This window comes from Mercenaria mercenaria, chromosome 7, assembly GCF_021730395.1.
Source record: "Mercenaria mercenaria strain notata chromosome 7, MADL_Memer_1, whole genome shotgun sequence".
NCBI classification, from domain to species: domain Eukaryota; kingdom Metazoa; phylum Mollusca; class Bivalvia; order Venerida; family Veneridae; genus Mercenaria; species Mercenaria mercenaria.
In genome coordinates, this window is record NC_069367.1 from 26,212,310 (window position 1) to 26,335,191 (window position 122,882).

A 122,882-nucleotide genomic window follows, 5' to 3' on the forward strand; every position below is an offset into this window, starting at 1 on the left:
TTATAAAGTATCCGATATTTATTTGTCATATTTTCTAGCTTGTTCCCACAAGAATGCATACATTATTTGTTTACTCATTTACGCAATCATTTCGATTGATTTGTAAACTTTTATCCATTTACTCATTCATTCATTTTTTTTTCATTGAATCATTGAATCAATTTATCAATCGCGTTGATTTTGTAATTCATTCAGCCATTCTTCTCATGTGTATGTTTCCTAAATAAAATGTAGTATACAATTATTCGTTTAAGGTGAAGAAGGTGTAATTCAGCGACGTCTGGCGGAACGCCAAACGTTACGCTTCGCAACGTCGCGTCATTACGTTCTATTTAGAAACAAAATGGCGCCGAGCGATGCGGGAGGGCGATACACCGGACGTTTTTTTGTTGTTTTTTTTATTTTGTTTTGTTCTTTCATTCTCGGCTGGATAATCTTGGTGGTTATAGGTGCCAAATAAAGACGAATAAAAAAGAATAATCTTTAAAAAAAGACTACACATTTTGAAATATACTACTAAACATTACAATAGCCGTGCAAAATTCGCCTGAAGTCAAAGCATTTATGCAGAAAAACGAATGATTTTTGTTTTGTATTTTCTTTGGCTGACATTGGTGGTTATTTTGTCCTACTTTCGTGTTTATCGCTTTTCCGTAATCGGGGATCACGTGATTTTAAAATTCATTCAAACGAATTAGTCCAGTAGAACTTGGACTGAACCTTGCAATAGGGTATATACAAGGTATTTTTGCAGTTTCCTGTTCTTTAGACTTCAGTTAATGAGAATCCACCGGATGACATCTTGTCATCTTTGGGGAAAAAATTTTATTTAAGAAAATTAAAAATGGCCGCCATCGTCGAATTTCAATTTTGTTCTTCTTGAAAAAAAAATAATGAAAAACTTTGTAGCCGGGTTTATCTAAGGTTTTATTGCTTTATGTTGTTCATTAGATGGAGCATACATAGTATCTCATGACTTTTGCGAGATCCTTGGGCATTTTTCTATTTTTAGAATCCAAAATGGCTGCCATAAGAATCATATGATAGCGTATATTTCATACTGTATTTCAGTTGATTGCTTAGTAACTGATAAAGATGTTGTTGTTATTTGCAATATCATTTTCGTAGAAATAACAAACTACTCAGAGAAAAGAAACACAATTAATACGTCACAAACAGATAGGTACAGCAGCAGCTGTTTGCAGCATTATCATCATCATCAACAACAACAACAACACCAACTTTTCTAAACTTAAAAATGTAAAAACGAATTTGGAATAGAGAAGCGCAATTTGAATATGTAAGTAATATATCAAAAAACTAAAATTGTTTAAACATTTATACACATGTTTTTGACCTGTTGTTACATCCGTAACACATATATATTTATATATTTATCTACGTTACCAAGTTCAAATTACCTGCATTACGCAGATGATTGAAAATTCACAAACGCTGATTATTGATGTTGAAACTGTAAAAGATCGATATCATAAAACTACATATATAGGGCAAGCAATTATCTCCATATCATTAGGAGAAATGTAAAGAAAAATAATGAGAAAATTGAAATACATTCAGTGTCAGTCCCTAACTAGAATATTGTTTGATTTTTTTCAATTTTATATAAACAAAATCAAATTGAACCTAGTCCATGTATCAACCATAACGGGAATCTAAAGTAACTAATTCAAGATTTAAGCACTCAAAGAACAATCTAAACCTAGAAAGCCCTCCTCAGACATGTACAATTCAGCTCCAGTCTGTCTGCATCCCGACTGGCTTCTGTACCCATTAATTAAGCTATGTATGCCCTATATCACTATTCCAGTATACATTTATAATACGGGATACTCACTGAACCTAAAAAGAAAACTTTTATTAACTGCCATAATGCTTGCGCTTTCATAATGCCATCAGTTACGATTTTTTCCAAGTACCACATGTGATTGATTTTTGAAAGAGGTTTGTCATAGATATAAGTTAAAAAAAAAAACATTTCTAAGAAAAGCAGTAACACTGAATTATGAAAAGCAGACCTGTTGACTTTTCCTATATTCACTTCATTTTTCGTTTGTGGCATCCATAAGTAACAGCAGCCGGAGCGGACTATCATATACATTAAATAGTTTGTGCATATAAGATAAACATGGTATTATTAAAGATATGTGGACAATGACAACACAATTAAAAGCATATTGTAAAGGTAAGACATTGTTATTTTCAATTTTACGCCGATCAAGTCCCTTCTACTCTCAGTTAATTTTGAAACATGCTAATTCGATGGAAAGAAATTACCGCAGAAATAAATAATGCTGTGATCTTAATTGAAAGTTACATAGTTATTTTCGGTAAGATACACATAACAAATCTTCTTATGCAATATTTGATATTTTGCAAATATCTTTAAAACTCCCAAAATTATATTTCTTTGTTTAAATTCTATTACGTAAATTTAGAAGAACGAGAAATTAGAACGTGGAAGGAGTAAAACCTCAAGTTTACTAGACTGCATATACTAGTATGTTGAAATGTGAAAATATTTAAGATATTAAATGGGTGTAATTTTTAAGACATTTTCACATCATACAGTATTGCAAGGGTCTAGAGTTGGTAAACATTTTACTGTCAAACATTAAATTTGTAAGTGGAAAGAACAAAAAGCTCTGTATCATGTTACGGACCATAATTGATGAATTCAGACTAAAATGTCCCTGCATTTTAAGGACGAAGGTGTATATTTCAAGTTACCGGGGTAAGCTATCTTATTTCAAGTTCATGTTTGAGGTTATCATCTTGAAGTAAAACAATTATTAAATCACGTTTGCATATGATCATTTGATGTACAGACGTACTGGAAGTGAATTGTGTGCACATTGCTGATGATGATAATTTAAGTAACCTTTAACCTATACTCATATCTCATCATTTTAATCAATTTAATCAAAGATTGACTATTCAATTCCATACATTCCCCTAAAGGAGCAACTGTTATTCGCAAGTAAACAGAAGACGACACCGTAGCAATGAATATTAATTTTAACTCAGCATCGTACATTTAAACTGTTATAGAAATGATATCCTGGAAGTACGTTACCAGTTTTCTGTCATGTAATATTATTCATTCTTATTTCACACTAATAAATTAAGTTGTTTTAATGCACAATAAATTCATGTTTTCAGACTTAATAGTGTGCAAGTTATAAGAAACCATACATAGATATAAAGGGTATGTCATAGTACAATTCTGGTAAAAAAATATTACGTTACCGTTATGTTATGTATGTAACATTTTTAAAGGACATGACACTCGATGATACTGACTTAAAGAAATGCTTTACTGAAAAAGAAAAGTCTCTTATAAATATATATATGAGAAATCCTACCTATCAAAAGCGCATACACTCAACTATAATTATTATATATCATGTAACAAATACATAATTGGTAAGGTTTTGAGGTCATTTTCAAGACAAAGGTCTTAATATCATTTCAATAGTTTAACTAAACTTTTTTTAACATGTATAACTGTCATCAATTTAATTTTTTTTTTTAAATTCTGTAACTTGCCTCTTGCCAAAATTATTTTAAAAGGAAGAGAAAAGGTAACAAATCGTGTTATGTATGTCACATGGCTAATTATTATACTTTTGTAGTCAGCTGAATGTTCGAAATTTCATAGTCATGTTAAATGATTGTTTAGAACATATCTACACAGGATAAGATAAAGAAGGTATTCGTTTTGTTATTTCTCTAATGAAAATTAGCACTTTTACATGGGGTTCAAGATTTGCTGATAAAAAATTGTCCCCAATGATGACAAGATGTCATCCGGCAGTTTCTTGATCAATATATCCTAAATGACGGGAAACTGCAATAAAACCTTGTATATACCCTACTGCAAGGTTCGGTCTCTTTTCTCTGTTATTCTACTGGACTAAATATCCCTTTTAAAGACGCACCACTTGCACAAAATAACTGTATTTTTTTTGTATTTCCTTGATGGTAATTATACTTGATTTGCATGAAAAATATGAGATATACAAGATTTTTAGTTTCAAATTGACAGTGTCATTTATAAGATCTATATTCTTAAAACTATTCTGAAATAAGATTGACTGAATACGTTTGCGTATGAAGTTTTGAAAACACATTTATTTCGGAAGGGCCTAAATTGCCCCCCCCCCCCCCCCCCCCCCCCCCCACGAAAACTTGTAGTATAGCTGTTTATTACCTGTATTATAAGAATGATTATGAAGTTTTTGTGAGTTACAAAAATGTTGAATTCCCTATGTTTGTATACATTTTTGTTGGTGTTTGCATCTATTCATAAATTATAGCCTCGTTTCGGAGCATTCTTCCGGAAAAAAAACCCGAAGATGCGCGACGGGTTCGCTAGCAGTCGGAAAACATACTTAAATGTGCAAGTCTTTTCTATATGATAATGGGTACGCTTGAGAATTATGAAAGGCATGTCAAAATTCATATATATTTTGAAGACTTCTGATGTGTATAAATTTTATTAATCAATCAGATATTTTATATCATTACTGTATAACATACAACCATAGCAGTTATCAAACGCATTGTCATAATAAAAATGAAAAATTATGAAAAACTTGAGGTTTGTGTTTTGTTTTGTTTTGTATTGTAGGTAGTAATGATTTTTGTAGGTAGTAATGATGTACTGACAATTTAACTGTTATTGTTTCCGAACTCCCTAACGGTATTTACTTGCCCAACATTTATTACTGACAATATCTCTGTAGCAGATTTGTTAAGATGCAGTAGTTCCAAAAGATAAACTATAGCAAACGCAAGTATTTGGCGGTCTCTCAGTCCCGAATATGTTACAACTTTACATGCTGCGTATTATTCCTACATGGTTTCATTTCTCTATCATTTTTAAAATAAATGTAACAAAAATCTTGAAGCCTTAATGAGATACATGCGACACAATTTTATGTATATTTTCGACGACGTCAAGGGCCATAACACCGGTCTGACTGTGTGAGATCAAATTAAAACATTATATACTCAAATGGAAATACTGATAACAATCCTGTGAGGTTTGATTACTCTGGGTCAATACTTTCTTAGATATGTCCGACACTATTTCGGACTGACGGACGAACGGGCGAGGGGAAAACTAATTGCCCCGACCAAACATAACTTGGATAGGGCACATAAAAAGATTTATTTCATATTGTTACATTCTCTATGCAAAGAAATCATTTACCACCAGTTGCACCGTATATTATACTTAAAAACACATCTTCTTGAAATATGTCCTAACATTTCATGCGAAAAAAAAATGTACGGCTTTCTTTTCACTGCGGGATACAATGAAAATTCAGATTGTTTCCGACCGAATATCTGTAAATGTACATGTATATGCACTTGCTTAATTGTGTTTTGTCTCGCAATTGCACAATCTAAGTAGGTAACTTGAAAATTACCACATATATTCACGTGATAAAGACAACTATGAAATATAATGAGTTGGAAATACAAGAATGAAAGTATGTCTTAGAAAATATTAGATTTTTTAAAACGGAATGGCTAAATATCTATTTGCAAACAGCATACACAGTTTTAGTAATAAGACGTTTGCGTAACGTCAGAAAAAAGCGGGAAAATGCGCAACGTCAAACGCCGCCCATAGCGCCATTTGAGACATTATCATTTTTTGCGACTTCGTAGCTCGAAAACGAAGTCGGTAGTCAAGGACTTTTTTTCGTTATTTTGCTGAGAAATGCCTTTAAAATAATTGTGTAAATTTTTAAAAAATTCTATGGACCAGTAAATGCATGCTCCCAATTTATACAAGAAACGTCATTTCCGTAGAGGTCAGATTTTGGAACAACACATGCTAAGATTTATGGCTACAACTTAATTAATCGGAAAGAGTCAGCCTCAAACTTATCACTTAACAAACTCGCGTGCAGTCAGTGTCACTGTGGGCTGTATTTCGTTGATTTATCAAATGATTTTCTTACGATTTTTTTATGTTTGAAAAATGCACGAGAAAGTGGGGGTAGGGTAAAATTTATGACAATACTGCGGAAACGAAGCCGGTGACCCCTGATTTTTATTTGCTCATTTTATAAATAAATTTATAAGATAATATTAGTTTTAAAAAAAATCTATGGACCAGTTTTTATACACTACTTAGTCATTCCGCACGAAAACAATAATTTCATAGAAAGATTTTGGCATGATTTTTGCATAAAATAAGCATTCCTTCAGCGAAAAGCGGAAGTATGTATTTGAAAATTACATCACCGTGTAGGTTTCGACTGGCATATTATATAAAATGAAAAAAAAAAAACTTTTAAAGTAAAATGAATGCCACGAGACTAAATTAATCGCCATGAAAACGGCAACGTCACAACTATTTCCGATTAGGCTTAAAGGTTGTTGTTTTTTTTTGTTTTTTTTTTTTGTTTTTTTTTTTTGGTTTAACGCCGTTTTCAACAGTATTTCAGTCATGTAACGGCGGGCAGTTAACCTAACCAGTGTTCCTGGATTCTGTACCAGTACAAACCTGTTCTCCGCAAGTAACTGCCAACTTCCCCGCATGAATCAGAGGTGGAGGACTAATGATTTCAGACACAATGTCGTTTATCAAATAGCCACGGAGAACATACGCCCTGCCCGAGGATCGAACTCACGGCCCCGCGATCCGTAGACCAACGCTCTACCTACTGAGCTAAGCGGGCGGGTTATTAGGCTTAAAGGTGAAATTTCAACGTCATTTGCGTAAAAAGTGTGCATTTGACCTTTTCAATAATTGTACATCGGACAAAGATCAACTTTTGCTGTTATTTACATATGTTATCAAGACTGCAACTTGTCTTTGAAACGTCATAAAGCAAATATTAACATGGCCAGCTTTATCAAGTGAAAAAGAACACCACGGAGTTTTGTAATACGAAGCAGCTAATATCTGGTCGGAAATAAAATGTCTTTGATTTTATGACCCTCTTGGTTGATACACATCATCCTTATGAAGAAAACTCATAATTCAACTCATCCGTTTTTTTTCTTTTACCCAAGAACAACAGCTGTGTCAAAATAAAATGGCAGAAAAAAACGGTTTTATCAGTATAAAATTGGAGAACCAATATATGTAATATTAGCGGCATTCAACATTGAATATTTCCTAGTATGCAAATCTTAATTTATACTACGTAAACTTTTCTAAATGTCTGTTTTACCCCTCTATTTAAAAAGTCACATTTTGATGAATTTATACCACCTCCACCACCTCACCCCTCCGCCCTAGCCTCACAGAGAGGGAAATAACTTGTTGCCCGCATAACATTTGAATGATTAGCAAGAACAACCAGATGTTTTGCATCTTACATATTGTGAACTATCCGAAAAAACATTTGCTGACAATTTTATTAGGTTTGAGGGAACAACAACATTATTTCTGATAGACATTTATTTAAACTATTTTCTATAAACTGGTACCTATATACACCACATAATACATAGTTGATATTACATGAGTGTCTTATCAAACGAGTTGAATTAAATAATAAATGCGACGCTATGTGGAGTATTCTATCTTTTTTCTTCAACGAGTTTAGTAATTGCAATGTAGGAACACACAAATGCAAAATTCATTTCTTTGAACATGTGATATTTTTTTTCCGGCTGAAACATCGAAAATCCCTCTTTCTTTACTTATTATATATCAAGTAAATACAACTAAGTTACGCCTTTTTTCACATGTTTGACGTTGCGGGAGTGAAATAAAGTCAATATTTGAATTAAATAATACACTAGAGCAATAAAGTTTTGAGGTTGACGTCGTTTATTTATAGGAGACGTTGGACGAATTTACTTGGTCTATAATAGGTAAAAAAGAAGAAACTTTGATGTTTCAGCAGGAAAAGCTTACATGTGATAAAAAGAATATTACATTTGTATCTTTCCACATTGAATTTATTAAACGAGTTGAATAAAATTAATAAAATTATTTTATTCAACTCGTTTAATAAATTCAATATGAAAAGACACTCATGTAATATCTTCTATTTATTATACCTCACTTTTGTCTACAATGGTAAAATCCCATTACCCGAAAAGGAGATATTTTGACTGTCAGAAACATTTTTAATCTTTTTAACACGTGACCAAGCGAAAGTGACTGTCAGGTCATGTGACCGCGCTGATATTTTGAATGTCATATAAGGGCAAATAACTACTTCAGTTTTTTAGCCATATGATTGCCTCCCTTGTACTGAATATCATATTGTAATGATAATGACGTCGCTGTTCAATGTGTACACAACTGATTACCGCGCTAAAGATGAAACTACTGAATTAAATGAATCAAAAACATATTTATTTTTTTGTGTTTACTTTTGTTCGGTATAATAGAATAAATACCATATGGCAGCGTGTGTGACATTGATATTGTCAACCCTCGGAACAGAATGTCACCACTCGGCTTTCGCCTCGGGTGACATTCTGCCCTCGGGTTGACAATATCAATGTCACACACGCTGCCATATGGTATTTATATAATATACCTGGGACGACGTTAATGTCAAAATGTTATTACACTGGTGAAATACCAAAATTATGTAATGGCTTTATTTCAAACATGCGATAAATCATGTTAAAACAGAGTTTCGTTTCTTTTGTTTTTACTGTCTCCTGTACTAAACACGGAAAACCAAAGGGCAACCAGACTTCTAACACAATTTGGGCCTTGAAATACCAGATTAATCTGTCGCCATTGTCATTGAAAGAGTAGTTTTGTGGCACGTTATAGTGGTTATAGTTTAGTATCGACTGGTGTCGCAACCTGCACTCATTTATAAATACACTATTTATAATAAGATACTCTGTTTGTCACCAACTATGTACCAACCGTTTTGATAAATGGATAAACGCACCTTTTTCTATCTTGGTAATCACTCTTTTGATATCTGTATACCTTGATAATTAAGTTCTGTTAAGCTTTTATTTCACATCGAATGACCATTACTCTACAAATGAATTATCAGTGAATGCAATTTTACAAGAATTAATAGAATTTACATGAAATCACCTATAATATACTGTTATTTCTTCTGTAAGGAATAGTTTTGATTTTGTCTGAATGGAAGAGCACGGACAGTTCGGAGCAAACTCATACCACAGGCTAGTGCGTTTTCTTCTTTAAGATCAATGGAAGGATTAAATACAAATACATTTGTACCTTAAGTCAAATTCTCACCATTGTGAAGACGGTAAAACCATGTCTTAAAAATGTCTACTTTTCAAAACAATTCTGCTTTTGATAATTCTTCACAATTACAGAACGATAAAGTTTACACCAATTCGTCAACATTCGTATCATTTGGACCTGTTATTTCCGCTGCGAATTATTTTCTACTCGCCATCAGCGTTGTGATTGTCGTCTGCGATGCAGTTGCGTTCGTCTGCTGAGTCAGTGCAGACGCATTCCACGTCAGTGCCAGCAGTTATCTATCAGTTTCATCGTTAGTGACGCCATATGCTCTGCAACGTTTGTGTTACATCAGATCGCCATTTATTGGATTTGAAATGAACTATGACATCATGCAAATTTCGCGTGTGTGAACTGTCGGTATATTGAACAACATCGTTCGTCTGCATCAATAGCTTCAGTTACATTAGAGCGGGGTTTTGCTTTAAAAGCAAATCTGAAATAATATACATTGTTTGTGCAAAAGGTGAACATTTACGCTATTATAGCGCTGCTATGGTTAACACATACGTTAATCCCTCTTGTCATTTTGACAGCGAGATTTTACACACAGTGTAACTGGACTTTAGAATTATGCGATTTGTGGGAAGCTGCATCAAGTTTACGATATACTATTGTTGTGACAATGTTATTGTACGATTCCATATTAGTTGTAAGAAAAGCAATTATTTACCGTATTGCTAGATGTCACGTAAAACATATAAATACGTTGAACCGCCTAGCATCAAACAGCCCCGACAGAATCACTGAACGTCAGTTCGCTGTGCTCAAACCTGTCATAAATATCGTTTCAACTTACCTTATTTTACAAGTCCCTTTGCTGGTATGTATTTTCATGAGCAACAAGTACGTATATCTACGTGACCTTACACATATGCGTGCATTTCGTTGTGTAGGCTCTTTCTGTATGCAGCTGGAGTCGTTCGTAAACTTGTACCTTTACATAGGAAAATTTCAAGAATGTAAAATGTTTTACATCTCATGCTGGCAAAGTATTTTAAAACATTTGAAAAGAGAGCGGATATATTACGCTTGCGTGTATATAATATTGTCGTGTTCAACAAAGACTCCCAAAGAATGAGCAGTTCAAGCAAGTCTGACGATACGACTAATGTAAAGGAGTTTCCATAGCAACTGGTAAGTTTGTTTTCAGGTATAGTTTGAAATTCTGCAGGGCATAGTATGATGTTATAAATAGTTTCAAATTTGCAGAAATGCTAATGAAAGTTACCATTTTTATGTTTTAAAATCACTGCAGTGTTGTTAATGATAATGTAATGTAGTATCTAAAATGGTTAAAATCACGATATTGTACAAATGTACTCTTTGAAAAACTTTTAACCAAACTTTATGGGACATAAACTGACAATATTATACCAGTCCCAATGTATTGTACTGTATGTGCTGGTATATAGGCTGTCAATAAAGCGTTGATTTTTGTGAATGCAACATTGGTAGTGTTGCCGGCCTGTCTGTATAGCTAGGCGCCTTGTATTTTAAGAGCATAACTGAAAATACTGCAGACGGAATTACACCAGTTGTCACACTCATGAACATTGTTGCTATGAGCAAGAACAGCAAGTTTCAATGGATTATCGTAAGTAATAAAGAAGATATTGGACTTCATAAAAACTTTAACCATGGCAGACGCCGGTACATGGTTGAGTGCAACAGCCTCCTTACACTTTCAACAGCTCAGTTAAAATGTATAAAATTGGCATGTCTGGCATAGCTGTTCAAATGGTGAAGAAGGGTGACATTGCACATGTCATTCACACATCGATTACCTAATATGTGTACATTGATCTTGGGACAGGAAAGTAGGACATAAATACTGGATGGAGCTCATTTACTCCAAAATTTTCAGTCTGTAAATCTGCTCAAATAATCAAATTACTAGAATCACAAACTGGAATTCATCGAAACTTCACAGGAAGCTTCACAACCAGGCTGAGATGCACATACCATTGGCACATAGGATTATTTATTGTAGAGTTATGGTCCTTCTGGGGAGTATCCATTAGCTTCACCTATTTCATTGTTTGATGAGGTGTCATATATAAGCTTTCTCAAATGTACCGAATCAAAATGTTGTCTTAAAATATTCACCAACATGTTAAGACTCACAAAAACAACTTTGTTTTTCAAATTAAATTTCAGCGATTAAAACCCCAGTAAAACTTGTATAACCCCAGCCTCCAATGGAATTGTCAGTTATGTGAGAACTCCTTGCCCATACCTGATCACCAACATTTAATTGCATTGCAACAGTAACAGAACCCTGGTCTTGTTTTCCGGAACCTCCATGTCCATAAGCTGATGCCATACAAGCTCCTTCTTCTTAAGGCCAACATGGAATGAAGGCTTGGGATCAGCTTCACTTACTATTGATACTGAAAATAAATACAGCCCACCTTTGGGTGCTGTAAAAATTCCAGTATTACTATTATAGCCTCCATCCAAGTTCAGGTGAACAGTCTCGAACACAATTGTTTGGTCACTACCAAGATGTTGTATTCCTTCAGACTTTAGAACAATAGCATGAAAGCCAACTTTTGTCACAGTTCCATTTTGCTCTCCTACATTTCTGTTGGAAATGTGTACACTGTCTGGCAATCTGGAAAATTTAATAATAAACAAGTACATGAAATTCTTTTTCAAGTAATGTTTCACCCATTGGTTTTATATCAAGCTTCCCACATTAACATTGACATAGAACTTTATATGTCCTTGTGATTTTACATTTGGCAAAAACTAGACATGAACCTTGCTTTTGTCACTGAAATCAGTTTATATATATTAAAATTTAATCTCTTTGAAGGGAAATAGGCAACTGAGTAAATTAAGAGCAGACAAGGCCTGACAGAGTCTGCTCAAGAGAGGTAATGAACAAATTTAATCCAGTTTCCAATTTAACTAAGATGTAGATTTTGATCATGGAAATTCTTAGAATAAATCATCACTTACAAATACCTGTGTTTTCAGTATGTAGTGCCTGCTCTGACTTCAGCTTTCTTTTCTGTGCCCTCTTGTTTCCATCAGAAGTAGGTATTTGTTTCTTGTTTAGTTTAGCCATTACGTCTCTTTTTGATGTCTGGGAAGATGTTAGTGCTATTCTCATCGTCAGGAACATCCAAAACTATTCCATTACATCCAATTTTATCTTTGGTCTTGTACTGCTTTAAATGATTCAGTTCAGCTTTCAGTTCAGTCATTTCTTCTTTCATTCTTTCTGCCCCTTCATATTGCTTCTTTGTATTTACTTTCATGTGTAACAACACTTGGTCTATCTGGACAGCTGTGGCCTTCTGTTTGTTTATCTCTAGCTTGACCGATGTCAAACTCTCTTCATTTCTCTCGTTCTTTTTTGTCAGTTCCGCTACATTTCTTTTTAGAAAAGATATTGTTATATCTTGTTTCGTCAACTGGTCTGTACAGGCTTCTAGAGTTTCTGTAAGGCCGTTGATCGTCTTTTATTGCCCTAAAACACTTTCCTTAAAACCTTGGAATTCCAGGATAAGGGACTAAATAACTGCAGACTTGGCTACATCTGAAAGGTACAAAACCTTAAATTATCAAAAGTGGGTTAAAAGTGGCTAAACTACTTAATCACATCAGTATTTCCAATAGTCTTCATTATATTATGAGGACTTCAATAGACAGGCTGGTAAACTTTTTAATTAGTATAACAATTAACTAAAACTTGAAGTGTCTCCAGAGGACACAGGTGCTCACACTAACTGTCACCGTATGGTTGGGTTGCATGTTGCTTATTGAAAATGCAAGACTAAATAAACTTTCAATTTATCTTCTTTGTTAAGAAATCAAAATTGGAAAAGGTATGTATATAGGATGGTTATTACACCGGTGGATGCCAGTCAAACACAGAGATGATTTCTGATGATCTGTGGTAATGAATTTGTAAGCAAAGTGAAAGGAATTTCGAGAAGAACTTTGTGCCTGATTTGTTATTTTGATTCCTTCAAGAAAAATATTGTTCTTATAGTAAAATAGCATTCATTGTTTAAGCTTTGCATTTTTTTTTGGCTTTTTCAGGTATCAGCTGTCAAGTGCTTTAAAACAAGAGGGACATGATGGTCCTAGATCGCTTACTGAAGTTTCATACTTATTATTTACTCCTACCTCTTTTTATGTATCTTTATTCCCTTCTTATTTGCTATGCAGGGGAGTAACAGTGTCAGTAATATATATCTACTGTAACAGGGATACTTCTCTTACCTACCTTTGCGCATTATATGAAATTATATTTTGATAGTTGACTAAATGTATGGCATGGAACTACTTGTTTATATACGACACTACTTTTGTTCGGTCCGCCGTAAAGGAAATTTCTACGCTTTTAACACTGGATCGATTGCGAGAAAACCGATCCAAAAATGAGATTTACATACAAGTGAAGCATTATTTAAATATAAAACAACCAACATTGAAACATTTTACCTTTTGACTTTTTTTTCAAATTCAGTCGTATTGATAAGTATTGGAAATAGTTTCACATAGGAGATGTCGGCCATACGAAGAAAATATTAGTAATTGATTTCTGATGGGCATCGGTAATGGATTTCAGGACGAAACCGTTCATTTACCAAAATGCCAAAAGACACATTTAGTCTTAGCCAAAAGGCACATAGCTCTGCAAAAGCTTTTAATAACTCTATAACAAAACATGTCACACATATTTTCATTCCATGGTGATCATAAGAAATATTGGAATCCCTTGAAATGTGTAGAAGAAGTTCATAATGTGTTTGTATTTTCTAAGCCAATGTGTGCAAATCTCAGCATTCCTTTAACCAATCCTGAAGAAAATGTCTCGCACATCAACAATTCTTAGAGGATATCAGGAGATTTGAAAGAGCTACAAACAGTAAGGACCCCAGGTATATTACATGAATTATTAACATTCAGTTGTCAAATATTATGACTGGAAAACATTAAATTTCACAGCCTCCTTCTCTTTACACCAACTACGTCTAAATTTCGGCTTTAGTTTTTCAAGATTCAGACAAAAACAAAATATCATTAAGATCTCCAGGAATGAGAATAGGAATGGTGAATTCTGATAATACTTTTATAATATCAGTTGTATAAGTTTTACTCCACTACAGTGAACATCGCACACTGACATGTATAGATACTTACTCCAAAATTCAGCTTCTAACTAATCTGGGAGATATGGTTACTTTTACCTATTCATAGATAAGCCGAAATATGTATTCAAATGAGCCGGACTTTGGGACTGAAATATCACGATGAAACGCTTGTAACGTGACTCAGTCGAGTCTTCGGAAAAATTGTCTCCCGAACCAGAATATGCAAATTAACGAACGGTATTATAAGAGGCTGTTCAAACACAAGGGAAGGATATGATAATAATGTAAGTAAGCTTTTATCATTTTACAGATTTATCAATTGATTTCAATAAGTTTATTTGCGCACATGATAATAATAATTATTAATACCGATAAATAAAAACAAAAACAAAACATAGCTACTGTTCTAGATATAAATGCGCTGTAAAATGAGCATGCCTCCATACAGATTTAAGTTTGTTCGGGGTTTTTTCTTGTTCTTGTAGCCATTTTGCTGGTAAGCAACTGAATATAAAATTCAAAATAAATTGATTCGGTGTGTTTAAGGCAATATTCATTTCATAAAACTGTCAAAACAACTACGAACAATGAGTATATGTTAATCGGCATCCAATAGAAATAAGATGTAAAACAGAATTAATGTAATCGTAGCTATACTTTTGCTATATGTTGTATAATCTCTTTTATTATACCTCACATAAATATCCAATGCAAATTTTCCATTAGTTTAACTTGAATAATATATCATATTCCCCAGTAATTTTATATCTCATGCGCAAAATCGTTATTTTTAGTTTCTGCGCATGTAATATGATACATAATTTCATATCACCTGCGCAAAAGCGCTATTTTGTTTTTCTGCGCATGTGATATTATTTTTTCATATCTCCCGTTGAGTAGCCTAACTGATACTTTTGCACTGAGTAAAAGACTGAGACGTTAACTTTTCAGAAGGTGTGCTTTTATAATTTAGGATTAAATTTCTTTCATTTGTGAACCCGGCCGATTTTTCTTTTATTAATGATTTGTTCTACGTGCCAAAAATTTCGAAAACAACTTTTTATCAAATATTGAATCGAAACTATTTTCATGAGATTGGAAATGATCTAACTAAGGAAATAAGTGCTCACACATATATGTTTCGTTTAGAAATAATAAAGTTATCGCCGTTTTTCGAATGTTACTGCTAGCGATTTCAGCAGCGTCACAATGTTGAAATGATATAAATGCGCATAAACATAGGATTCAGCGATATGCAAACGTCTCGACTAAATCTATCAAAAATGTCTTATTATACAAAAGAGTTGCCACCCGAGTGCTAACAAGTAAACACTCCTTAATTCAGTCTCCATTATTTGGTAATTCATTTTTAACGTTAGATAAATCATTTAAATCATTATGTTGATTTTATTGTAAATGTTTTGACCTTTAATGTCATTTCGGTATAATAAAATAAATATTGTATTCCTGCTGGCGCCTCGGTCGATATTCATATATCTCGTGGTGAACATTTTTCATATCACCCTCTCAGGAATGCAATATTTATATATTGTTATTAATCTGGCGGCAGGCCCCTTTAATCACAAATCGTAAATAAAACACTAGAAAGTTTGTTGTTTTTATTTTTATACATGTCCAAAATATATAAGATGTAATTGTGTTTGAATGTGTTGTGTTTTAATGTCCAAAAGCAAAATATTTCTGAAAGAAAACAAGTCATATCTAAATAGCTTTTTTTGCACCCGGTTACGGTTATGAAATGTTATTATTTTAGTTTCATGCCTGTTTTTGCAATAACTCAATAGGTTACAGTGTTTATATGTTCTTTGAAAACTTTAATACATTATACATTGAAAATAATGTAACTGTACAAATGTTCTGTTAAAAAAATATGTTTTGTTTTATTTAAAGATATGTTATGTCTATAATGTCAAAGGCTGGTGTATGTAGATATAGCATAATATAATATAACACATTACCTTCCGGTGGATATTGAGACCGTTTTCGTATTTGGTGGTCAAAAATGAAAAAAATCGCATGTCAATGATTATAGCTGTTGATCGATAAAAGTATCCGCATGACGCTATTGTTGGACTATTCCACTGCGAATGTTAACTTAATTTATTCTTTCTACTTAACTAAGAAACTTAAGAACAGATTAAAAAGCTACCTGCCGTTGCTAATTTTAATACGGGATCGGGAATAAAGTGTTTACAAATGTTTTTGGATGCTGTACCCGTACTAACCTGCTCTCTGCGAGTAACATCCAGCATCTCTACATGAAGTGGAGGACAAATGATTTTAAACACGACCTCTTCTATGTAACAGTGTCGGAGAATGTTTGCCCTGCCCGAGGATCAAACTCACGAACTCATCAAGATCCAAGGACCTGCTTTCTCCAGTAGAGATCAGAGAAAATAACATGTTCTCTAACCAGTTCAAGGCAGAATTGTCTATGGTATGCTGTTATTGAAATAAGAAGATGTTTAATTAGGAATAGGTATTTTACATTATTGTAAAACAAAATTAAACAATGTTGTTACACTGTATGTAACCTGGTAGAAATAAAAACGACTATATTTTTTGTTGTTGTTTTACAGGTATTTAAAATTGGTGTAAAATAAATTCCCTCTTCCCACGTTTTTATAGTAGATCTCTAATCTATAATCCTGTTATGAAATGAAATGAATTGTAAAAACTAAGGTATTCCGAAAGTTTAATAACATTTCATTTACAATGCAAAACTGTTATTTTTTTCTAATTTAGGGACTCATAATAAATCATTAACCAAATGTAGTTATATTATTCAAAAGAAACATATTACAATAGGGAACTGCACGTCGAAACGTTCTTTCTTTATTTTTTACTACGGAATCCAGTCGTCGAATTTTGATATTAATACTTATACATTTATTTCAGCAATATTTTGAAGAAGATGGTTCCGACATTCATCATCGTGCTTACGACTTTCATCATCGTGCTTCCGACTTGCGATGATAAAAGACGAAACTACGATGTTGAAAGTCGAAAGTACGATGATGAATGTCGAAAGCACAATGATGAATAACACGAAACCACGATGGAGAAAACGCGAAATGATATCGCGTGTTCATCATCGTAACTTTCACTATCTTAGTTTCGAGTTTTCACCATCGTGATTCCGACTTTCACCATTGTGTTTTCGACTGTCATCATTGTAGTTTCGTGATTCTGACTTTGAAATATGGTGTTCAGAAATATAAATATCGATGGTTCAACACCGTAAATAACAGCAAAAGTAATGATAAAAAATGTTGTAACTTGCAAAAAATGCAAGTTCATGAAATCTTCACTTGCAACTTGAAATGCAGTTGCATTTCACTATGCAAGCTTAAATTCGAAACACGGGGCTGCTTCTTCTGTTTATTGCATTGATGATTAAATTCGTGCATATCTTCTAAATGACTAGGGTGTTATCATTTGAAGTTTACTCTCGTTTCTAAAAAAGTCAACTGGTAAGTCACAAGATGTACTCGAGAGTCGTCCATAGCTGAGAGCAGAATAATTCCAAATCATAATCTGGCACATCAATAATTTTTTTTCCAACACAAATAGAACTCGCGGGAAGATCGCAAGAACCTGAAGCTATGCCAAGCACATTCGATTCGAGAAGATAATCGGTTTAATGGCAGCTGTCCTTCTCTAATCTAAAACCTATGACTAATTAAATTAAGAAAATAGAAAATATTCACATTTTCTTCCAAATTCAATTATTTTTAGGCGATAATGGCCAGTAATTATCGACAATTAGCGTGTCACCTCGTGTCAATTTTGTTGCTCACAGTTTGATCTCGGTTAAAGATAATACTCTATATCTAATTAGTAGCATACTATTTGTGATTTTTTATATTTCTGTCATCAAAATACTATTAAATTTATACGAAATTTATTGTGTTTGAAAGTAATATAAACCACTCGATCTTTTACGGAACGTAACGGCAATCTTAGATTTTAGCGTAGACAGTAAGCGCGGAGAGTAGCTTCCCTTACTAAAATGGCGAAAATTGTAAACAAACTTGTTTTGAAGTTGGAAAATTATCTGTAACAATTTGTTGTACAATAAACCTCGCCGGAGTTTTAGATTGCTAAGAAGACCATTGGTATTGCGAAGGCAAATGCATAAAATAATAAATAGAAAACCGAAAAAGAAATGGGCCTAAAGGCTAAACTAGTCAGTAGTTTGAAAAATATATATACTGCCTGCACCTCCGATCAGCGGTCACCTGGCTTAAGCGGCAAAATTGCCTGCTTTCCCTTGCTGGCTGCTTAAGACAGGTTAGACTGTATTACCATAATGTTCTTAAATATGCAACAAAAATGTTATTTTGCTGCGGAAGCTATTAGGCAAATTTCTGAAGTTCTTATCGGAATGATCAAGAAACTGAATGAAATTTACAAGAATACCCTTTGAAAGCATAGATCACAAAAAAAAAAAAAAAAAAAAAGATTATGGAAGGCTCGATTTAATTGACTGTTTATTAGAGGTAATGAAATTAGCAAAACGTAATTGATGCCAAAGAATTGTTTAATATTTAAAAGACATTACATTCCTTAATTTGAAATTGGTAAAATAGTAACAGTAATTATGAAGGTAATACAGTTGTAGTGTCACTCTGAATGAGGATATGACGTTAGTGTAATTTACACTTATGTTTAACAACAGTAAGTAAAGGATAATGCTTAGTGACTGTATTTAAGGTAGAGTGATCGTTTAGCGTCGTGCTATTAGCAAATATCCTCTTTCATTCGTGACATTTCAGTTTCATTAGCGAGCTTTACTTATAAGTTAGTCAAACTAAACAAAACAATTTTGCTGGGATACTTTTCCGTAAAAAGTACAAAGAAAGACGATATGAACGTCATTTCGTATAATGATGTTTATTTATTTTTCTTCTTTTCTGTTTTATTTGTCAGTTTTCAAACAACGTTATCTGTTGTTTTTAAAAAGTTTCGTCGAGATTTGGAACTTGATGGCTTCCGATGTGTAGCAGACGACATCATTTTTCAAGCAGAAAATATTTCAACACCCGTTGAATGTTCTAAGATTTGCTACAAGAATAAAATGTGTCGTGCATTCTTTCATCAACCGGATTTATTCACATGTATCGGCTGTGGTGGGACCTGCAATGGCGTCGATGTCCTAAATGGCTCGACATGCTTTGTACAGGATGGTAAGCTTTAACTCTTTAATAAGATGCGGTTTGTGTTTTCTATTTTTAAATTTATTCACATTCTGTGAAATCAGTTTATTCCGACGGGAGAAAAGTTTGTGGTTTATGCCAGGATAAATATGTTCTGGGATACTCGTGGGTAATAAATGTAAAGAGAAAAGTAAATTGAAATTTTATCCATTCTTTAAATTTTGATTTAAACAACTATCACAGGCTCTAAAAATGAAAATGTATATAAAATTTATATGTTTCCTGTACCAATCTAGCATCTGTCCTTTTTCTTTTACTTCAAATCAAACCGAAGCGAAAAAGGTGCCTAGTTGCGGCATTATGGACCAAGTTCTGTGGTTAAGCATTTCTCGCCGACGCGTTTAAGGCAAGCGGCAATTATATTTTTGCCATATTCGCCCCTGAACATTTTATCTTGGTATTTGTGTACAACTTAACTGCTTTACGTAACGCTAAATGGTCGCAATGATGACTTTTTTGCATAGCGTATAATTCCTTGGTTGTTCAGCTCACCAGACAAGTACTATTACAGCTTGAAACTCAGACATAGAATGTTGAAGTAGTTAAGCCAAGTATTATATTAGTTGTTGAAATCACCTGATAATATTTACTTGCAGATATGGCATGTCCTCGAAGCTGGAAACAGCACAGACTCTGCTGTTATTTCTTCAGTTCCGATAAAAAATCATGGACAAATGCTTTGGTATGTTGTAAAGTTAAGAAACAAGAAATATTCTCCTAATGATCAGTGTTATTAGTTAATAAAATCTGTAACACGATCGACCGTTATTCTACACTATAAATTTATGCAATAGCAAAAAGGCATTCTTTCAATTTGTTTTATTTAAAATTGTCGCAGAGATAGAGGTAGTTGCTTTAAAGACAGTTGAAAGGCTACCCGGTCGTTCAGTGTCAATCGCCTTTGCAATGATTTCCTCGTACAGTAAAGAGACATCCTCCACTGCAAATATTTTAGCAGAGTTTTGCCAAATTGCTGCAATTAGCATTGATTCGTGTAGTTATAAAGCCATGTGACTTTCAGTAACAGTGATTGAAGTATCTTAAGAGAAGGTAATCTCTGTGGAGAGGTTTATTCATATAACTCAACAATGTTTAAAAGTAGCTGCAGAGGACTGAAAAATTTAATCTAGTTAAACCTTAAATTCCACAAATATTTACAGGAGGCATGTAGAGAAAAGGGTGGAGATCTTGTCGAGGTTAACGACGTCAAAGAACACAACTTCTTGATATCAACGGCCCCGTATCTGTTTTTGGATGGAGGTAAGCATATAGGATATTATACGACTAATAATAACAGTTTTGAACCATTGAACTCGCACTCGAATATTATATTCTTTATTTAACAGTCAAATGCCCCGTGTGAGTTGCAGAACAAATTATTTAAGTTAAATTACCTTACTGACAGAGTACCGAATTTGAGACCATTAAAATACGTGAAGTGATGTGCTCGGTATTGTGAGATACTGTTGTCAGACAAGTTTCTGTAATGATTACGCTCCTGTCGTGCGAAGTCTACTATAACTGATCATATAAGACGCTTGTTAATATTAAATTTACCGGCGCATTTATTCGTAAACATAATTTTAAATTTGGATTACCTTCTATGGGTTGAGATTCTAGCTGTGTTTAAGGTACATAAGAGATCTAGTCGTCCTGCATCATGTGGCTTCGATTCTTTAATCCGGTCTTAAAGTGCTTGTTTCATTACTGATATCAATGTTAAAGAAGGCAAATATTTCTTTTATTTCACAGTCGAAGGGTACTGGATCGGTCTGACAGACAAGGAAAGAAATGACACATTTGTCTGGATATCATCTGGACAGATTCCTTCTTTTACCATGTGGAGTCCTACCGAGCCATCCCATCGTTGGGAAGATTTTGACGAAGATTGTGCGTTTTATAATGCCACCGATTATAAAAGAGTATGGAACGATGTAAGCTGTGAAGAAGAACTGAACTACATCTGCGAACGTAGACAAGGTGTGTGTTAAAATATGTTTACTTGATACATTATTGTATAAGGTTTATGTGCTGTTTTTTTTCCAAGGTCACATCTTAGTCACCCATTATCTCTCCCATAAAAGAACGTGTTGTATATTCTAGATTAAACCTGATGTTATTATTGTTTCAAGTTGCGTTTTAGTAAAATTGTGTTAATTAGGAGAAATCTCTCTTTTATATGAAATACCGTTGAAAACTAATAAACAGAACATAAATCTTGTGTATCATTTTTTTTCAGTTGACGTGTAGTTTTGAAGGGAACGACAGAAGAAGAATAAAGGATTTATCAGTCAAATCAAAATAGAAACTGCACTTGGACCGTTATATTCAGTTCTTCTTACTGTTTTACTATATGTAAATTAAGGTATTGAACCCCTAATAGTAATGTTTAAAAAATAGCATTTGCTTGGTATATTCTTAAAGTTGACAATGTTTCACACTGTATTGCAAATTTTAAACAACTTTTACCTTGCCGTTTTTTGTAAATTTTGTATAATGTATGGTATTTCCTCACGCTCAAGAAGAGACAAAATTCAGTGTGATGGCCACTATCTAAAACGTCTGCAGAGAATTCATTACAGCATTAATTTTGATAAAAGAAACATCAAACTATTGTTAAACAATTATAAAACACAAAATAAAACTGTAAAATTATTTTTTTTCTAGGGTGCTTCAAGTAAACAGATTTAATGAGACAGAATTCTAACTCCAACGTTGAAAAATTAAGGTCGAATCCTGTGGGTCTGTTTTGAATTTTGCTCACTTCATTCAAAAATAACCTTGGGGCAATAGTAAAACCTACCTGCATTTCTTCCACAATATGTAATCTACAGAATGAAGGTAAAATAGAGAACTTTTACCGCATGTAACATGTCCAGAAATGAGACCGTGTTTTGAACAGTATTGTCCCTTGATTATTAAGCCAAATTGATTGCTCCCCTTTATACCATTTTAACAATCTTGATAGTCTTGACACACTACACTGGTTTTACGCTTATAGGGGTATTGCATCGACCCGGAATGAAAATGAATCTAAAGAATGAAGGCAAAATAGAGAACTTTTACCGCACGTAGGCTCAGTAATTTTAAAGATGTCTAACTTTACCCCTCCTGATTCAGAAGTAAATTCACATTGAACATAAAAAATCGCTTATAAAATGAAAATTTTCCTCCTTTGTACAATACATCCATAATAAGTCTTGAAAGAAGTAAAAACTTACTAGAAAACAGGTAAACATGGAGAAAAAAAATTGGTCTCAGTGGGGTTTGAACCTATGCCTCCCTGAAAATTTCAGTCGAAGTAGGTTTATGGTAGGAATTGAATACTCTTCAAAAAGGAGATACTCTATTACGGGTTCAATACCTTAAGTTAAATTTTATTATTAATTTTATTACAAAAAAAAAAAAAAAAAAAAAAAAAAAAAAAAAACAGACATCAGACAATGCTGTGAACTTCTGTTATTAACCCTTTGTTTATCAAGTCTTTGGTTATTACACAATCTGTTGTTACTTACGGGAGTGTCTTGCAAAATGTAAAAGGCAAATGATTACATGTATATAAATTCCGTTAAAAAATTAGACTTGCATTTCGTGTCTTCTTAGAGAGGTTGGGACTCCTTGCATGATTTAACAGCATCTGTTGAACACGGAACAAGATGGCTACTTGCATGATTTAACAGCATCTGTAGAACACGGAACAAGATGGCTACTTGCATGATTTAACAGCATCTGTAGAACACGGAACAAGATGGCTACTTGCATGATTTAACAGCATCTGTAGAACACGGAACAAGTGTTTATTTTAGCTAGTACAAACATTTTGCGAAGGATACCTTCTTGAAGATATGCAAAACCATTCAATAGCTAGGTTTACTAATTACAGATAATAATTGGTCGGAATATAAAAACGGAAAGTTCGGTAATTTACTCATGTCGCATAATATTATATGTTGTAATAACCGTAAGCATTATGTTTGTTTGTATGTATGTATGTATGTATGTATGTCTGTAGGTAGGTAGGTAGGTAGGTATGTATGTATGTATCATTGTATGTATGTATGAATGTATCTGTCTTTCTGTCTGTCTGCCAGTACGTACATATGTATGTGTTTGTGTGTATACATATAAAAAAATAATGTTACTTCTGATGTTTGTTTTATTACCGACATGACAATTTTTGAAAATCATGATTTTTTTTTAAAGATAATGTGTATTGAAATTATTGTTGTTACGGGAAGAGGGGTGCAGTTTATTAGGAAAAAATACAGGAAGTGTTTCTTTCTCTTACTTAATATGTGATATATTTTATGAATATACAAGAAAGGTCTTTTTTATTGAAATTATTTATTTGGAAACAATTTATATGAGCGTTTAAGATGATTATATTTTATTAAAACTGACACTGATCAAAACAGCTAACCAAATATCATATGATATAAAGTGACAATTTATAGATTGATTTCAGAAAATATAGACAAGAGGCTAGACCAAGTAGTTAATCCAGTCACAAATACAAGGGATATTTTTATAAAATGAGATAAGGGAAAAGTACGTAGATGTTAGACATTGGAACTAATTTCATTAACTATCAAACACTCTGAACTATATTTGAATGAAGGAACAGTTATTTGAGAGAGAGTTTTAAGTATTGTTACATGCTTATTGTGTTGTACATGTGATTTCGTAAAAATAGCAATCACAAAACCTAATCTTCAACATTGATTTGTATGAGGACATGTAATGTCAGAAAATAAAGGAGTTAGGTAATTTATTTACTACATGGTGTAATTTTTACCACGTAATGTAATTAGTAAGTTTTTCTTACCACATTTTCGAAAGTATAATGGGTCCACATAAAATACATGCGTAACATCCTGTTTCTAACACAATTTAGAACATGACATATATTTGTTTCTTTTATGACTTTTTCAGGTAAGACATATTTTTTATAATATCTGCAATTTATTAAAGATTAGGTTTTGGGTGAAAATTCTGTTTTCATTTTTCTAAAACAAATATATTGTATTTGAATGAAATCAAATAAGTAACTTTGAAGGTTACAGAAACATTCATTTTAACTTGTAGCTAAAGAAAAAGATCCCGAGAAATTTATCTGACTTGGGTAACATTTAGATTCAATGATGATTAAGCATTAAATGTTGTATAATAATGATTTATTGTGACGAAATAATATGGCATTTAAAACTTGACATCTATTCGTTTCTTTAATGGTTTGTTTCAGAATTAAAACATCGAAAACAGTGTCTTTTTATTCTTCTTTTCAAGCTCACTTTCCCCCGTTAGATATTAGTTACAACTTTACGACCTTATCAAGGCCGCAATCGGAACAGCTTACTTCAAGCTTTCAAAAATGTCGTAATACCACCAAAACTTAACGTGAACCATATCCATACTCCACTAAGATTTACATGAACCATATCCGTATCTCAATCATTTCCATACACAACCAAAACCATATATCAGTCAGATAACTCTAAAATCAGCTACATGTATATGCATACAGCGACCATATAATTTAACAAACTTCACTCGCGCATTTCACAAAATGCGACCTGGGCATACAAAAAAAACAATATGTGACCTGGGAATATAACCAAAAAGCTATTACCCGCACATAGAAATAATGCGACCTGGGCACATAACCCGGAAGGTATCACCCGCGCATGCCAAAAAAAAAAAAATACAAGCACGACCTGGGCATATAACCGAAAGGCTATTACCCGCGTACTGCACAATAAGCGACCTGGGCACATAACTGAAAAAGCTATCAACTGCGCATTTCTCAGTTATAAATATATAGGCAATATTCCTTAATATGGTGCGACCTGGGCACATAACCCGAAAGTTATTACCCGCGCAAATCAAAATAATACAAGTACGACCTGGGCATATAACCTAAAGACTATTACCCGCGCACTGTACAATATGCGACCTGGGCACATAACTGCAAAAGCTATTACCCGCGCGATGAAAAATTTACATACAAAATTATCAAAATGCGATCTGGACATATAACCCAAAAGATTATTACCCACGCCAATTCAATTATGCGAATAGTTCACCATATAAAATGCAAACACTGATCTACTTAATGTTACATTTTTAATACGGACAAAGAGGAATGTAAGTTATAAGAGATACTATCGAAAGCAAGAAAACATAACCCGAGAATATTAAAATGTAGTAATCCAGGGAGACAACTTTGCATCTTTTGCGGAGCATTTGAAAATTCAGGATAAGCTGAAAAGAGTTATCACCATTTTAATAACTTTTGATAATTGACACATAAAACATTAAAATGAAGTAAAATGAATTGATCTGGTGCGAAGTAAATAAAAATAAAAATATAAAAATGAAGTAAAATGAATTGGTGAATAAAAAGAATAATATAAAACACGTGTAGCCAGTTTTAAATGAACAAATTTAATGAAATATTCCATTATTTTATCATGGACCGTATATAACAGGGAATGACAGCAGCCATTAGCAAGACGCAAAAGAAACCAAGAATAAATTTATTAATGACTGATGATAATATCATCATTTCGTTGGCAGTTAGCGTCCGACCATATACGTCTGTCATACTCACTACAACTGAATGATCAGTATAAATGAAAACTACAACACAGTTTAGTGGGAAAAGGCCACGACTTTATTTAAAGATTTCTCATGGCAACTGGCAAGGTGAGATAATGTTTAAAATGCACATACTATACAAACAGCTAAAGATGTACATTAAAAATAACCTAATTTCATTTGCCCCAGCGACACTGCAAAGGTACAAACAAAATACATTAAATAAATAGAAATAAAATTTGAATCAATCGAAAGAACAATTATCCCCCGCAATGGCTGCAAAAGGGCGTAAAACTATTAGTAATAAACATTACGAAAGAACCAATTCGATTTTGATCATTATTTTCCGTCTTTCATTATGAATCATCTTGCCTAGTGCCATACCTGAAATGCACTTATGTGTGTTGAAAGGCCACTAAAATTATTATTTTATATACTTATATATATGTTATGAATAAATTAAACTGCTTAATAAAATAATAATTGCCCCAAGGTTAATACAGACGTTACTTTTATCATATCAAAGTAGAAATCTATTTAAGGTTTAGCAGTATATCAGAAAACCATAGAAATATTTGGTGAACGAACAACGTCTTTATAAACAACCCATCTATCAAATACATTTTTTTTACAGGTCTGTTCCGTAGAATTGGATACTTAAATATTCTAAAAGATTTGTCCCCCTACAAAAGTAATGCCATTTGAACATAAATGAAATTAAACAACAGTCAAACACGATGTTTATTTAACCTAGTCATGTAAATATGAAGCACTCGTACATTGCTGTAAATGCACCAAAGGAAGATAAGTAACAGTATTTTTTTATAAAAACAATGATGAGGTTTTAAAGGCACTGAGCTGACCAAAGTAAGGCCGCTTCATGCAGGCCCCGTTCGAAACCCAACACACACATATATATATGAGTAAACTGACGATGGATTTATAGAATGAAAATTGTTTTATATGCTACATTTAATTTTTGTGTAAAACAATCATTACTTTCTATGATTTGATGATGTTTAAAATTTTTGAAGTAGATATTAAACATACGTTTATGTTTCTCATTGATATACTTTCCAATTTTTCATACAGATCCCAAAGCATTTTAGTGTCCTCATGGAGGTAAGCCCCTTTAATGCGGCAAACCAAAGATGGTCATGATAATGTTTCAATAATCAGCTATATAGATAAAATGTATGTATCGGGGGCGATCCGTCCTGGACAGTTATTACGATTTGTTTATATGTATATAAACATGTATATAAGATACTTGCCTTTTCTAAAATAGAGATGTTTCACTGCAATAAGTGGCTGCAGATACATGTACAAATCATCCTGATAAATGAATGCTCATCTAGATTTTGATCGGACGTCCATCAACACAACAGGTATACAACACATAACTATAGACAATCACTGGAACCGTGGCGACAGCAAGAAATTTTTGAACCGTTGTGCCAATCGATGGAATCTGTGATGACAATTATTTAGCCAATGCCACTGAAAAATATTAATAAAACAGCAGCACAACGGATGTAAGATTATGGTATTGGTCTAATATGTGATACTCCTTGGAAAAAACAAAACTCGTGAAGAGAGAAGCATTTGTAAGGTGGCTAGAAAATACAATCTGGCTGTAAGACATGCGTGTAATTACCCATATCATTTCTGATACCTTATAACAACGACTATTTGTTTTACAAATTTAACATTTAATGTTGACCTGGATGTATTATCCCTAAATTAGTACGAAACAAAAAAGAAAGAGTTGAACGTTAAAGACTATCTATGACAATTCGTTTGAGCACTAACAGAACAGGTCAAGATAACATGTTATGCCCGAATCATGCAAAAAAATAATATCAAATAAACAGGAGTCCAAATTGCCATGCCACTATGTGCGGAACTCAAATTAGCTGTGAACAAAATTTACTTCTACGAATTTTGCTATTTTAACTAAAACCTACTTGTTCAAAGGACAAAAGGATACAGTACACTTGTACTGCGCATACAGTTTTATGCAAACACAGACCTGCACTGACCAAACAGACGGATATGCTTCAAGGGGGTCCTCTTTGGTGTGGCCCTGGTTGTTAGAGGTTTAGCAAAGACATCTTTTTTTTAATCATTTAAATTTTATTTTACTTTTTTTGCAACTCTCGACGCTTGGGGACGGCCGATGAGAAGCTTACTTTACCTTGAAGTATATAAGCACAAGTCTGTTAAGGGAAGCCGACAGAGACGACACTTCAGCCAACATTTTTTATAGTCAAGGCTGCCTCTGACAGTTAAAGGGTTTTATTTTTACTTATTTTATTTATTCTATTTTACCCCTTAATCCAATATAAACCATGTACTTGTGCCCCCACAACAAAAGCACATAGCTGCACAGATTATGAACACGTGGCTGCCGGCATATTATCTGCCAAACCAGGGATATAAACTAGCTAATTTCCTTTAGGGTCCAGACTGTCCAAAAATAAATGTTAAACATTGGGTATATTGGGCATTTTATCCAACAATTTAGGGACCCACCCAAAAATCTAGGGGCCAATGGCTACTGGGCCCCTGCTTATTTATATCCCTGTTAACGCACGCTTACACGATTATAATCCGCCTATATATTTATCAGTACCTTTTTTTAAGCTGCCGTAACCACCGGCCGGCAGTATATCATTACATTTTTAAGCTGCCGTACCGTAACCACCGGGCGGCAGTAAATATAATTCTTTTTAACTAATAGCGCATATGGAAAAATAATTCTGCAACGAAGCATTCATGTGCTGACATTTCAGTCATTACACCAAAAGGCACAACAAAAGGTACAATAGCCCAATGCTTACGCTCACAGCGAGCGCCACTGTGAAACTTATAAAGAACGAAAAACAACTCACAGTGCCCCATTCATAATTTGCTGATATTTTTTTCACTTTTTTATTGATTAAAAATGAGCACAAATAAAATTAACTTGATAATTAGAAAACTAGTAGAATTAAAAAACTTATCTAACATAATCAGTGTTCAATGTCGGCCTTGAACCCGTGATCATTCACACTTCAATAGTTCTTCTATTATAATTACTTTTTTCAATTTGATAAGCTATCAACTGAGCTCGCCGGGTGCTCGTAGATCTTGTAAAAATAAAAATAAAACGGGCTAAAAATGAAAAATAATAGCTATTTGAATGCTTATACTTACCTTTACAATATAAACAATATTGCTTGTGCTTCAAATTAAACATGCAAGCAGCATTTTCAACAGCCCTGGCTGACCAGACATTATGTGTGTACACTCAAGCCTATAGTACTCATCGAAAATATCTCGACCCATACATGTATGACGCTATTTGGACAATTGTAAATAGCACTTGGTTTACAGTTCCCCCTTTGAGCTACGCCATTGACCTGCTGTCACTTTCGATCATTCTTAAAATATACGTTATATTCTTTCTATCACTGAATAGAATTTAATGAAGTTCTTAATTATAAATGTACTTCAGCCTAGCTTTTAACAGTGATAATTGAGTTTTAGCGGGAGCGGGACGACCATGTCCCTTGCCCGTCACCTGGGCTGCCCCCTCTGCTGATCACAGAGTATACTGAGTTTATATAGGATTATACAGGAAACACACAGAATGTAACGTAGCGTGGCCATTTAACACAACAAATCATAACCTTTTAACCAGTTTTATTTAACAAAGCAACAGTCTTTTTATTAACTTAAACATAACGTTTTTACGTAAATATTATCTAGTGAATGTGACCTTATCAGTCTAGCATTTCTCCCATCTCTCGCTCTCTAGCTCCCCCGATAATTATGTTTCAACAAATATATTTAACTAAGCAGTCTAGCCGCTATGTAAAATTACGCAATTCGCCGTGCCTTTTCCTTAACCATATTTACTTTGATCCCGGAAGTAAATGATATAAACAACTAAGTATACCTGCTTAACCCTTGGGCTACATGTCGTGCTGAGCTATTAAAGCTTAGAGTCTGTACACCAGAAATACTACATATCCAAATGCGGATATAAAACTGAATTAAAAGCCAGATTTATCACATTATGATATTTTCTTTCAAACTTTGATTAGAAACGTATAAGATAGTGAAACATATTTTGGTTGCAGAAAACCGTGATTCGTCGAATATCTTTATCATTATGAGGGAAGAGAGAAAATACATTCACTCTTTTGAGGTTCTAAGATCAATCCTGAATTAATTTTGGATTCCAGGTCACATGGTAGATGGAGACACCCAATATATACCCTAAAGTCGTTACTTACTCTCTCACTAACTCACTCACTCATTCAGACCAAAATTTATTCACGTTGAAACTAAGGCCAGACTATTTGTCTCACGGTTGTCATGCTGGAGCTAGAATATGATTTATCTTTTCTGCCACTGCCCACATACATGATATTCGCCACCTAACAATTATTTTACTAACTGATTGAAAACTGTTCATTTTATCTTAACATTACATTAAAATGATCCCAACCTCTCCTAAAGTACCGTTAAAACACAAACATTCAAATACATGACTTCCAGATATTAACATAATTTATACTGGTTTAATTTCATAATTATAACTAAATAGTGCAAAGCATGGTTAAAGTTACCAGGTTTCATTACTTTCTACAACATAATTCATTATTATTAGAATAGAAAGTAATAGAACAAATGGAAACTCTACAGTTCGCTCAACATGACAAAAAAAAAATGAAAATGTTGCAGGCTCGGTTTCTTGGACGGTTAAGTGGAAGAGCCGCATGCTACCATACCCTCGAGTGTTTAGGGTTATTTCTATATAAATTAGAACTGGTTACAAAGCCAAATTATAAACTCTTTGTACATCTTTTCACATTTAAAAAATTATATCTATTAATATACTGATTGCAAAAGTATTAATCTTTATTATATTTTTCTTGATTATATATTACTTAAACTCTTTGTACTTATCATATAATGTAAATAATTTTCAAACATGTCCCACAGATGTACAAAATCTCATGTATTAAAACTGCAAGGCAATATGCTGTATATGTGTCAGCAATAACAGAACTGATGTCTATAATCTACTGTATGGCCCATGTGGTACCACTTAACGGATGACCCTACTTATTAGATTGATCATAATCTTCCCAGTAACGTGAAATCCCGATTTAATGCTGGAAAAGGGATATTTTCAGGAACAGTGTACGTTGTGCATAGGACTACATAGATGAGATATGACTGGAAAAATATTACTAAACAAAAACACGAAATAAATCAAAATGAAACAAAACAGAAGATATTTTTGTTTCAGTAAATTATACGTATACAGTATCTCGTTACATGCATATATCAAATTTTACATATAAGAATTTCATGTCACATAATAAAAATCATGATCTTAAAGTAGATATAAAACATGTCGCATATTGTTATCAGATTTTTGCATAGAGAATCTATTATGCATTCACAGTATGAAAGCATACGTTGTACGTATTTATAGCTTATACAGTACTATTTGATACCCCGATAAAATTTTATATAAAGTCAAAGAAATATCAGCATTATCATGGAAAGAAAATATGAAATTCATGCGTGTAAGTTAAGTTAAGTAAAGTAAAGTGTTTGTTTATTATAGTGTTAACCCTACTGAAAACGCCAAGTTGGCTTATGAGACACCTACATTCACTGAACATATTACTTCCCGATTCGTTATTTTGTTTTTGAAAAAATAGAGACGTATTAAGTCATACGCTGTGTAACTTTTTTGTAGTCGATTAAATACAGCATGGGTCAATCTATGACATAAATATATTATGTTACCTATTATTTCATCGTAACTTATTTATATATTGTATTGCCCTGTTATATTTTATATCGAATTTGATAATCCATAAATATATAAAATATATGTATAATGCTATATCTGTTAGACTGAAGCTGAAAAAGCGAACTCTTTACAGAGATGATAATAATATATAAATAATAATGAATATATAGATAGAGGTGATACTTCGTTCAAGTAGGTATATAAATTGTTTTTCTTTGTTTTAAGTATTTGTTTAGATAAACATCTCTCACCCCCCCCCTCTCTCTCTCTCTCTCTTTCTCACTGATTGGTTGGTCTATATATATATATCTGTGTCCCTATATAAATTTTATATAAATTTTGATCAACCAATCACTTATAATCAAAGAGACCCACTTACCGGTTCCAAACACATTAGGCTAGTTGCATAGGGGTACCCCCAACCCCTAGACCATTGGTGAAGTGGTTAAAAACAGTTGGGTACCAAAAGATCCACTTTTTCACATCGCGGCCCGGCATTCGACTTCGGACGCAAATGTAGACTTTCATACTTGGTCTACTTTAAAGTATTTGATAAACAATATAAATAGAGAATATTAGGTTACTGTCTGATAAATTTAAATTATTAGGCGAGTTGAAGAAAATATATTAGGCGAGGCTCTGCCGAGCCTTATATTTTTTCGTAGACGAGCCTAATAAATTTAAATTTTTTCAGACAGTAATCTAATATTCTATTATCCTACCTGTTCAGAAAACTGGGGAAAAGTCGTTAAAAGAGCAACAGCGTGCAGACTTGACGTCATATAATATGACGTTTGCTAGTGTAATTCAGTTTGTGGAAAATTTAAAAAAGATGCAATAATTTTTTTCTTTCTGGATAAATACTTTTGATTTTACCACTTATTTTCTTAGTTAGAACATTTCCAATAAAATGATAACAGTTTCAATGAAAAATTCGGAAAAAAATTGTTTTCAAAATTTCCGGCTGAAGTGCTTGCTGTGAAAGTGAAAAATAGCAATAACTTTTTTGTTTCAGAATAAAAACCTTTGATTTGACCACTCATTTTCTAAGTTCAGACATCTCCAATTACAATGGTGATGATTTAAAAGCAAAATTTTGATAAATAAGTGATTTCAAAAATTCCCGCAAAAGTGATATCTTGACAATGACTAGATAAAGCAAAGTTTAATAGGCAGGCCGATATTGTGCTATATCTTATATGAGGGTAGGATAATACCATGTACATGTATAAACGATGATAATCTTACGATGCAAACATTTGCAAATCAGTCAAATATTCTGTTACAACTTTTTTAGGCATACACACGTCATTGCGAACTTATATTATTGCGAGCTCTGCCTTCTAGACACCAACAATGTTTTACTTCTTTCATTGAATAATTAAACGTAACAATAGTAATTTTGCAATGAAAAAAATTTTTTGTTAGTAGTGCGGAACTGCAATCGGATAAAAATGGCTTCGTTTTCTTTTCAAATTATCTTCCACTAATGAAAACCAGATCTTACATTTTCGGCTCCCGGCCTCCGTGGCCAAGTGGTTAAGGTCGCTGTAAATTTTGTTTTGTGATCCATGGCATGAACGCTACTTTACCGATTGTTCAGTGAAAATTTTAAGAAATTGTAGCTAAATTTGATTCTATAGTCGCTTACTGTACAACTTTTTGTAATAAAATTAACCTGTATGAGAACAAAGGTTATTTTGTTTTACAGATGCCATGTAAGCAGTGAACTTATCAGCAATTTTACAGACAACGGTGATGGAACAGCGTCTGCAACAATTGAAGCTTTTAAGTTCTACAATAACGACCAAATTTTCTTGACATGTGATCTGAAGGTCTGTCCAAGCGGCTCGACCTCGTGCGACGTAAGACAATAATTTTTTCCACGATGCATGAATTTACGAAATATTTTTCTTTTTAAAAAACAGACATATGTTGCAGTAATAGGGATTGTTAAAGACGTAGTTAATATCTTTTCACATATTTCGACATACATACGAAGACTTTAAACCGGTCTCATTCTTGCAACGTGTATCCAAATACAATGTCCTACTGTTATTCGTTAGAGCAGATAAGACATGTTGATCTCTTGTGTGGCTCTTGAAGCATGACATGTTTGTCAATTCTGCACACGGAGCTCCTGTTGCAATTGTCATACATAAACCATAGCGCGCATTTTCAATCCACATTGATGTCAATTATAAACTCGTGTACATTTTTTTTCAAAATTTCCAGACATTTTATTCAATCAAACGTTTATTTATTTAGAACATTAGTTTCTTGCATCATTGCAAAAAGGAGTCTTTTGTTTTATTGAAATATCTTGCATTCATTGTTACTGAAATAATACTGAACCGGCTACCATCCGAAAACACTACGTGGATGTTTCAAACTACGTCAACGTCACCTTTCAACTTTTTGCAACGTAAAAATCAACCATCTTACCACGATGTAACGACATCTATTTCGACGACTAAAATTGTGTATATCCGAAATTGTATATCCGAATAAGATTCTGTATGTCACGCTTCATGTAACACAGAAAGAGAACCACCTTTTTATCCTTATTTAATGTGAATATGTCACAATTATTTATATTACGAACTACTTGCAGGATTCGAATCTTTAGATGGTTACAATCCAGTCATGTGTCTTGTGAATCTATTTCAAGCAGGCGCAATGCCTGTCACTGATAGGTGTTTTGAATGACTATACGATTTTTAATTAAAGGTTAATAAATTCATAACGAAGAAGAGGTGTAGGCATTATCGTCTTGGATCAAATTCTAATTGAAAAAGCTACCTGCCTTCAAGAATATCTGTTCTCCTTTTCTTCTACCTGCCCAGGTCTGAAATGTGTATACAACATATAGGTACACCACCCACACCGTTAAATCTGAAATATTACGTTAAGCATTACAAAGATATAAAAAGTGTATAAACTAAGTTATTTTCTTGCAGACTCAATGTGCAGGTTCCAGAAAGAGAGAAGTAGGCGACATATTCAAAAGATCCGCTCCGGAATCAGAGACTGTAGGATTTTACCCAAAGCAAGTTCACAACGTATTGACAGTGTTTGATCCGAGAGAAAACAGCGCCATGACAGGTAACTGAAATATTCTTATATGCAATAATTTGAGTATTCACAACCTATTCAAACAATATTTTACATTTTGAGACAGGAGAGCAAGAGGTCCAACTGCATATAAATTCTTCGGTTGTTGTTTAGTGATACTTTGCGATTTACTGCAGTTATGATATAAATTTACATGAATGATAGACAAGATACATTATACGTTTATTTAATTGCTTGCTGGTCAATATTCGAAGCTATTGCCAGAGGTCTGAAAATCCGATGCTCAGTAATTTTGACTATAGACCCGCGAGCCATTCAATATGTGTTTTATCACACGACACCAGAACTAGATTTTCAAGTTTTGACTGATAGATATTCACCATCTGTTTACTTATAAGCCCAGTAAACAGTTGTTGAATATAGACTAGTCATACAGCACAAAAGTATGGATCGATTTATTTAACGTGTCTCGTAATAAGTTATTACAACTTTTAACCGACATTAGCCACAGCCTTACACGCCACACACCCCACAAACAACGTCAGTTCGTAGCTGCCTATAAACCATTTACCAAAATTTTAATGTAAATTAAAATAAAAAAAAGGCATTATATTCCTCTTTACTAGAGCTTTTTCTAATCTGTTAAAAATGCAAATGGCGGAATCTTAGAAAAATGATTAAACCAACGCTAGTTACTTTTCAATTATAAAGCATGGATATCAGTCATCGCCAATACAAACAAAAATCTACTATTTTTAGCTTTACAGTTCTAAGACTATATTGTCATATTAAATCTTAAAACTTGCACCTTCCTGCAGTCCTTTTCCGAATTCTAACGCATTTGCAAATAAAGTGACAATTCTCAATTCTTCAGTATTCTAATGATTGTTCTCAATGATGAACAATTATACTTAAGTTTACATATAGTTAATGTTCTAACATTATCTCTTTCAGTTACTCCATTTGGATGGAGCTTTGTGTTCACCTTGACCTTTGTGCTCTGCAATCGTCTGGCCAGCGTCTTTTGATACCAACAACAAATGTCCTGCACATGGAAAAACCATCTGACGTTTGCTACGCTATACAGCTATCAGTTGTTTTGTCACATTGTGCATTGTTACATTACGTTATTTCATATTTTGACTACGCATTTAAAGTGATCAAAGATAATAAATTTTTAAATATGTAAGTTTTGTTGTTGTAGTTGGTGACATTACCGTCAAAGGTAAACAGCCATATAGGCTACAAGGATGTGTGATATCACATGACAACGGGGACAGTTTGCTTAGTACAAACATTGCAATGTGCACAACCTTTACCCTAAGGTCACAGTGAATCTTTTGTAAAAAAGACGAAAAATAATCCTTTACTAAATTGGCAATTTAAGGAACATTTAGTATTTATAAAGAATGATTGGACCTTACTAAATGTCGATACTATTCACCATGTCCAATGTTTCACGAGCTTTATAAATCATTGAGGCCCGTCTGTTCAGCAGATCAATAAAAACATTACTTGATATAGATGAACCAATCGGATCGCATGATATCCAACTAATTTTTTCACCCATATCGGTTTAATGTCTTAAACATTGACCTGCTTAACTGTATTGTTACGGTACGGACTTTGTAACGATAAGGCGGAGGATGTGTCAGGCAGCCGGTTAGCTCAGTCGGTAGAGTATCCGCCCTCTAAGCGAGGAGTCCAGGGTTCCAGTCCTGGATTGACTTTACAATTTTATCCTGTGACACTACAGCTGACGTTGTAAAATAGAACAAGGCTTTGTAAATACAACCAAGAAAATTCACGTTTAATTGAATATTACTAATAAAGAATGACTGAACCTAACGTACAATCTAAAAGTAAACACAGAAGTTAATTAAGACATATTTTTTTTTAAAAGAAAATATTCATGTTGTTGATTTATTGCAGCATGTCTCCAGATTTGGCTAAAAAATAATCTTTCTTTCAAATTGAAGTTTGATCATATTATGAACATTAGAATATGAATTTAAAAAGTTCCAAATCAACAAAAAAGATGACCGGGTCGGGAATCGAACCCCGGACCGCCGCGGCAATAAGGACATTTTCCCGTCGTCGTAATGAGTAATGACTTCAAAATATAGATACTGTATATAATGGAGACAGTTTACCTGGAGTAAAAGCGTGACAAACGCTTTTCGATTTTTTATCGCAAAAAAGTAGCAAAAACAGCAAATTCTCATGTGTTTCCGTAACATAAAGTTTGTCAGTAATTAAGTTTTAAAGCCTTCTTATGAAATATAGCATTTATTTCAAGATATCTAAAAAAAAATTTTTTTTGTTTTGTTTTCGAACGATCTGGAGGCATGCTACTTTAACAGAAGAATTTTGCTATTTTACAAAATAAAAAAATTATATGGTTTCAAAGTTATTGACAGTTAATGAAAAATGAACTGCGATGCAAGTTTTAACAACATTTACTGTATTCTCAAACGGTCAACATTTTTTATATGTTCCACACTCTTCAAATTTAACTAACTTGAACATGATAACTATAAAACAAACGAACAAAATAAACAATCCTTTTTAGCAAAATTCTCTTACAGTTCGTTTCCGTAAACATCATGTTTGTAAACGTTAAAGATTGCGTTTTGTAACCTAAACTTAGGGTTCCATATTAGTGTGTCTTAAGAAAAACTTGAGATCAAGCTAAAACAAAACGTAATAAAAAAGTAGAAAGGTCATTTTGAAAGAAAAATTTTGGTTTGAAAACGTGTAAACACATATGACCGAGTAATCAAACTGTACACTATGCCTTTGGCTAATACTTAACTAATATAATTATATGATCAGGATCCATGCTGTTAGCTTTCAAAGCCTATTGAGAAACTGTTAGCGAACAGCATGGATCCTGACCACGCTGTGCGGATGCGCAGGCTGGTCTGAATCCATGCTTGTCGAAAATGCATTGTTGGTTTTCTCATGGTGCGGTTCATATATATACACAAAACTACATACGCACATGTATAACATGACAATTTTATAGATAGTTATGCACGTATTCCTCCGTGGTGTATTGGTCAAGACCGCGGGACTCTGGTATTCTTTTTTATTATTTGGCATTTTAAGATAAGTTAGAAACAAAAACTCGTGTTCTAATCTTCATAATATAAGCAAACTTCAATTTTAAAGAAAAATAATTTTTAGCAAAAATCTTTATCAGTGCCTTTAAAGTGCATTTATGTTCAGACTATCCTGGTTTCCCAGTAGTTTCCGGACGAAATCGCTATTTTTTGCCAATAACTTTCGAACAAAACATAGTAGAAACATAAAATTTTCACTGAAAAAAAGCTGGGTTCTTCGTTAACACCATGCAGTTTTTCGTATTACGTCTTTGTTCGTGGCACGAATGTAGATGAGGCCTCAAAAGGGACAATTAATTCTATTAATATCACAGTTAGTCCGAGTAGTTTTCCGGACCTTCCATTGTAGCAGTTGTAACCTTTCTGCAAGCGAAAATATTTCAAATTCCGTTATATATATTCAAAATTAAAACATAATCCTGAAGCGTGATGATGATTTGAAAAGTCTGTTTCAAGAATTTATCAAATACTAGATTCATAAATCGCTCAGTACAAATATGCAAAATCAAGTTTGAATGACGTTTCCAACGTAATGCTAAATTGATATCGGTGGTTGGGTTTTGAAGATCTGTAGATTTGTAAACAGATGATGTATTTGGCTCGAATTTTCAGGAACTGATCATAAAAATCTAATCTTTCTAATTTTACATTTATTATTACATTAAGACTGGCTTTCCTGGAGACTAACCTGTATACACACTTTGCCCCCATAAAAATCATGCAAACTGCTATAATTAAGAAAGAAATGTTGAGTTGGTTTCAGATTAAAATGAGGGCCTTTTGGAAATACAAAAAAGAAACACAGGTTAAAATATATATTCATATAATATTATTAAAACTGGCTCAAACTGAATATCACAGATATGGAATTCTACAATCAAGTGTACTCCTCGTAAAGCCACGGCTTACACCTGTGGCAAAACCACTCCTCTCCATTTTCTAAACTTTCACAAAGATATTCGTTGGCCTGTTGTGTCAGACAATGCTCATGAAACCATAATCCACATGTCTCTTCATCGCAGCCGAACCAAAGAATGCCGTTAATCTCATCATCTGGCCTCCCCTTCTCTTTACAGTCACCACATACATACATGCTCGCTGACATGATCTGCTCCTCAATAAATAGACGTTTTCTCTTAAGGTCCACCTTAGAAGACGAATATAAAGAATTTGATTATTCATAAACTTGCAACACTTGTTCACCATCATAAGCTGACACTGTACATCAAGAAACAAAACTCTTTCCTGCTTTTTGCAAGATTTATGTCCCCTTTTGGACTTACAAAATATCAGATTTCTTGGTTAAGTTTTATGTTTAGGTCAACTTTTTCTCTTAAACTATCAAAGCTATTGCTTTGAAACTTGAAACACTTGTTCACCATCATAAGCTGACCCTGTACATCAAGAAACATAACTCCATCCTGCGTTTTGCAATAATTATGGCCCCTTTTGGACTCAGAAAATCAGTTGTCTTGGTTGAGTATTATGTTTAAGTCAGCTGTTCTTCAAAGCTATTGCTTTAAAACTTGCAACAGTTTTTCACCATCATAAGTGGATGCTGTACGTCAAGAAACATAACTCTATCCTGCTTTTTGCAAGAATGATGGCCCTTTTTAGACTTAGAAAATCATGGATAGGACAATATTTCTATTATACAAAAAATCAGATAAGCGTCAGCACCCGCAAGGCGGTGCTCTTGTTTAATTGAATTACTTCCCTTTCATGTTACTATAAATAGCTTATTTTGTAACTTCTTTATGATTGATCGTAGGGAAAAAACAAGACCACTTTCCTTTGGTACAACATGGATGGTACCTCCAATTTTTATACGCCCGTTTGAAAAACGGGACGTATTATGGGAACGCCCCTGGTGGGTGGGCGGGCGGCGTCCACAGACTTTGTCCGGAGCATATCTTCTTCATGCATGGAGGGATTTTCATGAAACTTGGCACAGTTGTTCACCATCATGAGACGGAGTGTCATGCACAAGAACCAGGTCCCTTGGTCTAAGGTCAAGGTCAAACTTTGAGGTCAAATTCAAGAATGACTTTGTCCGGAGCATATCTTCTTCACGCATGGAGGGATTTTGATGAAACTTGGCACAATTGTTCACCATCATGAGACGGAGTCTCATGCGCAAAAACCAGGTCCCTAGGTCTAAGGTCAAGGTCACACTTAGAGGTCAAAGGATACAAGAATGAAAACTTTGTCCGGAGCATTTCTTCTTCATGCATGGAGGGATTTTGATATAACGTGGCACAAATGTTCACCACCACGAGATGGAGTGTCTTGCGCAAGAACCAGGTCCCTAGGTCTAAGGTCAAGGTCACACTTAGAGGCCAAAGGTCAGATACAAGAATGACTTTGTCCGGAGCATTTCTTCTTCATGCATGAAGGGATTTTGATGTAACTTGGCACAATTGTACACCATCGTGAGATGAAGTGACATGCGCAGGTCCCTTCTTTAGAATTACTTCCCTTTGTTGTTACTATAAATAGCTTATATTGCAACTTTTTCATTACTAGTCGTAGGGAAAAATCGAGACCACTTTTCTGTAGTACAACATGCATATTACATCCAATGTTGAGGTGTGTTTTGACCTATCTCTAAAGGGTAAGGAGTTTTGTGTGGACTTACAAATTATTTTTGGATTTTTTTTTAAGATTAACTTCCCTTAGTTGTTACTATAAATAACCTATACTGTAACTTTTTTTTAATTGACCGTAGGAAAAAACCAAGATCACTTTTCTGTGGTACAACATAGATGCTACTTTCAAATTTTAGGTGTATTTTAAGGTATTTCTACATGGTAAGGAGTTTTTATGTTGATTTAGAAAAACAAAAGAATTCTAATGATTACTAAACAACCACAAAGTTAAGATTCCATTTGCAAACACAGCTGCTATTTGCTAATTTGCTGCGACGGGGCGTATATTGTGACATTCTTGCACTCTTGTTAAGTGTATTTTCACATATATCTACCTGGTAAGGATTTTTTTGTGGACTTAGAATTTTTTTTCTGTTGACTTTGATTATTTTCAATTCCTTCCCTTTGTTCTTCTTGTCCTTTCGGCTTCAACAGTTAAGTTCTTTAAATTTTGCTCCCGTCCTCCTCTGATAGAACCTTTTAGGCATATATTGCCCCTCTTGGCGGAGCTTTCGTTTTCTTTTTTCACCAACAACTCTTGTCAATGACAGCTCTTGTTTAATTATGTTAGACTTTGTGTTATATTTATTATGTTCATAAGTATTTGTTTTGGTATTTTTTAAATAAATAGATTAAAATATGTGTTGAAATTTTCAGTGATTGTTGTATTTTCAAAATGGTATTAAGCGGCATTTGTTCGTACGTGCGAACAATATTCCAATATTCTTTCTCAGTTCTCACATTTGTTCATATTTGGATATTTTTCAAATGCATACAGTCCGATTTGTTCGTACAAATTCAAATCTTGCATTCTCAGACATTTGTCGACTAGACAGCTGATTTGTTCGTACACAAATGAGAGATCTGAACAGAATATTGTCGTATGAGAAATGCAACTAGAATTGTTGTCGACACAATGGATCAGACATGACGCAAAACGAATTGATTTTAAAAAAATGCAAAAGAATTTTTGAATGCAAGTTGGAAATTTGTTCGTACGTACGAACAAATCTGGACTGTTCAAACAAAATGTCAGAACTGAGAGTTAATCTTTTGCATACAGACCCTGGATTTGTCCGTTCGTACGAACAAAATTCCAAATTGCTTTTTTTTTTAAGTTAATTCTTTTTCAGTTCTCTCATTCCTTCGTACATGTGAGGTTGCTCATTACGAACAAATAATTGTGAGAAATGAAAAAGAATTTTTAAAGCAGTCTGGAATTGTGTTCGTACGTACGAACAAATCTGGGCTGTTCGAACTGAATATCAGAATTGAAAAATAATATGGACAGGATTTGTTCGTACGTACGAACAAAATTCCAAATTGCATTTTTTCAAGAAGAAATTCTTTTTCAGTTCTCACATTTGTTCGTACGTACGAACAAATCCAGGCTGTTCGTACGTACGAACAAATGATAGTGAGAAATAAAGAAAAAATTTAAAGCTATTTTGGAATTTTGTTCGGACGTACGAACAAATCTGAGCTGTTTGAACAGCATGTCAGAACTGAAAAATAAAACGGAATATGGGTTATTGTTCGTATGTACGAACAGCCAGGATTTGTTGGTACGTACGAACAAAATTCCAAATTGCATTTAAAAATGTGAGAAATGAACAAGAATTTGTAAATTTTATTTGGAATTTTGTTCGCAAGTACGAACAAATTTTGATTTTCTGTTGCTGTGGTCTGCGATTTCTTCAATTTTTGCTGTGATTTTCACCGGTAAAAACTCCGTATAGCGGCAAAAAAGAGGAACAGACCGGAAGATCCTCTTTTATTCCGGAAGCAGATAAAAAAAGTATTGAAAAAGTATTGATTTGGTATATCTTTTGTTTTTGCTCAATTAAAGACCACTTGCACTAAATAAAACTTAAGAAAATGAATGGATTTGATAAACATGTAATATACCGTCCTAGTAGTAAAATTAGTATTTAAAAACGTAAATTTGTTATGTAAGTTACGCATATATTTATCACACAACATGTAATTTAGAAGTCCCTTTAGAAAAAAGTCAATATCAAGCAAATCATACCTTCTCCTTCTGTTTTCGTTCTTGCTCTTCCTATTTTTTCTGTTTCCTAATACTTTTCATTTCTTTGTCCTTTAGCTTTCTAGCTTCTCTTTCTTCTTTTTCTTTCATTCTCTTTATCTTTTTCATCCTATCATCTTCTTGTTTCAGTTTTCTTTTCATTTCCATTTCCTTTTTCCTTCTTTCTGATTCACTCTTCTTTTTTCAGCAAGTTCTTCCTTCTCCTTGAATATCATAAAGTATAGTTTTTATCCGTATTGATGCTTCTAATATGTTATTTAAATCCTTAGTTAGTAGGAAGAAAGGTACGTATGTTTTAAAAATTGCAACTACACTAATTACAGTGGGATTGATGATATGAGTAACAAATTACTAAATAAATGTACTTTCAAACATGTTTACCTTTAGTTGACTCAGCATATCATTGCCGCTGCTGATAAGTCTGCCCTCGGCTACAACCCGTGTTCTTTTCTGCTGTTTATTCTGTGGTTTTGTGGGAGGGGGTACCAGAATGTTTGCCAGTGAATTTGAAATGAGTCCTCTTCTCACCAATGGGTTAGTAATGTAAGACCCATAGGTACCACAGGTCCTCACCTCAGGCTCATCTGGTCCTGCAAAGCATATAAATATAACTGCATAGCTAAACTTAAGAGGATTGACATAAATTCTCAATGTATTTCAAATGACGATATCGTTTATTTTCACCGTGAATATGTGTTTTGATTGTGGAGCTAAAAAGGCATTTAGAATTAGCACTCATTTTAGATATATAAAACTTAGCATTACAATTAGTACCTCCGTTTGCGTCGTCTCTGAAAGTCGGTTCTACTATCTGTGATGTGTCTATCACAGAAGGACTGAATGGACAGATGCCAGTTTTAGCGAAACCGTTGACTATGGTAGCTGGCGCAATCTTGTCCGTTGCATGCTTTAAGACGACCGGAAACTTGGCTTTCCCAACACTGATAGCGGTATTTAAGTAGCCAAGACCGGCTGCCACTTTCGTGTACGCGTCTTTCAGCGGTGATATAATCTGAAATAGAATATCATTAATTATACTAATTACAAAACAAATCATAATACAGCTATGCCTTAGATTAAATGAGCAGTATTATAGCATTTATCTGGAATAAGTGTTTCGGCATTTTCAATACATTTTTGTATTAATTACTTTACCAAGAACTAGAGGAATTGACGTAGATTAATCGTGCGAGTTTATGTCATTGAATCAAAGAAGTATTTATTTTTTTATAGCAGACAATAAGTTAGCCCACAGATAAAACATTAACTTACATTGACGTCTAAAGGTTGCAGGATATGAGTGGAATGCCCAGGCAGACCAAGAAGCACAATACCCTCTGATATTGCCTTCTCAATGACAGCGATACTTATATGAGAGTCATGGTTGTCCATTACAAGCATTACGGGTCTCTCTCTGCCGCAGTTAGGGACAAACACGTTCACAAACACATATCCTGATATCCAACAAATACGCAAAACTAGATATTATTAAATATTAATATGAAGAAATGATCAGATATTAACACCCTTTTTTATAAAAGGGAGTAATTACATTTTTTATAAAAGAAAGAGAGCATACGTTTCACATTTTGTATATTCTGTCGGCGATTTATTAAATGAAAATGAAATACCAATTACATAGTGTTTAGAAACGGATAATTCAAAAGGAAATGACGCCAACGTGGAAAACAACGCTACCATTCCCGCGCATTTCATGAAAATTCAATGACGTTGACAGACAATATATTCATTTTATTATTAGTTTTTACGCGTTTTATGCTAGAACAGCGTTAGCGTATGTTCTTTTCAAAACATCTTCATCAGAATCCCTCAGGATCCCTCTCGAGCTCGGGCACCAACCAATCTCTCGGGATTCTGCAGATGTTATAACAAAAAAAAAAAAAAAAAAACGTGCGTTATCCCCATTCAAAACCGCCACACACTCTAAAGACTGTAATTCATTACCGCTTAGCTTTTGAACACTAACTTGACTCTCTAAAAATTTCGCAATGTATTTTTAAGAACAATCATAAAACAATTTTACAGTACCACTAGCTGTTTGCTTTTAAAAATTAAAGAAAATTTCATTTCACAAGGACAAACCGCACTGGGAGTACATGTACATGTCCTAATTCAATGCAAAAAAGGTTGTTAGGTATTATTGGTTGTCCAAAAAGTTTCGTGAAAATATAGGTAGGTTTGGCAGTTTTAGATAATGCTGGTGTGTTTTATTTTCGGTTCAGTGTGGGGAATTGAACGGAACACAATTGAACGGTGTTCCGTTTGGAACATCGATATTTTATTTCCAACATCATTATCTCGAAAGTCGAAATCACGATGATGAAAACGCGACACCATGAAATGATATCTCGTTGTCACCATCGTAGTTTCGTGTTTGCGCCAGCATGAATTAGTTTAAGAATATTTTATTGCAAATGTTACACAAGATACATTCATACACATACAGACAGACATAACAACACAAGCAATAGGATATTGACGGAAGTAATGAAATACTTATCGAGTCAACCTCCGGAAAGATAATATTTACAATACTATGGATGGCTGTTAAACTAATGTGTAACACATTCTTAGTTATTCATGAAAAAGAAAAAAAAAGCAAAATGAAAAACCAAAAAGAAAAAGGAAAAACAACAAAATGCTCAGAAATGGAAGGTAAAGATGAAATAAAAGTATTAGTACATCGCCTTTTTAATATTTAGAATATTTTAGCAAAATTAGGTAACCATAATAGTTAAAGTATGAAATAGTACATAGAAGAACTATATTCTCTAAAATGAAAAGGGAAGGAAGAAAATATATAGAGAAAGTGTTCAGCTGCCCCAAACCACTCCTAGCTTTATATACTTAACAGTCTTGTTGTCTGGAGATAATGACAGTGTGAAACAGTATAGGGGTCAGATCACAAGTCAAGCGAACCTATGGCTTCCAAGGATAAATTGTTGGACAGCTGTGAAGATTTGTCTGTTGTCAGTATCAGACAGAGAAGTATCACCATAAAGTAAGGTGTTAACAGTGATAGACTGGGTGAAATTACCAACAGAAATTAACATTACATGCCGAGGAAGGTAATACAGTCTACATTCAAGCAAAAAATGTGAGCTGGTCTCGGGTTGTCCGCAATGACAAAGCGGAGAGTTAACAATATTACGTAAGAACAAATGATAATTAAGACCACTGCATTTCATACGAAGTCTAACATGAAGAATTTGTGCTTTTCTACTTCCACAGTAATAATAAGAGGGAGTTTGACGCTGGTCGGCCTTAAGACGCCTCTTTAACACACTAAGCGACGGTGCATTTTTGATGTCATCCGAAAGATCGTTCCATTCGCGCACAGTCAAAGGGAGAAAGGAATTGAAGTATTGTGAAGTGCGAGAAGCCACCGAGCGGAGATCACCGGAATTGCGAAGGCTGTAGTTGGAAACTGAATTAACGACTGGCGGGACGAGACTGATCAGATACGAAGGAGAAGTGCCTCTGCACATTTGAAAAAACATGATAATTCTGTGATCGCGCCTTCTATCTTCAAGCGTCCTCCAATTCACCTCTAGTCTTAAGTCATGCAGTGATACTAGCTTGGTGGCTCCAGTTACGATTCTGGCACACTCATTTTCAATTTTGTCAAGTTGTTCCTTTTCATATGCTGTGCAGTTGTTCCAGATTACATCTGCATATTCCAAAATCGGTCGTATAAAGGAAAGGTATATCGTTTCAAGAGATCTTCGATCTAAGACAATTTTCAGCTTGCGCATAACATGAACCCTTTTCCAAGCCTTGCTTGTTATGTAGTTGATATGATGATGCCATTTACAATCGTTTGACAGAGTGACACCAAGATGTTGATGATAGGAAACCTCAGGAATCTGGAGTCCTGCCATAAAGAGGGGTAGATGTAAATGTTGATTTGCTTTGCGAGAAAACAATAAAGATTCAGATTTTGCAGGGTTTAACTGTACTAACCATGTATCGGCCCATCTGGATATTTTCTGGATGTCCGTCTGTAGTAACTGAGTTGCCTGTTCAGGTTGGTCAACAATAATATAAAGGCTAGTATCATCAGCAAACAAGCTGATTTCACTGCCAGTGTCAACTACAATGTCATTAATAAAAATCAAGAACAGAAGAGGCCCAAGAATAGATCCTTGGGGGACACCAGCACCGATACCTTTCCAAGTAGAAGAGGTTCCAGGAAGGATAACCCGTTGGCGTCTATTGAAAAGATAGTTAGAAAACCATTCAAGTAAAGATCCAGTAATACCTGCATTTTGTAGTTTTACAAGAAGACCTTTGTGCCAAACCTTGTCAAAAGCTTTGCTGATGTCAAAAAAGACAGCCCTAACCCCAAGCCCTTCATCTAGAGCTTTGCAAAATGTATTGTAGAGAAGGGTCAACTGACTGACAGTGGAGTGGCCAGGTAAGAAACCAGACTGCACCGGGGTTAGAAAAATTGTGTCATGAAGGTGATTGTAAATATGTTTAAATAAAACTTTTTCAAATGCTTTTTCTACACAGCTGAGAAGGGATATAGGCCGATAGTTGTTTGGGAGAGAGGAGTCGCCTTTCTTAAAAACAGCACACACGTTTGCATCTTTCCAGGACAGAGGAACGTTTGCTGAGTGCAGAGAATAGTTGAATAAAGAACAGAGAGGGCCGGAAAGTTGCCGAGAAGCCTCGCGCAGTATACGGTTACTAATTCCGTCGGGACCAGAAGCCTTCCCTATTTGCAAGTTTCTGAGAACATCCTCAACTTCATTCTGGATAAGAGTCACAGATGATAGCTTGCGTTCAACTGGAGGGACGGTTGGATTCGGTGGAATTTTACCGTCATCATTTAGTTGAGTCTGATTTGCAAAGTACGTATTTAAAAGGTCAGCCTTTTCTGCATCACTTGTGGTTGGCATATAAGTGACAGGATCGATAAGGGGTGGGATAGAAACAGAAGAATCTTAAGTTATGAAAGGCTTCAATGTATTCCACCAGTCTTTTGAAGAAGATGTGCAGGTTTTAAGTTTGTCTACGAGATTAATTCACCATCGCGGTTTCGACTTTCATCATCATAGTTTCATGATTTCGATTTTCGAGGTACGGGGTTAAGGAATAAAAATCTCGATTGTCCAAACGGAACCCGTAGAATTGTCTGTCTTCACTTTGCTCTGTATTTCCTGCACAGCTACTTACTTAATAAGCGCAAAAGATACTTAACGGCTAAAAGATAATTCCACTTTTTTTTAAAAAAAGAATTTTCAAGAACAGTACATCCGAATGAGGAATACCCTTCCAGACAACGCACAGTGCAGTCCCATCCTTGGCCTATTTCCCAAGTGGCTGAATCCTCGGTTATTTAAAGTATTTCTTGTTTTACCCAGGCTTATTATTCTGTTTACATTACCCATCATGAGATCTTTCTCACTATTAACAAAGAGCTATAAAAATAATATGTATTTTATACTTCTTTGCTATTAACAATGTCACGTGACTTGCGCCTCTGCAATATATGCATTTTATACTTCTTTGCTATTAACAATGTCACGTGACTTGCGCCTCTGTAATATATATAGTCGTTAATGAGAATATCAAATACCATGTATAAACTTAGTTTAAACAGTATTTATTAAATATATCATGTACATAAATACATACAATAACATTTACAATAAAAATAACGTAAAGAATCTGAAAACCAGCTTTCATCGAAAATTTATATTTATTCATTTCATAAAGCATGTTGTAAGGATAGGGTGTATAAACTTGTACTAACAAATACACTATTTTCAGTATTTCACCAAAAAGCATGAAGTCTTTACATTATAGTTCAGCGACCGGACATTGCGGCAAATCTTCTCCAGTCTGATATCCAAACAATTTCATCTTGGGCAGATAAATGGCTTGTTAAATTTAATCCCTCCAAATCAGAAGCGCTTTTAATTTCAAGAAAACGAAACTTTCAACTACACCCTCCTCTTCGAATGTTTAACCAGAATATTCCAGAGGTACTCGAACATAGACATCTTGGTGTATTCCTGTCAAATGATTGTTGCTGGCATTCTCGTATCAACTACATTGTAGCAAAAGCTTGGAAGAGAGTTAATACAATGCGTAAATTGAAATTTTCACTTGACCGTCGCTCCCTTGAAACTATATATATTTCTTTCATAAGGCCAATACTCGAATATGCAGACGTGGTGTGGGGTAACTGTACAAAGTATGAAATGGATCAACTCGACAAAATTCAAAATGAATGTGCTTGAATAGTCTCCGGAGCTACCAAACTTGTTTCCATGGAAAACCTAAAGAGAGAAGTACCCTGGGAGCCACTTTCCGATAGACATTACAAACATCGACTTCTTATGTTCTTTAAAATGAAATCTAATTTGACTCCAGCATATCTATCCTCTCTAGTTCCTGACTCAGGTGATACTCGCTACAACCTAAGAAACTCTGAAAATATCCATGGTGTACCTGCAAGAACATCTTTTATTTCAATTCTTTTTTGCCTTCCGTTGTACGTGATTGGAATTTATTGAGACCAGATATCCGTAATTCTGAAACACTTTCATCATTTAAAAGTAATCTAAATAAAAATAAGCAGCGTACTCCAGCCTATTACTACACCGGATTCAGAAAACTCCAGGTGCTCCATACACGACTACGAACTAAGTGCAGTGCATTGAATCAACATCTTTATCTAAAAAGTATTTCTCCTACACCATTATGCCAGTGTGGACAGATGGAAACTAATTTCCATTTCTTTTTTGAATGCAGAAATTTCGATCTTTGTCGCAACGATCTTCTTAATAATCCGCGGAATTTCGAAATTGACTTGGATACTATTCTGTTTGGAAACCCAGACCTATCTGATCAGGATAACATGACTATATTTACTCATGTACAGGCATATATTTCCGAAAGTAAGAGATTTGGTTAGCAACCCTGAGACATTCCCATCTCTTCCCACCTTCTCTCTTCTATTCTACTTTTGACTTGTTCTAACCTCTACATTTATGTGAATACTTTCCTTCTACCATATACATTGTCCCCGTTCCATTTTTTACATTCACAGCGATCAATATACTTTTTTTCATATATTTATTTTTTCATATCTTAAGACTATATTCCTAGCCCCATTACAGATTAAAGCTCGATATGCCCATACAGTTATATTTTGTCCGCAAAGGAGAAGAATTCTGTAAGACTTGTCTTTCATTCTTATCCTTTCCTGTTTTGTCTTCACTACAGTATGTCATACGTATAAATATAAGTACTCTATTTTGGGAATAAATATGTTTAAACTAAAAAGCATAAAAAAAGGAAGTGTCTAGCCGTCCGGTAACCGGACGACTAGCCTGCATTCTAGTCATCCGGTTACCGGACGGCTAGCAAATCCTCGGGGGATTTTCGAGTCGTCCGGTAATTGATTTCTTAATGAATAAGTAATGATCAGGTCGGCATGACGTCACATCCGGAGCAGTCGATTATGCAAATCACCTTGGAGGTGAAAGCAGCACCAGATAAACAGATGTTAACGCGTGACGTCACGGCGATCTCTCCTATACGTAGCGAATTAACTAGCGGTGTGGGTTTTGATGTTTTTATTTTCAAATAAACCAAATCAAGAGTAATTTTTTTATTATCTACAGTCCTTACGCTGTGGTACAATCTATATATTTTTCAAAAAAAAGTAGGGTTTTTGTAATAATTGATTTTGTGGCATTTTAAAACGGTCTGGAAAAAGTGACACATTATGTATTGTCAGCTCTTCGGCGCTACGGATAAGTTATAATTAAAACAAGTTTCCAAATTTATTCAACATTTTCTCAGTTTGCATATATAAATATTAAACTAAACTAAATATCTGAGAACATAACAATTTTTTTATTCAACTTCTTTGCTTAAAATCGTAGCAGTTGTTTCTTTCATCTTTCAGAGAATCTTTTAAGTGTCTTGAAAAAGAATGTTATTTTCTTTTCAAGAATGAACAGATCAAATAAATAAGTAAATTAATTTTCTGATTTTTATGTCTTTTTAAAATAAGCTGATAAGCTGATTTTCTAAATGTTTTAATGCTCTGAATAATTATATTGTTGCCATTTTGCTGAAATGTATTTTGTGCGATATATTTTATTTTGTTTTATGTAAAATACTATAATGTTGAAGTACATTAAGTATGAAAGTCATTTAAATAAAGTTGAAAACTTATACTTTATTCTATGTAATCTTATTGCAGTCATTTTTTTTTTTTTTTTTTTTTTTTTTTTTTTTTTTTTTTTTTTGAAGAAATGTGAAATGTCCTTCCAGTCAAAAATTAGTTTGGTGAATTGATTTTAAAATTTCAAATGAACTATATGCCTATATGCTCGGGCATGTGTATTAATTAAGTTTTTTTTATGTAGTAGCTCTCTTAATCCCTTTGACAATAATTGACATGCAAATAACAATAATGTGCATCTTCCAAATATCATAAGACCCTGAAGGCATACATCAAACGGATAAGACAGGAAATTACCATATGGCCCCGAAGGGGTACATCAGAGGGATAAAACAAACAGGAAATCAATAGTATTAATTAGTGATAGTCATTAGGAACTGGTCGAAACTGATTTTCATTAATATACCACATACTGATTGGTTTCCATAGTGATTTATGACTTATGACTGGAATGTATGCTTTAATTTTGTGGTAAGTGGAAGCAGTCAATTGTGACAGCCTATAACAATTAACAAAAAAATATGGATGCAAATTATCGTTCACAGTTTTAAATAATTGACAATTTACTACAAAGCAGACAGTATTTTCGTAAACAGAAGTCATCAATTTATTGATACGTCCTGGCTTTTCGTAAAAAGAAGCTAGCATGCAGTTATTATATATCATTTTATCTCCACGTGTAACATATAAAAATCCCTTTGTGTTATAAATGCAGAAAAATATCTTATATTGTGATCCTGATACGCTTCGAGCAAAGAGCTATAAAAATATAGTTCTTTGGCTTCGAGGGAAAAAATCCCTTCTCCAGTATTTACGCATAATGTACTATTAAGCTTTAAATTTTGACACCTCTCATTAAATCTCACACGAATCAGAATTTAGGTAAGAGGTGTTGATTTAATTAAATTTGGCGTGACTGAATCACTTTTGACACCACAGTTCAAGCTATCTGGCTTTCAGAACTATTTTAATGGCAGGCTACAAAATAGAACGAGAAAAGTGAAACAAATGGATTAACCTAATTAGTTGAGCTAAATTCTCTATTTTATTTATTTTTAAAAGACCTCCAATTTTTTAAATTATGATTTTCATCCAGTCCGTCACAAATATGAGACCTCGCAGCTTACACGGATCAATGATGAATATCACGTCTGAAACCTAAAAAAAGAAAGTTTTCTTTCACAGGAGCGATTTCTGGGACATCATGCTACATTATAAATTCACTGACTTATTAATATTGCCCAAAATTTAACTTTAAGCAAAGAAAAACAACCAGCACTAGTGAAACATGAAACGCTTTTCAATTACAATTTAGCGTTTGCTGTCACCTCGGCTTGTTGCTACGCAACGCGATACGCTAAAGTGCCCGGATATCCGACCTGATCAATAGTTTTAAATGTTATTTACTTAAAATATCAATACTTATCTGATTTTTCAGTAGATTAAATGCAAGAATGCGTGCCGATTGTTTACAAATCCGTTGATATTCTATTTTTAGAAATGATCGCCGAATGTCCATATGCTATTTTGTAAAAAGTGATATTTTTTCTAAAGGCATAAACTTTAATTTAATACGAAAATTGACAGTTCCTCAAAACTGTTTTGATTTTGAAACTCCAGTGAAAAAATTATTAAAATTTAAAAATTCCGATCCCATAATTGATAAAAGCCTCAAGATGAACAGATTTTAATAAGTGACGTCACGTCGGTTTTGCCATTATTGAAATCGGCAAACTTCCATTTTATCAGCTGAATAATGCAGTTATTTATCGTAACTGTTTATTGTATGTGTTTACACAAACTTTTGTTTACAGATAAGTATCGATATCTCAAGTAAATACATTAAAACTACATAAAATCATGTCTTATTCATTAGGAAATCAATTATCGGACGACTAGAAAATCCCCTGAGGATTTGCTGGACGTCCGGTAACCGGACGACTAGAACGCAGGCTAGGCCTCCGGTTACCGGACGGCTAGACACAAAAAAAAAAGACATTTGTTCTGTCTGTCTGTCTGTCTTTTTGCAAGCTCAAATCAACTCCTCTCTTGAGTGTTATATACACATCTTTACTTTTTAAACATTTTTCTACGAAATATCATAATCCTTTCAATTTCATTTGTGTTCTATGACCGAAGTCAAGTGCGAAAAAGACGTCTTACAAAAATTATAGAACCGGTGCGCATGCGTAGTAGAAGTGAAATGTTGCCAGAAATGGCGACAAATTATCACGGAGGCGGCTCTCAAAGCCCAACATCGCTCTCTAAGCCTATAGAACGTGTTTTTGAGGATGCCCAACATACTGGCGAAATAAATTTGAGTTGTAGGAAGCTGCGGGAATATCCAAAACTCGCCGCGAAATATGATTTGATTGATACAATTTCAGCAGGTCAGCATCTGTTTTTGTTTTTTTCAGCATCTTCAGCGATGAATCATCATGAAATTCATCTGACATCAGAATTTTGGGCAGTCCCTTTTTCAGCCACTGTTACACATGTCAGTTCGTTTGAAAATATCATCATTTTATTGATTTGTTAATCAGATTTTGCTATAGCCTTATCCCGTTATTTTCTCTGGGATTTAGGTCTTGGAAATTATTTGTTGGAGTGGTTGCAAACAATAGCATATAAGTATTTTATGCATAAATATATAGTTTAAACCTGAAGTAACACTTGAAATCAACAAAAACATGATTGATCTCGGGCCTGTTTACGCCTTCCAGTCATAATCGCTAATGATTGTTGGAAGTATCCTGTAGATGTAGAGTCAGTGTACCCGGTTTCGCACACATTTCCTAAGAATACCTTCCATTTCTAGCTAAAAATGATTAAATCTGAATTTACCTCTATATGTTTTAATAAACGCACTCATTTCGGTTTGAAACATGCTACTTTTACTTCCCACTACAATGACGTCATACCTCTTAGTGTACTTGATTCGGATAACATATTTTGACCAGTTATTGCATTTAAGTGTACCCGGTTTCGCACACCCTGCTATTTATAGAATTCAGTGATAACAATGCAGTTACTCAACAGAAAAATATTAATTACCTTTTTTACCATTTATATAATTCAATTTAAACATGTATTTTCCTATAAAACATCTGAAAGTGAAATTTAAAAGCAGTTGTGAAAGTGAAAGCTAGGTACCAAACCCTGTTTTTACTTCTAAAAGCAGAAAAGGCTAAAACAACTGAATACATGAAACAAAAATAAAACAATAGAAGCTGTTGCAGGGATATAAATTAACACTCAGACCCTATTAGCCAACTGGGCTCATTACAGGCAAATTCTAGGGGCCCAGCCTAAAAGTTAGGGGCCCAGCTATTATTAGCGGGAAAATATACTAACAGCAGTTTAGATCGACATAATTAATGATAAGTCTTGTAATTTGCTTCCTGCCAAAATACATCAATTTCTTAAATATAATTACAGAACACTCATCAAACTCAAACATTCGGACACAGCCTCTCAAACACAGACGCACTTAAAGTTTGAATGATTTTTGCAGCACTAGAGGATTTGGGTTGTTTATGGGCATTTTGATAGAGGCTGCACGCTTATGGACATCTGAATTGTATTTTGTTACATTTTCGTGTTACAGGTCACTCACAAGTACGAAATTATTACTTGTACAAAAAAAGTACACACCATGTTGCAGTCGGTGTTCTATGCAGCCGCGGTCTGTTAACAGCCCATTTTTCATTAAAGTCCTCATTGGCCTTTAGGTCTTTAAATAATCCTGATAATATTTCCATTTGTCCCTGCGACCGGCCGTTCTAAGCTCTTTAACAACCTTCAATAAACCTCTACTTTCTAGTGCCGTATTTCTATGGGCGCAGCCATTGTTAGTGTCAGAGTAAATGATCCGCCTATTCCGATTGGTCGTAGTATATATCGGTAATTTTGATTGGTTGATTTAAGTGACGTAGTGCATATTAATAAGACAGTCTCGGAAAAACCCAGAATATTGACATTAATAGGTGAATCCAAAGCCATTCGCCGGCTGGGCGACTATTTTGGAAAATTGACTCGACCAGCTTCAAATCTGGTCGCACTAGGCGAGTGTTAATTTATATCCCTGTGTTGAATCACAAAAGACCCCCACAAGTCAAATTATTCGATTAAGTTCTCTGTTTTAATTAAAACGTAAAGCAAACAAACTAGTTGAAGGCATTTTGCAGGTTGGGAGAATTTCAATAACTGTTGAAATATTTTTCATTTAGGTAAAGTAGTAGGTAAATACTTACCTGTATGATGGAATAGTGATTTTTCAAGTTATTTTGCACCTTGCTGTTGTTTGCATAGTCATTATTTTCATGAAACTTAATATTTTTCAGCTTACTTACTGGTCTCCATTGATATTGTTATTGTTTTCGTCTGCACTTACCAGAATGAGGCTCCAGTGGGGAAGGACCCCTTGTGTCAAATTATGTAGGAAATAACTCAGTTTCGTGAAATAATAACAAAGAATTGTTGAATTTTCTGCTTTATTCTCACAAAGAACATGAATTTACTGGGTGTGCGAAACCGCGTACAGTGCGAAACCGGGTACACTGACTCTAGATCATTTTTACCATTAAGCTACTTCAGCGCTCACGGTTTATATGCTGGATTTGGATGGGAGCACTGAAGTGTACTCCGTAAGGAAATCATACCAATAATCGTGCCAGAAATCTGACGCGCTCTCGTTCGTACATATTGTAAAATCAAATGTGGCACTTTATGTACGAGACACTGTATGTACCAGCACCTTATGTACCACTTCGGACACCTTATGTACCACATATATGATATAATTATAGTGGATTATCATTTTTATTTGATTTGATTAAAATATTTTATATTTTATTTTAAATGATATGTTTTTTTTTTATTAAATTTAATTGTCATAATTAATCAGGTAAATGAATTTTATGCACTTGTTATAGGGGATGAAAATCCCCGAGACGGTAACGTCCAGAGCTCCAGATAAGATTTTAGGTTAAAGGGTATTTTACCCCCTAGTTTTTTTTTCAAAGGGTATTTTACTCCTAGATATTTTTTCAAAAGGGTATTTTAGAATTCTAAATGGTTTTTCAGAATTCGAAATTATTTAAAAGGGTAATAATAATAACTGTTTGTTTGTATAATTTTCTGATATTCATGTGCTCTGCTGAAGTGCCTTTGTCGACCAATGCTGTTTTCCTGAATATTTTTTGAGCCTTCATTCAGATAGTTTTAACATTTTGTTTACTGCATACATTACATCTTACACTACATCTTAATTTAAGTTACTGACCACTGCGATATATCAACAGCCAGTGATACTTTGACTGTCAATGTTTGTTTTTTTCAGAAACACCCACATGTATGGTGCTTCTGCTTCTTCAACAGTTACCCATAATATATCATAGATCACGTGCTTAGCGATAGGCATTGTCCAAGTCATCTCTTGTCACACGCTTTAATATACTTGAAGAAGAAAATAACATTATGTTACGATATCGTTTGCGTTTGCTTTTATGAGACGCCATTTTTGTTTGTTGTACTCGATTACAAAAAGGATGTGCTTGATTTATGATAAAATTGGATTACGCACTTTAATCGAGTAAAATACGTATCCCGTTTTTTCAATGCGTATCAGTACGCGTTGGTTTGATTTTAAATGCGTTTTTTGTAAATTTCAAAACGTATTTACGCAAATACGCATCTTATCTGGAGCTCTGAACGTCCGTATATAGATATTCGTCTTTGCTATTTGCATATACTGAGGCAATTTTTTCAATGTTTTCCGGTTCCGGTCTATGTAAAATCTGCTGACTGGTTGTCTTTATGAACATCCGAGCACCCCGAATCAGTCATAGTAACTCGTAAACCGCGCTAACATGATTATTTTACTTCTTTTTCGTAATGAAAACTGTACATGCAACTGAAAAACACTTTTAAAACAGTAAGGAAGTGTAAAGACCGTCAAGTTTCTGCGTGGAGTGCAAACGAACAAAACAAAATTCTAAAAGCTAGTGCGAGAACGCTGAATGACGTCACCGGCATGGCTTCCGTAAATTTTGCAAAGTATGATATTCGCTGTAAGAGGTATGATGACACTAAATGTAAACTACAGTTTAGATCAAAGTTTCACTTTCTTGAGCGTTGAATATTTCTTTCTAAGCGGGTATATTAAAGATAAATCCCCAATGCTAGGCGGTGCCTTAATTCATATTATTTGAATATTCTTACCTCAAAGTAACATTCTGTGGACTTGAGCTGATTAAATCAAAGCTGTTTTCACAGGTAATGATCACCTATGAGATAAGTTACTATATAATATATAGGTGGTACATTAGGGGTCAAAGTGGTACATAAAAGACCTGGTACATAAAGTGACTGGTACGTAAGGTGTCGCACCCTGTAAAATCTACCATTGTGCCATATTTTACGCATCAAAACCCATAACTGAAGGCAGAAATACCTGACAATTTCGAACTGGCCTGAAATGTTTACTCAACGCCGCCATCTTGCTCCTTTGAAATACGAGACTGACCTTTCACCCGCGCGAACCGCTAAGAGAGCACTAATATATGCCGCTTCTTGTTTGAAGTTGCATCAGCATCACGGTGACAAAAAACTTGGGAAAATGGTTATTTTTTAATAGGAATTGATTTGAATTATTATTTTCATAGATAAATCCTTAAGAAAACTGGTATGTATAAATTATATTTTTGTTTACAAGGTGCTTTACATGTATATTTTTAGCGGTTCCCGCGCTGACATCATGCGAGAATCTCGCAGTTGCTATTCAACAATGGCTGCCGAAATGATGCTGATCTAACAGTTACTTGTAAAAATCGGCAATTTTGTTGTAAGATTTGCTTGCAGAATTTGATAAATGGTGTTAACAGATGTAGAAGTACTTACCAAGATACCCATGCGTCTTTGTTCAGAATTTCAGCTCACTAAGTTTGCAATGAAAAGTTGGACAACTTTTTATTTTGGTATGGTTTCATAGTAGACCTGGTCCAAAACTCTAAAGCCGCAACTATGAAAAAACAAAATATGAAAAAGCGGCATTTAGAGTTTTGGAAGCCAGGACTAACATGAAGAGATTCAACTGTGCGCTTTCTCATATTCTTGGAGCTTTTCATTGGTTGCTAGGTCTGTGTTGCTACGTATACCTGGCATTTTATGGTTAAGTAAGTTCAGCGGCATAGTGTTAGGTATCTCCTCCAAAGAGACGACCTGTTGGCGCTGTGTGATAGTGTTTTATTTTTTTCGTAAACCATTAAAAGTGACCCAAGTGTTAAAAGTAAAAATGTAATTTTTGGGGGAAAATGTCAACATGTTGAAAAAGCAATTCATATTTACATCCAATTAAAAACACAACAACAGCAGTTAATTGTTCAAACTTTAGAAAACAAGTTTTATTTTTGAATGCATTGGAATTCACTATGCCATCTGACAGCTCGTACTTTTCTACAGAAACTCAGATGCACCCATTGGTTACGCTTTCAGAAGTTACTTGCATTGTACCCATGTTCAGGGTGTTTCCTTGTTGTTTTGGGAACATAGCCTATACCCCAAAAATTGGGAATTTTGATGCGTAAATGTTCCGAATTGGGAAATATTTAGTCCCATACGGATAGGATATAGAAAAGATGTGTTCAAGTACTTTCTCATACACTTGTTTCACATGATTGTACCACCTCTTTAACATACTGCCATTACAAAATTGTCCATAATTTGGTCAATGTTTGTGCAATTTTGATGACTTCTTTTTCAGAATGTAGATTGGGAATTTTTGCACTTATTTTGGGGAAAATACATACTTTTTGGCATTGGGAATATAGCTGATTAACGGCAATAAAAATGGCCAAAAAAATCTCAAATGTCACAATTTTGATGTTTGAGTCCTTGCGCAGTTTCGTGGGTGTGGTTTCTCACAAACACAACATGGTTTGTCATCCTCTATTTCCTCATGTGAGTCTGTGTAGCAGTAGTGGGTGCTGTAGTGGGCAAATTCAATCCACTAGTGGATGGGTATGGGCTTTGAGGTGGAGGAAAATTCAGTTTCTGTGGTGTTATTATTCCTTTTTGTTGGAGTAGCGGTCTCTTTATGGGCAACAAAAGTACGTATGTGATCAGGGTACCCATCTTACTTTATCACCCTTCCACCTGGCTTTGGCGGATGACCTTTCTCTTCTTGCACTGACACTGGTGGAGTTCTGACTGCTTTCAAATTTCAGTTTGAGACACTCCTTTACTGCATCTTTGCCCGACTTGATTGCAGCTTCTTTGTCTAATGGTAGTTCTTCTCTGAATGAAGCACAAGGAAAAAGCTCTTGATGAACCACGCCTCTGTCCCTAAAGGTAGTATGCCCATCCTTTTTAATGCGGCCTGTATATTATTAGTCCCCTACTGGTTGAAAACCAGTTTCGGGGACTATAGGAATGCACTTTTCCGTCATTCCGTCATTCTGTCATTCCGTCCGTCCGCAATTTCGTGTCCGGTCCATAACTCTTTTATCCATGAAGGGATTTTATTATTACTTGGCACAAATGTTCCCCATGATGAGACGACGTGTCATGTGCAAAACCCGGACCCCTAGCTTAAAGGTCAAGGTCACAATTGGAATTGGAGGTCAAAGGTCAACAGGGCTTTTTTCCTGTCCGGTCCATAACTCTCCCATCCATGAAGGGATTTTAATATCACTTGGCACAATTGTACCTCATAATAAGACGATGTGTCATGCACAACTTTCAGACCCCTAGCTCAAAGGTCAAGGTCACACTTAGTAGTCAAATGTTAACATGGCATGAACAGGGTCTGTTTCGTGTCCGGTCCATAACTCTTTCATCCATGAAGGGATTTTAATATTACTTGACACAAATGTTCCCCATGATGTGACGATGTGTCATGCGCAAAACCTGCACCCCTGACTCAAAGGTCAAGGTCACAATTGGAGGTCAAAGGTCAACAGGGCTTTTTTCCTGTCCGGTCCATAACTCTCTCATCCATGAAGGGATTTTAATATCAATTGGCAAAATTGTATGTCATAATAAGACAATGTGTCGTGCACAACTTTCAGGCCCCTAGCTCAAAGGTCAAGGTCACACTTAGTAGTCAAATGTTAACATGGCATGAACAGGGTCTGTTTCGTGTCCGGTCCATAACTCTGTCATTCATTAAGGGATTTCAATATTACTTGGCACAGATGTTCTCCATGATGAGACAACGTGTCATACACAAATCCCGGAGCCCTTGCTCAAAGGTCAAGGTCATACTTAGAGGTCAAAGGTCTAATTCAAGAAGGACTTTGTCTGGAGCATTTCTTCTTTATGCATGGAGGGATTTTAATGTAACTTGGCACAAATGTTCACCATCATAAGACAAATTGTCTTGCGCCAGAACCTGGTCGCTAGGTCTAAGGTCAAGGTCATACTTAGAGGTCAAAGGTCAAATTCAAGAATGACTTTGTCCGGAGCATTTCTTCTTCATGCATGGAGAGATTTTGATGTAACTTGGCACAAATGTTCACCACCATGAGGCACACTTTTTATACGCCCGTTTGAAAAACGGGACGTATTATGGGAACGCCCCTGGCGGGCGGGCGGGCGGCGTCCACAGACCTTGTCCGGAGCATATCTTCTACATGCATGAAGGGATTTTGATGAAACTTGGCACAGTTGTTCACCATCATGAGACGGAGTGTCATGCGCAAGAACCAGGTCCCTAGGTCTAAGGTCAAGGTCACACTTGGAGGTCAAAGGTCAAATTCAAGAATGACTTTGTCCGGAGCATATCTTCTTCATGCATAGAGGGATTTTGATGAAAGTTGGCACAATTGTTCATCATCATGAGAAGGAGTGTCGTGCGCAAGAACCAGGTCCCTAGGTCTAAGGTCAAGGTCACACTTAGAGGTCAAAGGATACAAGAATGAAAACTTTGTCCGGAGCATTTCTTCTTCATGCATAGAGGGATTTTGATATAACTTGGCACAAATGTTCACCACCATGAGGTGGAGTGTCATGCGCAAGAACCAGGTCTCTAGGTCTAAGGTCAAGGTCACACTTAGAGGTCAAAGGATACAAGAATGAAAACCTTGTCCGGAGCATTTCTTCTTCATGCATAGAGGGATTTTGATATAACTTGGCACAAATGTTCACCACCACAAGACGTAGTGTCATGCGCAAGAACCAGGTCCCTAGGTCTAAGGTCAAGGTCACACTTAGAGGCCAAAGGTCAGATACAAGAATGACTTTGTCCGAAGCATTTCTTCTTCATGCATGGAGGGATTTTGATGTAACTTGACACAATTATACACCATCATGAGACGAAGCAGGGCCTCCTCTGGGTTTTTCATACTTGTCGCCAACCTTTTCGCCAATTTGAAAAAGTTGGAGCCACTTTAGAGCCATTTTTGAGCCAAAGTTCTGAGCCACTTTTATTTCTTTTAGTTGGCTGTCATAGTGTGCATAGAGAAATAAAATATTGTAAATAATTTCATTAGGAATAATAACAACTTTTGAAGGTGTATTAGTTTATTGTAGAAGTAAATTCAATTTGTAGTTGGATAAAAAATGACACAAATCATTCTCTAATTCAAGAATCATATCTATCCATGTCAATTATCAATATTTCAGGACTCATTTATTTTCGGAAAGGAAAATTCGGATTTTTTTTCTATTCTAAAAGGTCGAGTTGAGCCCTCTTCTAATGATTTTTAAGAAGCCATGGTAGCAAGTAATATCTTCCAGTTTCTGAACATTTCAATTTCAAAGAAATTAACCAGGTCCAGGATGCAAATTGAGGCCGATGTGTTTTAATTTTCGGATCCATCGTTAAAATCTTTTATGAAAACTGAGGAATCAAAAATTATCTTGCAAAAAAGTAACAAATTAAATGTATCTTTCGTACTTATTTAAAATTCGTCAGTCATACAACTGCATGCCACAAACATGACAATCTTTTTTTGAAAAAAATCGCAACACATAAAGTACACCGTAATCGGCGTTAATTTTGGTGAATTCTCGACAGAGGTCAAACATACAAGCTGGCAGATGTTTTTATTACTGATTAATCTTCAATTCACACATTATTACGCAATTATCTTCTCAAAGTGTCAACCAACTTCAATAGTCGAATTGTCAAATACACCGCCTAGACTGGTTATCGATTTTATTCACTACCAGCGTCTAGGTAAACACGTGTATCGGGAACCAATTCTTGGGCCGCTTATATCACTACGGAAAAAACAAATGCCGAGGAAAAAAAACTAAATGTATGCGCCACTTATTTTCGCCAGTTCGCAAAATTTAGCGCCAAATTCTTAAAATTATCGCAAATGGCGACATTGGCGATCGGCAGCGGAGGCCCTGCGAAGTGTCATGCGCAGTTCCCTTCTTTAGAATTACTTCCCTTTGTTGTTACTATAAATAGCTTATATTGTAACTTTTTCATTACTAGTCGTAGGGAAAAATCGAGACCACTTTTCTGTAGTACAACATGCATGCTACATCCAATTTTGAGGTGTATTTTGACCAGTCTCTACCTGGTAAAGATTTTTGTGTGGACTTACAATTTTTTTTTTTATTTTTTTTTTTTTTTTTTTTTTTTTTAAGATTAACTTCCCTTAGTTGTTACTATAAATAACTTATATTGTAACTTTTTTATAATTGACCGTAGGGAAAAACCAAGACCACTTTTCTGTGGTACAACATAGATGTTACTTTCCAATTTTAGGTGTATTTTAAGGTATCTCTACCTGGTAAGGAGTTTTTTTGTGGACTTAGAAAAACAAAACGCTTAGTTATTACTAAACAACCACACAATTAAAATTCCATTTGCAAATACAGGTGCTAGAGTAAAGAAATTTGCTGTGACGGGCGTATATTGTGACATTCTTGCACTCTTGTTTAGAATTACGTCCCTTTGTTGTTACTATAAATAGATTACATTGTAACTTTTTAGCTCACCTGTCACATAGTGACAAGGTGAGCTTTTGTGATCGCGTGGCGGTCGTCCGTCGTCCGTCCGTCAGTCCGTAAACTTTTGCTTGTGACCACTCTAGAGGTCACATTTTTCACGGGATCTTTATGAAAGTTGGTCAGAATGTTCATCTTGATGATATCTAGGTCAAGTTCGAAACTGGGTCACATGCGGTCAAAAACTAGGTCAGTTGGTCTAAAAATAGAAAAACCTTGTGACCTCTCTAGAGGCCATATTTTTCATGAGATCTTCATGAAAATTGGTCAGAATGTTTATCTTGATGATATCTAGGTCAAGTTCGAAACTGGGTCACGCGGGGTCAAAAACTAGGTCAGTAGGTCTGAAAATAGAAAAACCTTGTGACCTCTCTAGAGGCCATATTTCTCAATGGATCTTCATGAAAATTGGTCAGAATGTTCAGCTTGATGATATCTAGGTCAAGTTCGAAACTGGGTCACGTGTGGTCAAAAACTAGGTCAGTAGGTCAAAAAATAGAAAAACCTTGTGACCTCTCTAGAGGCCATATTTCTCAATGGATCTTCATGAAAATTGGTCAGAATGTTCATCTTGATGATATCTAGGTCAAGTTCGAAACTGGGTCATGTGCGGTCAAAAACTAGGTCAGTAGGTCTAAAAATAGAAAAACCTTGTGACCTCTCTAGAGGCCATATTTTTCATGAGATCTTCATGAAAATTGGTCAGAATGTTCACCTTGATTATATCTAGGTCAAGTTCAAAACTGGGTCACGTGGGTTCAAAAACTAGGTCAGTAGGTCTAAAAATAGAAAAACCTTGTGAACTCTCTAGAGGCCATATTTCTCAATGGATCTTCATGAAAATTGGTCAGAATGTTCACCTTGATGATATCTAGGTCAAGATTGAAAGTAGGTCACGTGGGGTCAAAAACTAGGTCAGTAGGTCAAAAAATAGAAAAACCTTGTGACCTCTCTAGAGGCCATATTTCTCAATGGATCTTCATGAAAATTGGTCAGAATGTTCACCTTGATGATATCTAAGTCAGATTTGAAACTGGGTCACGTGCGGTCAAAAACTAGGTCAGTAGGTCTGAAAATAGAAAAACCTTGTGACCTCTCTAGAGGCCATATTTTTCAAGAGATCTTCATGAAAATTGATCAGAATGTTCATCTTGATGATATCTAGGTCAAGTTCGAAACTGGGTCACGTACATTTAAAAACTAGGTCAGTAGGTCTAAAAATAGAAAAACCTTGTGACCTCTCTAGAGGCCATATTTCTCAATGGATCTTCATGAAAATTAGTGAGAGTGTTCAGCTTGATGATATCTAGGTCATGTTCGAAACTGGGTCATGTGCGATCAAAAACTAGGTCAGTAGGTCGAAAAATAGAAAAACCTTGTGACCTCTCTAGAGGCCATATTTTTCATGAGATCTTCATGAAAATTGGTGAGATTGTTCACCTTGATGATATCTAGGTCAAGTTCAAAAGTGGGTCATGTGCCTTCAAAAACTAGGTCATTAGGTCAAATAATAGAAAAACCTTGTAACCTCTAGAGGTCATATTTTTCAATGGATCTTCATGAAAATTGGTCAGAATTTTTTATCTTGATGATATCTAGGTCACATGTGCTCAAAAACTAGGTCACTGTGTCAAATAATAGAAATAACGACGTCATACTCAGTTCAACACTGGGTCATGTGGGGATAGGTGAGCGATTCAGGACCATCATGGTCCTCTTGTTTATTACTGGCCTTAGGGAAAATTCAAGACCACTTTTCTGTGGTACAACATGCATGTTACATCCAATATTTAGGTGTATTTTGGTCTATCTCTACCTGGTAAAGATTTTCTTGTGGACTTACATTTTATAGATTTTTTTTTTTTTTTTTTTTTTTTTATAGGATTAATTTCACTTTGTTGTTACTATAAATAACTTTTATGATAACTTTTTGTAAAATCGGCCAAAAAAATTCCAAATGAAAACAACTGTACGTTTTTATATATGCAAATTTTAATCCAAGTGCTTTGTTATATTATATTGTAAATGTAGTACAATATTGTTTATACATCATTGACAAATATCAGTTCATTATGTTATACTGCAGTAGAGAAAATTAGGTGCCTTCCAGTAGGGGACTTTGTATTGCATGGCAATACTTCATTCACTTGTTTAGACTAATTTCCTTCAAGTATGCTCTACATGCAAGCTTTGCCATTTCATATCGTGTGCCAGACTGACCCATATTTCTCTGCATGAAAGCTGCACATTCCTGGTAGTAGTATGTCTTGAAGGGGCCAAAGACTGCTACATCAGGTGGTTGAAAAAAACGTGTGACGTATGGGCAGGCAACATAAATAGAATGACATGTCTTTCCTTCGCCCTGTCAATTAAATCTGGGGATATGTGTGACACGTGTCCATCAAGCAATAAAAAAAACTGGCTCTCTGCTGAACCGCCTCCACCAGTGTGAGGAAGAAAGGTCCTCCAGATACTGTCTGAATATGCTGGCATTTGACCATCCAGAATCTGACATGGTGCCACATGTTCCTGGGCTTGCACCCTTCAATAAAACTTCAAAAAGTAGGGGGCAAGTTACCTAGGGTGTTTGCCCATCCAATTAAAGTGGTTGTGGTTGTCCTCGGGGATGTCAATGCCTGTGAATTACTTCCTGGTGTAGCAATCACATTTGGTGGGGGTGGTCTGGTTAGAGGCCAGTCTTGTCAATATTGTAATATCTCCCCTAAGTTGTTAAAATACTTATCAGCTGCTTCTGGTGTGGTGGGCACTGACTGTCTCCAACTTTCTTGGTGCAAGACAAGGGAAGCTGCATGATCATTCCATCGGGAAAGGAATGAATACAGCCAGTTGTTACTAAACAGCTTGCTGTTGTTTTTCTGCCCAAGACTATATATGAGCTCTATAGCAAGATGCTGGAACTGTCTATTAGATATACTATACCCTAGTTGGGCCATCACCTCTGCATGCTGGACAAAGGCGACAAGGCGCTTAAGAAAAGGGGCATGGGGCTGTGTCAGGCTGAAAAGGCCTGGGGAAAAAAACTAGTCCGTAATTATTATCTTTTCTATTTCAGATGTCTCTAAAAACCGTGTGTCTGAGGTACCAAAAGAAGTTTGTGCTTACATATCAATGGAAAAACTGGACTGCTACCACAATGTGATAAAGTCTATACCAGAAGCCATAGTACAGTTACAGGCATTAACTTATCTAAATCTAAGGTAACAGAAAGTGTAGTTAAGTTAATTTTGATATATATATATATATATATTAATTAATACAAGATGAAACATACGGAGGTTCTGCTTCAATTCATTTGGCGAAGTTGTTACTGTTATCGTCAAAGAAATGAAAATCATGTTTCACGGACTGAATTAAATGGTAATATCAGTTGTTAAATGAAAAAACACACATCAGTTATAAATTTTGCGGCAATGTTTTTCGTAAAAATCTGTTTTATATACATGTTTTAACGAGCAGAATCATGAAAGTAGTGTCAAAGTAGCCATTTTAAAGTTATATTTTGTAGCAAACCTTTGAAATGAATGGCTGACGGAACATCCGCGACAGTTTACAAGAACTTTTAAATTATGATTGTAGATTGATTTTGGCAAATTCCAATGAAAAACTGCCCTAAACAAGTAAAAATCAATGGTAAAAATTAACTCTGGCCATAGAAAAAAAGTTATAAATTTTCATTTTATAAATAATGCTAGTCTTGATTGCCTTTTTTCATTTGTAACACATTTTCGCGACCCAGATTTCCGAATAATTTTGGTCAGTCGCAAAAATGATTCAGAGAAAACCTACCTATGCAAATGTTTTTTTAATAAAATTGTCAAAATGCAAAATACAACAACATGTTTATCTCTGTTTTACTCTAATCTTGCATTACACTCTTTGATTTATAAAGTCTATTTCCAGCCCCCCTCCCCCTACCCCAACACACAAATGTTAGGTAAGAAGTGACCTATAGTCATCGAAGATGCACCCTACTGTTTTGGCAAAGGAATAATATCGTCTCAAAATTTAGACCCAGAAACACACCAGAGACCACCATTTCATACCTGTAATTCATAAAGTTGTTGCAACATATGCAGTGTGTTGGAGAAAAAATTAGAGCCAGTGGAAACCCTGAACATTCCAAGGTCATTTATGAGTTCATTAGGCACATTTGTTTAAAGATGCTGAAATCAATTTTCTGCCTTGATGGTGGAAGTTTACTTTATTTACAGTGAACAGCAATTAAAGCATTAAGAGTGAGTGAGTGAGTTGGGCTTTATGGCAAATCAACACAAAAAAGGTCATAATTATATCATCAAAAAAAATTATTAAGAATAAGATCCAAGGAAAGTGTCTTTATTTAGGTATCATTATATACATTTAGCCACTGGATTTTCCATTTAGCCTGTTTATGTAGGAGACATTCCCTAACTGATGAAGGTCATTGAAGGCATCTGTTGTTCTGTACAGTAGTTACGTTGAATTCATCTTTCTTGGAAATGTTTGTTCTTTGAACAGGGTTGTTCATAAAACCTGTACTACACAGGAAATTCAATTGTCTGTATTGCCCAGGTTGTCCCAAAGCTTGTACGAACAAGTGAAATTTGACCAGAATTTACAGTATAACTATCATATGGACAAGTACAAAATAGCAATTGACGAAAACTGACAAGCAAGTCAAAATCAGATTTCGCCACCTCTGCTACAGGTCATCGTTAATTGAAGATCACACCAAAAGAACTGTCCTTGAGTTCTTCCCTACCCGTTTACCTGCAAAAAATACAATTCTGTTACAAGGAGGTAATATTTAATAAAGAATTAGCTCATAAAATTTTTCTGAACAGAGAAGGGTCTTAATTTAACAAGTCAGTTTGGTTTGTTCTCTTGTGAGTGACCTGGGCCCTGTCAGACCTCTTGTTCTATTTGCATGGTCTTTATAGACAGGAGGTGACCTACAGTAGATGCATGGTCTTTATAGACAAGTTTAAAATACTTGTGCCAATTTCTGTAAAGTATCATTGATTTCCATAATTTCTGGTTGATTTAGACAACTGTACTCGAAGTGTAAGAACTTTTTATATTATACTTGTACTTTGTAACTCCCCATCGTATTCGAAATGAGTTGTTCTTTTGAAAAGCTATTCTCCCTAACTTGGCCAAAGCAAAAGAATTGTAATAACTGTAGATGAATATTTGAATAATTGTTCGTACAGAAGACAGAAAATGACTTAGCGTAACTCTATCCCTGTTGGAAACTGCTGAATACAGCAACTTGATTTGAAATCAATAAAGATAATAGTGGTTACATGCTGATAAACCATTCCTTGTAATCCATTCAGTTAAATCAGGAATGTATTGATTGGTCTGTTTATCTGTATCTATTGGTTTGTTACAAGGAATGTCATATTGACTTTAGAAGATCACATGTTTTTCTTGGCATAGCTGTTTAACCATTACCCTGCTAAATTTTGAAAATTGACTGGTCCATCATTCGATTTTGGCAATACCACTTAATATTCAAAGGGTGTTCACTGAAAATTTACTAACTGAATAGCGAACAGTGCAGACCATGATCAGACTGAACAGATGTGCAGGCTGATCTTGGTCTGCACTGGTCGCAAAGGCAGAAACACTTGCTGCAAGCTGGCTGAAGGTTAAAGGAGTAAAATTGTGTCAGTCACTAGTAGAAGAGTTTAGATTGAGAATCCACAAGTTTGCTGGATCCCCAGGTTTATGTTGATTTGGAGAAAACAATATGTTGGACTTAAATCTGCAATCTTCAAGTTGTGCAGGCACAGCTCGATAAATTCTAAAATGAAAGCAATTCATCCCAAAGGACGAGCTGCCAAGAATTTTCACTTTTCCTGCCGCAGTTTGTACGAGTTCGTCCTGCAATGATTCACTAAGAATGCGATTTTTACAGACAGTGTCTATTTTAAAAATAGTGCATACTGGAATCTTGCTCTTGACTATCGAGTGTCCAGCTTATGCGTTCATAATGCGGTACTGTAACGGAGTTGAGTGGATTTTAGAGTTTTGATCAACAAATTAATTTTCGTTGAGATCTTTTAACTATCTGGTTTTTTTGCTGCTCCATTTTAATTAGATTTATTTTTACTTTTGTTAAAATTTCACACCATGAGTTATTCTCTATAATTATGATTTTAAATGTATTTTGTAGTGTTTGATTACTATGCTGCGGAGAGGATAATTTAAGTGCCACTTTTATTTCACTTTTTTTTATGTATAACAGACATACTCAGATTGTCAAGAATTTGCACTTCCTATAATTTACTTATCCTTTTGGACTTATTGATTTTTGATATTCACAAGTGTTTTGAATTTGGGTGTTGCTCTGGTTGTGAATATTAGCGATAATAAACGCAACAGGAATAATGGTTCTTGAGTGCCAGTGATACACATTCGAAAAATATTACCACTTTCAAACCTCTTAAATGTTTGTTCAAGGTTTGATATTTGAGCCGTGCCATGGGAAAACCAACTTAGTGGCTTTGCGACCAGCATGGATCCATACCAGCCTGACCTGACTGCGCAGTTGCGCAGGCTGGTCTAGATCCATGCTGGTCGCAATGCCACTATGTTGGTTTTCCCATGGCACAGCTCATTTGAATTTTTTTCTGTCCTGAATAAATCAAAGGCATGGTTTTGGTCTGATCATGTAGTAATACGTTTATTAATTCATTTTGGCATCATGATTTAGGTGGATATGTCTAGACGGCTCCCTGAATATTTCAAGATGGATTGTTTTTCTGACAGCTCAATTTGTACCATCATTCTGTAATATACTTCTTTGAACTTAATTAAACCCGGGAATGTATTGATTACAGAATATTGGATTTGACTATAAGATTGCTAGGTAATTGCCCACAGTCGGCATGCTACTGTAATTACAGTATTTAATGTGGGATTGGGGTATTTCGATAATTACATCAATAATGCTATGCTTGAGACACAGTGCAGTTTTTGATTGTTTCTTTTGACAAAAGCCATCCAACTGAGTCATAGAAACTTCTGCAGAATCCTTTTTTAGCCTAGACCATTCATTATAGAATAGGTAGAGCTGTTACACTCACCCATTCTTCGGTGCTGGACGTGTTTTAGTTTTGTATGTATTACTAAGCTGATGTCTCAGTTACTAACCACTTGTGGGAACAGATTGAAACTTGGTCACACACTCCTTCACTGTGATGATCTGACATGTAGTGCAGGTTTCGCATTTTTAGAAAGTAATGCCCCCTTTTCAACCATATTGTGAATGTAAGCTGGTGTCTCATTCACCACTTGTGGGAATAGATTGAAATTTCACAAATTTGTTCACATTGGTGTTCTGACAGGCATGTGTAGGTTCCATTTGTCTATTTTGCATTTTGACTTTTTTTGGCAAAGTTATACTGCCTTTTTAACTTTAAAAATTTTGATCAGTTATGTGTGTAAGATGCTATCTCAGCAATGACTTGTGGGAATGGATTAAGTCTTGATCAGCTTGTAATGAACTGCTGGGTGCAGATGACAGTCCATTATAAGGAGATCTTGCAAAACACCCTCGGTGTGTTTTTTTTTTTCATCCACAAACTAATTTATGTGAATAGATCCACTTATAGTTTTACTGCCTCTGAAATTTTTGACTCCTTAAACATAATAATTATGTTCCTGTTCCAAAGTGGCACACCCTCTAGTCAGTTTAAGCTCTGAAACTCAGGTGAGCAATCTTAGGCTATCTTGTTAATGGTGTGGTTTACATTATGTACTAAAAGCTTTGTTTGGATGAGAGAAAAAAAATAACCCAGAGGATTTTTTTTTTTTCAAAAATGTGGAAAAATATTCTTTTTGGTGATGGGACTGTGTCGGAATCTCGGTCCAAAATTAGGATAGTAAAAGTGATGATTACATAATTTCCTGTTAAGTAATTCTATTGTACAAGAGAAAGAATGCTAATCCTATCTGTATATGAACCATAAACATCTTTTTGTACAGGGTAATCAGGGCATCAATAGATATATCAGTCTATTTCATTCTCTGTAAAATGTTTTTAAGAGATCAGGCTCCATAAAATCTGCTATAAAAACTGCAGGTGTCTAGGTTTACTGCAGGAAAAATTTATGAAACTATGTAACACTGATTGACTGAAACAGCTTACATACTGCAGTGTAAAAATACTTTTCAGAATGAATGCGAGTCTTCATTTTTTAGCTCATCTGATTTTTTGAAAAACAATGATGAGTTTTTGTCATCACTTGAGCAGTTGTCGGCGTCGGCGTTGCCTGGTTAAGTTTTATGTTTAGGTCAGCTTTTCTCCTAAACTATCAAAGCTATTGCTTTGAAACTTGGAATACTTGTTCACCATCATCAGCTGACCCTGTATAGCAAGAAACATTACTCCATCTTGCTTTTTTGCAAGATTTATGGCCCCTTCTGTACTTAGAAAATATCAGATTTCTTGGTTAAGTTTTATGTTTAGGTCAATTTTTCTCCTAAACTATCAAAGCTATTGCTTTGAAACTTGGAATACTTGTTCACCATCATAAGCAGACCCTGTACATCAAGAAACTTAACTCCATCTTGCTTTTTGCAAGAATTATTGCCCCTTTTGGACTTAGAAAATCAGTTTTCTTGGTTAAGTTTTATGTTTAGGTCAGTTTTTATCCTAAACTATCAAAGCTATTGCTTTAAAACTTGCAACACTTGTTCACCATCATAAGCTGACCCTGTACAGCAAGAAACATAACTCCATCCTGCTTTTTGCAAGATTTATGGCCCCTTTTGTACTTAGAAAATATCAGATTTCTTGGTTAAGTTTTATGTTTAGGTCAACTTTTTCTCTTAAACTATCAAAGCTATTGCTTTGAAACTTGCAACACTTGTTCACCATCATAAGCTGACCCTGTACAGCAAGCAACATAACTCCATCCTGCTTTTTGCAATAATTATTGCCCCTTTTGGACTTAGAAAATCATTTTCTTGGTTGAGTATTATGTTTAAGTCAACTTTTCTAATAAACTATCAAAGCTATTGCTTTAAAACTTGCAACAGTTTTTCACCATGATAAGTGGACACTGTACATCAAGAAACATAACTCTATCCTGCTTTTTGCCAGAATGATGGCCCTTTTTAGACTTAGAAAATCATGGGTAGGACAATATTTCTATCATACAAAAAAAATCAGATGAGCGTCAGCACCCGCAAGGCGGTGCTCTTGTTTATATATACTATAGTCTGCATTTATTTTAACCCTTATCATGCTGGACACAATTGATTCTGCCTTTGCTACCAGTGTAGATCATGATCAGCCTGCACATCCATGCAGTCTGATCATTATCTGCACTGTTTGCCATTCAGTCAGTATCTTTTTGGTATGCACCCCTTTTAACTATCAAAATTGAAAGGTGGAGAAGTTCATTATAGAAATTTAGCAGGGTAAGGGCTAAATAGCTGTTGTTCTAGGAAATTAGAAAAATAGTCACCAAAGCAGAACCTTTAAAAAGGGGGCAATCCATGGCCGAGTGGTTAAGGTCGCTGACTTCAAATCACTTGCCCCTCACTGATGTGGGTTCAAGCCTCACTCGGAATGTTGAATTCTTCATCCAGCTGGCTTACGGTGTGTCAGTGGTCGGTGGTCCTGCCCAGGTACTCACCCGTAATGAAATAATGCATGGAGGGGCACCTGGGGTCCTCCTGCATCATCAAAAAGTTGGAAAGTCGCCTTTTGACTGTGTGTTGGTGTGACATTAAACCTAACAAAAAAAATCCCTTGAAAATATTTGAAGACTGCACATGCATGTATAAAAATTAAATCCTGCCGTTGTATGTAAAGAATCTGATTCAGCATCACATATCATTTACTTGTGGGTATACTATGGAAGCTTAAAAATGGTTACATGTTTTTTTATGCACACTTTGCTGTTAGATCTGTTTCACAAAAAACTAAATTTCATGTGATAAAATGCTGATTTTCAGAGGAAAACATCTTGAATTGTGTATGATTATTTGACTGGAATTATTTTCATATAAACTTTATTGATTTATAATTTTCTTGAACACCTGTAACCACTAGCAAAATCCATTGTCTGTATTGTGCATATTTCAGAATGAGATTATAATAGCTAAGTGCACATGGATATTGTAAGATAGGAATTACCTCAGATATGTTTAATCAAAATTTAAGCAAAAAAATAAAATAAAAAGAAAATAAAGAAAAAAGAGGAGAAAAAAAATGAGAAAGGTGAAAGTCTTTCCCTATGTGAGTCTATTGTAGATCCACTTGTATTAATTGTGCCAGTGTTGTTTTTTTTCCTCGATGCCAATATTTCTTGATTTTATCTGTAAAATTGGCATCATTACTGACAAAATGTCTGTATTGAGTTAAAGATTTTGTCTCTCATGGATCAAGGAAAACAGACTGTTCTGAATTTACTTTCCTGCTCCTATGCTAAACCGTATGTCTGATAGATTTCATAATTTATGGAATAGCTGTATGCTTTACATTTATCTGTATGCTAGTACATTGTATTTTCTCCAGGAAACTAAAAAGGCTTGCAGATTGTGGTTTAGAGATCAGATATCAGAGTCTTATGTGATCATGTGGTTCAAAACTGTCTCCAATATCTATAATCATAGGAAGTGTGACCTTTAGCCTGCTGGGGGCAAGTGATTTTTAGCTCATCTGATTTTTTGAAAAAAAATGATGAGTTATTGTCATCACTTGAGCGGTTGTCGGCGTCGGCGTCGGCGTCTGCGTCGGCGTTGCCTGGTTAAGTTTTATGTTTAGGTCAGCTTTTCTCCTAAACTATCAAAGCTATTGCTTTGAAACTTGGAAGACTTGTTCACCATCATAAGCTGACCCTGTATAGCAAGAAACATAACTCCATCTTGCTTTTTGCAAGATTTATGGCCCCTTTTGTACTTAGAAAATATCAGATTTCTTGGTTAAGTTTTATGTTTAGGTCAACTTTTCTCCTAAACTATCAAAGCTATTGCTTTGAAACTTGGAATATTTGTTCACCATCATAAGCAGACCCTGTACATCAAGACACATAACTCCATCTTGCTTTTTGCAAGAATTATTGCCCCTTTTGGACTTAGAAAATCAGTTTTCTTGGTTAAGTTTTATGTTTAGGTCAGCTTTTATCCTAAACTATCAAAGCTATTGCTTTAAAACTTGCAACACTTGTTCACCATCATAAGCTGACCCTGTACAGCAAGAAACGTAACTCCATCCTGCTTTTTGCAAGATTTATGGCCCCTTTTGGACTTAGAAAATATCAGATTTCTTGGTTAAGTTTTATGTTTAGGTCAACTTTTTCTCTTAAACTATCAAAGCTATTGCTTTGAAGCTTGCAACACTTGTTCACCATCATAAGCTGACCCTGTAAAGCAAGCAACATAACTCCATCCTGCTTTTTGCAATAATTATTGCCCCTTTTGGACTTAGAAAATCATTTTCTTGGTTGAGTATTATGTTTAAGGCAACTTTTCTCATAAACTATCAAAGCTATTGCAACTTAAAACTTGCAACAGTTTTTCACAATCATAAGTGGACACTGTACATCAAGAAACATAACTCTATCCTGCTTTTTGCAAGAATGATGGCCCTTTTTAGACTTAGAAAATCATGGGTAGGACAATATTTCTATTATACAAAAAAAATCAGATGAGCGTCAGCACCCGCAAGGCGGTGCTCTTGTTTTTGCCTTTGTGACCAGTAAAGACCAAGATAAGTCTACACATCCAATAAGAACTGCCTGCACATTAGATATTTTCTTCAACACTTTGGGTCTGTCTAAATCGGAGATGAGCTCGGTCTCTGAAAAACTTCTTAACAGTTATAATTCAAGAAATTACAAAACAGTATGAAGTTATAAGAGTCTGGAATCAGTTATATAATTTTTGACTGAAAAAAAAAAATAAAAAACAGCACACACACATTTTGCTCTTTGCTTACCTTTACCTTAAGGTAGTTCTGCATGTTTGATCAGTTGGAGATCATGGCACAATGTCATTTATTCTAAGCCTTGCCCTGGCATAAATGTCATCCCATGTGTATGTTTATAAAAACAACAATTTTGACCAGAATGTAGCCAAATGTAATAAACCAAAATGAAGTCTTGAAATCTGCATGAAATTTACAAATGGGAATATATCTCGTAAATAAACTCATGGACCTATATATTTTATTTTATCTGTGTAATGGACAATATTGATTTGCAACCGGTTAAAGTTTCATAAAAATCTACACAGTAAAAATTTGTAGTCATGAAAAATTTCCCATAGATTCCAATTTTGAAAAGTTGTGTATGTTCCAAAAAAAAAAAAATTAAAATCTGTCCAGTAAAAAATCAAGCACTCAACTCTATCTTCTAGTTGCCATTTTTCCTGTAGATCTGCTTATTCTAAGATTTTAAAAAATCAGGGTTTAATTAAATTCTACACAGTATAAAAAAAAGATCTGAATGTGCATAACTACCTTAACTTGATGTAGTGATTTCTTTGTCTGAAAAGTTCCATGTTGGGTCTCTTAGTGTTGATTGCATTTTATTGATTTATGGAGGAATCATATCAAAATATGTACAGAATTCTCCATGTGAATTATATAACTGGGATTTTTCCAGACAAAATATTTGTATTACAAAATGCCATCTAGAAACTCATTAATTTGTGCCTCAGCTGAATAGCTGAACTATATGTGTTAAAGCAAATTAAAAGTTGCAGCAAATAGATTTGACATTCTGTTGTTTTATTAAGCCAGAATCACACTACCCCCGGGCCCGGATGGGCTTGCATATGAGTTCCGGATTCCCATCCCCGGATTGCTCTGGATGTGTAAGAAAAAAATGCGAATAACGCAATTGTAACAGAGCCTTAATCAACCTTATTAGAACTGGAATAAAACCCTAATAGCTCATATTTTTTTTTACCAAAGTGTTTGTCTTCCAGACTGTTACGATTCTTTTAGAACTGTTTCTGATTTTATTACGGATTCCTTATGGTTATATTTATTTGTGGCAACATTTTGAGCATGTGGGCATGCAGAATGTATTTCTAGTACTGTCAAAAGCGCTGAATAGTGGAGCACACTGTCTTACGGACAGCTCTTGTTCATAATGTGTAGGCCTCCTCACTATTAATAAAATCAAGACAAGCTCCTCAAAGATCAAATGGAGTACATTCAGACTTGTAAGGAAGATGAATAAATCTAGTTGTCTGCAATATTTCCAAGGATAAGCACTTTGATCACTTATATTTCTGTAGAAATGGCTTGCATCAGATTTATTGAGATGTCAAAATGCTCGTTTTTGTAATAGATCTTTGTCTAGGTTAGATCAAATTGTATTCTACCAGAGAAAAAAAAAAGAGCAGTGTAGAATCTTATACATTTATGTCAAAAATTTGTTGCCATTTCGACTGCCAGTTAATGCATGAAGATTTCAGGTTTATTCTGCTGGTTAATGCATGGAATTTTCAGGGTTATTAATGGTGTATTCCTCTACAGATGCTCTCATTATTGATAAAAACGCTGCATCAAGTAATAAGGAAACATAAAGAGTCTCTTGTTTCAAAGGAAGCTATCATAAGCATGTAAATGCTGATAAAAGGAAATAATTAAAATATTATAGGGGTACTTTCCCACAGTTTTATGTTAGAGAGTGATGACCGTATACATACCTCTGTAGTGCAGCATGGCTTTTTTTTCTAATTCATAGATCATGTTATAGAGAGGTTGATTTTAAATGTCAGATGACTGTTCTGGAGAGGTTAATTATTACTTATATATAATGTTGTTTTGGAGAGGTTGATTTAGTTAAGCCATTGGTCTGGAGTGCTTGATATGGTAAGATGGTTGTTATGGAGAGGTTGATATAGTTAGTTTGCTGATATGGAGAGGTTGATATAGTTAGGTTGCTGTTATGGAAAGGTTGATATAGTTAGTTTGCTGATATGGAGAGGTTGATATAGTTAGGTTGCTGTTATGGAAAGGTTGATATAGTTAGTTTGCTGATATGGAAAGGTTGATATAGTAAGGTCGCTGTTATGGAGAGGTTGATATAGTTAGGTTGCTGTTAAGTAGAGATTGATATAGTTAGGTTGCTGTTACGGAGAGGTTGATATAGTTAGGTTGCTGATATGGAAAGGTTGATATAGTAAGGTCGCTGTTATGGAGAGGTTGATATAGTTAGGTTGCTGATATGGAGAGGTTGATATAGTTAGGTTGCTGATATGGAAAGGTTGATATAGTTAGGTTGCTGTTATGGAGAGGTTGATATAGTTAGGTTGCTGATATGGAAAGGTTGATATAGTTAGGTTGCTGTTAAGTAGAGGTTGATATAGTTAGGTTGCTGTTACGGAGAGGTTGATATAGTTAGGTTGCTGATATGGAAAGGTTGATATAGTTAGGTTGCTGTTACGGAGAGGTTGATATAGTTAGGTTGCTGATATGGAAAGGTTGATATAGTAAGGTCGCTGTTATGGAGAGGTTGATATAGTTAGGTTGCTGATATGGAGAGGTTGATATAGTTAGGTTGCTGATATGGAAAGGTTGATATAGTTAGGTTGCTGATATGGAAAGGTTGATATAGTAAGGTCGCTGTTATGGAGAGGTTGATAAAGTTAGGTCGCTGATATGGAGAGGTTGATATAGTTAGGTTGCTGATATGGAAAGGTTGATATAGTAAGGTCGCTGTTACGGAGAGGTTGATATAGTTAGGTTGCTGATATGGAAAGGTTGATATAGTAAGGTCGCTGTTATGGAGAGGTTGATATAGTTAGGTAGCTGATATGGAAAGGTTGATATAGTTAGGTTGCTGATATGGAAAGGTTGATATAGTAAGGTTGCTGATATGGAGAGGTTGATATAGTTAGGTTGCTGATATGGAGAGGTTGATATAGTTAGGTTGCTGATATGGAGAGGTTGATATAGTTAGGTTGCTGATATGGAGAGGTTGATATAGTTAGGTTGCTGTTATGGAGAGGTTGATATAGTTAGGTTGCTGATATGGAAAGGTTGATATAGTAAGGTCGCTGTTATGGAGAGGTTGATATAGTTAGGTTGCTGTTATGGAGAGGTTGATATAGTTAGGTTGCTGATATGGAGAGGTTGATATAGTTAGGTTGCTGATATGGAGAGGTTGATATAGTTAGGTTGCTGATATGGAAAGGTTGATATAGTAAGGTCGCTGTTACGGAGAGGTTGATATAGTTAGGTTGCTGATATGGAAAGGTTGATATAGTAAGGTCGCTGATACGGAGAGGTTGATATAGTTAGGTTGCTGATATGGAAAGGTTGATATAGTAAGGTCGCTGTTATGTCGAGGTTGATATAGTTAGGTTGCTGATATGGAAAGGTTGATATAGTAAGGTCGCTGTTATGGAGAGGTTGATATAGTTAGGTTGCTGATATGGAGAGGTTGATATAGTTAGGTTGCTGATATGGAGAGGTTGATGTAGTTAGGTTGCTGATATGGAAAGGTTGATATAGTAAGGTCGCTGTTATGGAGAGGTTGATATAGTTAGGTTGCTGATATGGAAAGGTTGATATAGTTAGGTTGCTGATATGGAGAGGTTGATATAGTTAGGTTGCTGTTATGGAAAGGTTGATATAGTAAGGTCGCTGTTATGGAGAGGTTGATATAGTTAGGTTGCTGTTATGGAAAGGTTGATATAGTTAGGTTGCTGTTATGGAAAGGTTGATATAGTAAGGTTGCTGATATGGAGAGGTTGATATAGTAAGGTCGCTGTTATGGAGAGGTTGATATAGTTAGGTTGCTGATATGGAGAGGTTGATATAGTTAGGTTGCTGATATGGAGAGGTTGATATAGTTAGGTTGCTGATATGGAGAGGTTGATATAGTAAGGTCGCTGTTAAGTAGAGGTTGATATAGTTAGGTTGCTGATATGGAAAGGTTGATATAGTTAGGTTGCTGTTATGGAGAGGTTGATATAGTTAGGTTGCTGATATGGAGAGGTTGATATAGTAAGGTCGCTGTTATGGAGAGGTTGATATAGTTAGGTTGCTGATATGGAGAGGTTGATATAGTAAGGTCGCTGTTATGGAGAGGTTGATATAGTTAGGTTGCTGATATGGAGAGGTTGATATAGTAAGGTCGCTGTTATGGAGAGGTTGATATAGTTAGGTTGCTGTTATGGAGAGGTTGATATAGTTAGGTTGCTGATATGGAGAGGTTGATATAGTAAGGTCGCTGTTATGGAGAGGTTGATATAGTTAGGTTGCTGTTACGGAGAGGTTGATATAGTTAGGTTGCTGATATGGAGAGGTTGATATAGTTAGGTTGCTGATATGGAAAGGTTGATATAGTAAGGTCGCTGATATGGAGAGGTTGATATAGTTAGGTTGCTGTTATGGAGAGGTTGATATAGTTAGGTTGCTGATATGGAGAGGTTGATATAGTAAGGTCGCTGTTATGGAGAGGTTGATATAGTTAGGTTGCTGTTACGGAGAGGTTGATATAGTTAGGTTGCTGATATGGAGAGGTTGATATAGTAAGGTCACTGTTATGGAGAGGTTGATATAGTTAGGTTGCTGATATGGTAAGGTTGATATAGTAAGGTTGCTGTTATGGAGAGGTTGATATAGTTAGGTTGCTGATATGGAAAGGTTGATATAGTAAGGTCGCTGTTTTGGAGAGGTTGATAAAGTTAGGTTGCTGATATGGAGAGGTTGATATAGTTAGGTTGCTGATATGGAGAGGTTGATGTAGTTAGGTTGCTGATATTGAAAGGTTGATATAGTAAGGTCGCTGTTATGGAGAGGTTGATATAGTTAGGTTGCTGATATGGTAAGGTTGATATAGTAAGGTTGCTGTTATGGAGAGGTTGATATAGTTAGGTTGCTGATATGGAAAGGTTGATATAGTAAGGTCGCTGTTTTGGAGAGGTTGATATAGTTAGGTTGCTGATATGGAAAGGTTGATATAGTTGGGTTGTTGTTATGGAGAGGTTGAAATCTAAGATGCTGTTGTTAAGCATAGTTTACAAAATTATGTAGGTCGTTTAACCCTTGTCAAACAGGACACATCCCATTTGAAAAAAAAAAATTCTTGACAGAGAAAATTCTGCGAAATGCGGCTTATAAAATACAATCCTAATTTGTCAGTTACTGTAAAATCATAAAATTTCATTGAATAAAATTTTGTGGTTTTGGCAAACAACAGTTTTATGGGGACCCATAATTTGTTGATTTCAAAAGATACAGATAGAAGAAATAGAACATTGTCTTATTTATCCAGATTTAATTTCATGGATTGACTCAGCTGAATTCCATGAAAATCCGGCCCCACGATATTTTTGATTTAGCAGTATATTTCACAAATTAGGAAATAATCGGCTAATTTTGGATTAGGAAGCCACCAAATTTCAGTTTCTGTAACAGGTCTTGGTAACCTCTTCCTAATGTCCTGATGAAATGTGAGAAATGTGAGATTTTTCACTACAAATGATGTAAAAAATAGAACTTAACAATTGACTTAGTAACTTGAATCGCTACTCGAAAAAAGGTGGCGGATGAATGATATAAAGTGCATGTAACAATATCTGTGGTCAATTTAACTGTGAGAACAGAAGAGACTCCTTGGTAGTGATCGTGTAGTTTCTAGATATGAATTACAACAGTAAAAAAAGAAGACAAGGTTTGTGTAGAGAGCCTCTCAATTAAATGATGTGATAATGCATTCTTTCTGCATGGTAGGGTTCTATTTATATCAGAAAAGCATTTTTTTTAAAGTTTCGTTTGATTAGTCATTGTAAGTTTCTTGGTGCAATTTTTAAAAACATACCCAGAGGAACTAAGTGGCAATATAATGCACATGAACTTTATCAGAAAATAATCACTTAAGCACATAAGATAATATTTTTCAGTTGTTGGGCTGCTTTATGCGATTCCTGTGGTCCCAGGCAGTTTTCTTGAAATTTTTTAAGATGGGATGACTGAAAACCTTTGATAACTTAAGCGTTTGGCTCATCCCTTTATGACCTTGAGCAGTTGGTAATTTTTCCAAATTACTGTATACATTATATTTTTCTTAAAACTATTTTTCTTTTTCATTTCAGTCGGAATCAGCTGTCAATTATACCGTCCTTCATTAGTCAGCTACAGGCATTAGAAGTATTGATAGCGAGTCACAACCGTCTAGTCTCACTGCCAGAGGAGATAGGAGTACTCGATAAACTTATGGAACTTGTATGTATTTTGTACAATGGTTTTATTTTATATAAGATGCTCTCTAGAATCTAAAAGAGCAGTATTACATTTTCTTCTGTAGTTACTTTTTTACAGACCAGTAATTAGCAGTATTTGCTGTTCCTGTTTTATAATTAAACTCCTTAAAGTTTGGCTAAAAAATTGTATGTGTAGAATTTCAAAAGAAGGCCTTGTTGGTCAAATGACCAAGGTTGCTGAACAGGCCCCGTGTTCACAAAACATTTTTCGGTCTCAGCTGAGTTTGAGTTTGAAATTTTAATATCAATTTTACTAAAACTTAATGGTTAAATTCCAACTGAGACTGACCATCATTACTGGATAGTCACTTGAGAATAGTTATTAACTTAAAATTTAGTTTTCATCAGGCCATTAAGATATAAATGACAAATAAAGTTTCATTATCAAACTCAGCTGAGACTGAAAATGTTTTGTGAACACGGGGCCAGGAGTCAATTGCTCACCACTGTTTGTTCGAAACCGTGCAAGCGATGATGCAATTGTCATATAGGGAAGTCATCCAGGTGGCTTATGGAAGATTGGTTGTTCTGTCTGTCTGAAGTACTGCCTCTGTAGCCTAGTGGTAGAGCGCCCACTTCTTATGCGGGAGGTCATGGGTTCGATCCCTGGCCTTGTCATACCAAAGACGTAAAAAATGGTACTGGCAGCTTCCTCACTTGGTGCTCAACATTAGGAGGATAGTGCTAAGAGTGGTCAGCTCGATGTCAGTACAATGTGAATGGGTGGGATATCATGTCACGTGTCTAAGGCGTGATATTCCAGTGAGGCAACACTATAAAGCTGGGCATTGTGCTCACTACTACAAGACTAGTAGACACCTTCGTTTATATGACAGAAAAATTGCTGAAAAAGACACTTAACCCAAACACACATCTGAAGTTATACCCTGTAGGTGCACATAGAGACTGTCACTTGACATACATTGTGGTAATGTGTCATTAATTAAAATTTTTTAAGAACACGCACAAAACACACACACACATCCAAACTACTTGGTCTTATTTATAGATATAGTTTGCAGAATAATTATTATGCCAATATATTTAAACCAAAAGCCGTATTGACTAAAAAATTTGATATCAACATTTAGATGACCGCTTACAAGTACCAAAAATATATGATTAAATCATCTTAAGTCATAAGATTTATATTTTTGCAGGATGTCAGTTGCAATGAAATCTCACACCTTCCTTTACAAATTGGCGATCTCAAGTCACTGAAATCCCTGAATGTTAGACGCAATTTTTTACAAGAACTCCCAGTTGGTAAGTGTTGTGTTGATGCGTTTTGTTTGCAAGTATAAACATTTAGCCTGCTGGCGGCAAGCGATTCTGCCTTTGCGACCAGCGCAGAACAAGATCATGGTATGCGCTGTTCGCTATTCATTCTATAGATTTTCAGTGAACACCTCTTTCAGTAATAAATGGTACTGTCCAGATTGAATGATGGACCAGTCTATTTTAGAAATTTAGCAAGCTAAAGGTTAATATGGGCATGATTATTAAGATATTTGTTCAAATGTCAAATGTAATATCAATATTTGTTGGGGACTTATTACCTTGGATGTCATTGTTGATCCAATCCACAAAATTATACCCCAACAAGCAAATGAAATTTTCGTTTTATGTTCAATAAACAGGTCAATAATTAAATTTGTTGCTGCACTATTCTTTTCCATTGAAAATTATGACGTTCATTTCATATGGTCACCAAAATTATAGGGGCAATAGTTATGTCAACACTGCTTAGTGATAAATGGCTGCTGTTTAGACAACGTGTGTGAATTGTCAAGGAGAATGTTTCTTAGATGACTGTAGGTGATTTTAGTGCTAAATGCTGCAAAACTTTTATAATATAATCTTGTTTACAAAAGGAAAGGAAATATAATGTAAATATAAGAAAAGATAATAAGATTTTATTTTTGATTTGCTAATTCTGTTCTGTCATTCATTTCGCATGAACACCAAAAAAATAAAAAGTCATTTCTTAAAAATCCACACAGTCATTTCCCCACAAAAAAGCTGTTTTGACCAAAAAGGCAGAATATCATGACCGGTGAAATCAAGTTTCAAAGTATTGCATTGATGACAGGTCTGTCTACATTTAGTACTTAAACTCGCAAAAAGTAATCTTTTTGCAACATTGTTATTCTGCTTATTGGGCAAAGGTGATACTTGCATGTTTTCTCTATTGATACAGATTTTTTGGTGAATGTATGTTTTTTCTGTCTTGCAGAAATCAGCAAATTGAACCTTAGAAAATTGGATATATCATCCAACAGAGTCTCCAAAATTCCAACAGTATTCAGGCGGATAGAAACTTTAGAAGATATCATACTAGACAATAACCCATTAACCACGCCTCCTGCTCATGTAAGTAACTGTTCACCATGTCCCCTGCTCATGTAAGTCCTCATTAACTATGCACCTTGCGTGTGTAAGTAAGTTTCAATGAAACACACCCCTTGTGTGTGTAAGTCTCCATTAAACACACACCGTGCTCATGTAAGTCTTGGTATATTGTTCAAATTGATGGCAAAAAGTTTACATCGGTTGAATGAAAATTGATTTCAAGTGTCCATGGAAATCTACAGAAATGGAGAAAAAAACTGTAGATTAGAAGTAATTTACCTCCTTTTTCCAGGCTCTTTTAAGCAAGTGTATTAGCTCTATCAATTTTCTACATGTAAGGAATCTATTGTACTTGAATATGGAGGGTGTGTGGTTCTACCGCTGTGCTCTCCATGTCTGAAATTTCTGTGAAGGAAAGTCTTTGGTCTTCTCCCACAGATAAAGGCTGCTGGGAAGCGGCTAAATAACATGGACTTTATCAGTATGAGAAAACCAACATAGTGCGTTTGCAACCAGCATGGATCCAGACCAGCCTGCTCATCCGCGCAGTCTGGTCAGGATCCATGCTGTTCACTTTCAAAGCCTATTGCAATTAGGGAATCTGTTAGCGAATAGCATTGATCCTGACCAGACTGCAAGGATGCGCAGGCTGGTCTGGATCCATGCTGACAAGTCGCATACACACTATGTTGGTTTTCTCATGGTGCAGCTCAAATGACATTGTAAGAATTGTTTTACAGGTATGTACGAAAGGGAAGCAACATATCATGAAGTATTTACACATCATTGCTATACGAGAAGACAAGGCACGCCTAGGCATGCTGGGTGAGGTAGAAATGAAAAGATTTAGGAAATCATTACCACCAGCACAGTCTGTGTAAGTACCTTGTTAGAGTTGTTAATGGTATGATGTGAACTGTTTTTGTTTAATGGGAATGAAATTTTGTGGATATGGTGAGAATGATAATTTGGTAGGGATACTGATTCGTTGATTTCAACTTTTGAACGTAAGATGAATAGGAACACTGCTTGTTTTTAGATTTTGCTTTGATTATTTTACAAAAATAGAACATACGTTCTTGAAAATATACCCGAGTATCCCTTTAATGCTGAAAATTCACTTGTTTATTTCAATTTAACCCTTATCATGCTAAATTCCTATAATGGACTGGTCCATCTTCCAATTTGGGCAGCACCATTTATCATTTGAAGGGGTGTTTACTGAAAATTTACTGACTGAATAGCGAACAGTGCAGACCATGATCAGACTGCACTTATGTGCAGGCTGACCTTGGTCTACACTGGTCCCAAAGGCAGAATCAATGTCCAGCATAACCCGCCCGCTTAGCTCAGTAGGTAGAGCATCGTTCTATGGATCGCGGGGTCGCGAGTTCAATCCTCGGGCAGGGCGTATGTTCTCCATGACTATTTGATAAACGACATTGTGTCTGAAATCATTAGTCCTCTACCTCTGATTCATGTGGGGAAGTTGGCAGTTACTTGCGGAGAACAGGTTTGTACTGGTACAGAATCCAGGAACACTGGTTAGGTTAACTGCCCGCTGTTACATGACTGAAATACTGTTGAAAAAAGGGGTTAAACCCAAAACAAACAAACAAACAAAAATGTCCAGCATGGTAAGGGTTAAATGCTTGACAATGTTTATTTGAAATATTCACAGTTCATCAGAAGAGTTTAGAAATCTTATGGAGTCTCCAGACAAGTGGAAGCGACATACAGTATTGAGTAGTGATTCTGGTTACAGTACAACAGATAGTGTTGATAAATGTGGCTGGTCCCCACAGGAAGTAAGTGAAATATTTTCTGCATGGTACCCAGCATCAGGTTGATTCTGGATACATTACAACAGAATGTACAGTAAACCTCACTTATAAGGAACTCTGATATAAGGAACACTCGGTTATAAGGAACAGTATTCAATTCCCCGATCTAATTCCTTCTCTATTCAATGTAAAAATCCTCGGTTATAGGGAACTCGGTTATAAGGAACACTCTGTCCCAAAGTACAATGGAAAACCCTCCGGTTATAGCAAACAGACAAAAGGAATATAAGATTATTAAAAAACGGAAATAAGCAGGAGAATCGCTGATTACGTCAGAGTAACGTCGGCACTTTCACGTACTTAAACACAAATTATTTCATTACTATGATCTATAGTTTGTTAATTCTCGGATACGATATAAAGACCAGGGACGCATATTTTTTTGCCATGCGCGTGCTTGCTCAATACACAATGAATTACATTAACGGGAAACAGTGCACCTGTCAGTCAAAAGGTTTACGATGACTTTTTGCTCCTGGCCAAGGTGAATGGTTGATTAAGGTACATGTAGTATTTTGTGTTTACGTAATCATCAACATGCAACAAACCACTCTGATTATGTCACGAATTAATTTATTTTTTACACGCGGCGTACTTAGGAGTTTTGAATTCGCTACTAATTGCAGTAACTGGATTAAATGATGATTGAAATTAGAATGTTTGCAGGACAGTCACAGGACTTGATTGTGTTGTTTTTCATAGCCGTTCCCAAATCAATTCAACAGTATTTTGCTCAAATTGTTTTCAGAATTGATGCGACACGAAATAAATTCCTTTTGCTGGTATCATTTGGTCATTTAAAGTATAGAATTTCCTTGTGCAAGATAAACATAAAAAAATGGACAGAGTCTCGCAGCTTTCTCACATAAAGATTCATTTCCGGTCTGGAGTGAGAATGCATAGCCCGTTTCAAACGTCAGGCAAATAGTGTTCGCTATACAAATTTTGTTCGTTATACCAACCTCGGTTACAAGGAACTAGTTCGCAATATGGATATAAGGAACCTCAGTTATAAGGAACAATTTTTAAAGGTCCCAAGCTGTTCCTTATAAGCGTGGTTTACTGTATTGATAAATGTGGCTGGTTCCCCACAGGAAGTAAGTGAAACATTTTCTGCATGGTACCCTGCATTTGGAAGCTTAGAATGGCAGGATTACCTAAAATGTAGAAGACTGGTTCCCTAAAAGGTTGAAGATATTGCATGGTACTGACCCCAGAAAGATTGCTTCAGCAACAATAAAGGCGTTCCTAAAGGAAAATTGCATGGCATTTGATTTCTTATTTAAAACTATTTATGAACTGAGGGATGGGGAGAATGTTATTTGAAGTCTGTCTGCTTTGTATGAAGTTCTGGTTATGTCTGAGAACATTCTATTCCTTTACATTTAGCTGCATTGCGTACCTGTATTTCAGGAAAATCAGAAATCAAAAGAGATGTTATTTTAAGTCTTACCCTGCTAAATTTCTAAAATGGAATTGTTCATTATTCAATTTGGCAGTACCATTTATTATTCAAAGGAGTGTTCACTGAAAGTTTACTGACTGATTAGCAAACAGTGCAGACCATCCATGCAGGCTGATCTTGGTCTGCACTGGTCGCAAAGGCAGAATCAGTTGCCGCCAGCAGGCTAAAGGTTATACAATAAGCATGTCTTTTGTCAAATGTAGAAATTCTCACTTCATTGCTGAGTTAATGGTTCCAATTAATCTTCTGAAGGAAATAATGAAAGGATAAGTTTGTCATCCAAGGTGTAAAATTATTTAACTGCTTACGTTCTTTCTGCATGTAGCTTTTTCCTGATGTAGTACCGGAGTTTGTAATATGTGGCAAAATGTGGCAGATATTTGCAGTGTTTACAGAAATAAGCCTGCCTGCTTAGCTCAGTTGGGAAAGTGCTGATGTACAGATTGTATTGTTGTTTGTTTGATCCCCAGATGAGGTTTATGTTCTCTGTGACGATTTGATAAAAATAACTGTGAGATCATTTTGTCCTCCACCTCTGATTCATGTTGAGTTCAGTTTAAGTTTAAGTAAAGAAAATCAAGACAGTTATTGGCCAGTTTAAGTGAGCTAGGACTATTTTCCGTTTGATAGATCTAAGAATTGTTATTGTTACATGCAATAAAAAGCAGTATAGCATGGTAGCTGGCTCTCTTGCTTTTGTATACTGTGACAGAATGAAAATTCAGGTAGTTAAATGTCAGTTGATACTGTTTTATTTGAAACACTGAATGAAATGTGTAGCAAATTATATTTATGTTAGTTGCAGAAACTTTCTTTACTGAAAATAGATATTTTCTAGTTGATGTTTAGTTATATTTTTCAGGATTAACACTGTTTATTTCCAAATATAGAAAATAAGTCTTTATCTTTTGCATGACGGAATTTCTGTTTGTGTTATTCACCATTTAGCACCGTATGAAAGTTGTCTGATGCATGCTTTGTTTGATATTAACCCTTTCTAGGGCACTGCAGAACCACAGCACCTTATTGAAAGTAACAACCTTGCAATACGAGCTGCAGCTGCAGTATGCAGGGACCAGAGAATATATCCACCACCATGGGAACCTAGGCGTGAACCACCAGAGCCGCCACAGCGCATCAACAGCCGGCTGTCGTCAGAAAAACTTGAGAGACCTTCGCCTCCACAAACTTTAACACCAGGGTCGTCAACGTCTTCAAAGTCACAAATTTCGACTCCTCCTACCCCACCCACTCTGTACCCAAGCAATCCCCCAACCCCACTTACACCTCCTACGCCACAGGGACCAGGACCCGGTAAGGCGGGGGATGCCCCAACTATTCTGGGCACCAGCTTGGAAGATGAATTTACAAGGGTTAGTTATACCTCCTGTTTTATAATTAATGCATGGTAGATATGCCAAGTTCTGCATTTATGTTTTATCTGTTGGTATTTTATGCATGTGACTTATTTTAGTAATGAACAGTTCATATTTACCATTAGTATACGAAAATATATTTTCCTCTCTGTCCTTGCTGGTTATTTATGTAACGTTTTTTTCCACCTCGTATAATTTTATTACTGTTTATTCTGATAAAGGGTTTCTATTCTCCTCAGGTTGATATATTTCACTGTTATTCTCACATAAGTTTAACATTCATGTATTGTCATACTTATTGCTGTGTAATATGCTTACGCTGTCAGTCACAATACATTGCAACCTGTCACACTCCGAGTGCACTGTGATGTTTTCAACTGTCATATAAGTGTAGTGTGATATTTTTCAACTGTTACACTCAGTGCAGGGTAACAGTAACAGTCTGTCACACTCAGTGCTGTGTTACGCTTTTCAACTGTTACATTTAGTGCAGTGTGACATCTATAAACTGTTCCACTCAGTGCAGTGAGATAACTTTATGCTGTCACTCACGGTATTGTTTGATCTTTATAAATGTGATATTTCATTCCACTCCAGGAATTACAGCGACAGAAGCAAGAGTATGAGAACCGTAAAAAGATTGCGGAACAGTTACGTATACAGCAGGAGGAAGAGGATGAGAGGGAACAGCGACGACGTGCTGCACAGCGCATACAAGATGAACAGCAAGCGTTACTTAATAAGCAACGTGAAGAGGTAATTGAGATATTGAGTGGGTTTTTTTTTTAATGTTTTTAACTTTAATTAGTTTTAGTTCATGTGAGGAAGCCATCCAGCTCGCTTATGGAAGGTTGGTGGTTCTACCCAGGTGCCCAGTCGTGATGAACTAATGCACAGAGAGGCACCTGGGGTCTTCCTTCACAATCAAAGTTGGAAATTGGCCATATGACCTATAATTGTGTCCGTGCGGCGTTAAACCCAACAAAATAAATTAATAAATTTAACTTAAAGACTTTTGCATAAGATTCAGCAATTTAATTCTTTCATAAAACAACTCCTGTAAAGTATTTGTTAAACATTGTAGTCTGGAAGTTCCAGCCACAATCAGTGGCAGAAAATTTATTAAAGAATTAAATATTCAGACATTTTGTTACAAAATTAAAGGCTGAAGAAGCTAAAAGGAGGGAGGAAGAACATCGTCTGGCTGAGGAGGCACGTAAAGCTGCTGAGGCAGAGGCGAGAAAGGCAGAGGAGGCGAGGCAAAAAGAGGAGGCTCATCGGGCAGAAGAACTGCGAAGACAAGAAGAAGCGAGGCAACACAAAGCAGAAAATAAGTATGTGTATTGTCGAGTTGTGGTGGATAGTTTATTCTTAATGTAGTAGTAAACAGTTTGTTCTTGATACAAACTTCTTTAGACTTGGGGAATTTGTTTATTCTTTTTATATAAAGTCTTAAGTAGGATGGTATTTTGATATGTAATAGAATTGTGCATTGGTACTTAAAGTTAAAACTTGGTAAACTTTGGTAGTTTCTTATTTTTTTTATATAGGTCTGAGGATGAATAAAAAAGAGAGATAAAAGCTGAAATTGAATGAGACATAATTCATTGAAATTGTAAATGTTGCAGCACTTTGTTGTTTTTAATAATTAAATCTATCTGTAGAAATCAAAATCAATGAACATAAGATACATTTGATGCAAATAATCCTGCCCAAACTATACCTAACAAAGATAGGCAGTTTGTGTTAAACTTCTCAGCAATAACGGTTACAAATGCTAATACTGCTTATCCTGATTACAGAGTGATGCGTGCAAGGCGGCATACCGTTGATAACTGTCTTAGGTAGCGGTCTCTGGCGGGTTTTTCTTTCCTCGTATAATTTGTAGTCAATTGGACAGTGCAGTATTTCCTGTAGTTATGTTTGTCGGGATTTAAAGTCTAGGAATAACTTGGAAGTAAAAAGGAAGATAACGAGGCTCTGTAAATATATTGCATAGTCTTAACCCTTACCCTGCTATATTTGTATAATGGACTGGTCCGTCTTTCAATTTGGACAGTACCACTTATTATTCAAGGGGGTTTTCACTGAAAATTTACTGACTGAATAGCGAACAGTGCAGACCATGATCAGCCTGCACAGATGTGCAGGCTGATCTTGGTCTGCACTGGTCGCAAAGGCAGAATCACTTGCCGCTAGCAGGCTAAAGGTTAATTGGGTAATATAAGTTAATTCTGAATTGATGTAACTTTGAAGATAGCCAGTTTTAAATTGGTATTTCTGTTTTCTAATGAATACTTGAATCATTCAAATTTTATGATATAAAATAATAGTGTTTTCGCTAAAATACTGCAGTGTTCACAGGTTAAATAATCAGCCTTGAAACTAGAGCAGTCGTTACTAAATATTTTGTAATGTTTGAAGTGAAAAATGAAACCATAAAAATGTGAGAGCATTGGTTTAATTAAAGACATGTTTTTGATCTTGGGACAGTTTGAAACGTTTAACTGGGAGAGATTTGTAAACCAGGGACTAACATTTTCCTAACTTAGGAGTGGTCTGCTCAATAGCTAGGGGGCAGATAGGTGTAAGGTCTCTGAGGTGATAGACTGAAGAAAGTACTATAAAAGTCATTCACCATCAACGTCTGATATTTTTTGGGGAGAAAAGGACCTATGTGGCTGAATGGTTTAAGATTGCAGACTTCAGATTACTTGCCCCTCACCAAAGTGGGTTTGAGCCTCACAAATTCTGCATATGAGGGGGCCATCTAGCTGGCTGACAGAAGATCAATGGTTCTACCCAGGTGCCGGCAAGTGGTGAAATAATGCGTCGAGGGGCATCTTGGATCTTCCTCCACATCAAAAGCTGAAAAGTTGCCACATGACCTATAATTGTGTTGGTGTGACATTGAGCCCAACAAAAAAAAAATGTTAGGAAGTTGTAAGTTACTTGTAGAGACCAGTTTAATAAACAGGGAAAGTTTGGTTAACATACCAGAAATACTATCCAAAAACATGTTTTAGCAAACAAAAGAGAAATACAGCTTGAATAGTCGAAGCATCCAGTTAGAAACCAGGGATTTTCAAATAATTGACTCTCTGGCTTTTCTGCATATTTTCTCATAATACACAGTACCAGTTAAATGAATTTGCTAAGGGATCATTTATTTTGCGTTTCATTACCACAAAACTTAACGTCATTGGAGCATCATAAATCATGCGTAACATATTATATACTTAATTGGCCATATATATACAAGAAAAAATGTAAAAATGTACTTGATTTTTGTAAATGTCCCACTTACTTTGAGTAGTGGCCAGAAGTCCAAGCAGCAATCTTTGAACAGAATTAACTCAAAATGAGAGAATTTTAGATAATTTACATCTGAAATTTATTTTCTTAGAATTGAAATGGAGTAAGGTAAATGGTGCACAAGATATGAATGCTCTTCTTTCAAAGTTGAAAAAAATCCTTATAAAAAGGTGTAATAAAAGACCCATATTATATCTTATCGGAGAGCAAGAATAGTTGATATATTGGTGGTATACATGTATTTTTGTATAGTTCAAAGCTAAGGTGTCTTTTTATTCTCTGAATTTATCTGTTGAAAAAAGTATTTCTTTGTTTCCATGGTAATTGGTCTATATGTAATAGCTGGTGTTCTTTCTTTCAAAGCTAGTTCTTTGTTTAAATATAGGTACATAAACATGGTAAAATTGTTTTGTTTTGAATGAAGACTTTTTACCTAATATTGTGTATCAGCTTTGATATTTTTTTTTAAAATCTGTAGAATAAATTGGATTGAAGTGTGTTGTGTATTTAAGCTTATGTAAAACAAAACATTTAGAAGATTTTTTTTACAATTTTTCATTGAAATTTCATTTTTGCACAAAAGTTAAGCGCTTAAGTTATGATGTTGTTCTTTTTAAAGGAAATTTCTTGAATTTAATTTTACAAGTACCTATAAATGTAAGAATGTGATAATGTGATTTAAGTTGAAGTTTCATGATTTAAGTATTAAAACAGTAAGGAGAAGTGTTGTGGAATATTTTAGGAGAAATGATGTAAAAATTAATGATTGATTTAATTATGTGTACCATTACAGACCAAAGCCGAGCCTATTGTTAAAGATTTCTGCATTGAAATAAGTGTTTTTTTTTATCATTATTTTTCTAAAAATCAGCCTCAACTTCAGCTAAAATGCTTTGGTCATGGCGATATACTTTTACAGCTTACTTGCTTGATTGCAATGATTTTGTAAGAACCTGTTCTTTATTCTTTGACCAAAATATCAGTGTAAGAATGTGTTCTTCATTCTTTGACCAAAATGTCAGTATTAAGAATCATTTCTTCATTCTTGGATCCAAATATATATCAGTATAATCATTTGTATGGTCAGATTCAGTTTAAGTTTCCAGAGTCAAAAAAAGCTTCAAGTTAGTGGTTTAATGATCAACTACAGGCCTTTTTTTATGCTGATTTTAGGGCCGAATTTCGGCCCCATTCCCCAATCTAAAAAGTATACTTTTTTCCCCACCTTGGCCAAAAATTCCCCATGCAAAAAAAAAAAATGAAATTAGTTTTGATTTTCAGTCCTGATTTTAACAACTTTTCAGCAAATATATTCCTCCAAACAATGATTTCGCGACGATAATTTCCTCTCCAAAAGGGACCTGGTACCCTTCCCCAAATTTACAAAAAAAGGGCTGAACTATTGTTTTCCAACCCATTAATGAAAAGAGAAGAATAGAAAACAAAGTATGGCTATTCATGCAAATTTTGGTGATATTTCTGCTGTTTTGATGGGTCAGGTTAACAGATTTTAGAGAAATATTTTGAGAGTAAGAATATTTATAAAATGTAACAACATTTGAAGTATTGAGGAAGCGAAACAATATTTTCGGAACATTTATAAATGTAAAGAGTTCTTCCATGCCCACTCTGCATGCTCTTTGCTCATGCCGCCCGGACTGTCCACTAACAATTCAGCTTTATGTATCTCTCTTACAGACTGGTGTATCTTGTGTTACGGTTTGGGCGATTGCATTTTTTGTCAATAAGTAATTTAAATCATTTTGTCACATGGGTGTGTCAGTATTTTTTTTGAAGAAGAGAAAATATTTTAGCTGTTGTGTACTAACAATCTTAAAGTGAATTTAACAAGACTAGAAATAAGTGTGCAAATAAAAGTTGGGATTTGTTTTTGTTGAAAAAAAATGTTGTTTTTCGTTCGTACAAGTAAATATCAGGGTCTTTACTAGTGAGTTAGTATTAACTATCAAGACAAGAGTCATAAACTAACAGTCTGAGAGTGTTGTTATTTTTAACTGAAACATAATAAAATGATGGTCATGTAAGGGCTTTTGGATTAGGGATTAAAACATTATCATTGTGGCTGATTGCTTAATTGTGTTATATTTTGTTACTATTTTCGTAGCTTACTGTTTCAGCTTAAAATTTTAGTTGCTGTATGACAGAACTATTTTTTTTTATTTTCAATTTAACAAGATGTACTTAAACTATTATTCATTAGTTCTGAATGGACCAAGAGAAAATTCTCTCAAAAATAAATCATGCTTTGAGTTGTAGACAGGAATTTTTTCTTCTTCAGTATTTATCAGTCATTTGCAATGTGTAAGGTGTCAGCGAGTTGTGAAACACTCAATAAATGAAGAAGAGATGAAATTTTTCACAAAAAAATCTTAAATGTATATCTGATGTAGGAATAGGATGCATGAATATTCATTACATTTATCTGTCGAGCTGAGCTAAGCTGTGAAAAATTATGTTTGCATTGCGTATTGTCTTGTCTTTACAGTTTCTATTTTAAAACGAACAATTCTTACAACTACAACAACAGTAACCATGCATGGCCGCCACCTCCTTCTCCAATAGCCAATCAGCATGAAGCACGGAATTCCCCTGTACCATCGCACAGTGAACCGCGTAGTCCAGTGAGTCCAAACCAACATACAACAGATCGGACTAACTTTCATAATTATTCACACACTCCAGCAGGATATAGTGATCATATAAGAGCCAGTAGTCAAGGACATTATGGACCTGGGCAGACTTATAGGAGTTCAGGACAACAGAGTCCTGGTCACCAAGGGCATAGCCCTAGTTTCCATGGACCGAACCATAGTGTTCATGGACAGGCTGGTAGTGGTTCAGGACAGAGTCATAGTGTTCATGGACAAAATCATATTCCCCATGGACAGAGTGCAGTCCACCAGAGGCATAATGCAGGACAGTATGGGCATGGCGATACTGGTCAGCATAGTCCAGGTTATTCTCCACGCAGCCCTCTGTACCACGGGCAAAGTAATGAACAATATAGGCAAAGTCCGGTCAACAGTTCCTATAGCCCAACGTACAGTACCTCAAGTCAGGAACATGCTAGGCATAGTGCAAATAGTCAATATGTTAACAGTTACAGTCATTCTGGACCAAGTACACATCAGTACGGACAGAGTGGACAACGGCATGTTTCTAGCGAATTGCACGCTCAGCAAGGTCCAAATTTACATCTTTACCAAAATGTTCCTCGGGTAGTGTCTCCAAATGAAACAAGTCCGCGAAATATCTCCATAGGGCAAATGTCATATAGGGAACATTCAAGCCAACATGCACCAATGAGTCCGTTGCGTGAACAAGCCGAACCAACACATTTAGGTCACCATAGTAACCAAGAGCATGATCACCATGGCCACCAGGAGCATGGTCGCTATGGCAACCAGCATGATTCTACTAACAGCATGCCTCTAGATTCCTACCCACACTACAGGTAGGTTTACAACACATTGGAATAATTTTGACTATGCTGACAAATATGAGCCGCGCCATGAGAAAACCAACATAGTGCGTTTGCGACCAGCATAGATCCAGACCAGCCTGCGTATCCACGCAGTCTGGTCAGGATCCATGCTGCTCGCTTTCAAAGCCTAATGCAATTACAGTAGCCGTTAGTGAACAGTATGGATCCTGACCAGACTGCGCTGATGCATGAATTGGTTTGCATCCATGCTGGTCGCAAATGCACTATGTTGGTTTTCTCATGGTGGGGCTTATATTTTCTTTTCAAAAAAAAAAAAGAAAAAATGATTTTGTTCAAATTTCAGGTTAAGGCATCTTCAGTATGATACTAAGAGACCGTACATTATTAAATATCAGTTAACAGTCGAGACAATTAGCATAGTAGACTACAAGAAAATGAATGCATTTTCTTTTCAGTAAAAATTACTAACACATGCTTTAGATGTTAGATTGTTGGTTAGGATGTTTGAAGTTTTTAAGCGTGTGGGATTAGGGGATCTTTTACTATTTTGCGCATGCTTTGGAATCCTTTTTTGCATGTTTCTGGGACACTTTCCTCTTTCTGTGGAAACCATTTTCTGTTTTGAATGTTTCTTTAATTATGTTACATGTAATTAAATGCTTCCTGTTTGTATAGGATATTTGCAGTTTGTAAAACGAAAATATAAAGATGGAATTTTAGTCACAGTTTTAAAGTGCATTTTAGATTTTGTGGAAAAAAAATTTTACAAAATAATAAATTAGTTGGATACTTTTAGATGAATAAAACATGCCATATTGTATTGAATGTTGATTTAGTTTTCATTTAAAAGCATGCATTTTTAGTTTGTATATGGAAGTCTGCATGTCAGCAATGTGCTTTAAACAGAAATTGTTTGGAAAGGATAAAAAGTAAAGGCAAGACTAAAAAGTAAAGGCAAGAATGATAAGTATAGGCAATGAGAACCAGTAAGAGACATGATATTCTATGTAGATCAGTTTCTGTCTTAATTTGTTCTGTTGTTAGCAGTAGAATTTGTATTTCGCATTTATAGGAAACCGACTGTAAGTGCCTCTAACAGTTTCAAAGAGGAGAGGCGACCAGGTGAAGGGAACCAGCCATACAGGCGGACGGTGTCAGACTCGAACCAGAGGCTGCCGGCCACTAGTCATCCAAATCAAATACAGCATGGTCAGCCATTAACTAAGTAAGTGTGATTGTTTCAGATAATAAGTGACAAGGGTGTCAGTGTAAATCATGCCACTGAAGCGTGGACACTTATTATCCTATATCAACTTTTGGGGTTACACTAAAATAGAAGAAATGAGGTATTTCTCACTTTTTAGTTTGTTGTGTGAAAGATACGGACAAATAGGAAAGTTCACCATGTTCACAGAGAAACCAAAAGTTTTACTAACATAAAAAATATGAAAAACTTTTCGGATATAGTTATTCTGACAGTAAATATTCTTTGCATATTCTGAAAATATAATATTCTTTGTGTATTCTTAAAATACGCACTCTTTGAATACAGTAAAACTCCAATTGCTGGAAGCTGAAATGGAATCAGCAAACTGCTTGAAATATCGGGGGTTTTCAGCAATCCAGACCTAAAATTTGTAAGGAAAACTACTTGTGACGAAAGGGATTGCTCAAGTTGATCCCGATGCTACACCCACTGATGTTCGAGCAGGATGTGTTTCTCTGTATATTGAAAATGTATTAAGCTGACAGCTGACATCAAGGATTGCATTTAATCTTTAGCATGTAATAACAATAAATAATTGCTTAAACTTATTGCAATTTTCAGTGGACCTATAGAGGAACAAGTCAGTGTAAACGGAACAACTTCACCTCATCAACCTGCTGGTGACAGTCTCAATACATCATTTAACTCCACAAAGTCCACCCCACCTCACGGCGCACCATCAGTCAATGGTCCAACAGAAGACGGACCAAAAACTCCACAGGGTTCGGGAGTGGCACGGAGAACCAAACCAACAGAAAGGGGCCAGGCACCAGTGTCCAAAGTTTCGAAACCTGCTGCAAGAACACCAGGCCCAGCAACAAGTTCACGGAGTGCTTTACCAACATCAAAAAGAACAAACCTTAATCAGGTATTTATTTTGACATTTTACTGTTTATTATACTGAGGTAGAGATTTGATAGCACAGAGGGACACCTGGGGTTTTCCTCCACCATTATAGCTGGAATGTTGCCATATGACCTATAATTGTGTCTATGCAACGTTGAACCAAACAAAAAAATTTTTTTAAAAGTTAAAATTACAGATATTTGTTTGTTAATAGGTGAAAACATCAATGTTCAGACTTGCGTGAATAGGTGAAATCCTTAGTGTTGAGACTTGTGTAAATAGATGTAAACATCAATGTTCAGACTTGCGTGAATAGGTGAAATCCTCAGTGTTCAGACTTGTGTAAATAGATGTAAACATCAATGTTCAGACTTGTGTGAATAGGTGAAATCCTTAGTGTTCAGACTTGTGTAAATAGGTGAAATCATCAAATTGTCAGACTTGTGTAAATAGGTGAAATCATCAAATGTTCAGACTTGTGTAAATAGGTTAAAACATCAATATTCAGCCTTGTGTGAATAGGTTAAAATGTCAGTATTCAGGCTTGTGTGAATAGGTGAAATCATTAGTGTTGAGACTTGTGTAAATAGGTGAAATCATCAATGATCACTTTGTGTAAATAGGTAAAATCATCAATGTCCAGACTTGTGTTTACAAATAGTTGAAAACATCAATGTTCAGGCGTGTGTGAATAGGTGAAATCATAGTGTTAGGACTTGTGAATAGGTGAAATCATCAATGATTCAGCTTGTGTAATAGGTGAAATCATCAATGTCCAGACTTGTGTTAAATAGGGAAAAATCAATGTTAGACTTGAGATAGGAGAAAACATCAATGTTCAGACTTGTGTAGGTAGGGTAAAACATCTATATTCAGGTGTGTGTGGATAGGTGAAATCATCAGTGTTCGGATTTGTGTAAATAGGTGAAATCGTCAATGATCAGACTTGTGTAAATAGTGTAAACATAAATGGTTGGTTAGTTAAATGTAAAATGGAATTATGTCATTGACAACTTGATTTTTCCACTTGTTAAAGGCATAGTAATTAAACTTCTGTGGGAAAAAAATGCTCACACATGGTTTCAGTAAGGGCCAGGTAGTGGGAATTTCCTCTACTATAAATGGTCTGAAGCCACAGCTACTTTTCCTGCAGCAGATGAAGTCCTAAAAGGGGGACACTCAGATCCCCCTCCTCTACCACGCACCTAACACCTTTTAGTTCTGTCTCCTCAATAGTTGGGGGAGACGTATTGTTTTTGCCTTTGCCGTCTATCAGGCCATCTGTCTGTCTATCCGCATTAAGCTTATCCGGCTTTCACAGGTCAAACTGCTGTCCAGATTTCAACGAAACTTCACAGGTGTGATCAGTATCAAGCCTAGCTTCGCTACACAAAATGGCCACCAGAGCTAAAAATAGAAAAATCTTGTCTGGCTTTCACAGGTCAAACTGCTGGACAGATTATGATGAAACTTCACTAGACTAGTAGAGTGATAAGTACCAACCCTAGTTGTGGATATCAAGGACATGTTCGGCTTTGCTGCACAAATTGGCTACCAAAGGTATACATAGGGAGGAGACATGTTTTTGTGACAAAAACACCTTCTAGTTCATTGATTAATAAAACCCCTGTGTACATGTCATATTTTTTTAGCTCACCTGTCACATAGTGACAAGGTGAGCTTTTGTGATTGTGCAGCATCCATCGTCTGTGTGTGCGTGCCTGCGTCCGTCCGTGCGTAAACTTTTGCTTGTGACCACTGTAGAGGTCACATTTTTTGTGGGATCTTTATGAAAGTTGGTCAGAATGTTCATCTTGATGATATCTAGGTAAAATCAAAACTGGGTCAACTGCGGTCAAAAACTAGGTCAGTAGGTCTAAAAATAGGAAAACCTTGTGACCTCTCTACAGGCCATACTTTTCAATGGATCTTCATGAAAATTGGTCAGAATGTTCACCTTGATGATATCTAGGTGAAGTTCGAAACTGGGTCACGTGCCATTAATATCTAGATCAGTAGGTCAAATAATAAAAAAAACCTTGTGACCTCTCTAGAGGCCATATTTTTCATGGGATCTGTATGAAAGTTGGTTTGAATGTTCATCTTGATGATATCTAGGTCAGATTTGAAACTGGGTCACGTGCCATCAAAAACTAGGTCTGTAGGTCTAGAAATAGAAAAACCTTGTGACCTCTCTAGAGGCCATACTTGTGAATGGATCTTCATGAAAATTGGTCAGAATGTTCACCTTGATGATATCTAGGTCAGGTTCAATAACTAGGTCAGTAGGTCAAATAATAAAAAACCTTGTGACCTCTCTAGAGGCCATATTTTTCAATGGATCTTCATGAAAATTGGTTAGAATTTTTATCTTGATGATATCTAGGTCAGGTTCAACACTGGGTCACATGAGCTAAAAAACTAGGTCACAGTGTCAAATAATAGAAAACGATGTCATACTCGGTTTAAAACTGGGTAATGTGGGGACAGGTGAGCGATTCAGGACCATCATGGTCCTCTTGTTTTTTTTTTAGGATGAAGAGATACGTAAATCCAGCACCAATTTGAAATCTGCAGATGCAAACAAACCTAAAGCGGACCAGAGGTTACGGTCTATACAAAAAGATGCAGTAAATAATTATATGAACAGGGTAGGTAATAACATACAGTCTGGTGAAAAGATATTCATTCAGAGCAATAGATAATGCTTACAGAGCCAATAAGGTATAACCCTATTGCTTTGGTTTGGATATTAGCATTTTGCCTATTTAAAACTCAATTGGGTATATTTGAAATACGTTCCTCCATGAGATTCATTTCTGTGTATCAGTTGTGTATTCAATAATTTCTTGGTCTGTAGTATGTCTAGTTTATACTTAACACAGTTGTTACCATTCATGATTCATTGTATCATACACATATATCAAAATCATACAGACCCGCCCGCCTTCTCAGTAGGTAGAGCGTCGGTCTACAGATCGCGGGGTTGTGAGTTCGATCCTCGGGCTGGGCGTATGTTCTCCGTGACTATATGATAAACAACATTGTGTCTGAAATCATTAGTCCTCCACCTCTGATCCATATGGGGAAGTTGGCAGTTAATTGTGGAGAACAGGTTTGTACTGGTACAGAATCCAGGAGCACCGGTTAGGTTAACTGCCCACCGTAACATGACTGAAATACTGTTAAAAACAGTGTTAAACCCAAAACAAACAAACAAGGTCATACAGTCAGTGTGAATAAGCCAAGCATTTCTTATGAGTAACCCACATTGACATTAAACTGCTACTTGTAATGTTAAATGGGTCAGCCAGTTGATTTTTGGAACTTTCTGGTCACCATCTCAGACTACATTCTATATAATGATATCTCGCATACTGAAGCAACTGCTACAGGAAAATTTAAAAACTTTAACGACTTTACTGAGAATAAGCACAAACAATAGAACTAGCAGGGTATCTGTTAGAAATTATTAGTTTTAAGGTAGTTATGCATGTTCGGATTAAAAATTTTTCTACAATGTAGAATTTGATTTAACACTGATTTTTCAAAACTTCAGAATAGACTCAGAAAATTCAGCAAATAAAAAAGATAGGGTTGTGTGCTTGATTTTTTGCTAGACTGATTTGAAAAAATTGGACCTGGCACAGTTTTTCATAATGGGAGTCTATGGGAAAACTTTATCATAACTTTCATAACATTTTTGCATAAAGAAAACTTTCTACAATGTAGATTTTAATGAAACTTCTCACAGTTGTAAATTAAGATATGGCCTATAATGTGGTGAAATATAATGTGTAGGTCCTTTGCTTATTTTTAAAATATTTGACCATGATTAAAGTTAACCATACATTTCATGCTAATTTTAAGACATTATTTTGAATTATTCAATGTGTCAGGTGTTTTAATATCATATTTTACTTTAGAAAGATAGTAGCAGTGCCATTGTAATAAATTTACTCACGTTTGCCATTAATTCATAAAATGATTTACATTTCCGTACGCCAAATCCAAGTTTTCCGGATAAATGATGTAACGCCATCGCTTCTGGTTTATGAAATATGTAGAACTACCTTAAACAAGTATAAAATGGACATTTTTGAAAATTGCAAAAAACTGATTGTGCAGGGGACAAAAGTGTTTTTCGTTTTAGTTCTGTTTTGATTCTGGTTTTCAATTATTTACTGTTCATTTATCTACAGAGATCATCAGGAAGCACAAGCAGTGAGGATGATAGGAAGAGATCTACGCCAACCCGATCCCTTGCATTACAAAACCCCTCATCAGCTTCATCTACATCAAAACGTTCTGGGACAGGTATGTCAGGCACCACGCGTACGACCACTACCACCACTGGTGCAAAACGCACTAATCCCACTTCACGTGTGACGCCCACCACGTCCCAGACTTCACGCCGAAGTCGTCAAAATTCCACATCATCCACAACGTCAGTGTCTTCGACCACCGCTAAATCTAGTGTAGATAAAAGTAAAAGATCGGGAGCAGGTATGATCGGCGAAATGTATCGCCGACAAGTTTCGCTGACGCATAGTTTTTTGCATTCAGCTGCACGATTGCTTGGCTTGTTGGGTTTTTTCTTTCAGGAAGTTTGGATTTTCAAACCCCATTTTTCTTCCTACTTGATTTAAAAGTCTTTTCTCAGGAAAGGGAGTCTTCTATCCCTTTTTTGCATGGGTTTTCAGCTCCTTTATTTCTACTTTGCGACTTTCCTGTCTCATTCCCTCCCCTTACCATCAGTCATTCTAAAATTGTTCTCTTCTTAGACTGCATTTCACTTCCCATGTACCTGTTTTATTTTTCGCACACCTATACAATAATCACATACAAAGGTGATTGGGAGAGTTTATATATTTTTAGTATAAAGTCACCAGTGTTCATCCTTTATATTCACTATAACCACTGGAGGGTGAAAGGAATCACAGAATTATCTCTCCTTTCAATTTCAGTTTTATTTTTTTTTTTTACTTTCTCCTTCAATGTTCGTTCTCTCTAATTTACATTTCATTTAATGATTTATCACACTTTTAGTTAAAATGTCATCTCTACTTGAATTTATGGTTCATGAATAGACATATAATTTGAAGATATGCCAGTTGTATCGCGCTACACGTGTAGAGGAAATGCTTTTGTTGTTGTGAATACATATATACATATGTGTACATATATATATATACAACATACAATTTCTGTGTTGTTTTTTGACAGTTAGTGAATATGAACTATGTGATTATTAGTTTAAATAGGCTAGAATGTTGATGGTGAGGTTTTTGTGAGTCAACGTGTCTGAATGAATCCTTAAATTATAATAATATTATAGTACATCCTTTTGACTCCATTATTACCTTGCACCATTTGAAATTAAGTTGATTTTGATGGAACAGCAAAACTGTTCTATGATAATTCGTCAGGAAACTGTTTAAACCTTAGTCCTACATAAATGATAAGTAAGCTGTGAATAAATTTAAAGCAATTACAAATGTAGCTAATTAATTCAACTAAATCGATGCATGTCAGAATGGTAAAAATTTGAAATGAATCTGTCAAGAAGTATGAGAATTCTGGTTGCCAAAGCTTTATTGTGATAGACTGCATGAGTTATTTATAGACAGAAACCTTTAAAAAATGACCTTCACCTTTTCACTGATGATATTTATATAAAATTAGGGTGAGTTTTCAGTTTTTGGTGGTGGTCCTTTTAAGCACATAATTTTATTTGCATGAAAATTCCTTAATTTTTTTTATATTTAAAAAAAAAGAAATTAAAGGCATTCACAATTAAAATGATTAACAATTTATGATATATTTATCGATAATAAAGGTATTAGTAAAAAAAAATTTTTTTTTAAGTTTAATTTCATTTGTACTTCATTTCATAGCTCAAATTTTTACGGAAAGAAAAACAAAAGATTAAATCGAAACAAAGATAATTTAATTATCAAAGTGATGAATTGAGTTTACTTTTATCAGTGATGACGAGCGCCCAGGTAAAGATGTTAGACGACTACAGCAAAGAAGCAAATAATCCGAGCTACACGTTACGACGGCAGCAGGATCACCAAAAGGAGTCTGTAGAACAGATGGAAAAACTGAGAAAAGTACGTTGTTGAGGTGTAATATCACTATGGTGTTGCAGGAACATTGAAATAGAGGGAAGCTTTGATATGTTATAGCCAAGCATTTGTTAATCCCCCGCCACAAGTGGCGGGGTGTTATAGGGATGGTCTCCTTTCATCTTCCGTCTGTTGTAACATTTTGTGTCTGCTCTGTATCTCCTAAACCCCTTGAGAGATTTTCATTAACTGGTGAAATGATAACCTCAACAAGATGATGTGCAGAGAACTCATGACAGCCATTTCTGCTCAAGGTCACAACTTGAGGTCAAAGGTTTGAGCTTTCCATTTTGTGTCCACTCTGTATCTCCTAAACCCCTTGAAGGATTTTTATGAAACTTTAGTCAAATGATCACCTCATCAAGACAGTGTCCAGAACTCATGAGTCAGCCATGTCGGCTCAAGGTCAAGGTCACAACCAAAGGTTTGAGCCATCCATTTTGTGTCCACTCTGTATCTCCTAAACCCCTAGAAGGATTTTAATGTGGCTTGGCTGTAACATTCCCTTTATCAAGATGATGTGCAGAATTCAAAATTCATCCATGCCAGCTCAAGGTCAATGTCACAGCTCAAATGTTCAATGCTTCCACCCATTACCGTCAACCCTTTCACTATTCATAACAGCAGCGAGGGATATATCTGTCTTTCAGACTGCCTTGTTAAAGTTAAAGCATTTCTCAGGTCCTCTTTGTACCTCATTGTGAAGCAGGTTCTAGGATCATACTGGTCAAATCCAAAGTCTGAAATATTCTGGAAATTGAGACAAAATTCAAACTTTGTTTATTCCTGCCTGTAGTCCTGAATTCTTGAGAGCACTTTAAATATACTGGGGCTCTGTATAGCTTAGTCCAGGTAGAAAAACCAGTGTTGTGCAGTTTGGATGAATATTGGCCTAAGGTTTTCTAGGAAGAGGAATTTAGTGACTTAGGTGTGCTGCTTGCTTCATTACAAACAAGCTGAAGATAGTGTAAGCAAAGCTGCGGCTTAAGAAATTGATAAATGGCTGAAGAATTGCAATGATGATTGGTATCGAGCATTGTTGTGATATAGGTAATGAAGTTATAATTATCTGGTGTTAAATACTGCTGTGTATCAGATTTGCTGTTAACCTAAATTAACCCTTATCCTGCTAAATTTCTATAACGAACTTGTCCATCTTTCAATTTGGACAGTACCATGAACTGTTAAAAGGGGTGCTTATCAAAAAGATACTGACTGAATAGCACAGATGTGCAGGCTGATCTTGACCTACACTGGTCGCAAAGGCAGAATCAATCGTGTCCAGCATGGTAAGGGTTAAGTACGGTCATATTTGAGGAGAATTTGTATGATATATTTACATTTTATTTTCATGTTCACAGACTATATCAACAAGATTAAAACGATCACTGCCAGAGAATCTTTCGGAGGCGTTAAGTGATGGGGTATTGCTGTGCCATTTAGCCAATCAGATTCGACCAAGGTCTGTGGCGAGTGTTCATGTACCCTCGCCAGCAGTTGTAAGTCTTTTTACAAAACTGAAATTATATATTATAGAGTGTATGTTTACAGTTTCCATTCACTTGAAAGGTGCGTGAAACTGCGAACTCAGAGCACATTATTGCAACTAATAGTACTTTATGTGATTGTGAATTTTTCATCATTGATGAATTAAGAAATTGAAATAATCCCCCCACCTGCCTAAAAAGAATTAAGCCGAGTCTTGTAAAACTGCCACATTTGACTACTGATATGCATATAAAATGATTGCGAATTAGTTAAACAGAACTGACAATTCCTCATTCAAAATGTATTCAAAATTACAGGAATTATTTTATTATCCAAGGAATGGGTACCGAAAGTTTTACTGATCCCAATACAAGTGAAAACTTAACTGTGGTAAGAAAACCTGCCCGCTTAGTTCAGTAGGGAGAAAGCAAATCTTGGGATCAAGGGGACATGAGTTCAATCCTTGGGCAAACCATATGTTCTTTGTGACGATTTGATAAAAGACTGTTTCTGAAGTCATGATGTTCTCCACCTCTAATTTTTGTGGCGAAGCTGTTAACTTGCAGAAAACAAGGTAGTACTGGTACAGAATCTAAGAACTCCTGGTTAGGTTAATTGCCCACTGTCACATAACTAAGATACTGTTAAACAATAGAAAATACCCAAAACAATACAAAAACAATAGGATGAATACGGTTGTGATGTTCATATGAAACAGATGTTTATTTCTGTGGAAATTACTACCTTAGATCAGTGTGTATGAATATTCAGTAGAAATGTTTATGCTTATATTGTATAGTAAAACAAGAGCATCATTAATTTTGTTTAAGTACACCGCATTAAAATTTTAGCTCAGCAGGGAAATCGCAGATCTACGGATTGTGGGGCCATATGTTTGATCCCCACGTGAGGCATACTTGTTTTTTTTTTTACAATTTGATAAAAGATATTCTGAAATCATTTGTCCTCCACCACTGTTTCTTATTTGGAAGATGGCAGTTACTTGTGGAGAAAAGGTATCTATTGGTACAGAATCCATCCAGGAATGCTTGTTGGGTTAACTGCCTGCCATAACATAACTGAAATACTTTTGAAAAATGGTGTTAAACCCAAAACAAACAGAAAGGTTTCCTTTATATTTTCTGCGTTTGTATCACTTAAAATCCTAAATTATAAGAGCATTTCTCTCAACCCCTTGCAACTTCCAGGGATTGGTGTTTGTATATAAAAAACAACAACAACATTTCTTTAGGAAAAAATGATACATTTGCCTACAATTGAATGCTGTTAGTGTATTTATGTCTCCCACCACACAGTGGTGTGGGAGACATATTGATTTACTCCAGTCTGTGTGTGTGTGTGTCTGTCTGTCACAAAGTTTGTCCACACTCTAAGTCGAACATTTCTCATCCGATCTTCACCAAACTTCAACAAAATGTGTCTGCCAATAAGTGCTCAGCCAAGTTCGATAAATAGCCAAATCAGCCTAGGCACTTCGGAATTATGGCCCTTGATTTACCAAAAACACTCAGATTACTTGCGCAGTTTTACCCCTAAACCGGAGCCTATACTAGTATAGGCGTCCTTTTGGTGTCAAGAAAGCGCATGCACATGTGGATTAAGTAAACAGTATATAAAGACTGACTTACTATATAGATGATAAGGATGCGCTTTTCTCAAAAGCATCTCTAGTTATATCTTGATTTCTTTTTTTCAGCCCAAACTGACGCTTCCAAAGTGTAGGAAAAATGTTGAAAACTTTCTAGAAGCCTGTAGGAAAATAGGTGTACCAAAGGTTTGGATATATTTCTTTTACAATTCCAGTGGGAACTGTACATTAAATTACAGTTTTGCAGTTGAAATTTAGTTACTTCGCAGTCAGAAATGTGAAGTTAGAATTTCTGTTTATTTCGGGATACTTGTTCCAGTTTTATAGTAAAATTTTTGGGTAAGTTTTGGTGTTTCGCTTGTGTTCCTGATATTTGAAGGTAAGGTTTTATATGTGATTATTATTCATTGATTTCCTGGATTCCGTTCGAATATAAAGTCAAGAAGGTAAGTGAATTTACAAATACAGTTTAAACTCGGTATCTCGAATTCAAGGGTTGGAGCGTTTTACTTCGACATAACGACAATTCGACTTAAAATGATATTTTGTGCACGTTTGTTCAGAGCGGGACTTGAAAATATTTTGAGGTAGCGAAAAATTTGAGATAAATTAGTTTGAATTACGGAGTTTCAACTGTATTGATATACACATCATGTATAATTTACGTAATTTTTTAAATATCGAAATTTTGCTCAACGCAACATCTCGCATAAATAAGATAGTCATAAATGAATTTTGTAAGTAAACATGAAACATAAAGCAAAATTGAACTTAACATTCTTGACAAACAAGTAAATCAACATGGAATGGACACAGTCTGGTGTAAACAGTCTTAAATTGAGCAAAGTCCAGAAATCTCTAATAACCAGTAATAAATGAACTCTAATAATAGTCATGAATGAATATCATCTGTTTAACCATGATTCCTCTGAAATGGTTATAAATTGAAAAGTGTGTTTAAACACGAACCTGTTGGCATAAAAGGAAAATACACGTATTGCAACATAAAAAAATTTATTGAACACAATTTAAGCATTACATCATATCAGTCTTCATAGATAGAAAATTATATATGTATAAAAATTCTCTTGCTTAATAGATGACCCATGATACGTATATAATTTACATGTATGTGTTCAGTTTAAAGAAAGCTTTGTACCCAAATTGCTTTACAAGTTTTTGCTGTAGTCGTTGCCATGTTTTGGTGGAGGGGTTGTTTGTGTGTACTTCGTACTGCATGTAAATTATGCTATATAGTTTTGTTGTTCTTTTTTTTTTTTTTGTTCGAATATATACAGGACTTAGTATAGACTGGCATCTGTATTATAACTTACAACTTATTTTATAAGTTAATGATTTTTATTGTGAACAGACTTCAAGCACTTTAAGCTCCTAATTCAAATTATTTTTAGTAATGGTCTAAAAAATGGGAGTGGGTTTGGTTAGAAATTTTCTTACTAAGTCAAATTTGCAATGAAATAACAGATTTTTAGTAACAGTTATTCTAAAATAACAAAACTTGATGGAATTTGTTTAGATATTTTTTTTAGTACCACATTTTGTAGAATTCAGCATGTCGGTAAAATTCCACACTACCTATGGCGGACACCTGTTAACAGTACTCGTCTCGTTTCAGGAGCGCCTGTGTGCATGTGACGATATTGTTGACTGGTGTCGGCCTACTAGTGTCGCTCTCCTGGTGTCGGAACTAACCCGTCTTTCTCCGCTAATTGCTCAGCGTGACGTCTACATTACCTACCTCTGTCTAGCAATACTCATAGCGACTTGCAGCTTCTTATATTTGCATGCTGAGTGGTGATGGGATTTCCTTTATCCCCGCAGATTCTGGAACTTTACTGAATATTGAATATTTTTTGTCCGAAATTCTGATTATGTGGTCTACTTGAGCTAGACTTGCTTTTTAGCTCATCTGATTTTTTGAAAAAAAATGATGAGTTATTGTCATCACTTGAGCGGTTGTCGGCGTCGGTGTCGGCGTTGCCTGGTTAAGTTTTATGTTTAGGTCAGCTTTTCTCCTAAACTATCAAAGCTTTTGCTTTGAAACTTGGAATACTTGTTCACCATCATAAGCTGACCCTGTATAGCAAGAAACATAACTCCATCTTGCTTTTTGCAAGATTTATGGCCCCTTTTGTACTTAGAAAATATCAGATTTCTTGGTTAAGTTTTATGTTTAGGTCAACTTTTCTCCTAAACTATCAAAGCTTTTGCTTTGAAACTTGGAATACTTGTTCACCATCATAAGCAGACCCTGTACATCAAGAAACATAACTCCATCTTGCTTTTTGCAAGAATTATTGCCCCTTTTGGACTTAGAAAATCAGTTTTCTTGGTTAAGTTTTATGTTTAGGTCAGCTTTTATCCTAAACTATCAAAGGTATTCCTTTAAAACTTGCAACACTTGTTCACCATCATAAGCTGACCCTGTACAGCAAGAAACATAACTCCATTCTGCTTTTTGCAAGATTTATGGCCCCTTTTGGACTTAGAAAATATCAGATTTCTTGGTTAAGTTTTATGTTTAGGTCAACTTTTTCTCTTAAACTATCAAAGCTATTGCTTTAAAACTTGCAGCTCTTGTTCACCATCATAAGCTGACCCTGTACAGCAAGCAACATAACTCCATCCTGCTTTTTGCAATAATTATTGCCCCTTTTGGACTTAGAAAAATCATTTTCTTGGTTGAATATTATGTTTAAGTCAACTTTTCTCATAAACTATCAAAGCTATTGCTTTAAAACTTGCAACAGTTTTTCACCATCATAAGTGGACACTGTACATCAAGAAACATAACTCTATCCTGCTTTTTGCAAGAGTGATGGCCCTTTTTAGACTTAGAAAATCATGGATAGGACAATATTTCTATTATACAAAAAAAATCAGATGAGCGTCAGCACCCGCAAGGCGGTGCTCTTGTTTATATCTATATGCATGGTGAATGGTGTTAAAAAAACTGTGGAAACTGGGAAATGTTTTATATGAATCTGTGTCACAGAATTTATTGACTGCTTAGTATCAGTGTTTAGCTTTGACCCTTGACCTTACCAGGTAAAAATTTTGGGTCATAGGTAAAAGCAGTGTTATAGAATACTTAACAACCATTACAAAAACAAATAGATTTTCCCTTGAATCTCACTTGTCTGGAAAAAAAAACTGTACAAATTTTGAACTGAAATGTTTGAAGAGGTCTAAAGAAAGACTGTGTCAATTCATAGAAATTTTAAAGTTGATTTTCAGATGTTTCAGCATTTTTCATTTTCCACAGTTACATAGATATGACTTCTAAATGGTTGTGGATAGTCACTAACTAGATTGCTATGTTTGATACTTACTTTTTATGTATTTAGAGTATGCCTTGAAATATTCATTTTATCTAACCATCAGCATAGTATTAATCTGAAGTATTGAAAGGAAAAAGGCATGTTTCTCAGTGGGTTGCACAGACTTTCACTCACCTTGCCTTTTGTCATAAAGCGCTGGAAGTTATTTCAAATATAAAGGACAACATTTACAACTTGTATAGCAAGCTTTGAAGAGGAAAACTTAAGCAATTGTAAGGAAAGAAAGTGTCATATCTGTTTAAAGTGCAATTATAGAATTGTGATCTCTTTGTCATAATCATTAGGTTCATATACATTTGTGGATATAAAGTGTGAAAGGTCAATCTCTAGTCATGAAATTAAAAGAATCTCACTTTGGTTGATGAATATTGGTATATGTCTATTTTATACTTTCACCCAAATGAGAAAGAATTGTTGTTCTCCATTGTAACATAAAGTAACAGTATATTTGCATAATTCATGTTTCCAGAACCATCAGTTAACAAGTATATTACAGAAGTATTTCATATACATGTAAATTTCATTTGTTTGGTTATTGGATGATCTCAAGTTAAGGTGCCATTAGGTAACTATATTAAGTACTTCAAAAGCTTCAGACTTGGATTATTACTGTCACTTTTGTCAGAAGTACAGATGTGTGTCTCTTTCTCATTAAAAGATTCATGATAATTCAGGCGGTATGATCTTTAGACATTGGATAACATTTCCTAGAAGCAAGGCCTGCTGTGACAGCTCACTTGGTAGAGCAGATTTATCTGGATAAGGATGCCTCAAGTTGAATCCCAGGATGAGACCACTGTTCTTAATGACAGTTTTGACAGGAGACAGCATGTTACTTGCAAAGAACAAAGTGGTACAGAAACCAGGAATACTGGTTAGGCTAGACGAAAAAAGCACATTAAAAAGTTTTTAATTGTTAATTTCATAATATAATGAGAGACTTTTATTCTTAGGACCTTACTGGGTTCATTGATCTTTTCAAGTGTATGCAATAGTGATTTGTATTTTGTAATTTATCTTAAAATTTCCTTGCAGAATTTTGTACACATGATAAGGTTGTGAATTAGGTTGTATTAATATCAAGTGATGTGGGCATATTGAATCTAACATCGACTTTGATTGTGAGACCATTTATACATGTTGTAACTCTTGTTGTAGACATTCCATACATAATTTCAACTTCATAAGGGTAAAATTCTTATTGACCATTCCACACAAGACAGTTTTAATATTTCATAATGTATTGTTACCGTAAGCACAGAAATATAAATTTTAGAGTTAACACTGCTTATATTCTGTTTGAGTCAGTATTTACTTGTCAGTTTACACAGCGCATCATTTAATTCTTACAATTCTTGCATTTAAGTCCTATAACACAGTCTGTATTTTGTTTGATTCAGTATTTATTTATTTACCATTTAATACTGTACATTTCTATAGTTCTTGTTCAATATTTACTTCCAATCTTTACGACAGTCTGTATTCATAATTTTAACATGTCCAAAACATTGCGGAATGATACTAATTTCACTTGGGTAATGATTACATTTTACTCGGACTTTATCATAGACTCCCTGTGTAAAATCCCAAACTTTCAACTAAAATAAAAGTATTAAATTGATATAATATTTCAATGAAACTTCAAAGTTTTGTTGTTTGTAGCATCATCTGGGGCATGTGCAGTGAGAAATCTTAATTTGATTTCTAAAATAGTGTGATATTTATTTCTAAAGTCACTATATGTTCATTGTAAATATACTTTGTTATACCCAAGTGGAAACTGGCAGGTACTCGAAAATGCAGCTGTCTGATTGGTCAATTAGAACCCCTAATGTACTGTGATGTCATGATAAAGTTATGAATTCTACTTAACTCATTATTACGTGTCAGCTTACACACCACAACACTTTAGTTCTTGTTACAATATTTACTTACAAATCCTGCCAGACAGTCTGTAATGTTCTTGACTCAGTATTTATTTGTCAATTTACACAATACATCTTCTCCTAAATTCTGTAACATAGTCTTTATTTTACTTGACTCAGTATTTACTTGTCAGTTTACACAGTACATCACTTAAGTTTTCATTACAAAATTTACTTACAAGTCCTCAACACTTTATGTACATAATATCATTTACCTCAGATAAGTTATGTTCTTTTCTACAAAGAACATTTCCAGGGGTGTTTTTTTTTTTCATTATTTTGCATTCCAAATAAATCATTTTGAAAATTTGATGCTTTATCTAAATTATTTCATTGCGGAATCTTCTAAAATGCAGTAAGGCTACATAACCTTTTTCACAAGGCATTCCAGGCAAGTATTGTATTACTTAAATTCCATTTTAAACAGTGATATACATTTCTTCTTGTTAGTAGTTGATACTTATTTGCTATAATTTTGCATAACATTCCACACTGTTCCACTCTTGTTCTTTACATTCCAAATAAAGACATTTTAATGTGATTTTATGCAGTAAGTTTTTGAAACACAGTTACAAAAAAAAAAAATTCTATTTTCTTTGGTTTTGTGAAAAAACTAAAACTTTAATATATATAAGAGGAGCCTCTCAGGCTGAGTGATTCATTCATATTTAATGGGCCTGCAAGGAAGAGTTATTTGCATCACTTTTAATCTGACAGTGACTTTGTTGCCTTTCTATTTTGTTTGTTTATATCCTTGCTTTGGAAGTAGAATTTGTGATAAAACTTTCTAGCTAGCTTGTGGAAGGCCACTGGTTCTACCGAAGTTCTCGCCTGTGCTTATTCAATCATCAGAGGTGCTCATGGTGTCTTCCTCGGAGTCCACTGTTAAAGCTGGGTAGTCACCATATGACCATGACTGTTTTGAAATCTAGAGCAGACACACTAAACATATTTTAATCTTTATTGTATTTAAGCACAAAGAATCTCATTGATTCAGCTACAGATGGATTCATGTGTTCTTGGAAATAAAGTTTTATTTCTTTAGTATTGTATTCCCACATTTCAAGGTCAGCAGACATATCACTCTTTTTAATCTACTAAAGAACTTAAATCATGCTCGGTTATTTTTCCTGGCAATTTATTTACTTCATGCCAACTTTGGATATCATGTTGTAATGTTGTTAATATCTAAGTTATATTCAATAATCTTGTCGTAAGTTACGGTATTTATATTGTTCATCTTCGTAGTAATGTGTTCCACTTAAAGATTATACCAGGAGGTCTTGCTTGCAAGAATAAATAAGGACATAATATTGATTATAAAATGTAACTATCGTTTAATTTATTATCTGCATTGAAGATTGTTTAAAGTTCAGTGTAAATTCATTTAAAACATACACCTTGTTGGATATTTTTTTGATTGCTGTTGCTATAAGTTATGTAAAATGTGTGTTGATTTTTGTTGGGCTAATACTGCTAAAAGATCTGCTTTTCGTTATTTGCTTATTTTTATTTAACAAGAGTCTGTTTTTAGTATAATGCCTTCTTAGGAGAAGTGGAGATAACATTGTTTTGCTCATGTCATTTGGATGATCTGTCAGGCTTTCTGTTGGTAGACATGTTGCTTCTGATGAAAAACTAGTCTTGGTAGTCCTACAGTGGTCCTACGGTAGTCATCCATTTAAAGGATAATTGCCCATGTTTGTGACCCCTATTTATTTTAGGGTCAATAGGTCAAAAATCAAGGACTCAGTGACCTTGAGGCTGCCTTCAAACTTTACAAGATGATTGCATGTTGTCAGACTGTTTGGTCCTATTGACTTCAGACTTTAATGGCTGATTCAGAATGCTTGAACACACTGCCTTCAAATTTTTTTGGTGATAACTTGTTGTCAGGAGATGACAATGTTAAAGGGTCAGTAGACAAAGGTTTTTGGCCAAGAAGCAGATAGTGCTTTGTTCTGTGTCAACCAAACTTGATTTAATGATTTATGTTCATTAGGTAATTTCTATTTATTTGATGATCAAATATCAAGATCACATTTCCATTCAATATGAAAACAGTGTCCTGTCAGCACTCTCTGACTTAACGACTGTCAATCTTCATAGGATAATTGCTTATAGCCAGTAGATGGTCCTTATTCTTTGTAAGCTCAGTATGTTGAGAGGACAAGATCATATTGATCTTGAAACTGAAAAAATCCTCTATTGATAACCAGAGAACTCTTTGGCCTATTACAGTCAAACTTCATAGGGTGATTGCCTATGTTTAGTAGAAAGCCATTATTGTTTTTAGGTGATTAGGTTGAAGGTCAAGGTCAAAGTGTACTCGAGACTGAAAATTACATTTCCAATAGGCCATCATGGGGGTGCATTGATGTTTTATGAATAGCTGTTGTTTTATTTAAAACTTGCATCATTGCCAAAATGTAATACTGAAATGCATTGGTTCACAGGTTGTATATTTATATTTTTTGTTGATGTTTGTTGTTGATACTTATTTGATACAGGCTGTTTTACTCATATAGCAATAAAATGTTTTAATTGTTTTCACTTGTCTTTATACAAAATCTGTGGGTGTATATACATAATGCTCCAGTTTGAACTTCCCTAAATGACACAGTTTACTCATGTCTGTCAGTAGCTGGTTCAAGTGTTGTGAGTCCAAAAGATTTCGTAATCTGGAAGGAATGTCAGCTTTGTGAGAAGCTGCTCTTTTTGAAGAAAGGTAAGACTTATTTAATTGTTTGGGGACAAGATGAAATGCAGCAGTGAATAGTAGGTAAGTAAAAGTTTCAAATCTTTAACCCTTTTCATGCTGGATACAGTTGATTTGCCTTTGGGATAGTGTAGGGATAGTGATTAAGATCTGCACTGTTTGCCATTCAGTCAGTATCATTTAGGTAAGCACTCCTTTTAACAGTTAATGGTACTGTCCGTATTGATAGATGGACAAGTGCATTATAGAAGCAGGGTAAGGGTTAAAGTTATAACAGATTGTAATGAAACTATGTGACTGTACAATCTGCAGCTACAGACATCTCAATAGAATTACATTAGTATAAATTTGCTATAAACACAGTTGTGATAGATTGAATATTTTATGTTCTTAAGTGTCGAGTTTCCAATGTTAAATGTTGATGAATAAGGACCCTGCATTTTGAATGATTGTCTTTGATATGTCTAAATGATAGGAGTTTGTAATTTTTTGTTCTGTTTAAAAAAAAAGGATATTGTGAATGTCTTTTAAGCTGTTCTGATTTAAAAAAAAAAAAGGTTTATTCCATATCTTGCATAACTCTTTAAAAATATTTCTAAGTACGCTAATGTAACAGTTTTATGCAGAATTTGAGTTTAACCGTTCTATGGTCTGTTCTTTTCCAGGACCAGATCTGTGAATCCAGCGACATTTTAGCAGAGAAAGGCATTAACCGTGTAGCTAGCACAGTCGCAGCCCTTGTTGCCATAGCAACACATTCAAAACATCCAGTCCCGTCAAATGTTTGATAAACTTACGTATAAAATTATGTGATATTAATGTAGTGATATTATCTATTAAGACAAAATGTAACCTGGGCAACATGTCTCGGTTTTGTCGCTCTAGTATTAACGTAACCAGAAATGTGACTTGGTTTCCTAGTAACCAAAAATTGCCGACGGTCTTTGACATAAACTTGAAGAAAATTAAAGACTGTCGCAGGACAGTGCCGTATTTGACACAAATGCGAGACAGTATATATTGTTTGAATGCTGATTGATGAAGACTGTAAAATAGTGCTTTTATACGATGCTTTATATAAAGAAGTGTTGAAAAAAAAAAATGTAAACAGACCTAGTTTAAAAGTTTCATGTAAATGTGATGATGTTAACTGTGATTAATCAAGTATAAATCCAGCGTTACGACTAATGGACATGTGAAACAGTTCCCTAGCAACCAAGCATTATTATGGATTGTTGGGTTGTTTTTGCACTGGGCAGTGCTATATATTTGACACAAACTCACAATTCTATTTAAAGTGTACATTTCTTCTTAAATGCCGTGTTATCAAGACTATATGCGCACATGAAATAGGGGTTCTTTTCAGAAGCAAAAAAAAGTCTCGAGTCTAGAAAAGTCCTGACAAGTTGCAAAGTGTCGGTCATTCTATGTGATTATGTATTCTGTGATTAATATCTACTGTAGTATGAAACAAATGTGCTTTAAACCATATATGCAGTATTTTCGTGCTAAGGTGACTTAACTTATATTTGAAAGGATGGCAGAGATTGTGATTAATAACAAAAACACTTCTTTGTCTTGAAATGTGATAATTTGTGTCGTTTTTGAGACTGTCATATTTGAAAACCTGTCATATTTGAAAACCTATAAGATCCTGATTGTTGTCATTTTCGAGTATCTCCTGTCCTACCCATATATCTGATTTGAAGTATATTCAATTTGTTGTTTTCCAGTATAAGCATTTTATTAAAAGTCATACAATATTTCGAAAAAGTCAATTAAGTCTGACTTTATTTTCGTTGTCAGTCATTCTACTTTATGGCGTAAAATGCTTATTTGTCTGTTTTGGTCTTTCTGTTTTTCGATCTACATGCTTTCGACTTTTAATCAAGATTTTCTTAGAAAGACCATAAGTACATGGAAATCTGTACAGGCTTAATACCTTTTGTGTGAACCGTCATTTCTGCAGATCATTTTCTGTTTTATTGAGAAAGAAAACAGAAGTAGATGGATGTTTAGTTGGACAAGTTAGCGGAGAAAATTATATTATTATACACCAGTTGCTGCAATTAATTGTGCCTTCTTTGATTTTGTGTTTCTTTCAAGATTATCTTATAAGTAATTTTAAGTGTTTTTGCTACTGATATGTTTTTATCATATGGTAAACTTGCTACTGATGTGTTTAGGTAATATGGTAAACTTGTTACAAAATAGCCATGCAAGGTTAGATATTTAGATAGGATAGGTTTGAATGTCTTAATTTTAACTAACAAATTGGAACTTGTTAGTAATTCTAAGATGGCATATTTATCATACAAGAGAAAACATTACCATGTGAAACATTCTGCACAAAATATGAAATTATTTTCCATTTGGTATAATGCATGATACTTGTTGGCGAAAAAACATCTGCATATAGATAAAATCAGCACATATAAGAAATTAACTTGATTCAACATTTTTGTTCTTAAAATCAGGAACACCATCAGCTAGAAACATTTAAACTTCAACTACAGAAAGTTTTGTGGAAATAAGTACATATATAATGTATTTAAGATGACACTGAAGTTTTGTTTCTAAAAATGGGTGTTAGAATGTCTGGGGGACTCCACTTCCATCATTTATTCACAAGCATCTGTCTTGTGAGGGGACTGACAGGATTTCAAAAATAAATTGCACTTCCAACTTGGCAAGCTGTCATCCAGCACAGAGTGGTTAGAAATCGATGGTACCTGCGAAATTTAGTGTCAAGTTGGTTTGTTTTAATGTGAGGAACTGTGAAATAGTTACACAGATTAGTAGATACTGCCAAAAAAAACTGCAAATTAGTGTCAAGTTTATCCTGCCAACAAGTATGTACTTCAGTGCAGTACTTCAAGCAAAGCGTCAATTTTAAATAATTCAACAAAATCTTAACTATTGCATGAATTAGTCTGCAGAATATGTATGTCTCCTTGTTAAACAAAACCAGTTTTCATTTCTTAGTATTGTTTTAATCTTCAGGCCAGTGTGTCACAGTATGCTCAAAATACTTGTAGAAAGATATAAATGGGTGCCATATTTACCAAAATTATTTTTCAAAAATTGGAGAACTGTCATATCCAGAGTACCAAAAAAAATGACTCCATTTTTACTGTTCAGTTCTGTATGTGCAACTTATGCAAAGGTCTTGTTTATTTTATTTTGATGATGTTTGCTCACCAAAAATTCTCATTTCATATCGTTTTCCCCCCATGAATAAAAGGGGAACATAATTATTGTCAGTGTATTTTCATAAGGGCAATCATATCTCACTTGTGATCCTTTCTTGTTCATGATTGTATATCATTATTATTAGTTGCCATGGTAACATTTATTATTATTTCATTAATGCCTGTTCTGTTAATTTTTCAGATCATTTATCTCTTTTTTTTTCGTTCAACTAAGATTATTATGAATATTTTTATCATATTCTTAAATTTATCATTCCTAACCTTCTTGTCATAATCATCATCATCTTCATCAACACCATTACTATCATCAGCATCATTCATATTATCATCATTGTTATCATCAAAACCAAAATATTTCATTTTTGTCATAAACAGTAACTGCCAATTATTGTTTTTATGCAGTTTTGTCTTAGTAAAGCAAAAAACTTTAATGCCCTACTGGAAATATGGTTTTGTGTTTCTATTATTTATACTTGTAAATACAAAATGTACAGTCTTACAAGAAAGAACAATTGTTTAACGAGGATTTGATATGAATTAGATATTTCATATTTCTAATGGAGAGTTTCACATAGATATTGCACACACCTTTTCGTATTTCTAATCACCTGTTGTTAAACAGATTTTCATTCATTCCATTTCAAATATTTCAAAAAAAAAATTTGATATAACCATCTGTTCTGATCAAGGGGATTTTTTAGATATAGTTATTTTTTTCTTAACTAAAATTATTTTTCTCTGTATTTGATTAGAAAAAAGTTTTCTCATATTCACTCTTCACTAGAACTTCATCTTTCTCACTGAATGATATATTTAACAATTTCTTCAAGGCATTTTCATTACGATATATAAGCTTAAATGTTCTTCCTGCGTGATATATTTTATATTGTATGGCTTATATACGCATGTCACAGTATGCCTTACTTAAATTCTGCTGCCAGCTTCTGTGGTTTGCCTCAAGGTTTAACCCTTATCATGCTGGACACGATTGATGCTGCCTTTGCAACCAGTGCAGTCTGATCATGATCTGCACTGTTCGCTATTCAGTCAGTATCTTTTTTGGTAAGCACCCCTTTTAACAGTTAATGGTATTGTCCAAATTGGGAGATGGACAAGTTCATTGTAGAAATTTAGCAGGGTAAGGGTTAAAGCTGCCTTTTCAAAATACCATATAGGTGTAATTGCACAGGAACATCTTTGAGAAATTACCGTTATTCATTTGCAAAACCATATGTGAAGTATTCAGGATGCGCTCTTGACCCAAGCGTACGAAAAAATGTCAGAAAGGAAAAGTGAGTGGGGTTTGTCTATTTGAAATTCAAGTCAAGAAGGGTAAAAACAGCATGATGGATTTTGTCCACTGTATCAGAAATAAAGGGGAGGGGTTTTGCCAGACTCACTCATGACCTTGCCTTGCCTTTGCTCAAGGTAAAATTAAAAGAGTTAAAATGAGATTTCAGCTGCACTCGAAAAGTTTCAAACCAAAACAGTTCTACTTAGTATATATTAAAGTCGTATTCTTCAAAGATTTCTTTGTGGAGACTGTTTTATTCTTTAGAATATACCCCTTCAAAAGTTTTCTTCAAAAATTCTCTGTATGTAGGTTTTCCATTGTCTTCAGTAAGGGTATGGTGCTGTTAAACCTCACTGAAGAGCACTCGAGTTTAAAAAAGCTGAATTGCGAAACTACATGTAGATTTGCTCCAATATAAAGGTGATCCTAGCTATTTGTTCCAACTTATGTACAGTCGATTCCACTTATCTGAATACTGGTTATTGGAATATTCCACTTATTTGCATACAAAGTTAAAACACCAATCAATCCCTATATATTCCATTTTAAGTTGTCCTGTACTAGTAATGCTAGGTACAGTGTATATATTGTAAATGAACCAGAGTGTATAATTTATTCTGTACAGTAACTGCTAAGCCTTACATAATCTCTTCTTTATTTTATTTGTATTTAACATGCATCATGTATAAATCAAAATATTACAGAAGTTTTATTTTTACTCTTTATGTCTTAATGTTTTTGTTTGTTGGCATTTTTGCAAGTACTTTTTTGTGTCAGTGATCATTTGTGTATCTGTTGTGAAAACCTATTACACACACAAAAAAAAGAACTTCTTTTTGCTGATTGTGAAATATTTAAGGTCACACCAAGGTAATCAGTTGGTTTAAAGTAATAACAGGGAGAAAGCTAGTAAAAACAGTACAAGATGATTGAATAAATGTTTTTGTTAAAATAATGACTGTAAATCCTCCAAATAAAAATGGTGATCTTTTTTGCATTTCTTATGATCTCTTGTAGTAGAATATATGATGATTATGATAGTTCGGCTTTCTTCAGTTTGTATCAATAAAAAAAACCTCAACAAGTCGGTATTTTTACTGTATGTAGTATGAAAATTTACACATCGGTAAACATAGGAAATTAGGAGTCAGTATCACAAATCTTGCGAGTCAGTGTATCACAAATCTTGCGAGTCAGTGTATCACAAATCTTGCCTCTTTTTAAGCAGATAATTAGTTTGTATAGAACTGTGTACATGTAGCAGTATTAATCTATAATCTCTCATTTAGGGACCAAGTTATCTATTTCTTAATATGCACTTACAGTATCTTGGGACTATATTAGATAGTAAAAATGTTACGCCATTTTCACAATTTCTTACGACTCTCCCAGTAACCTGTATACGAGCAATAAAAAACTTATACATAGTGATTAACAGTTTTGCTTCAGACACTTTGTGCAATCTCATTTAATTGTGAATTTTTGTGTTCTGATTTCATATGTATTTCCTCTACAAATCTGCATGTTACACAAAATCTGCTTGGGATTTTAATTGAACTTCCTGAATTATGAAAAGCAAAAAGGGCTTTAAACAAACATACAAACCCAGTTTGGGATGGGTGTGGGGCTGGGTTGTGACTGTTTCTTTTATTACTAACCGGTTCATATAGTTTTATTTATTAATAATTAGAATTCCATTGCGTCAGGGTTTTTTTTCCTTTGAAAAATAGAGATATAGGAATGAACTGTGACTTGTTTTGTCTAACCAGGAACATGTCGTTTAACCCTTATCATGCTGGGTGTGATTGATTCTGCCTTTGTGACCAGTGCAGATCATGATCAGCCTGCACATCCATGCAGTCTGATCATGATCTGCACTGTTCGCCATTCAGTCAGTATCTTTTTGGTAAGCGCCCCTTTTAACAGTTAATGGTATTGTCCAAATTGAAAGATGGACAAGGTCATTATGGAAATTTAGCAGGGTAAGGGTTAGAGTATTATAAGCAGCATACATTTATATAATTACTTGCAGAATCCTTAAACCACATCAGTTAACACTATCTATAAAACTTTAATATTCATGTATAGATTTATTTCTCCCTGCATTCATGAATGCTGTCAGGCTGAGAATTTGGCTTGTGTGTTTTGTACAGTTGCTGTTTTGTACAGAAACTATTTTTCTTGCAGATCTCTAAAACTTAAATTTTGAAATTTGTTTCTTTCAGGAATGGTAAAAATTTCATCTAAAATTGACAGAATCTCTATTCTAGAGCATTTGTAAACAGAGATTGCTTTTATCTTCAATATTCTATCACCAAACGTTGAGAAACCTTTAGCTTAATTAAAGGCACAATTGATATATATTTATGCTTCGCAGTCACCGATCTTCCATTATGCGTTATTGTTGTTCTCTTCCTCTACCTGCCATGTCATTGTTCTTGCTAAAAGTAAAACATTTCATACAATATGACTGATGATATAAAACAATATAAAATCCATCTTAGTGTTGCCTTTTCATTTCCACCAATATTTTCCCCTTAATTACACCCCCACAAACGAAGTTCAGTGTAGGGGGGGTATATAGGAATGAGCTTGTTGGTCAGTCTGATCGTTTCCATGGTTTAACATACAATAACTCATGAAAGGCTTGTAAGATTTAAATAAATTTTGGTACACAGGTGTAACATCATAAAATACAGGTCAAGTTTGACTATGGCTACAAACCACTATTTTTTGACGTAGTTATGGCTCCTTTCCAACTTAGAATTTGCCAAACTCATGAAAGGCTTTACAGATTTTAATAATTTTTGGTACAAAGGTGTAAAATCATAAAATACAGGTCAAGTTTGACCAAATTTTTTTTTATGCAGTTAAGACGCCTTTCTAACAAATTTGTCAAACTCTGGTTTCTGGACAATAACTCGTGAAAGGATCAAGATTTAAATAATTTTTGGTACACAATTGTAACATCTTAAAATACAGGTAAAGTTCGACTTTGGCTACAAACCACCAATTTTTTTTTACATAGTTATGGCCGCTTTCGAACTTAAAATTTGCCATACTTCTGCGACAAGGCCATATTGTGAGGGTATTATTCGTCGCTCCTTTGACAGTAATTGGGATCTATTGTAACACAAGGTCCATCATTTCTAGTGTGATCTTCAATATGTCTGCCATCAGTGTCCCAGTTTCTCCTTGAAGCAGGAAGTGAAATTTTGTCTAAAGATATTATCACAGTGTGCCAAAAGCAGAATTTTGAGAGATCAGAGCTTGTGAGCAATGGGTTCACTTCCCATGTCATTGTGAAATAAATTATCCAGAAAATTTCACAAACTATCACTATTTCACATATGTATTTAGTTACAAAATGAGACAAACTCAAAGTCTAGCACTGCAAAATGGTTAATCCGGTACAAACAACAATACCCCTAATGTAAGAGCAGAACCAAAATGAGTATAGACAAGGCAGTCTGAAAGACAGCTAAATCCCCCACCACTGTTATGGATAGTGAAAGAGTAAACCTTTGATCTTGAACTGACATGGCTGACTAATTCTGCACATCGTCTTGATGAGATGATCATTTGACCCAAGTTTTATGAAAATCCTTCAAGGGGTTTAGAAGATACAGAGCTCAAACCTTTTACCTCGAGTTGTGACCTTGACATTGAGTTGACATGGCCGACTCGCGAGTTGTTGATGAGGTGATCATTTGACCAAAGTTTGATGAAAATCCTTCCAGGGATTTAGGGGATACAGAGTGGACACAAAGCGAAAGGCTCAAACCTTTGACCCCAGGTTGTGACCTTGACCCTGCATGGCTGACTCATGTGTTTTGCACATTGTCTTGACG

The 122,882-nt window shown here is 34.9% G+C and overlaps 4 protein-coding genes across 11 annotated transcripts; 3 read left to right on the forward strand and 1 right to left on the reverse strand.

Moving 5' to 3' along the window:
- Positions 1-19,465: 19,465 nt before the first annotated feature.
- Positions 19,466-21,595, forward strand: LOC123555961 (perlucin-like protein). The gene is made up of 4 exons (XM_053547081.1): positions 19,466-19,574; positions 20,201-20,286; positions 20,765-20,864; positions 21,357-21,595. Exons 1-4 carry the CDS (start codon positions 19,466-19,468, stop codon positions 21,593-21,595), a joined length of 534 nt encoding a protein of 177 aa, XP_053403056.1.
- A 12,109-nt stretch (positions 21,596-33,704) lies between these two features.
- LOC128558215 (uncharacterized) lies at positions 33,705-36,286 on the forward strand. Its single transcript, XM_053547082.1, has 3 exons — positions 33,705-33,887; positions 34,983-35,127; positions 36,052-36,286. Exons 1-3 carry the CDS (start codon positions 33,705-33,707, stop codon positions 36,123-36,125), a joined length of 402 nt encoding a protein of 133 aa, XP_053403057.1. The 3' UTR covers positions 36,126-36,286.
- A 2,611-nt stretch (positions 36,287-38,897) lies between these two features.
- On the reverse strand, positions 38,898-44,563 carry LOC123555954 (uncharacterized). The gene is made up of 5 exons (XM_045346542.2): positions 44,193-44,563; positions 43,695-43,932; positions 43,302-43,510; positions 42,903-43,123; positions 38,898-39,369 (listed from the first exon to the last, which is right to left on the reverse strand). Exons 1-4 carry the CDS (start codon positions 44,319-44,321, stop codon positions 43,058-43,060), a joined length of 642 nt encoding a protein of 213 aa, XP_045202477.2. The 5' UTR covers positions 44,322-44,563; the 3' UTR covers positions 38,898-39,369; positions 42,903-43,057.
- Positions 44,564-53,348: 8,785 nt separating this feature from the next.
- On the forward strand, positions 53,349-121,529 carry LOC123554479 (DISP complex protein LRCH3-like). Of its 8 annotated transcripts, none has more exons than XM_045344667.2 (20): positions 53,349-53,540; positions 66,188-66,332; positions 81,193-81,322; positions 82,521-82,626; positions 83,597-83,733; positions 84,453-84,589; positions 85,394-85,520; positions 88,023-88,394; positions 88,995-89,153; positions 89,562-89,731; positions 90,200-90,241; positions 94,219-95,187; positions 96,251-96,403; positions 97,007-97,313; positions 99,826-99,942; positions 101,494-101,797; positions 103,280-103,407; positions 104,784-104,921; positions 106,628-106,705; positions 115,191-121,529. In XM_045344667.2, exons 1-20 carry the CDS (start codon positions 53,354-53,356, stop codon positions 115,311-115,313), a joined length of 4,029 nt encoding a protein of 1,342 aa, XP_045200602.2. In that variant the 5' UTR covers positions 53,349-53,353; the 3' UTR covers positions 115,314-121,529. The 8 variants fall into 8 exon arrangements, with proteins under 8 accessions (XP_045200602.2, XP_045200604.2, XP_053403854.1 ...); XM_045344669.2 differs by having other exon boundaries at positions 101,494-101,608; XM_053547879.1 differs by lacking the exon at positions 115,191-121,529 and adding an exon at positions 108,156-114,355.
- The last annotated feature ends 1,353 nt before the right edge of the window (positions 121,530-122,882 follow it).

Coding starts and splice junctions, on each gene's coding strand:
- LOC123555961 (XM_053547081.1), top strand. CDS start 19,466: ATGTGTCGTGCATTCTTTCATCAACCGGATTTATTCACATGTATCGGC. Junction 19,575..20,200: donor GACATGCTTTGTACAGGATG/GTAAGCTTTAAC, acceptor ATTTACTTGCAG/ATATGGCATGTCCTCGAAGC. Junction 20,865..21,356: donor GTATCTGTTTTTGGATGGAG/GTAAGCATATAG, acceptor TTTATTTCACAG/TCGAAGGGTACTGGATCGGT.
- LOC128558215 (XM_053547082.1), top strand. CDS start 33,705: ATGAGAACAAAGGTTATTTTGTTTTACAGATGCCATGTAAGCAGTGAA. Junction 33,888..34,982: donor GCGGCTCGACCTCGTGCGAC/GTAAGACAATAA, acceptor ATTTTCTTGCAG/ACTCAATGTGCAGGTTCCAG. Junction 35,128..36,051: donor AGAAAACAGCGCCATGACAG/GTAACTGAAATA, acceptor TATCTCTTTCAG/TTACTCCATTTGGATGGAGC.
- LOC123555954 (XM_045346542.2), bottom strand. CDS start 44,321: ATGCTTGTAATGGACAACCATGACTCTCATATAAGTATCGCTGTCATT. Junction 43,511..43,694: donor CAGAGACGACGCAAACGGAG/GTACTAATTGTA, acceptor TATGCTTTGCAG/GACCAGATGAGCCTGAGGTG. Junction 43,124..43,301: donor ATATGCTGAGTCAACTAAAG/GTAAACATGTTT, acceptor ATGATATTCAAG/GAGAAGGAAGAACTTGCTGA.
- LOC123554479 (XM_053547879.1), top strand. CDS start 53,354: ATGTTGCCAGAAATGGCGACAAATTATCACGGAGGCGGCTCTCAAAGC. Junction 66,333..81,192: donor TTAACTTATCTAAATCTAAG/GTAACAGAAAGT, acceptor TTTTCATTTCAG/TCGGAATCAGCTGTCAATTA. Junction 83,734..84,452: donor TAACCACGCCTCCTGCTCAT/GTAAGTAACTGT, acceptor ATTGTTTTACAG/GTATGTACGAAAGGGAAGCA.